Source organism: Puma concolor, chromosome C1 (assembly GCF_028749965.1).
Source record: "Puma concolor isolate L17-30 chromosome C1, mPumCon1.1.hap2, whole genome shotgun sequence".
NCBI lineage: Eukaryota > Metazoa > Chordata > Mammalia > Carnivora > Felidae > Puma > Puma concolor.
In genome coordinates this window covers 216,690,637-216,815,631 of record NC_141674.1, presented here as the reverse complement: position 1 = coordinate 216,815,631, position 124,995 = coordinate 216,690,637, and the positions used below count along the sequence as shown (strand labels likewise).

Here is a 124,995-nt window from a genome sequence, read left to right as displayed (position 1 = left end):
AGCCTGGAGCCTGTTTCGGATTCTGTGTCTCCCTCTCTCTGCCCCTCCCCTGTTCACACTGTCTCTGTCTCTCTCAAAAATAAATAAACATTAAAAATTGTTTTTTAATAAAAAAAAAAGTAAAGGTGATAGCAGGCCTCAGGTAGGGTGGAACATGGGGGTGTGAGAGAGCAGAAGCAGGCAGTATGGCAGGAACATGAAGAAAGAAAGGGCTACAGGGAGAAGCAGGCAGAGGCTAGATGACACAGAGTCTGGTCAACTGCGCCAACCATGCCTGGGATCCCCAAGTCCGCACCAAAAGATCATTGGCTAATGCTCGTCCAATCTAACCCGTGCTTGGTCACTGGGTCTTGAGTCCCTCAGGACTGCTGGGAAGCCAAAGCAGACACATGACAATGTGACTCTCCACCTGAAGAGTCAGATATATGGTGCCTTCCAATGTGATACAATACAAAGTGCACAGCGCTGGGGATGAAGCTTGCCTGTCAAACAGTGGAACACGGACCCATCAAAGCCACGCCACACCAACTTCCAGTTTCCAGGAACGGCTTCCCCACCACTGCCGGGGAGCAATCAGACAAACTAGAAGAGGGGTCGTCCTCCAGGACACTGACCCAGTTACCACAAAAAGTCACAGGAGTTTTGAAAAGGGAGGGAATGGTTACAGATTAACAGAGTGTTAGAAGAAATGATGCAAGGTGGGAAGCTGTTTGTATTTGTTTGTTCAAACAAATCAACCTTTGAAAGATACGGTTTCTCTTTTTAAAAACATTTTGGTCAGGGACACCTTGGTGGCTCAGTCCGTTGAGCCTCTGACTTCAGCTCAGGTCATGATCTCACAGTTCATGAGTTCAAGCCCCACGTGGGGCTCTGTGCTTACAGCTCGGAGCCTGGAGCCTGCTTCGGATTCTGTGTCTCCCTCTCTCTCTGCCCATCTGCTAGAACTCTGTCTCTCTCTCTCTCTCTCTCTCTAAAAAAAATAAACCTTAAAAAAATTTTTTTTACTTAAAAAAAAAAAAAAGAACATTTTGGTCAAATTCACATGACCTAAAATTCTTCATAATCATCCTGAAGCTTACAATTTGGTAGCATTTGGTACAGTTGCAGTGCTCTGAAACCACCACCAAGATCTAGTTCCAGGACATTTTCATCGCCCCAAAAGGAAACCTCTTCTCATTCAATGGCCATTCCCCATCCCTCCTCCCTTGAGCCTTTGGCAACCCCACATTTGTTTTCTATCTCTACAGACTTGCCTATTCTGGATCTTTCACACAAATGGAATCAGTACATATGGCCTTTTGTGTCTGGGTTCCTTCATTTAGCATTACGTTTTCAGCGTCTAACTGCATGATAGCACGTCTCAGGTCCTCGTCTGTTGTTACAGCTGAATAACATTCCACTGGATAAATAGACCACATTTTGTTTATCCATTCACCAGTCAAAGGGCATTTGGGTTGTTTCCGCCTTTTGGCTGTGATGAACAGTGCTGCTATGAACAGAAACCTTTTCTGTTTCTGTACCTGTTTTCAATTCTTTAGGTACATCCCCAGGAGCAGAATTAGCGGGTCACGTGGTAATCCCGTTTCACTTATAGGAGAGCCGCCAAACTGCTTTCCACAGCAGCTACACCATTTTACATTCCCACCAATAACCTATGAGGGTTCCAGTTTCTCCACATTCTTGCCAATACTTGTTTCCCCCTTTTTTTTTTTAAGTATAGTCATATCAGATATGAACTGGTATCTCTTTGTGACACTGATTTGCATTTCTCTAGCATGTAAAGATGAGCATCTTCTCATGTGTTTGTTGGCCATTTAAATATCTTCTTTGGAGAAATGTCTATTCAAGCTGTTTGTCCATTTTTCAATTGGGTTGTTTGTGAGTTCTTTGTCTATTTTGGATACCAGAATCTTATCAGATACATGATTTGCAAATATTTTCTCCCATTCTGTGGGTTGCCTTTTTGCTCTCTTGATAGTGTCCTTCAGTGTATCAAAGTTTTTTCAGGTTGATGAAGTCCACTTTATCACTTTGTTTGTTTCTTGTACTGGTGGTGTTTCACTTAAGAAACCATTGCCAAATCTAAGGTCGTGAAGATTTAGTCCAATAGTTTCTTCTAAGAGTTTTATAGTTTTACTTTTATATTTAGGTATTTGATCCATCTTACTTTTTATATATAGTGTGAGGTAAGGGTCCACTTAATTTTTTGTCTGTGGATACCCAGCTGTCCCAGCAACATTTTGAAGAGACTATTCTTCCACCATTGTACAATTTTGAGACCCTTTATCCAAAGTCAATTGGCCACAGATATGTAGGTTTATTTCAAAATCTGTAATTCTATTCCATTTATCTATATCTAGAAAACATTTTTTTGAGACAACTGGGGAAATTTAATCATAGCCTGGAAATTAGATAATATTAAAGAACTGTTGATTTTGTTAGGTGTAATAATGATATTGCAGTTACAGAATAAAAAATTTTTCCTTATTTTTTATATTGAGCGAGTCTTTAGGAATGGAATGATTTGTCAAGAACTTCCTTTAAAAAATAACAGCCAAGGCGCACCTGGGTGGCTCAGTCGGTTGAGCATCTGACTTCAGCTCAAGTCATGATCTCACAGTTCGTGAGTTCAAGCCCCACATCAGGCTTCCTGTCATCAGTGCGGAGCCTGCTTCGGATCCCCTGGCCCCCTCTTTCTGCCCCTCCCCTGCTTGTGCTCTCTCAAAACTAAATAAACACTAAAAAAAAAAAAAAAAAAAAAAAACCAGTGAAAAATTGTTAAGAAAGAAAAAAAAGGATAAGATGAATCAATACAGCAAAATCTTGAAAATTATTAACCTAGGAATGGACATATGGGTGTTTGTTACTCTACAGTCCCTCCTGTGCCTGTTTGAAAACTTTGATGATAAAAAGTTGAAATAAATAATGTTGGTGAGAGATGCTGTGTTTCCCACTAACAGATAAACTTAAATTTGAATTTTGGAATGAAGCCAGAAGCTAAGAGAAATGGGGAGGGCATGGATCTTTTATTGCCGTGTAAACTCATCCTGCTTCTGGTTCTGCAGAGCTGGAACAACTACCCTGATTTGTATAGGCTGAGCCTGAATTCTTTCCAGCTGGACCCTGCAATCAATTCTGATGGAACGCACCAAAAATTGGAAAATACTGGAAGTGATTTTTCCCCCATTAGAACTATTTTAATGTTCTTCTGAAGGATGATCTGTCATCCTTGTTATTTAGTTACATCCTTGAATATATAACTCCCCTGAACAGACTAAAGGAAATTTTGCTCTAGGAGACCCTCAGGAAAATCCCCCTCATGGGGCCTGAGCCATGGCACACGGACACAGACACACACATGCATAACACACACTGTCGTCAGGCTTTGTTTCCTTCTATGGGACAGATGAGGTTGAGACTATGACTCTTGTTCTCAAGCAAGATACAGTAAACGATGTCCCTTTTCTAAAAGACAGCCTGGACCTCTGAAACAAGGCAGGAGAAATTTACAGTGTCCACAGGTCTTTCGATGAAACTTACTTTTGCAGTTATGCTGTATCCAATGCTCTCTTTTTTTTTTTTATGTTTGTTTATATTGGAAAGACAGAGAAAGAGACAGACGCTGTACAAGCGGGGGCAGGGGCTGAGAGAGAGAGGGAGACACAGAATCCGAAGTGGGCTCCAGGCTCTGAGCTGTCAGCCCAGGGCCCCAAGCAGAGCGGTGAGATCATGACCTGAGCCGAAGTCAGACACTCAACCGACTGAGCCATGCAAGCACCCCCGAGGCTCTTTGTTAAAGGGCCCTCTTTGAGATCAGAATTCCTCTTTTAAGAATTCTGTGCGGTGTTTGGGTGGCTCAGTTGGTTAAGCATCCAACTCGGTTTTGGCTCAGGTCATGATCTCACCATTTCGTGAGTTTGAGCCCCACATTGGGCTCTGTGCTGACAGTGTGGAGCTGCTTAGGATTCTCTCCCTCTCTCTGCCCCTCCCCTACTCACGCTGTCTCTGTCTCTCTCAAAATAAATAAATACACTTAAAAAAATTTTTTAAAAAGAATTCTGCTTACTTTGGGGTGCCTGGCTGGCTCAGTCAGTAGAGCATGTGACTCTTGATCTCAGTGTTGTGAGTTCAAACCCCATGTTGGACATAAAGCAAGAATTATACCTACTTTAAATTTATATTTATAAATATGTGCTTTAAAATAGAAGCACGTATTTATACATATATAACCTTTTACATCTATAAAACCTCTCATATATATATCCTCTAGTAGATATATAAAGCCATATGTATTTTAGATACATTTATAAATATGTATAACCAAGCATAGACAGAGCTATATATGGTTCAATACATTTTATAGATCTCTGTATGATAGGGAGCTATAAAAACATATATGGCTTTATATACCTCTAAACCCCTCTGAGTGACCCAGTTCAGCACTGGTTTGGGAAGCTGCAGGACCCCACCCTTGGGTACCTGGGTGGTGCTCGGTATTTTCACTGATACAGAGCAAACCGGGGAGGCCCAGCCCCTCAGAATGCTGCGACTCGATCTCCTTGCCATCGAGACAACCACAGACTGTTCCTGCCAAGAGCAGAAAGTCGTGCCTGATTGTGACAGGTCTAACCACCTGGATTTTAGAAAGAGCATGATTTCACTTTGCCATCACTTGGCTGGAAAGTTACTTATTCATCAAACATCTGCTGAGAATGTGCTGGGTCCTGAGCATGAGACTAGACACCTAGTCTAGGGGCTAAGAAGGGTCCAGGGGGTACATGGGATATCTTTGGTCCTTCCGCTCAATTTTACTGTGAACCTAAAACTTCTCTCAAAACATGAAGTCTATTAAAGAAAAGATGGAGACTCACCCCCGGCCTCCAGGAGAGCACCTCGGGCAGGGGAGACAGGCAAATGATGCCGTACCCAGCGAAGGTGACACTCCTCTGCCAGCTGTCTTATTAACCGCCCAATGAGCGACGGCGGAGGATTTAGACCCACCTGCCGCGCCATCACCACACAACAGCCACAAACAGGCGCCTTTGGGCCACCCTTGGCTTGCTTCTACCAGCCTGGCTTCGTGGGCAGCAATTCCAAATTCATATCAGCTCAACTGAGGCCACCACTGCCACCCTTGGGCCGCACGTGGGTTCCCTCTGCTCCCAGCCCCGGGTACTGGATGGCCACGCTGGAGAAGGATTGGCTCTTGCTCCTTCACACCTTCCCAAGGCTGGTGTGGGCCCCAGCTCTGTCCTTAGCCTGAGCGGGGGCCGGGCTAAGGGACTTGGTTTTCATTCCGGCCTATGGCCAAGAGACCATAAACGGGCAAAGCAGGGCTGGCCCTGGACTATCTGTGAGGTTTGACTCCCACTTTTCCAATCAGCCTTTCTGACCCAGGTCTGATTCACCTCCTCTCCGGAGCCTCCCTGATTTCCCTGGCCACGGTTCCAGGCTCCCCTTTCTGTGCACTTCTGCACAATGTGTGGGCATTTCCACTTCCCGAGTCTATCCCCCGGACCAGAGCGTCCCCAGCCCTCTAGCTATAGCACAGACCTAGCCCCATTGCATTCTGAATGCAAGATGGAAAATATCAGTGTAGAACCATCACATCTCAGCATCTCTTAGTAACTTGGTTGATAGCTTCCCAACAAAGCCTGTGAGTTGAGTGTCTCTTCCAGGAGGAAAGAAAAGGCTTTTGTTTTCTTCCTTTGGGAAGCACTAGTTGAAGCACTCCTGGGCTGTGCAGGGGAGAGAAAGTTCAATGACATGGCCCAGGAAATGTTCCATCCCTTTGCAGGTGAAGGACAAGGTTCCCCCCGCCCTCATCCCGCTCCACCCTCCCCTTCCTGCACAGGGAAAAGTCGGAAGTGAGACAACCAAGGAGAGGGGGAGTCAGATGGGCCAGGACAGAGCCCTCAATTGGCCACACGGGTAGCCATGTGCAAATCCTAAATGAGGAGCATCAGGGGGTCGAGAACATTACAAAATTACCTTGCTTCCAATGCATTTGTTACGGATGGAAAGATGCTTGTGGGGGAATGTTGGAACCCCAACTGTAGTAGCATGAACATAATCTTTGCATCCAACCACAATATTTTTCTTTAAAAAATGAATGCAAACACAAACCATGGGTCCACAGCTGATCAGAAGGACTTTGGTTATCCCCCAGATGTTTCAAATTTAAATGTATGACTCCTGTAAGTAACCCTGCTTTGTAACAGTAGCATTCATTTACAGTAACATATTTCTTACTACCTGGTGGTGTAATGGTTTTTTTTCAGAAACTTAAAGTTTTCTTACCAGATTCCCCTTCTTCCTCAATTATCTCACTTCTGACTTTTCCCTAGGGGGCCCAGAAATCTTGTTCCCCACCTCTGAGGGGATGGGAAAATTTGAGCAACCTGTTTTTTGTATGGCCCGTGAGCTAAGAATGGACTTTGCACTTTTAAAGGGCTCTAAACAAAGAAGCAAAAAAAAAAAAGATTGCAAGACAGAGATTGCACATGACCTGCAAAGTACGAAGTATTTGGCTCTCTTGGGACACCTGGGTGGCTCAGGTCATTGAGCATCCGACTTCAGCTCAGTTCGTGGTTTCCCAGTTCCTGAGTTCAAGCCCCACATCGGGCTCACTGCCATCAGCGCAGAACCTGCTTAGGTTTCTCTGTCCCCTTCTCTCTCTGCCCCTCCCCTGCTCACACTCTCTCTATCAAAAATAAATAAAACATATAAAGTAAAATATTTGCTTTCTTGCACTTTACAAAAGAGTTTGCCAATCTCCGACGTAGCATCGTAAATTTAACAGACAAGAAACATTGTCTGCTACAACACTTAAATTCACTTGTAACACATGTATGATGGAAAGCGCTTAATTACTCTTATGCCCCCAACTTTTCCTCATATAAATGGGATGCATTATATGAAATTATATACCCTACAGGCCAACAGATCCCTTGATTCTCATTTGCTTGCGGTCCTGCTAAATAAACCCTCATTATCATTTTAGATTTCTTACGTGGGGGGGGGGGGGGGGGGCGGTGTAATCTGAGTGCAACTTCTTCAGCTTTGTGAAGATCCTGATGCCCACAGTGGGCAGGCAAGGTGAGCAGAGCCCCTTACAAAATGCTATCTTTGCCAGACGTGGTTCAGGCTGTGAGTAATCCGAGGTATACAAGTCCACAACACAGATTTACTGAGGGTACGATCCATTCCTAACCACTCCTGAGTGCAGAGGCGGAAAAATCAGGCTCCCAGTATATGACAGAATATGACTTTTACAAAATGTACTGAACCTTGCAAGCATCCAGATCAATAGATAAAATGTAGGGTATGTCCCTAGTAAAATAAGTAACTGAGGGGCGCCTGGGTGGCTCAGTGGGTTGAGCGTCCGACTCTGGCTCAGGTCATGATCTCATGGTTTGTGAGTTTGAGCCCCGTGTTGGGCTCTGTGCTGACAGCTCAGAGCCTGGAGCTGCTTTGGATTCTGTGTCTTCCTCTGTCTTTGCCCCTCCCCCGCTCTTGCTCTGTCTATCTGTCTCTCTCTCTCTCTCTCAAAAATAAACATTAAAAAAATTTTTCTTTTAAAAAGCAGAATGAAGCCAAGAGGCTAGAGTGGTATGGGCCTGCAATTTTAGGAAAAAAATCATAATAATAAAAATAATTAACTGAGGGTCACCTGGTAGCTCAGTCAGTTCAGCATCCAACTTCAGCTCAGGTGATGATCTCATAGTTCATGAATTTGAGCCCCCCCCCCCCCCATTGGGTCCTGTGCTGACAGCTCAGAGCCTAGAAACTGCTTAGGATTCTGTGTCTCCCTCTCTCTCTCTGCCCCTCCCACCCTCGCACACTGTCTCTCTTTCAAAAATAAACAAACATTTAAAAATAATAATAATAAAATAAAACAGAAACATGCCACCACGTGTTTCATCCGGATTTACATGTGATTCATTTATGAGGAATCTTTTGTATTTGCCAAGACCTTTTCAACTACAATGACTGAACCCCAAATCAAACTGACTGGACCAATTACTTAACATTATTAAATGTTTGTTTATTTATTTATCTTGGAGGGAAGGGGCAGAGAGAGGGGGAGACAGGAAATCCAAGGCAGTCTCTGCCCTGCCAGTACAAAGGCCTATGTGGGGCTTGAACTCATGAACCATGAGATCATGACTTGAGCCAAAGTTGGACACTCAACCGACTGAGCCACCCAAGCACCCCATGGACCAACTATTTAACATTATTCATGAACTATTGGATAATTGTTCTGAACTAATTGTTCAACAATGTTTTGGAGGTACATGCTCCAATAAAGCAAAATGAGAGGTGTGAATATGGGGAGGGATTATTACTTGCAGATAATATTGTATACCTAAGAGTCTTACAAACTAATAAGAGAAATTAGTAACATGAATAGATACAGGATAAATCTGCAAAAACCAACTATTCTTTAATTACTAATAATCAGTTCAAATAGTAATGAAAAACGTCCTGTTCACAATCGTTTCAAAAATAATAATATGCCTAGGAATAAATTTTAATAAGAAAGGTGAAAGACATGTAAAGTAAAATGCAAAATTTTCTCAATAGACTTAAAGATCTGAATAATTAAAGAGAAATAGTTCAATCCTAAATAGGAAAATTTCATAGCCTAAAGATGTCAATCTTTCTCAAATTAATAAAAGCATTTTATGTAATATAAACAGAGCCCTAATGTTTTCATTTTTATTTTTGGAACTAGATAAGACCTTTTTTTTTTTTAATTTTAGAGAGAGAGTGAGATCAGGGGAGAGGGGTAGAGGCAGAGAGAGAGAATCTTAAGCAGGTTCCATGCTCAGCCCGACTCAGGTTTAGATCCCACAACCCTGGGATCAGGACCTAAGCTAAAATCAAAAGTCAGAAGTGGGGGAGGGGCCAAGATGGTGGAACAGCATGGAAGTTTTTTTTTGCATCCCTCGTCCCTAAAATGCAGCCAGATCAACACTAAACCATCTTGCACACCTAGAAAACTGATTTGAGGGTTAACACAACAATCTGCACAAATTGAACCACAGAACTCGGCAGGTATGCGATGCACAGAGGTAAACTGGGGAAGAGAGAAGCCATGGAGGGCAGGGAGCTGTTTTTGCTTATGGAGAGAGGACAGAGATGGGGGGCAAGGGGAGAATATGGGAAAAGCACCCCCCCCCCCAAAAAAAAATCAGCTGGAGAGAAAGTAGAAGAGTGGAAACATCTGCAAGGGACTGAACAAAAAAGGGAAAAGGAGAGAGGAGAAAGGAGAGGGTTTAAATTCCATTAAGACTATAAATGGGGGGAGTGCAGAATCTGAAACTCTGCAGTTAGATACCTGGTGGTGCTCTGGTGGCAGAGGCGAATCCGCAGGAGCAGAGAGCAAGGTCCAGGGGTCCTTGGGCCACACAGGGAGTGGTGGTTCCCCTCCTTGAAGGACATTTGGTAGAGGCTGTGAGCCCTCCCCACAAACAAAGGTCCCAGTGGACCCTGGAGAACAACCACATTCACTGGTGCTGGAACAAGGACGTTAAGGGTGAAGCCTGGCACCAGATGTGTGTTGTGATTTACCATGATCCCTGAAACCATCACCCAAACTCTTTCTGGAGCAAACTCGCACCCAGCCACAGTCTCTGAGCACTGGCAGCAGCATGGCCCCGTGAACGTTCCTGGGGGCAGGCCAGAACCTGGCCACTGCTCAGCGAGAACTCCCCCAGATGGCCTGAGCTGATCAAAGCCACAATCCCTCAGAAGTGAGGGGCTGGGAAACACAACCCCATCTGAGATCAAACTCAGCAGGGAGGTGCTGCATGCAGCCTGACAGCTTCCCGGATGGAAGCTGAAGACAACGGAGGGGTGCTTGATTGCCAGTTAGGGAGAGCACAGAGTTCTGATACTAGATACTGGGCAGCTGGGTGATGCACTTTCACCCCTTCCGTGCATGCTCATATATGCCTACACGTGCCACAGCAATCCATCCCAGTCCGCTAAGCAGTGGCATCTGTTGGAGAATGGAGCCATTACACTAAGTCCCTCCCAACTGGGCCAACACAAGTCTCTCCCCCTGCTTAGTTTATGAATATAAAGTGCTTCATAGTTTGACTTCTAGGGGAAACTGGATGTAATTTCAATCGTATTTTATTCTGTTCACTGGTCCATCTATTCAGTTTTTTTCAATGTGAAATTACAATGTACTTTCAATGTACTTTTGTTGCATCCACACGACTCCTGAAACAGAATGCTATGGGCACCAGTGACAGTCACAACAAAGTTTATTACCATGAGAGGCAAGGCCGATCGATCGGGACCAACACTCTTGATAAGAGTGTGGCCCCGAACAGCTGGGGTACAGAGTGTTTAAAGCTGATCACATCGTTTTATTATTACCTGGGAACAGAACAGAGAAACAGTTCCCAGATGAGTTAGAAACAGTTGCCGAATAAGTTAGAAACAGTTGCCGAATGAGGTGTTTATTTTAGACTTTCTGCCGCTAAGTTGCAACCAGTGGATCTCCTTGACCTTGTCTCTGATGCTCTTTTCTTTGAGCTTCTGTTTCCTACATTGGTGAAGCCTGATTTACAAGAGTATGAAGCGTGATTTACAAGAGTAAAAACAAGGCTGTTATCTTTTGACCTTCAGTGTCAGAACAAAGCTGTTATTTTTCAAGCTAAGCGTTAGCCCTACACTACAATTTAACCCTTACACTTTCACATTAAAAGTAAGGGGATGGAGAATCATCTATCATGTTAATGCCCACCAGAAGAGAGCTGGAGTAGCCATACTTATATCAGACAATCTAGGTTTTAAAATAAAGACTGTAACGAGAGATGAAGAAGGGCATTATATCATAGTTAAGGGGTCTATCCACCAAGAAGATCTAACAATTGTAAACATTTATGCTCCAAACATGGAACACCCAAATATATAAATCAATTAATCACAAACATAAAGAAACTCATTGATAATAATACCATAATAGTAGGGGACTTTGACACCCCACTTCCAGCAAAGGACAGATCATCTTAACAGAAAATCAACACGGAAACAATGGCTTTGAATGACACACTGGACCAGATGGACTTAACAGATATATTCAGAACACTTCATCCTAAAGCAGCAAAATACACATTCTTCTCGAGTGCACATGGAACATTCTCCAGAATAGATCACATACTGGGACACAAATCAGCCTTCAACAAGTATAAAACGATTGAGATCATACCGTGCATATTTTCAGACCACAATGCTATGAAACTGGAAATCAACAAGAAAGAATTTGGAAAGATAACAAATACTTAGAGACTAAAGAACATCCTACTGAAGAATGAATGGACTAACAAAGAAGTTAAAGAGGAAATTAGAAAGTACATGGAAGCCAATGAAAATGATAACACCACAGCCCAAAACCTCTGGGACACAGCAAAGGTGGTCCATAAGAGGAAAGTATATAGCAATCCAGGCCTTCCTAAAGAAAGAAGAAAGATCTCAGATACACAACCTAACCTTACACCTTAAAGAGCTGGAAAAAGAACAGCAAATAAACCCCAAAACAGCAGAATACAGGAAATAATAAAGATCAGAGCAGAAACAAATGCTATCAAAACAAACACACAAAAAAAGAAAAAACAAAAGCAAAAACAAAATGCAGTAGAACAGATCCATGAATCCAAGAGCTGGTTCTTTGAATGTACTAGCAAAATTGATAAACCACTAGCTAGTTTGATCAAAAAGAAAAAGGAAAGGACCTAAATAAATAAAATCAAGAATGAAAGAGGAGAGATCACAACCAACATGGCAGAAATACAAACAATAATAAGAGAATATTATGAGCAATTATATGCCAATAAAATGGGCAATCTGGAAGAAATGGACAAGTTCCTAGAAACCTATAAACTACCAAAACTGAAACAGGAAGAAATAGAAAATTTGAATAAATCCATAACCAGCAAAGAAATTGAATTAGTAATAAAAAAAAAAATCTCCCAAAAAAACAAGAGTCCAGGGCCAGATGGCTTTCCAGGGGAATTCTACCAAATATTTAAGGAAGAGTTAACACCTATTCTTTTGAAGCTGTTCCAAAAAATAGAAATGGAAGGAAAACTTCCAAACTTATTCTATGAAGCCAGCATTACCTTGATTCCAAAATCACAAAGACCCCACTAACAAGGATAACTGAAGACCAATTTCCCTGATGAACATGGATGCAAAAATCCTCAACAAGATACTAGCCAACTGGATCCAACAATACATTAAAAGAATTATTCACCACAACCAGGTGGGATTTATACCTGGGATGCAGGGCTGGTTCAATATCTGCAAAACAATCAATGTCATACATCACATTAATAAAAGGACAAGAACCATATGATCCTCTCAATTAGATGCAGAGAAATCATTTGACAAAATACAGAATCTTTCTTGATAAAAACCCTCAAGAAAGTAGGGATAGAAGGAGCATACCTCAAGATCATAAAAGCCATATATGAAAGACCCAATGCTAATATCATCCTTAATGGGAAAAACTGAGAGTTTTCCCCCTAAGGTCAGGTACAAGACTGGGATGTCCACTCTCACCACTGTTATTCAACATAGTATTGAAAGTCTTAGCAAAGGCATCCAAATCGGCCAGGAGGAAGTCAAACTTTCACTCTTCACAGATACTCTATATGGAAAACCCAAAAGATTCCACCAAAAACTGCTACAATTGATCCATGAATTCAGCAAAGTCACAGGATATAATCAGTGCACAAAAATCAGTTGCATCCCTATACACCAATAATGAAGCAACAGAAAGATAAATCAAGGAATTGATCCCACTTACAATTGCACCAAAAACCCTAAAATACCTAGGAACAAACCTAACCAAAGAGGTGAAAAATCCATACACTGAAAACGATAGAAAGCTTATGAAAGAAATTGAAGAAGACACCAAAAAATTGAAAAATAGTGCATGCTTTTGCATTGGAAGAACAAACATTGATAAAATGTTGGTACTACCCAAAGCTATCGACATATTCAAAGCAATCCCTATCAAAATAACACCAGGAGGAGGAGCCAAGATGGCGGAACAGCATGGAAGTTTTTTGTGTGTCTCGTGTCCATGAAATACAGCCAGACCAACACTAAACCATCCTGCCCACCTAGAAAAATGATTGGAGGATGAAAACACAAAAATCTGCACAACCTGAACCACAGAATTCAGCAGGTACGCAGCGTGGAGAGGTGAACTTGGGGAGAGAGAAGCCGCGGGAAGGGAGGTGCTTTTGTGGGTGGAGAGAGGATGGAGATGGGGTGGAGGGGGAGAATACGGGAAAAGCACCCCTCCCCAAAAGCAGCTGGAGAGAAAGTGGAAAATGGGAAACAGCCACAGGGACTAAACTAAAAAGGGAGAGAGGAGAAAGGAGAGGGTTTAAATTCCATTAAGACTGTAAACAAGGGGAGCGCAAACGTTGCAACTCCGCAGCTCCATACCTGGCGGTGCTCTGGTGGGAAGGGTGAATCCTCAGGAGCAGAGTGGAGTCCGGGAGGTTCTCAGGCCACACGGGGAGAAGCGGTTCCACTGCTGGAAGGACGTTTGGTGGAGACGGTTGAAGCCACCTGGTCCCGGCAGACCCCAGAAAACGGCCACATTCGCTGGTGCTGGGGCAAGGTCGTTAAGGGTGAAGCCTGGTGCCAGAAGTGTGTGGTGCTTTTCCATAATCCCTGAAAAGCTGCTGCTACGCTATCTCGCGAATTTTTTCTGGGGCGGGCTGGCACCTGGCCGCAGTCTCGGGGCACCGGCAGCAGCAGGGTCCCACAAGCGTTCCTGGGCGCAGCTGACATTCGGCCATTGCTCATTCGGCCAGTGCTCGGTGAGACCCTCCCGCAGAGGGGCGGAACGGGTCAAAGCCACGGTCCTTCGGAAGTAAGGGGTCGGGGAAAACAGCCGCGTCTGAAACAGGACTCGGGAGAGAGGTGTTGCCTGGGACTAGGTCACGGACAGCGAAGAAGCCGGGAGTGGACGAAAGCTGAAGACAGAGGACAGTTGAGCGATTGCTGATTGCAGAGAAAATTCCCATACTAGAGACTGAGGAGCTGGGAGACGCCATTTTCAGCCCCCCGCGCATGCGCATACGCACCTAAGAGCGCCGCAACCCTCCACCCCAGTAGGGTAGCAGCGCCATCTAGTGGAGAACAGAGCCAATACACTGAGCCCCGCCCAGCTGACCAACCTTGCTCTTCAAGAACACAAGTCTCACTGCCGGGTTGGTTTATGGACTATAAAGCGCTACATAGTCTGACTTCTAGGGGAAAACGAAGTAATTTCAGTCCTATTTCAATCTGTTAGCAGGTCCATCTATTCAATTTTCTTTCTTTCTTTCTTTTTTCTCTTTTACACTACTTTGTCTTGAATACAGAAAGAGAAAAAATTCATTTTTATTTTCAATTTTTATTAAAAATATTTTTCTTTAATTTTTCTACTATATTTTGTACTTTTGTGTAAATTTTTTTCAAATTCTATTTTACTTCCATCACTTTATTTTAGTCTACTTCAGTGTATTCACCTTTTCAAATTTTCAAATGATTTCTTTTTTTTTCTTTTTCCTCTTTTTCATTTCTTTTCTTTTTCTTGAATGCAGAAAGAGAAAAACTTTATTTTTACTTTCAATTTCTATTAAAAATATTTTTCTTTAATTTTTTTTACTATATTTTTTGCTTTTATGTAAATTTTTTCAAATTCTGTTTTACTTCCATCATTTTCTTTTAATCTACTACAGTGTATTCACTTTTTCAAATTTTCAAACGATTTCCCTTTTTTCTCTTTTTTATCTTTTTCATTTATTTTCTTTTTCTTGAATACAGAAAGAGAAAAACTTCATTTTTATTTTTTATTTTTATTGAAAATATTTTTCTTTAATTTTTTCTACTAATTCTTTACTTTTGTGTAAATTTTTTCAAATTCTATTTTACTCCCATCATTTCATTTTAGTCTACTTCAGTGTATTCATTTTTTCAAATTCTCAATTTCCTTTTTTTTTTCTTCCCCCCCCCTTTTTTTTCTCTAATCTGTCAAACCACTTTCAACACCCAGACCAAAACACGCTTAGGATCTAGAATCATTTATTCTATTTCAGTGTGTGTGTGTCTAATTTTTTTATTTTAATATTTTTTTAATTTTAATATTTTTTAATTTTTATTTTTTTACCTCATTAATTCCCTCTCCCTTCAAAATGACAAAATGAAAGAATTCACCCCAAAAGAAAGAGCACGAAGAAATGACAGCCAGGGATTTAACCAACACAGATACAAGCAAGATGTCTGAACCAGAATTTGGAATCACGATAATAAGAATACTAGCTGGAGTCAACAATAGATTAGAATCCCTTTCTTCAGAGATAAAAGAAGTAAAAACTAGTCAGAATGAAGTTAAAAATGCTATAACTGAACTGCAATCACGGATGGATGCCATGGCAGCAAGGATGGATGAGACAGAACAGAGAATCAGCGATATAGAGGACAAACTTATAGAGAATAATGAAGCAGAAAAAAAAGAGGGAGATGAAGGCAAAAGAGCACGACTTAAGAATTAGAGAAAGCAGTGACTCATTAAAAAGGAAAAACATCAGAATCATAGGGGTCCCAGAAGAGGAAGAGAGAGAAATCGGGGTAGAAGGGTTATGTGAGCAAATCATAGCAGAAAACTTTCCTAACCTGGAGAAAGACACAGACATCAAAATCCAGGAGGCACAGAGGACCCCCATTAGATTCAACAAAACCTACCATCAACAAGGCATATCATATAGTCAAATTCACAAAATACTCAGGCAAGGAGAGAATCATGAAAGCGGCAAGGGAAAAAAAGCCCCTAACCTACAAGGGAAGACAGCTCAGGTTTGCAGCAGACCTATCCGCAGAAACATGGCAGGCCAGAAAGGAGTGGCAGTGTGCTGAATCAGAAAAATATGCAGCCAAGAATTCTTTATGCAGCAAGGCTGTCATTCAAAATAGAAGGAGAGATAAAAAGTTGCCTAGAGAAAACAAAAATCAAAGGAGTTTGTGACCACTAAACCAGCCCTGCAAGAAATTTTAAGGCAGACTCTGAGGGGAGAAAAGATGGAATAAATAAATATATAATATATATATAAACATATATTATACATATATATATTTATACATATTATATATATTATATATGTATAATAAGAAAAGGTGGAATAAATAAATATATAATATATATATAAACATATATAACATATATATATATATGTATATATATAGCAACAAAGATTAGAAAGGACCAGAGAACACCACCAGAAACTCCAACTCTACAAGCATCATAATGGCAATAAATATATATCTTTTAGTACTCACTCTAAACGTCAATGGACTCAATGCTCCAGTCAAAAGACACAGAGTAACAGAATGTATAAGAAAACAAGATCCATCTATATACTGTTTACAAAAGACCCACTTTAGACCTAAAGGCACCTTCAGATTGAAAATAAGGGGATGGAGGGGCGCCTGGGTGGCGCAGTCGGTTAAGCGTCCGACTTCAGCCAGGTCACGATCTCGCGGTCCGTGAGTTCGAGCCCCGCGTCAGGCTCTGGGCTGATGGCTCGGAGCCTGGAGCCTATTTCCGATTCTGTGTCTCCCTCTCTCTCTGCCCCTCCCCCGTTCATGCTCTGTCTCTCTCTGTCCCAAAAATAAATAAATTAAAAAAAAAAAAAAAGAAAGAAAATAAGGGGATGGAGAACCAAAGCCGGAGTAGCCATACTTGTATCAGACAATCTAGACTTTAAAATAAAAACTGTATCAAAGAGATGCAGAAGGGCATTATATCATAGTTAAGGGGTCTATCCACCTAACAATTGTAAACGTCTATGCACCAAATGTGGAACACCCAAATATATAAATCAATTAATCACAAACATAAAGAAACTCATTGATAGTGATACCATAATAGTAGGAGACTTCAACACCTCACTCACAGCAATGGACAGATCATCTAATCAAAAAATCAACAAGAAAACAATGGCTTTTAATGACACACTGGACCAGATGGACTTAACAGATATATTCAGAAAGTTTCATCCTAAAGCAGCAGAATGTACATTCTTCTCCAGTGCCCATGGAACATTGTCCAGAATAGACCATATACTGGGACACAAATCAGCCCTAAGTAAATACAAAAAGATCAAGACCATACCGTGCATATTTTCAGACCACAATGCTATGAAACTCGAAATCAACCACAAGAAAATATTTGGAAAGGTAACAAATACTTGGAGACTGAAGAACATCCTACTAAAGAATGAATGGGCTAACCAAGCAGTTAAAGAGGAAATTAGAAAGTATATGGAAGTGAATGAAAATGATAGCACCACAACCCAAAACCTGCTGGGATGCAGCAAAGGCAGTCATAAGAGGAAAGTATATAGCAATCCAGGCCTTCCTAAAGAAGGAAGAAAAATCTCAGATACACAACCTAACCTTATGCCTTAAGGAGCTGGAAAAAGAACAGCAAATAAAACCCCAAACCAGAAGACAGGAAATAATAAAGATTAGAGCAGAAATTAATGCTATCGAAACAAACAAACAAAAAAGCAGTAGAACACATCAATGAAACCAGAAGCTGGTTTGTTTGTTTTTTTAATTTTTTTTTTAATGTTTATATTTGAGAGAGACAGAGACAGAATGCAAGTGGGTTAGGGGCAGAGAGAGGGAGACACAGAATCCGAAGCAGGCTCCAGGCTCTGAGCTGTCAGCACAGAGCCTGATGTGGGGCTCGAACCCACAGAGTTGTGAGATCATGACCTGAGCCAAAGTCAGGCACTCAACCGACTGAGCCACCCAGGTGCCCCCAGAAGCTGGTTTTTTGAAAGAATTAACAAAATTGATAAACCACTAGCCACTTTGGTTAAAAAAAAAAAAAAAGGAAAGGACCCAAATAAATAAAATAAAGAATGAAAGGGGAGAGATTGCAACCAACACAGTAGAAATAAAAACAATAATAAGAGAATATTATGAGCAATTATATGCCAATAAAATGGGCAATCTGGAAGAAATGGACAAATTCCTAGAAACATATACACTACCAAAACTGAAACAAGAAATAGAAAATTTGAACAGACCCATAGCCAGTAAGGAAATCAAATTAGTAATCAAAAATCTGCCAAAAACAAGAGTCCAGGGCCAGATGGCTTTCCAGGGGAATTCTACCAAACATTTAAGGAAGAGTTAACACTTATTCTCTTGAAGCTGTTCCAAAAAAATAGAAATGGAAGGAAAACTTCCAAACTCATTCTATGAAGCCAGCATGACCTCAATTCCAAAACCAGACAGAGATCCCACTAAAAAGAACTATAGACCAATTTCCCTGATGAACATGGATGTAAAAATCCTCAACAAGATATTAGCCAACTGGATCCAACAATACATTAAAAAATTATTCATCATGACCAAGTGGGATTTATACCTGGGATGCAGGGCTGGTTCCACATCCACAGAACAATTAATGTGATTCATCACAGCAATAAAAGAAAGGACAAGGACCATATGATCCTCTCAATAGATGCAGAGAAAGCATTTGACAAAATACAGCATCCTTTCTTGATAAAAACCCTCAAGAAAGTAGGGATAGAAGGAGCATACCTCAAGATCATAAAAGCCATATATGAACGACCCAATGCTAATATCATCCTCAATGGGGAGAAACTGAGAGCTTTCCCCCTAAGGTCAGATATGAGACAGGGATGTCCACTCTCACCACTGTTATTCAACACGGTATTGAAAGTCTTAGCCTCTGCAATCAGACAACACAAAGAAATAAAAGGCATCCAAATTGGCCAGGAGGAGGCCAAACTTTCACTCTTCGCAGATGACATGATACTCTATATGGAATACCCAAAAGATTCCACTAAAAAACTGCTAGAATTGACTCATGAATTCAGCAAAATTTCAGGATATAAAATCAATGCACAGAAATCGGTTGCATTCCTATACGCCAACAATGAAGCGATGGAAAGAGAAATCAAGGAATCGATCCCATTTATAGCTGCACCAAAACCCATAAAATACCTAGGAATAAACCTAACCAAAGAGGTGAAAAATCTATACACTGAAAATGATAGAAAGCTTATGAAAGAAATTGAAGAAGACACACACACAAAAAAAAAAAAAAAAAAAAGGAAAAAGATTCCATGCTCCTGGATAGGAAGAACACATATTGTTAAAATGTAGATACTACCCAAAGCAATCTACATATTCAATGCAATCCCTATCAAAATAACACTAGCATTCTTCACAGAGCTAGACCAAATAATCCTAAAATTTTTATGGAACCAGAAAAGACCCTGAATAGACAAAGCAATCTTGAAAAACAAAACCAAAGCATGAGGCATCACAATCCCAGACTTTAAGCTATACTACAAAGCTGTAATCATCAAGACAGTATGGTACTGGCACAAGAACAGACACTCAGATCAATGGAACAGAATGAAGAACCCAGAAATGGACCCACAAATATATGGCCAACTAATCTTTGACAAAGCAGGAAAGAATATCCAATGGAATAAAGACAGCCTCTTCAGCAAGTGGTGCTGGGAAAACTAGACAGCGACATGCAGAAGAATGAACCTGGACCACTTTCTTACAGCATACACAAAAATAAACTCAAAATGGATGAAAGACCTAAATGTAAGACAGGAAGCCATCAAAACCCTCAAGGAGAAAGCAGGCAAAAACCTCTTTGATCTTGGCGACAGCAACTTCTTACTCAACACGTCTCAGGAGGCAAGGGAAACAAAAGCAAAAATGAACTACTGGGACCTCATCAAAATAAAAAGCTTCTGCACAGCGAAGGAAACAATCAGCAAAACTAAAAGGCAACCGACAGAATGGGAGAAGATATTTGCAAATGACATATCAGATAAAGGGTTAGTATCCAAAATCTATAAAGAACTTATCAAACTCAACACCCAAAAAACGAATAACACAGTGAAAAAATGGGCAAAAGACATAAATAGACATTTCTCCAAAGAAGATATCCAGATGGCTAACAGATGCATGAAAAGATGTTCAATGTCACTCATCATCAGGGAAATACAAATCAAAATCATGATGAGATACCACCTCACACCTGTCAGAACGTCTAAAATTAACATCTCAGGCAACAACAGATGTTGGTGAGGATGCAGAGAAAGATGAACCCTGTTGCACTGTTGGTGGAAATGCAAATTGGTACAGCCACTCTGGAAAACAGCATGGAGGTTCCTCAAAAAATTAAAAATAGAACTACCCTACGACCCAGGAACTGCCCTACTAGGTATTTATCCAAAGGACACAGATGTGTTGTTTCAAAGGGGCATATGCACTCCAATGTTTATAGCAGCACTATCGACAATAGTCAAAGTATGGACAGAGCCCAAATGCCCATCAACTGATGAATGGATAAAGAAGATGTGGTATATATATACAGTGGAGTATTACTCAGCAATCAAAAAAATAAAATCTTGACATTTGCAACTACAGGGATGGAACTAGAGGGTATCATGCTAAGCGAAATTAGTCAGTCAGAGAAAGACAAATATCATATGACTTCACTCATCTGAGGAATTTAAGATACAAAACAGATGAACATAAGGGAAGGGAAGCAAAAATTATATAAAAACAGGGAGGGGGACAAAACCTAAGAGACTCCTAAATGTGGAGAACAAACAGAGGGTTACTGGAGGGGTTGTGGGAGGGGGGATGGGCTAAATGTGTAAGTAACATTAAGGAATTTACTCCTGAAGTCATTGTTACACTAACTAACTAACTAACTTGGATGTAAATTTTAAAAATTAATTAACTAATTAATTTTTTAAAAAACGCTCAGCTGACTGAGCCACCCAGCCGCCCCTACACAAGACAGTTTTTAATTTTGTGAAAGAGAGTAAATTATGAGACTCACCAAGAAAATTTAGAAAAGTAGTGAGTATGGGGCTTGCCCTACCACATATTAAAACCTACTACAAAGCTACTATAAGCAAAATATGATACTGGCACATGAGTAAACAAATAAATTGAGAGAATAAAACTGAGAGTTCAAAAGTAGCTGCAAGGGCACCTGGGTGGCTCAGTCGGTTGAGAGACCAACTCTTGATTTCAGCTCAGGTCATGATCTCACAGTTCATGGGTTCAAGCCCCACACTGGGCTCTGCACTGTCAGTGCAGAGCCTCTCTCTCCCTCGCTCTCTGCCCCTCCCCCATTCTCTCTCACTCTCTCTCTCTCTCTCTCTCTCAAAAAAAAAAAACTTTAAAAAGTAGATGCTAATAAATATGGAAATTTAAAATATGGTAAAGGTGCACTTCAGCTCAACAGATGAAGAATGGATTTCTTATTAAATGATGTTGGGACAATGGACTATCCATTTAGAAAAATAATGAAGTTAGATCCTTACACCACGTAAATTCCTCACTGTAAAAAATATAACTATTAACACTGGAGGAATTAAAAACACTAAGACATAGTATGGAAAAAACTTTTCCAAGGTTGTAAAAACAATGAAAGTCTGAGAAACCTGTCACTATTTAGAGGAGCCACTAACTATAATATTATATTCTGGATGGTATCTTGGAAAAGAAAGGAAATTAGGTAAAAAAATTAATGAAATCTGCATATAATACAGACTTTAATCATAACCTGTCAATATTGGTTCATTCGTTGTGACAAATGCATCATAAACAGAAGTTATTAACAATAGGAACCTGGACGCAAAATATATGGGAGTTTTTTCAACTACTTTTTGCAACTTTGTTGTAAATCTAAGTCTATTCTAAAATTAAAATTTTATTTTTAAAAAAGGAGACTCCACAGACTGGGAGAAAATATTTGTGGCGCATATATCTGATAAAGAACTTACATACAGAATATATAAAGAACTCTTGAACCTCAGTAATAGGGAAAAAAATTTTTTTTAATAGGCAAAGACTTGAACAGATATTTCACCAGAAAATATAAAGATATGGAACAGGCACATGAAAAGGTGTTCCACATCATTAGTCATTACAGAAGTCAAATTAAAACTATAATTTATTTGCAAACCTATTAGCATGGTTAAAATTTTTTTTAATTAATTTATTGTTTCTAATTTTTATTTAAACCTAGTTAGTTAACATACAGTGTAATATTGGTTTCAAGAGTAGAATTTAGTGGTTCATCACTAACATATAACACCCAGTGTTCATCATAACAAGCTCCTTCCTTAATGCCCATCACCCATTTAGCCCATCCCCCCACCCACCTCCCTCCACCAACCTTCAGTTTGTTCTCTATAGTTAAGAGTCTCTTATGCTTTGCTTCCCTCTCTCTCTCTCTGTTTTTTTTCCTTCCCATATGTTCATCTGTTTTGTTAACTAAATTCCATGTATGAGTGAAACATATGAGTTATTTGTCTTTCTCTGACTTATTTCACTTAGCATAATACCCTCCAGTTCCATCCACATTGTTGCAAATGGCAAGATTTCATTCTTTCTGATGCCTGAGGAATTATGTGTGTGTGTGTGTGTGTGTGTGTGTGTGTGTGTGTGTGTGTGTGTGTGTGTGTATATTCTTTCTCCCTTCATCGGTCAATGGACATTTGGGTTCTTTCCAGAGTTTGGCTATTGTTGATAGTGCTGCTATAAACATCAGGGTGCATGTGTCCCTTCAATTCTGTATTTTTGTATCCTTTGGCTAAGTACCTAGTAGTGCAATTGCTGGATCATAAAGTAGTTCTATTTTTAACTTTTTGAGGAACCTCCATACTGTTCTCCAGAGTGGCTGCACCAGGTTGCATTCCCACCATCAATGGAAGGTGCATCCCATCAGGTGCATTCCCACCTTTCTCCATACCCTCACCAACGTCTGTTGTTTCCTGTGTTGTTAATTTTAGAGCACGGCTGAAATTTGAAAGATGGACCACACCAATTGTTGGTGAGGGTGCAAAAGAGCTGGACCTCTTGGATGCTGCCAGTGAGACCTTGCCATAATTTGGCAGTTTCTTGGGAATGTAAACAAACATACACCTGCCATATAACCCCAAGTTTGCCATTCCTAGGTATTTATCCATGAGAAAAGAACGCATACTTCCTGAATTGCTTATATTTTCCATTTTCCATATATGGTGAAGTTTTGACATCTTAAAAAACCTTCTGGCTGGGGAGACTACCCCTTCCCACACTTTCACTAGCACTAATTCTTAGAGATAGAAACGTGCCCAGCCCAGTGCATGACTTTAATATCCAAAGTAACCAATCTAGAACCATAGGAGGCAATATTCCCCTGCCATAATCATCCCAGGGCTAGAGACCAGGTAACCAAGGAATACCCCTATAGCTTATAGCCTACCAAAAGTATTCACACTAGGCAGTCCTAAGCTGTTTGCCCTGCCCTGCCCTGCCTTGCCATTCCATGGCCTGGGTCCTCCCCTGTCTCTTCTGCCTCCTGAACAAACCTGGTACTTCCCCCACGTAGCCCTGCATGGCATGCCTGTTGTCTATAGGACTTGTGAGTATAATACACTTTGTTTTCCTGAGCATCTCCTGTGTCCCCTCTTGTGGCCACACCTAAGGGAACACCATATAAGAGGACGCAGAACTCTGCCATACACAAAATGGCATATTGTGGAGTTATTTCTAGAGCCCTGTATCATGAGCCGTGGAGGGTGAATGGGGTCATAGCTGAAACGTCACCAATATTCTGGTCTCAAGGCTGTTGAACACAATATGCGATAGTGTTATGAGATACGGAGCCCGATGATCCCCCAGAGGACAGTTAGATCCAAAACCCTCTGTAACTTCCTGACACTCCTGGGAGTTGCACATGCCCCCTGCATGCTTTCACTCAGATCCTTTGTGTTCTCTTCCAAGACTTTGACACCCTCTAATACTTGTATCTGATAAAATATAAAATAAAAGCTACATACAATCTAATGCTGCTGCTGCTGCTGCTGCTGCTGTCTCACAGGGGCAGCCCTGCATGCTCGCTCAGTCTAGTGTCGGAGAACTTTGTCTTCAGTGTGCGGCCACAAGTGGCCCTCTAACAGGGACCAGAAGAGTCTGACTGGTTCCTGGCCACATACCTCGTCTCTCAAGTCCGAGGAAGGGAAAGGACGTCCACTCATCCAGGTGGGAACTATGGCACTCAATGCCTGTGATGAGATGCTGAGAGCATCCCTAATCTCTTCTGTTCCAATCAGGCGTGCAGAATCCCTTTTCTTGTTTCTTTTCCTTTCTCTTTCACGTCTGAAATTCTGCTTCTGCTCATCTGTCCAAGCTGACAGGCTTGAGCTCTTTCTCTGTCCTCTGACCTTTTATCTGCCTCCAGGCTTCTTGGCAACACCTCACCTCTTCTGCCTTCCCCTCCCCCTCCACCTGTTTCTACATCATCTCAGGTACCACCTGCATAACTCACTCCTCTACCATCTGGGTGTCTCTGGCACCGTGGGTTCCTCCTCTCTCTTCCCCTCACTGTCCAGGAACAAAGAACACCCCCTTGGACCTACACCGCCCACTTCAGATCTCCCCACCAATGTCCCAGGTAAAAATTGACAATGGTGAACAAATTTCTTGATTTTTAAATGGACACAAATGCAACATATTTGGTATTGTATTTAAAGTAATTTAAGTTTGTTGGTTTAACTAAGACAGACCTGTCTTTAGAATTATCAACATTAAATGTAAACCTTTTCTACCTATATTTACTGAAGGTCAAATAAGCTCATGTTATCTCTGTTGCAATTTGTTAACAAAAAGATGACTTAAAATGATGGTTAATTCTGTCTCAAAAGTTTTCATGGGTAATTGTTGACATAGCTTTCAAGGTTTTTGTAACCTGAAACTTTACGGTTTTGTTTGGATGATACACTAGATTAAATTCATTGGACATTTAGGCCTTTTCCAAATTGGATGGAATGCTGAAACACTGATTATTAAACATAGGTTTGTATTTTTAACTTATTGCAGAAAGACTAAGGATATTTGCATCTGTTAAAAAACATGCTTTGTGCTTAATTGATTCAGAAATTTGGCATCTAAAAAACTCTAATGCAGCAGACAGTTCACTATTGGTTACTACCTACTTTTCACTGGAGACTAAGGTTTCTAAGAGTTAAAATTCTGCCAAATGTAATTAAGACTAACGGAAATAAGGAAAGCAACTCTGCATGTAGAAAAGAAGGAGATATGTAAAAAAGATATAAGAAATGGGAACACATTTTTGTTGAAGATAAAAGAAAGTAATTTTGTCCTAAATGAGACTGGCTATTTGGAAAGAAATGGCTTGGGACAAAATCTAAATGCAAAGGAAAGTTGTAGACGTTTCATGAAGGGAAATCTTTGGGAAAAAATTTTTATATGTGGTTCAGATGGATTAGGGTTGACTTTATGAAGCATGGAGCCATAAAGCCCCTTGGAAATGTTGGCCTGATACCTTGCTTACTGAGTTCCCAGCAGCCTTACAAGGTGATAAAGAATGGCACTTCGTGGCAGGTGCAGAAACCTCAGGGTATCTTGGTAACCTCATGAAGAGAAATTCACCCAAATCTACAGGTACTGCAGGCATGTCTGATGGCAAGTATTTGGCTTGGCTCCTGGCCTGGAGAGACTACTAAAAGTTCAATCTAGAGATTCCTTATAAAAAGTTCCAGCAAAGCAAACATTAAAAGATCTATATGACCAATCACCGTTCTTGCTAAGCTTATGTAAACAATGAGGCTGAGTTTGTTAAAAACTGGACTTGTCCTACAAACAAACTGGTCTTGATTTGGCTGTCTCTGGAAATGAGGGTTTTTAGAGAGAAAAACTATATTTCAATAATGCACATTTATGGATGTTACATTCTAGTTCTGATTGTCTTTAAATGTTTGTTGTTTGCCTAAACTAGACAGCTTGAGGTAAACTTCAGAAAAATATCCCAAAACTCACAGATAGACAATCTTTGTGCCCGTTGCTCTATGGGCCATTCAAACAGATCGCCACAGACATTTGAGTTACAAGACCCCCCCAAAAAAAAAACCCCAAGAACCAAAAACCAAAAAACAAAACCATCTAATTACCTCTGCCTATTCACACTCCATCTGAGGATGCTTCAATACTGACATCTAAAACTCTTCTCGCTGGCAGACACTGGGTTTATAATTTTGCTCTAACCATTAACCCCTATTGTTCTTGTTTCTATTAAAGTGCCTCTTATTAATTACTTGATTGTTTACTAAACAAGACAGAGTCTATATGATGGTTAACACCACCTATTACACAACGAAGGCCTTAAATGATTCTCAAAATAACATTCTATTATTGAACACTAAAATAACTCAAATGCATTAAACAGCCCTACAAAATAAAATGGCATTAGATGTTTTAAGTGCTACACAAGATGGAACTTGTACTCTCATAAAAACAGAACACTGTGTACACATTCCAGATCACCACAAGAATACGTCTAAGGTTTTAACTGACAAATATATAAACCGGTCCTTTAAATGATCCCTCTCTTTCCTTTAATAATTGTTTAAACTCCTAGACTAAAGAAAAATTTTTGCAACTGTCAAAGGACTCTTGTTTGAGCTTTTTCTTTTTGTTATTTTAATCGGGTTTTGCTGTTTTTTCCCATGTCTCTCCACCTGATGCCAAGACTCCTTCACTGGCACAACTTCAAGCCAACAGATGATCCTTTTGGCTCAAGAGAACACTCATATTATCAAGTCTAGATACAGCTGCCTGAGCCTTTCCTAACTCCTGTTAAATTCTCAACTGGCCAACCTTGGCCCATAGGTAGGGACATTTCTACATCCGCTATTCAGCAGGAAGAAGTTAAAGAGGATGAGACCTTCCGCCTTTGACAGCCTTAAAGATTTAAGGGTCAAGGTTGTTCAGGGGGCAGAAATGATGAGGGAAACAAAGGCAAATGAAATGTAACACAAATCAAATCTCCTTATAGCTCGCAGCCCACTGATACATGCAGAGTGTGACCTTGCTCAAAGAACTCATGGCTGCCTTACTTCCTTAATGTTTTTGTTTTTTTAGAGACTAAAAGTAACCTTATCTTAACATTAGCTAGCCCCTCAAGATCCTGAAAACCTTGCTTTCAAATTCCTTAGAGACTTATGCTATCCCCAGCCCCCACTTTATACAACAAGTCGTGGGATCAAATACATGGATATCTTAATCGGGTACTCGATTCACCCCTAAATGTCTCCACTGATAACCTAAAAACTAGGTTACAAAAACAATTACGAGAGCTTCAACGGGAAAACCAACAAGCAGTGATTGATGCTGTCAATGACTTTTCTCATTGGATCAACCCCAAAAACTGGTTCTCTGCGTTCAATCTTCATTCTTGGTTTACTACTATTATAGTATTAGTCATGATTTTGTTTCCCATTGCAGTCTTCAAAATGATGACGTCTCTCTGCTTCACATCACCTAAGGTGTTCTTTGTCGATACCCAGATGCTCACCCCTTCCTCTGCAACCCCTGTTCCTACAACCAAAAGACAAAAGCGGGGAGACGTGGAGTTATTGCTAGAGACAGTATTGTGAGCCCTGGAGGGTGAATGGGGCAGTAGCTGAAACGTCAGCGATGTTCTGGGCTCAAGGCTGTCGAACGCAATAGCGTTATGAGATACAGAGCCCTATGATCCCACAGAGGGCATTAGATCCAAAACCCGCTGTAACTTCCTGACACTCCTCGGAGCTGCATGTGCTCCCTGCACGCTTTCACTAAGATCATTTGTCTTCTCTTTCCATACTTTGATACTCTCTAATACTTATATCTGATAAAATAGAAAATAAAAGCTACATGCAGCCTACTGTTGCTGCTGCTGCTGTCTCCGGAGGCAGCCCTGCATGTCTGCTCAGTCTAGTGTCCGAGAACTTTTTCTTCAGTGCACGGCCACAGCATGTGAATATTCACAGCCACTTTATTTGCAGTGTGAAGAGCTGGAAACAGCACAAAGGCCTATCAACAGGTGACTGGATAAACAAATTGTGGTATGTCCATAAATAAACTGCTTCTCGACAGTAAAAAGGAATGATTTCCTGATACATGAAAGAACAACTACTCTTTTATCCTAGTATTTCAACCCACTGTCTTGTCCTCTCCACTTTGGTGACCACTGGCCCACTCTGTATAAAGTGGGCATAAATGGGGGCGCCTAAGGGGCTCAGTCATTTAAGTGCCCAGCTCTTGACTTCAGCTCACGGTTCGTGAGTTCAAGACCCATGTCACGGTCTGTGCTGACAGCATGGAGCTTGCTTGGGATTCTCTCTCTCCCTCTGTCTCTGCCCCTCCCCTGCTGGCTCTCTCTCTCTCGAAATAAATAAACTTTTAAAAAATTAAAAAAAAAGTTTGCACAAATGTTTTCCACGAGGTCAACAGGTGGTTGAAGACAGTGGCTTTCAAAGAATTTGGGTGAGGATTCACAGAGATAATTTATATATAACATTCAAACAGTACACAGATATGGATCTCCTCATGACTCTGTTTTTTTCCATCTAATCCCATCCTATGCTATTTCTTTTCTTTTCTTTTACCTCTGTCTCCTTTTAAATGCTGATTACAATCCCCTCTGGATAGATTTTATAACCCACTAATAAGACATGACTTTCAGTTGGAAAGAACCTTTTTAAAAAATTTTTTTAATGTTTTATTTTATTTTTTGAGAGACAGGGAGAGACAGAGCATGAGCACAGGAGGGGCAGAGAGAGAGGGAGACACAGAATACAAAGGAGAGCCCAGGCTCTGAGCTGTCATCACAGAGCCTGATGTGGAGCTCAAACCCACGACCCGTGAGATTGTGACCCGAGCTGAAGTTGGACACTTAATCAACTAAACCACCCAGGTGCCCCATTGTTTGAAAAGATTCTTATTTATGGCACTGCATAACAAATACATTGTATAGTAAATGACACGGTGTAGATAAGGAAACTCATAATATGTTAAATAAAACTGTAAGTTTTTCAGGTCAGGGTCTTTTACCTGATGCCAACCATTTGGGGCAAAAATTCCAGAGTATTTGTAAAAGTAACTATGAACCTTGACAGAGCTGGCCTTAAGTGATTACTGCTTATATCTATTACTATATCTGTGGGATCTCTGTGCAGTTTCTGGCCGGGGTGGACCTCTAGGTGTGGTGTCATTCCACTGTATGCAGGATGCCCTGTTGGAGAATGTCTGTGGGCAGCACCCAAGAGGAAGAAAAACTTCCACCCAAGCGCAGAATCAGGAATCTTGGGGGTTGGGCCATAAATCGACTAACCTGGTGTCCCCCAATCCATGAACCAAAACTTCTCCATCCTCTCACACCCAGGTCCCTGCCTGTCCCCTCCCTAATAACAGCACTTAAGGCTCAGATCTAGTTCCTGATCAGTAGGATCTATGGAAAAGGCCTAGGTACAAACGTCTATCCCAGCGCTGTCCCCTAGAAATACAACATGAGTTACATACGTAGTTTTACATTTTTTAGTAGTCACATTAAGAAAACAAAAGGAACAGGTAAAATTAATTTTAATCATATATTTTACTTAACCCAGTATATGCAATATATGATCATTTCAACACGAAATCAAATAGGAATGAGATGTTTTATATTCCTTTTTTCATACCAAGTCTTTTAAACCCATGCTGAATGGGGAGCTTCCTTGGGATTCTCTCTCTCCCTCTCTCTCTAATCCCCCTACTCTCTCTCTCCCTCTCTCTGTCTCTGTCTCGAAATAGATAAATAAACTTAAAAAAATTAAAGTATTAACTTTTAAAACATCCTTTGCCACTATTTAAAGTTTTAGTGAAGAAAAGATTTTAGATGATTACTTGAAAACAAGTATGTAGCTTTGTAGCTCTGCCCATTGCCGGACCTCTGGCCAACATGTCAGCTGTTCAACCCACCCTGGAGACAACCTGTTCCATCTGTAGACATCCCAGACTTTGGGGAAGCTCTTTCTTATGCAAACAACTCAAAAACGGCTCCCTGGTCCTGATCTATATATTCTGGCAGTACAGATTAGACTCTAATGGCATTCAGATCCTACTTCACTAGCTTCTAAAATTTAGTCTATCCAACTCTCAATTTCCCTACATGACCTCTTCCTTCTCTTCCCAAGTTTCCAGGCTCAGTAATGATATTTCCATCTACCAAGTACTTCAGGTCACAAAGTGTACAAGCCCCACCATTCGCCCCATATCAGACAGGGCTCAATCAGAGAAGTGAAGCCACCAAAGATACATATGGTCAAGGATTTGTTACAGGGAATTGATTTTATACTAAGTGGGAGCTGGTTGGACGATTTCTATAAACAGTCCTCATGTCTGATGCTGGAGCTTAAGGACAGCAGGGTGGGTCTTCAGAAAGGGTGGATGGGCGTGAAGTGGGGGAAAGCAAAGACAAGCTGGGACACACAAAAATGGGCTGAAACCCAGAAGAAGGGACTAGAAACCTGCAGTGTGCTCAGTGCCTCCAACCTTGATGACCGGCAGTCCTGCAGGAGAAGCTCGCGCTCTTCCTCACAGAGCTAAACACACCTGTTCAGGTGTAGGAGGAGCCAGGGAAGGAGCTCACAGGCGACAACTTGTGGGAGCCACAAAATCACCTGTCCTGAACATCCGCGCATAAGAAGACAATAATGGCTTCTGTCTCCCTTCCACCCTGTAATTTCAGGCAAAAACATCGGGGACACATCCTAATCAGGAACATCCAAGGAAGGGAATTCCAAGAAATGAAATCCAGCCTGACCCGCCTGACTCATTACAAAGCCACCACACAACCCATCGCCGCGTCCTGTTCTACCTCCAAAATAGATCTCCGATCTGCCTTCTCTCGACCTCCACCTCCACCTTTCTGCCACCATCACTTGCTTGGATGCCGGGAGTAGCCTCCTGACTGAAGGTCCTGCTTTCAGTCTCGCCCTGCAGAGGGGTCTTTTCCAACATCGATCACTAAGCTATCTCTTGCATAACACCATTGAATGCCTTCCCTTGGCCAAAAGGTGCTGCATGAGCCTGGCTCCCATCCACTTTTTTTTTTTTTTCCATCCACCTTTTTTAACCAACTCCACTTATTCCCTTCACTCAGCTTCCTTTCTGCATCTGGAACACGACAATTTCTTTCCCACCTCAGGACCTTAACATTTGCTTTTCTCTCTGCCTGGAGTCATCTTCCCTGGGCTCTTCATTTGTTAGCTCTCTTCCAAGAACTCTACTCTGAGGACGACATCAGAAACAGCCCCCACCCTCATGCCAGCCACTCACTTTGTCACATCCCTCTATTGTCTCCCTGGAGCCACTTATCACCGTGCACAGCTCTCAAATAGCCTTTTCTCAGTTTCCTCCACTCAAAATTGAGCTCCATGAATGTAGGCACCTCAATATGTCAACATTATTAATATTACATCTTAGATATCGAGCTAGCCCTGTGCTTGCTAGTGAATGCTTATTCAATATAGTTGATGCTTAGGAAATATTCACCGAAGAATGAGTGAAGGAATGAAGGAATGAATGGAAAAATAAAGGGCAACTCATCTCTCCTTGCCACCCTACCCCACCCCCACCGTGCTCTTTCATATCATTCCGTCTCATAACACCTGTTGCTGTCTGATGTGATCATGTTTGCTAGCTTTCCCAGTATTCTCGGTGGCCCAGATAATGTCAGCTGCAGCGAGAGCTGGCCTGTCAGGTGTGTCCATTGCTGGAGGCCAGCACACCTGCAGCTATGCCCAACACCCACAACCGCCCAGAGCGCACTTGCTGAGTGAAGGCTGAACTGTAGCGTGTGGGCCTGATCTGTGCAGGGGCATGGAAACAGGAGATCGAATCTAGTTGGGGAAGGGCGGGGGGAAGAGCTGGCAGGACTGTGGTTTGAATGGGGTAGAGTTATAAGGACGGGTGTAGGTTCAAGAATGGCTTCTGGGTTTCTTGCACAGGCAGAGGGAGAGGTGATGGGATCACTCACTAACACAGAAGGGAAGTCGATGGGGGCAGGGGGAATGGGGAGATGGATTTAGACCCAAAGGTGTCCGCTGGGTTTGTAATTGGAGGGTAACTGCTGCAGGGGCGACAGGGCAGATACGGCGCAATCCTTGAGTTGGAGACACTGACAAAATGATCATACGTGACGTTGCGAGATTCACGGGTTACAGGAGCGTTACATATAATCCCAAAGGCTTAGTGAAAGAAAATGTCATGTCGTGTTTAGAGAGATGTGGAAAACTCAATGGATGAGTCAGGGTTTGAGATGGGTTTTCACTGGAAGGGAGCGAAGGGAGGATCGGAGAGGACAGATATCCCTCACAGAGAGGACAACGTGAAGCAGGCCACAGAGGCAAGAAGGCAGACAGCACATCCGGAACACTTTAAGTAGAAAACAGGTGAGTAGTGAGAAGTACAGCATGAAGGGTGCTGGGGCCACAGTGGACTGCGAACATCACAATGAGGAGTTTCTAGAGTAGACACTGGGGAAACGCTGAAGCTTCTCGATAGGAAGTGTGACCTCAGGGTGGATCTCCTAGTGACGTGTAGGATGGGATGGATAAAATGAGATTCCACTGAAAAGGCGGTCATCCTAATGCAGGTGAGGCTCAGGGAAGGTCTGATGGGCAGAGGGGGAGCATAGGAAATGAAAGAAGTATTGTCCAGGCAACACAAATGGTCGGATTCATGGACAAAAGATGAAGTTTCAAATACAGCTGCAAGACTCTGATGCTGTATGAGAAGGATGATGGTGTTAAGAAATCATTCATTTATTCAACAAATATTTATTAAAAGCCTGTGATGAGCCAGGCACTGTGGAGGTGGCTGGGATACACCTCTGCGGAACTGAGAGCCTGTGTCTTCACGGAGCTGACCTTCAGGCGTTCATTCTGGGTCAGGGAATGGAAGTTTGAGGACTATCTACTTTTAGGAAAAGGAGGACGAAGCACAGCAGACAAGGGAGAAGGAGTCAAAGGGCAGAATATCGCAGGATAGAATATCATGGAACCAGGGAGCAGAGTCATGAAGAGGAGGCTATCAAGGGGGCAAGGTTACCCAGTGATGACTGATGATAACAGGGAACGGCCATTCCCACTGTGGTTTCCTAATCTTAACCTTTAGCTTCCTCCCGCTGGTCCTCTGCCTCTGGTTCTTCCTCTAGGAACACTCCCTGAATAGTGCAGCCACACTCATCTCCCTAAAATGTTCCAAGTACAGGGGCACCTGGCTGGCTCCGTTGTACAGCACGTGACTCTTGATCTCGGGCTTGTGAGCTCAAGCCCCACGTTGTGTTTCGAGATTACTTTAAAACACTAAAATCTCAAGAAAAAAGAAAAAGTTCCAAGTACAAATCCCTTAGGATTTACTTTGACACCCGCTTTGCCATTTTATCTATCACTATTGCTGTTCTCAATCTCTCAGACCTTCCTGCTGATGTAAAAACGGTGTTCTCCCTGTCTTCTTCGTTGATTCCTGGATGGAAGCTGGATAAGAGAAAGAAGACGCCAGAAGTAGAGCCTGAACAGGCTGTTGAAATAGTCCACACTGAAGATCTCCAAGGGGACGAGAGGGAAATTTTGAGGTTTTTACGTACTCCTGGGTATGCTACTTAGACTTGGTACAGACAAAATAAACACTGAGGATGTCATAAAGGTTTACGGTTATGTGAAACATTTTTCCATGAAAGAGCGTGGCAAACTTGAAGCCCTACAGTTTCCAATGTGCAGGTAACTTGGAAATTAGCCATGCCAAAAGATTAGTTTGGATTGTGAAAAGCAGTCAATATAAGCTCTTAAAACGTGAACGCACGCGTGGCCGGCGGACCAAACTGACCCACGCACCCCTGAACAGATGGCATCTCCAACGTAGCCCTCCCACCACGACTCCAGAACTCTGCGGGCAAAAGACTACATTGCCCATAAGGCGCCGCGCGGCGGGCCGGCGCTCTCGCGGGGCGTCCTGGGAAGCGTAGTCCGCGCGTTGCATAAATCCCTCACGCTCCGGGCCGCGAGACAGCGGCCCACGCAAGCATGGCTGTGCCCGGTTGGGGCGCGTACGTTTGTTTCGACCGTGGGTCTGGGCCGGCTCGTGGGGCTGGGCTTTAGGCAGTAAGTGAGGCTGGCGGCCGGGGTTCCCGGCGTGGGGACGTGGGAGGCGCACGGACCCTGTGGGTGGCACACCTGAGGACGGCGAGGCGAGGGGCTGCCCGGGCGGCCTCGGGACGCGGCGCCCTCCTGGCGTGGCGTCAGCGGTGCGCGGCCGCGGGGACCCCTGTCTCTTTGCGCCCCTGGGCTCCGTGGTGGCGTGCAGGGCCTGAGGGCCTGGCCTCGGGCCCCGGCGTCGGGGAGACCGGAATCCAGACCACGAATTCGAGGCCGGACGTTCAAGTTCCATTTTTTTGTGCTTTTTTTTTTTTTTTTTCTTCTTCTGAGGAACGGGTTGAAAAGGAATATATTGCATTTCAGCGCTTCCTGTCCCTTAGCAACTGTGCTAGGCGCTTTGTATTTCTCATCTCCAAGTGACCCTCCTCCACTCTCGAGGTGAGACCTTGAGCGGGTCCTGTAGGTTCCCAGACCTAATGTTGGCATCACTGGATACGTGTTGGGGGGGCCTTTAGGCTCGTTGGTTTTAATGGCAGTTTTTTCTCCCAGTGAACCTCCTTCCCGCCCTCTGGCTTTGGGACCATGTCCTAAACTGCCGTAGAGATGAATTTGTTCCATTTAATTCCTTCGAGTGGCATAACTTGGTACAAGGAGTGTGAGAAGCTGAGATTTCAGGAGGTGGTTGAACGTCCCCAGGCCCTTATTAACTCGCAAGAGTCTAGGATTGGCTTTGCCACCCCAGCAGTAGATAAGGGTTAATGAAGGGTTTTCTTTCTTTTTTTCACTAGGGATTCCAGTATGCCTTTTTACTTTTTTTATATACATGTTTTTGTTTATTTAGAGAGAGAGACAACAAAACGTGAGTGGGGGAGGGGTGGAATCTCCAGCGGGCTCCAGGCTGATCGCTCAGGGAAGAACCGACCTGGGGCTGGATCTCACGACTGTGAGATCATGACCTGAGGCGCAATCAAGAGTCGGACACTGAACTGACTGAGCCACCCAGGTGTCCCTCAATATGCCTCTTTTAAAACAGCTATTATTTATTGCGAGCCAAACCCTGTGCACCAAGTGCCTTTCTTAAATTCTCTCAATTGGTTTAAAGGACCTTGAGTGATAGGTGGTATCCCATTGTATATCTAAAGAACACAGGTTAGGTAAGTTGCCTGCCGAAACACAGGCAGGGTGTCGTAGCAAGGATGAGAAAATCCAGGTCTTGCAGTCTCCAAAACCCCAAACTACTGGATAAATTTTGTAAGGAACGATTTAAAAGAGACATTCCCAAGCATAAGATAGGGAGATGTATGGAAAATGTGTTTTAAAAATAAAAGCATTCGTGTAACCTGTCTTTTTTTTTTTTTTTTTTTTAAGGGTAGTATTTAGTGTCACGATGTTTGGGGATCTGTTTGAAGAAGATTATTCCAGTGTGTCAAATTATCAGTATGGAAACGAGAAGAAATTAAAGACCAAGGTTTTGGAGCCACCGGCTCCTAGAGAATTCACCAATTTAAGCGGAATTAGAAATCAGGGTGGAACCTGTTACCTCAATTCCCTTCTTCAGACTCTTCATTTCACACCCGAATTCAGAGGTATGCTGTGTTACATGCATTTGATTAGTCAGTAATATGCACCCTTGTCTCTACTTGTAGTCAATTGTGCAAAATTACAAAAGTATCTTAAAGTTGTATTCCACAGCATGGGTGTATTACTGCTGCTGAAAGACGTAAATTGGTAATTCTCTCTGTAGAGAAATGTGAAGCTTACGTTATCTTAAATATATTCTCTGTGATCACGGTAGTTTTTAGTAACAAAAATAAGGCGATGAATTGCTTTTCTGATTCCTATAATTTAAAATACCACATAAAGACAATTTTCTCGTGAGTGCCAGCCTTCATTATTGTTATGCTATTTGTATTTTTAAAATTAAAAAAAATTTTAATTTCACTAAAGTAATAAACACTCAAGTTATGTAAAACAATTAAATCCTGCCTTTTGGAGCAAGGACGGGATGTCCCATTATTTATACAGTCCACAAACGTTTATCTGCAATTCTGAAATCCAGAACATTCCAATAACCTGGTCTGAACTTGTTTAGCCTCAGAACCCAACCACATGTGAGGCTGTTTATAGTCTTAGCTGTCTCACTTGGGTGGATATTCATACATTTATTCCAGGAATGTGAACTCCTTAATTAATGGATACTGTTTATCCCAGATCCTGCCGGGGATGTAATGTTAACATATATAATGCTTTTTTCTTACTACCTTTCTCAAAGCTGGAAATTCCAAAGACCCAAGATGTTAGACAAGGGACTATGTGCAAGGAACAGAAACACACTCAATTAGGTCAATTAAAAGGGGAGTTTAGGGGCGCCTGGGTGGCGCAGTCGGTTAAGCGTCCGACTTCAGCCAGGTCACGATCTCGCGGTCCGTGAGTTCGAGCCCCGCGTCAGGCTCTGGGCTGATGGCTCAGAGCCTGGAGCCTGTTTCCGATTCTGTGTCTCCCTCTCTCTCTGCCCCTCCCCTGTTCATGCTCTGTCTCTCTCTGTCCCAAAAATAAATAAACGTTGAAAAAAAAATTAAAAAAAAGGGGGGGGTTTACTACAAGAATATAAGGGAATCTCCTTGAAACCACTTACAGGGAGCCAGCCTGACCTCACTGGACCCTTGATTTCTTGCCACTGTATTTCTCTTTATGTTTGTACCATTCCCATCTCTGCAAACTAGCTTCCTCCACAAGGGTCTTAGTCTCTTGGTTTCAATATGAACATTACCTTCACGTGGCCCCTACTGGGGCCTTGAACCACACAGCTGAGCATGACTGTGCCTCAGCTCTCCACAGTGTCTCCTCATGCTGAGGACAGACAACCTGGCTCATCCTGTATCCAGTATCTCATCCCCCCACTTCCCATCAGTACCGAATTTAGCAAAATTTTTTGACATTTTCTGTTGCTTCTTAGCTTGGAAAGACTTCCTGCCTCCAGAGATTTAGTAAATATTTACCATCATCCCCTTCCCAGGGCCATTCTAATGGATGAAACTGCATGTGGGATTTCAGAGTGGAGCCATTTGTCCTCGACTCCATCTTCTTCGTAAACATATCTCCCTAATGTATGCAGTTATTCCACCATTAGAGATTTTCAGCATAAATTTCAGCAGATTCCTAGGAGATTAAAAGTCTCTCAAACTTTAATACAGTTGCAGTAGAAAAGTAGCCTTGAAAAGAGACTGAGGAAGGTGATTGGTGGGCAGGCAATCCAGGTCATAGAGAGGGCACCTGAGCAAAGATAGGGCTGAATGGAGATGGCCACTGAGCAAGAGCCCAGGCCATCTTATTCTCAGCAAAGGAGGTCACTGGCCAAGCACATATCTTGGTGTGGACTGTGCATTCCTTATACGGCTTAGCATGGATCCTGATGCCTACTGAAGAGGAGATACAGTTTTAGAAGGGGTAGGAATTGGCAGAGTACTGAGGGGAGAATAATTTTGGAACCTTCTGGCACAGTATCTTGAGTAGGGCTGGATTGGTTTCCGCTGTACTGGTTCAGGGTGACGGAGAGTAGTGGGAAATGATCGTAAAAGTCCTTGTATGGTTTTATGCTTTAACCTTTAGGTTTGTAGCTCATTTCTTCCCATTTCCTGCCTGGAGCTCAGAAGGAATGTAGCATTCGTAATAGTGATCACCTGGGCAGCAGTGGTCTGCAGAGGGAAACCATACCCATCCCATCCATTCTCTACCTGGAGTAGATCAAAGTGTCCTAGTAGGGGTTCCCATGTGGTTTGAATGTAGACTTCCCATAAGATTCAGATATGCCCCATTGAGCGACATGCCTAGACTTGGGAGTATAAAACAGTTGTGGAGACTAGCACTCCAGGTAAGGTCACTACCATCTGTTACTACCCTTAACACAGAAAAGACATCGTTATACTAAAAATGAAGGGTGTGATCTCAGAGATCAAGGTGGTCTTTCTCTTCAAAGATGGTTGAAAGCCTCACATGTGGCTTGTAAATGAACATGTGATACTTTTATATATTGTATGTTTCCTCATGTGGCTTTTGGGACCCACTGCCACAGGCAATAGAAAACCCTCAAAGATTTCTGATATTACTGTTTGTACTTTCATAAGCATCGTTTTCCTTGTGTAGATCTTCCCTAATGAAACCTTAGCATGTCACTTTATAGAGTCAGTGGTTAAAAGTAATGTTATCAGGAAATAAAATGTATGGAGTCACAGTATAAACATTGCCACAATCATACTTCAGAATCTCTAACTGATTTTATTTACTGGAGGCTTTGGCTTTCTAAAACAGTTTTCTAAAATGAAATAATGACGTTTCTCTATCACTGATTCTACCTTTTTGTTTAGAAGCCTTATTTTCCCTTGGCCCAGAAGAGCTTGGTTCATTCGAGAATAAGGATAAACCTGACGCAAAGGTATTAAATCTGTGATTTACAGGTGTTTTTGTGGGTTTTTTTTTTTTTTGGAGTATTGAGGAAATTTTTTTTTTAATGTTTATATTTATTTTTGGGACAGAGACAGAGCATGAGCAGGGGGAGGGGCAGAGAGAGAGGGAGACATAGAATCCAAAGCAGGCTCCAGGCTCTGAGCTGTCAGTACAGAGCCTGACGCAGGGCTCGAACTCGTCAACCATGAGATCACGACCTGAGCCAAAGTCGGAGGCTCAACCGACTGAGCCACCCAGGCACCCCTGAGGAAATGTTTTTCTGAGTAAGGAATTAAGTTCTTTGCTCATAGAAATCCATAATTTTATTAATTACTGAATATTAATCTTTATTTTCAGAAAAGTGATTTGGCTCATACACCGTACTGGTAAGGGAATCTTCCTCCCTAAAAAGAATTATTTCTCCAAATATAGTGCTGGAGCGGCTTTACAGACACAACCTGATCAAGAAGATATTCGCAAATGACCCATACTAGCCTACCAAAAAATCTACCTAATACATATGTAACAACAACAAAACTTAGACACTGGTGCTGTTTTAATTTAGTAGTCTGGAAATAAACCACGTGAGGAATTGGTTTATTAAAAGTGCATTTCTAATCGTGTCCCTCCTTGCCTAAACACCATTCAGAAGTTTATTGCTTTCAGGCTAACATCTGCACTTCGTAATAGTAGTCTTCTGTGATCCAGCCCAGTTCTTCTGAGACCACTTGTGTTGCGAAGAGGCAGTTTTTACCTATTTCCTTTTCTTCCCCATCTCCTGCACGTCATACTTTGTAACATGTAATAAAAATGTGGCGGCAATGATGTCAGATTGCCATAAAGGTGTCTAAAGTAAGTGAAGTCTTACTCTCACTTTAGATACTTAAGTCCAGTCTGCCCACGAGGCTCTGAGCAACATTCTCTGCCTGCCCTAACCCGCCCCACACCAGATAAAGCAGGAAGCAGGTGAGGTGGGTGCAGCCAGCCCTGTGAGGTGTCCGGACTCCAGAGTGAGTGAAAATCGTGACTGGAAAATTCCTCCTGGGGAGTGTGTCTCTGAGAGATTTTAGAGAGGGAGTGAACTAGTAGAGACTGAAACTGCTGTCAGTAATCGGGTGGTTTCTTAGAACTATTTGGGTGTTAGTAATGATCGTGTACCGTGTCGAGGTAGAAAACTCCAGATAGCTAAAGCTTTTTGGATTGAATTAGAATCTTAATAAAAAAGTGAATCTTAGTTCACCCCGTGTAATAGTTATAAACTTCCTCCTGGTTGAAGTGAATGGACTAGGAGAAAGGAGAAAACTGGTTTGCAGTTCCTTTAAAGCTCCCTGCCCCCAACGACACTGAAAGGACCTCATTTAGGGGCGCCTGGGTGGCGCAGTCGGTTAAGCGTCCGACTTCAGCCAGGTCACGATCTCACGGTCCGTGAGTTCGAGCCCCGCATCGGGCTCTGGGCTGATGGCTCGGAGCCTGGAGCCTGTTTCCGATTCTGTGTCTCCCTCTCTCTCTGCCCCTCCCCCATTCATGCTCTGTCTCTCTCTGTCCCAAAAATAAATAAAAAACGTTGAAAAAAAAATTAAAAAAAAAAAAAGGACCTCATTTAGAGATGCAGACCTCATTTGCTTCTCTTTCAGGTTCGAATCATCCCTTTACAGTTACAGCGGATGTTTGCTCAGCTTCTGCTCTTAGACCAGGATGCAGCGTCCACCACGGACCTCACTGACAGCTTCGGGTGGACCAGCGATGAGGTACGAAGGTCAGCTTCTCCAAGGAACAGAGTTATCAGCAATAAAGAGTAAATGTTGGTTTAATAACAGTATCTGACTTCCTTTCATTTTGTCTTAGGGTCTCAAGAAATAGATGAAATATTTGCTTTTCACGTTCAATAATTACAAGCCAGAAATCTATTTCTAGACACTTGCTCTATGCGAGATTTTATGAATGGGTGTGATTTGGCTTCGGAGAGAGGGTTGTGGACACAGGCAGAGGACACAGGGAGACTTGTACAGTCCCTGTCCTTTATATAGTCTAGTTGAGATCATGGTGTCTATTACATGGAAATTCTCATTTATGTAACATAACAAATTGCTAACCAGCTTAAAAAGTGGCCGACAACAATTCTGTCTGCCTTGATGGCATGCCTTTGTGTTTGAATCTGGGTATTCTCATTGGAACATTTGCTTCAAGGAAAATGGTGAAAACATTCTTAGCTGGTCTTTTCATTTTTCTGTCCTGCTTCCCTCCTGACTCCTCATTTTCTTCCCATATCCTACTGTGTGTGCATGTTCTCTCGTTTTCTGTTGGAGTCTAAAGGGTACTTCACTACATGCAAACACTAAACATGTCAGCAGCGAGTAAAGGTGCTTGTTGTCGATATTGATGAGCTGTGATTTTTTTAACGGAGTAGATGTATTCTTACAAGAGACAGCTGTGGGAGACTATTGCAGAATTTAAAGAGGCAATGACCAGAAAAATGTAACATTGCCTTCAAAAATAAACTTCGAACTGTGGTCTTCTAATGACGAGCAACTCCTAAACCAGATGATGCTGTGAGGTTGAAGAGGTACGGCTTGGGTTTTGAAGTGAAGTGGGGTATTACACAGTTAAGTCTCTGGGTTAGAGCAGGCGCTTAGGGTCAAGTCCTTCTTCTTTCCTTGTTTTAAAAATGACAGCTTTGCGGGACGCCCGGGTGGCTCAGTCAGTTAAGTGTCCTACTCTTGGTTTTGGCTCAGGTCATGATCTCTCAGTTCGCGAGTTCGAGCCTCACATCGGGCTCTGTGCTGACAGTTGCAGACCCTGCTTGGGACTTCTCTCCCTCTCTCTCTGCCCTCTCCCGCTTATGCTTGCTCTCTCTCAAAATAAATGAATAAACTTAAAAAAATAAAAATTATAAAAACATTTAAAAATGACCACTTCGTTGAGCTATAATTCACATGCCATAAAATTCACTCATAAGGGTACAAGTCAGCAGCTGTTCAGTATGTTCACAGACTTGTACAACCATCACTGCAGTCAGCTTTAGAACGTTTTCACCACCCCAAAAAGAAACCCCATACCCATTAGCAGACACTCTCCCCCCAGACCCTGGCAACCACTCATCTACTTTCTACCCTTATGGATTTGCCTGTTCTAGACATTTCACAGAAAGGGAGTCATACAATATGTGATCCTTTGTAACTAGCTTCTTTCACTTAGATCATGTCTTCAGTTTCGTTTGTGTTGTTCACATCAGCACTTCATCCATTTTTATTGCCAAGTAATATTGTACAAGAGGGATATGCCACGCTATGTTTCAGTCTAGTCATCTGCTGATGGATTTTCCTTTTAGATCATGAGCTGCCACTGAGTTGCTGATTTCATACTCTTAAAGCAGTGAAAACCTTATTATTTATTACTTTCTAAATAAAACCTCTCAGGAAACCCTCTAGGACTGGTAGAGAGGGACTCTGAGGCACCTTTTGCAGCCTCAGAATTATTCAGAAACAGAGCCTGCAAACTTCCACACGGTCCCTTCAGAGCCAGTGATACTGGAGAAATTTACATGCTCTAGTATCTCAAAAACTCAAGAAAAAAGATCCTGAAGCCCACGTCTTACTCCAGCTTTCATCCACTTTATCAGCTTCTTTTCACTCCCTCATGGTCTCTACTTCTGCACCTTTCATTTGTCCCTCTACCTCCTTTCTACCTTCTTGTCCAAGTCACTCATGACATCCACGGGCCAAGTTCCAGGAGACACTTCTCTGTTCTGAGCAGGCTCTCGAGAGCACTCCCTGCCCCCTCTCCCCCCTTAAAGCACCAGCTTCTGCTGCTTCCTGTGACTCTCCCCCGGCCCCGGCTCTTCCTCCTCTGCTCCACTTCTGAGTGTTGGCGTCCCCTTGGCTCTGGATTATCACTTGTGCTTAAGGCGCTCGGTGTGTTCACACGCAGCTGCATGACCCCTGGTGGAGTGAAGCAAGTTGCTTCAGAATTTTTCTCAGCGCTGTGTTAGTTGGTCTGCATGTGCAAACAGTAAATTCTGGTTCTTTTCAAATGCTGGTAATTCGGATCCCCTGATGTAAGGGAGATTTCGCTGTGCATATGCTGCCGGCTCTTAGACACTGCTCTGTGCCTGCTGTGTTCTCCCTCCTCTCCTGTGGTGTGGCCGTGTGTGTGGTTTCCCACAAGAATGAAAGCACTTTCCTGTTTTCAAGTGAGTTGAGTTATATGTACACACTGAACACACCTGTTCATGTTTTCATTTTGTAGTGAAAGTAAAAACTGATGATCTCTTCACCTGCTCTCCGTTTGCTTAGCCCAGTCATCCTTGTATTTGATCAAGGCTTAACTTCGGATTTCTAGATAAATCTTATGTTTTGTAACTAATACCACTTTAAAAATCTGTTTTTAAAAACCTGAAGCACAAAATCACATTTAAAAGTTACCTGTTTTATAGGAAATGAGGCAGCATGATGTGCAAGAACTGAATCGAATTCTCTTTAGTGCTTTGGAAACTTCTTTAGTCGGGACCTCCGGCCATGACCTCATCAATCGTCTGTATCACGGGACCATTGTTAACCAGGTTGTTTGTAAAGAATGTAAGAATGTCAGTGAAAAGCAGGTGAATATATATACAAGAGTGTTTTAGTAATAAGTTATATCATAAATTATAATTCACATAGTTAAATCTGTGATCTGTAATACCACATGAGGATTAAAGCGTTTGTTACTAGAAATAACTTTATCAGTTATTTTCTTTTACTCCAACTACACCTAAATCCTGAGTTTATGATTCAGATTTCTTCATATAAACTAAAAGAAGCAAATATCTTAAAACGTAGCTTTAATCTTTTCTTCAGTACTCTAATCTTTAGAAAATAGATTTGGGGAATGTTTATAGGTAGAGATCTGTGGCCTCATGAGCAGACCCAATTTCATGGTTGGTTGGAGTATTGTAACAAAAGTTAATTAAGGAAGTGATAGAAATAGAGAATACTAAAGAATGTTTACATTGACAAACACCTATAATTAAATATTGGATTTAGTTTATTAATGTCCTTTAGAAAATTCATTTGTATGTGTGAGCTTATGTTGTCCATTTAATCTACTTGAAAATTAGATATTGGAAATTTGCTCCTGTAAATATAATGTCTCTGCTTGCTTTATAAATCTTATGCAGCACATAATTGCCTCACTGAACAGTTGTCCCTTAATAGCCTCTTTTTATTATGGCAAGAGTTCTAGAAAATTGCTGTATTTGACTGTATGAGTAAAATATTAAATGCCATTTTTTTTTTATTTTTTTTTTCAACGTTTATTCATTTTTGGGACAGAGAGAGACAGAGCATGAACGGGGGAGGGGCAGAGAGAGAGGGAGACACAGAATCGGAAACAGGCTCCAGGCTCTGAGCCATCAGCCCAGAGCCTGACGCGGGGCTCAAACTCCCGGACCGCGAGATCGTGACCCGGCTGAAGTCGGACGCTTAACCGACTGCGCCACCCAGGCGCACCTTAAATGCCATTTTCTAAATGTTGCATTAATTGCTTCTTTGGATATATGTATATATTCTTTTCCTTTTTTTTTAATGAAAGAGTTGGGGTAAAAAAAAACTTTTTGGTCCTTTTTGCCTGTGCTGATAGAGGATTTGGTCAGCTTAATTTGGAAATATTAAGACGTTGTGTGTCTTTGGATTACCATATGATTGACTTAACTACACTGTAATAATTCACAAAATAATCTTAAGAATAATGTACATGAAGGCACCTAATAAGTTATAGACATCAACTTTTCATAGGTACATATTATAAACTACATATAAATGTTGCTTCTATTCCTTTAGATTTCCACCATGAGCTAGTTAGTACTGTCATTTTACAGTCCTATAATCCCTTAGGGCAATGCTGTTACACCCACAGAACTATGTATGATTGAAACTGATCAGATTTCACGTGTTTAGAAGTTATAAGTAAGTTGCAATTGAAATGCAGTTACAGCAGACTTGACAGACTGCTGTTTGCAAAATACTGTCCTCGTTTCAGAAAAAATACCTTTTTATGCTGGCTCAAAATAATTAATTTTCTTACAACTCCCGTAAACCAGCCCTAGCAGAAGATGAAGAAGCGGGGTTTACATTAGAGGGTCCAGCCCTGCCTGTGCCATTCTAGCCTAGAGACGAGACAGAACTCGTAAGCACTGAACACATACGCTTCTCAGTCCAGATGTGTGTTCAGTGGCTTATTTCCAACTAAAGTAAGTTTCACTGTAGCTGCCGGGAACTTACAGACTAGTTCGTGACATATTTTAGGCCAAATTACAATTTGATTTAGGGTAATATTGTGTGATGAATTTCACAGTATCCAATCAGGCCATCTGTCCCCTCATACTACGTACAGTGTTTTAGGGAAAAGTTATCTCATATTCCCAACATATGTAGGAGTTGGTGATATGTTTGTGAACCACTGTGAAATTGTTTTCTTTCAATATGACATTCATGTGTGTTTCAGGAAGACTTCTTAGATCTCACAGTAGCAGTCAAAAACGTATCAGGTTTGGAAGATGCACTCTGGAACATGTATGTAGAAGAGGAAGTTTTTGACTATGACAACCTGTACCACTGTGGGACTTGTGACAGGCTGGTTAAAGCAGCCAAGGTAAAGACAGACACCTGCCTTCTCTTGGGCGCCCCCTCCGCACTCGGCAGCACCAAGGTTTGTCAAGTGAAGCCAACTTGTGTGAGACAGTCTGGAGGATACACAGGAAGCCCCTAATTGCAACCGAGGAGTGAAAACACCTTTCCATTCCACAGATCTGTATTTAATTTTTTACAGTAAAGCATTTTTTTTAAGTTTTCAACCCAACAGTTCTCACAACTTCTTTCCCTCCCAAGAAAAATATATCTGTACCTCAGCATTTCTTAAAAACACCTTTTTTTTTTTTTTTTTTTTTTTTTTTTTTAAATAGACTGCCCATATCCTTGCTTTTGGCAAAGTCCCACTAGGAAGAAGGTGGTGTGTTTTTGTTTCTGCCAAAAAGCTCATTGCGCTTTTCTTTCTTTGCCTCCTGCTGTGACAACAGACGGCCTCATTTCCTGCACATGCGGTTATTTTACGATATTGACAGATAACACCTCCCTGACTCTAGCAAATCGAATAAGCCCTTTCCTCCTCCCACAGAGGAGGGAAATACTCAGCCAGAGTGCTTCCTTTCTCACTGTGGGGATGACAGGAGGGCTAAGCCGTAGTGACTAAGCCACTGCTGCCAGATGATGCCATAGGCTGCCCGGTCAGTGGTTACTGAGCACTGGCTTCAGGAGCCACCACCGCAGATGGGTCTTTGCAGGTATTCTGTCCATCCCTAGAGCTGACAGTTACTAAATTTTCCAACAAAATGAGGACTGATTTCGATAACATAATACTGATTTAGCTCCTGGAGGTTGTAGGTGAGAATGTAAAAAACAAATAAAAAACGAAAAACAAACCATGCCTGTAGCTTTTCACAATAGGATTTGAAACCAGTGTGAATGTAACATTCTTTAGTATGCATTTCCATCCAGCCTTTGCCTTTTTGTGACACACGGAGAGGTTCATTGTTTTGCTTATTTATTTGGTATTTCACCTTTGGTATCACAACTACAGTCTAGTAAAATAAATATAAAATTCAGAGGATGAAAGGTCTCGGAAAGATACGTAAACACGTTCTTTGTTTTGGTTGAACTTAATTAGCACATTAGTAAAACAAGAACCCTGAGCTCAACAAAAGCGGTTCTTGTATGTCAGTGGTATGTCATTGGTTTAATTTTTTTTCAATGGAAATTTTTTGATCTTGATATTTTTTAAATTGCATCTTAAATTTCAGTTTGGTCGTGCTACCTAAATTAATGTAGATTTCCTTATTCTGAGCACACTTTTCTCAGCCTTGTTGTAATGAGATACTCGGGTTTTTTAGGTGTATTTTTTTTTTTTAACTTCTTGGAAAATCTGCCATGTCATGTTGCCATTTTCTCACTTAACTTTTTTTTAACCCCCAATTTGTGGAATTGTCTTAAATATATTTTTAAGAACGTTAGATATTTGTATGTAAGGATGATAATACCATTAACGATGATTTAACAGATGAGAAGGTTTTTTTGCCACCCCCTAGCCAGCATACCATTAGAGCTAAGACACTGGGGGGAAGCTGATGACTTTTAAATAAAAAGCAGCTTCATTTAGTGCTTTGTCTTAAAACAAGGAAACAAAAATATTTTTTTATCTGCTTTAAAGGGCATTCGTTATAAAACCCCAATCATTGGGTCCTTTGTCCTGGGCAAAGGAGGAAGGTGAAATGCCAGGGCTCATGCAGGGAGGGAGCACTGTTAGAGTGGGGAGCACCAGTTACAACATGTTTGTTGGACAGCTTTGATTTTGGGATATCCGCGCTAAAAACATGAACTCGGGTTGTAACTTTTTAGTTGTAAACATAAGTAAGTGATAAATCACCTTTGGTCCCATGAAATTGATGAGTTCATGTCAGCTGAATTGAATCCAAGGTGATGAATTTATGTGATTTAAGGACATTATTTCTCTTAAAACTGCATCATGGGTTGCCTTTTCAGATCTTAAGATATCTTACATATTCTTTTCTATAACTCTGCTTTCTAAAAAACTGTAAAACTTTTTCTTTTAACAGTCGGCCAAATTACGTAAGCTGCCTCCCTTTCTTACTGTTTCATTGTTAAGATTTAATTTTGATTTTGTGAAGCATGAACGATACAAGGAAACTAGCTGTTACACGTTCCCTCTCCGGATCAATCTCAAGCCTTTTTGTGAACAGGTTTGAACTCTTTTATTTTGAAATTTTTTCTTTTACCCTGTCAGGATTTAATCTTTATCGGCCTGGTTTTCAGTTGACTTACTGCAGAATCTTTCCACCTGGCTCTGTTAACATTTTGAGTTGGGTCATTCTTTGTTGTGAGGTCTATGTCCCATGCATTGTAGGATTTTAAGCCGCATCCCTGGCCTCTACCCACTAGATGACAGTAGCATCCCACCCTCCCACCCCACCCCTAGTAGTGACAAAAATGTCTTCAGACCTTGCCAAATGTCCTTGTCTCCTGGGGGGAGGGGGGTTGGTAAAATCAGCCCCAGCTGAGAACCACTGGTTTATTACAGTCCTTTTGAATTTCTGAAGTATGGTTTGTTCTCAGTTCTTTTTATTAAACTCTCCTTGGAAGATCTTTGAAAGGAAAATTTAAGAACAAAATTAGAAATGACCCTACAGGGGCGCCTGGGTGGCGCAGTCGGTTAAGCGTCCGACTTCAGCCAGGTCACGATCTCGCGCTCCGTGAGTTCGAGCCCCGCGTCAGGCTCTGGGCTGATGGCTCAGAGCCTGGAGCCTGTTTCCGATTCTGTGTCTCCCTCTCTCTCTGACCCTCCCCCGTTCATGCTCTGTCTCTCTCTGTCCCAAAAATAAATAAACGTTGAAAAAAAAAAAAAAAGAAATGACCCTACATTAGGAGAGATTACCATTAATTTGTACTTTGCTATTTGGATTTAGTTTACATGAGATGCAGTAATGAATTACACATGTAGAAAGTGAACAGGTAATGGGAACTTCGCTAGAGTTGATAATCCTTGAGACACGTAATTTGAAAACAAATTATTACAAGCAACCTACTTTATAAGCCATTTTAAACTATTGTCTATATAATCACTATACATGCCAACATCAGAGCCACGAGACTGCTGTGTTTCTTATTTACAAACCATTATTTATATGTTCATTAAGACCAGGACATTTATTAATTAACTACTGAATTTCTGCGTATAAAAGTAATATTTCATTTATTCTTAAATTCAGATGGGCCTTCCTCTACTTCAAGCCTAATTTCTGAGCTTTTTGGGTTTTATTTTATTGGGACATACGGAATGAACAGTTTTTCCAGCATAAGTTAATATACTTGTCCCCCTCCATTTACTGCCTGAATAAAACAGGATAATTGAGTTAATTCTTTTTTTATTTTCCAGTTTTACTGAGAAATAATTGATAGACATCACTCTGTAAGTTGAAGGTGTATAGCATGATAAGTTTTGATTTACGTATATTGCGAAATGATGGCCACCACAGGTTTAGTTAACAGCCACTGTCTCCTATAGAAAAACTTTAGGCCCTTTTTAAAAAAGTAGTTTGTCACTGGGGCGCCTGGGTGGCGCAGTCGGTTAAGCGTCCGACTTCAGCCAGGTCACGATCTCGCGGTCCGGGAGTTCGAGCCCCGCGTCGGGCTCTGGGCTGATGGCTCGGAGCCTGGAGCCTGTTTCCGATTCTGTGTCTCCCTCTCTCTCTGCCCCTCCCCCGTTCATGCTCTGTCTCTCTCTGTCCCAAAAATAAATAAACGTTGGAAAAAAAAAAAAATAAAAAAAAATAAAAAAGTAGTTTGTCACATTATTTTAACATACTTTGAAATAACAGAAGTGAAATAGGTAAAACATTGAGCACTTAGCTAGGAAATTGACCATAATTTTACTTTTCGATTTCTATATTAATGAAAAAAATTATCACTTTGCATCTGTTTGTATCTCTCATCTTTTGCCTGAACCAGAAATACTAGTTACTTTCCAAGTAAATAAGTTTCTCAGATAATTGGCACCTTTCAAGTAAACTATCAATGTTTATGCTTTTTTCTCTTATAGAGTGAATTGGATGACTTGGAGTATGTTTATGACCTCTTTTCGGTTATTATCCACCAAGGTGGTTGCTATGGAGGACATTATCACGTGTATGTTAAAGATGTTGATCATTTGGGAAACTGGCAATTTCAAGTAAGCATAGAAATTAGAAGTATCTTTGCACTTTTTCCCTTTTTTGGTCTTACTGTTTTGGTGAAAATGACCTTTTGCCATTTATTATATGTATTTACCCTAGAAAATTTTTATAGGGAAGCAAAGTTAATAGTAAGAACTTTTAAATTTTTATTTCTAAAACGTTTCATACAGAAGAAAAACTAGCATAGTACAAACACTTTCTATATACTCTTCACCTGGATTCTTTAATTGTTAACAATTCACCAAATTTGGGGCACCCGACTGGCTCAGTCGGAAGCGCACGTGGCTCTTGATCTCAAGATCCCCACATTGAGGGTAGAAATTACTTAAAGAGGGACGCCTGGGTGGCTCAGTCGGTTGAGCGTCTGACTGAAGCTTAGGTCATGATCTCACAGTTTCTGAGTTCGAGCCCCGCATCGGGCTCTGTGCTGACAGCTTGGAGCCTGGATCCTGCTTCAAATTCTGTGTCTCCCTCTCTCTCTCTGCCCCTCCCTCACTCGTGCTCTGTCTCTCTCTGCCTCTCAGAAATAAAACTAATTAAAAGAAAGAAAGAAATTACTTAAACTTTAAAAAACAACAATGGAGCACTTGGGTGGCTCAGTCGGTTAACCTGACTCCTGATTTCAGCTCAGGACACGATCTCGCAGTTCGTGAGATCAAGCCATGCGTCGGGGTCTGCGCTGACTGTGGAACTTGCTTGAGATTCTCTGTCTCCCTCTCTCTCTCTGCCCTTCCTCCCTCCCCGCCGCTCCCCATCTGGCCTTTCTCTCTCCCTCTTTTTCAAAAATAAACAAACATTTTAAAAACAACAGCAATTTGCCAAATTTGTGCAAACATGCAGCTAACATCTTAGGAGTGCTGAACCATTTGAAATTAAGCTGAAGACATTCGGCCCCTTTACTCCTAAATACTTGAGTATTTATCTCCTGAGAACAAGGATGTTCCCTTACACAAGCATAGATCACAATCAGAAACTTTAACATTGAAACATTTCTACTCTCTAATAAAGAGTTTATATTCAGATTCTACGAGTTGTCTCTTCCAGATCCTTTACAGCATTTCTTCCCCACTCTAGTGTCGAGTGCAGGTCCCACGTTATACTTAGTAAGCACATCTCTTAAGTCTCCTTTAATTGGTAACTGTTCCTCGGCTTCTCTGTCTTCCGTGGCACCAACCAAAGATGATAAGGATTTTCTTCTTGTATTGTCTTCTGAAAGTTTTATAGTTTTGCCTTATATATTTAAAACTTCTCAGTCTTGTGGCGCTTGGGTGGCTCAGTCAGTTAAGCATCGACTTCGGCTCAGCTCATGATCTCACAGTTCGTGAGTTTGAGCCCCGCATCAGGCTCTGTGCTGACAGCTCAGAGCCTGGACCCTGCTTTGGATTCTGTGTCTCCCTCTCTTTCTGCCCCTCCCTGCTCACGCTCTGTCTCTCTCTCTCTCTCAAAAATAAACATTAAAAAACTTAAATAAAACTTCTCAGTCTTCCCAGAATGGTTTCCTGTGAATGGTGTGTGACTTTTCTCCCCATTTAGGTATCTGGTTGCCCATTCCCATTTATTGAATAATCCATTCTTTCCCCACCAATCCCTAGTGCCAGTTTTGTTCTGTCAGTTATTTGCATATGAGTCCATTTGGGCATCTATTGTGTTCATAGCTCTTTCTTCTATTGGTAGGCAGATACCACGTTGTTAATTTCTGTAGCATTATCATTAAGTCGTGATCCAGGCAAGTCTCCCTGTATGTTGTTATTCTTCAGGAGTATTGTTACTGTTTTGGCCTTTTACTCTTCTGCAGACATTCCTAGAACCAGCTTGTCAGTATTCTCACACACGTACACACCTTCTCAGAAGTGGTAGAGTTTTGAATCTAGATATGTAAACCAGATAGATGTTTTCATATTTTAGAGCTTCTTATAAAAAAGCTTTGTAATTTTCTTAAGATGTTCTGAAGGAAAGCACTAACTGAAGTCTTAGTTCCAATTAATTGCAGTGGGAAAAGTCGTAAGATGTAACACACCAACCCCAGTCTCTTGGCCAGCTTTCTAACGTGTAACTAGAACACAGTGAAATGTCAATATGTAAGTTACAAGCCATCACGGTAGGAATAGGATGCTTACGACAGCTTCCTGACGATCAGACAATTGGGGTTGTTCGTGAATAGTTGGCCACACGCAGTAGTATCGCTTCTCTTGGTGCCGGCAGTGTTGCAGATGCACGTTCTACCTGTTGGTGTTTGCTTCCCAGAGCACCTGTCTGCATTTCTGATGCTCTGTCAGTTGTACTTGGATATTAAAAAGCATTTGGATGTTTAAAAAGTCAAGCTGTTCCACCAAGAAGATGTTCTGTGGGGCTGTGGCCGTGCTTTGTATTTCTTGGACTATTGTGGCTAGCGTACGAAACGCAATTACCATTAGTTTATTGATTTTTACAACCAACCATCTCGCTAAACGCCTCTTATATTGCAGACATGTTTGGAGAAGGACTGGTTTGTGTCCCCCTTTCCAGTCTGTTACCTTCCATTTTGTTCTGGGCCGAGAGCGCCACGGAAGCATCACTCTCGGGTGCTTGTGCCACGTCTGCCAAGACGTTAGGTGTTGGGCACATTCCCAGTCAGGTGAAGGGAAGTTCTTCCGCCCTCATCTGCTCTGATTCAGCCCTCAGTGTGTCTGTACTTAGTTTGCGCTGGTTCTTATCGTACTGCCTTCTTCATGCTGCTGTCTTTAGTGTCCGGGGTCCCGTAGCAGAGACCTCTGGTTCTCTAAGCAGCCGTTCTCCCTCCACCCTGTTCAGACAATTAAATTAGCTCAGTTCCCTTCTCTCTAAAAGATGATGGTGAAGGTTTTTCTTAGTTTCTGATACAAGCTTGAGGACAGATCCAATAAATACCGGTTGTTCATTTATTTTTTTTCTCTTTGCCTTGCCCGCCGTGGTCTTGACTTCTTTTTTCCAGCTCTGCCCTCGTCTGTGTAACCTTGTTTTCCAGTGTTGCCCTGTCTCTTCAGTCCGAGAGAGCACTCCCACTTTCTGCACCGGTCAGATGCCAGGGCAGGGAGCGTGTCTCCGCTCCCCTCAATACCCACAGCAGATTTTCTTCAGCCGCTGTCTGATTTCCGGCACTTTTATAGTTGATGAGATTTATCATCAGTCTTTGTTCTTTTGCAGTTTCATTTTCAGGTTTATCGTGGAGGTCACACACAGAGGTGGACTCCTGCAGTGCTGAGGTAGTGTGTCTCAAGCATTGATTCTGTCTTCCGTGTCTTCGTTTTGGGTTGTGCTTCCCTGGATATCCCTGCCCTTTTGTGTTCATTTCCTCAGAGTTAATTAGCTCTTTTCTAGCATCATTGGGCTCTTCTCCTGGTTCTGTTATGTGACTGGGGAAGAGAGACAGGCATTCTTTCGTTTGGTTTTGCTCTCTGCACTGCCTCTCTATGCTTGACGCTTTGTGACTTTAGCAAGGTCTTTCTTGGGGCTTAAAGAACAATCAGAATGCTTCCCTTTGTGCTTGGTATATTTTACTATTCATGCCTTCTATGAAGCATCCCGTTTGTTAAATTTTTTCCTTTGTTCTTTCAGAATCACTAGTTTTTTCATCCAGAGCTTTGTGATGTTCAAATAATGATTAATGCTTTAAAAATTTCAACCTCAATACGTACATCTGCACACTGCTTATCTTTGTATTGCTATTATGCTGAGAGATTGCTTGTGCCTAGAGACATAGGATTCCAAATATTCTAATCATAGCTACATGTCCTTTCTGCTTATAGTTTGGCAATTTCTTCTTCCTTTCAAGGAGCCGTTCTCTGCGTTCATGGAGTTCTTTAGTAGCTGCTGTCTGCAAAGGAATAACTTTCATGACCAATCTGACATAATTTTCATGAGTTTAAAGTCAGCTTTCCAGGGGTGCCTGCCTGGCTCAGTTGGTAGAGCATGGGACTCTTGATCTTAGGGTTGTAAGTTCAAGCCCCACGTTGGGGGTAGAGTTTACTTTAAAAAACAATAATTATGTATTATATGATATAGTATAATAAAGGCAACATTTTAGTCTCCTAGTGTATCTAGAAGATGATCCCTTTTCTTCTAGTATGGAGGCCATTAACTGCAAAGTGTGACTCTAGATCTGGTTGTAAAAAGGAGCCTGATCTTTGCTTTCTGCTTCCTTTTTTTTTCCCCCCTGTTTATTTTGAGAGAGAGGAGGGGAAGGTTAGAGACAGAGAATCCTAAGCAGGCTCTGTGCTGGTAGCGCTGAGCCCAACATAGGACTCAAACCCACAACCCGTGAGATAATGACCTGAGCCAAAATCAAAAGTCAAATGCTTAACTGACTGAGCCACCCAGGTGCCCCTGCTTTTTGCTTCCGGAGAGACCTTTTGCTTCATTGATGGTTGTTGACATCACTTTGAATATTACCTTGCACATTTGAAGAAAGGGGTCAGAGAAGCCTTCACAACAACTCCCAGTAGGCAGCCCAGGGCTAGTTCCTACTGTCCGGACAAGGCCAAGGTTGGACACTGGCAGAGTGGAGGAGGACTGGGCCTAGCCTGTCGGTTACCCACACCAGCGAGACACGTAGGGGCAGTGCTGGCCTGCCTTTCCTCTTCTACCATTTTTAAACCTCTTATTCTTTAGTCATGTCTTTAAACATATTATTTTATTCTAATAATTGCAGTATCTGAAGACTTTGTAGGTCTGCTTGGATATCTACTGCTTCTATTTCCTTGGGATTTTGTTATTTTAGACTGTAGTCTTGCTTGATTGGTGGTTTTTTTAAGAACATGATTTACTGGAGTAATTCATGAGCTAGGTTGAAAGTGCCTTCCTCTGAGAAAGATAAGTTTTTGTCTCTACCACATGCCTAGGGTCCCTTCCAACCCTTAACTTTGACCTAGTGGTTTTGGAGCCATACCATGTGGGCCACAAACCCAAGTGGGGACTTGTGATTATAAATTTAGAGGAGGTGTTTTTCTGCCTTCATCTAGTATCAAAGTAAAAGCAAGTTTCTCATTGTTTTTTATTGTGGGGTGGATTTTTCTAGGCCATGTTTATACCGAGAGGGTGGCTCTTTTCAGGTTTCTAGCATTTTGCTGAAGTCTGTCTATGTGGTATAATTAAAATATACATATTTATATTCTGTCTTTGCCCCAGGTTCCTGGAATAGAGCTTGAAATTTCCTGAGTGTAGGCTTGTCTTTTGTTATTCATAATGAACCCCTTTCAACCACATCCGAGTTCATGCTAATGGGGTGACTCTTGGTGGGAACCTAGATACCTTCGAAATGAGGGCTGATCAGCAGCAGAACCAACCACATGCTTAGAGGGTTGGTGTTTTTAGCCCCAGTCCCTGACCTGGGGAGGGGCTGGTGATTGAACTCAGTCCCATCGGTAATGCCTGCATACTGAAACTTTGATTAAAATTCTGAAGCAAGGAGACTAAGGGAGCTTGTGGGCTGGTGAACACATCCATGTGCAGGGAGGGTGCCCACCCCAACTCTACAGGGACAGAGGTTCCTGCTGTACTCAGGACCCTTCCTGACCTCACCCTGTCCACAGGGTGTACAAGTTCCTGAGTTCTGTGAGCTATTCCAGGAAATTCTCAAACCTGAAGTGGGGGTTGTAGGAACCCTAGAATTTGTAATCAGCCAGGCAAAAGCACAGGTGGCCTGGACCCTGCTCAGGACCCCATTTGTGGCTGTTGTCTGAAGTGGGGACAGTCCTGTGGGACTGAGTAAAGTTAGTATCAGAACTGGATTGAATTGTAGGACACCCAGATGGTGTCAGAGAACTGCAAAACTGGTTGTTTGGAAAACCAGTCATTCAACTCCATACTTTTGGAGGTCTTGAGGCTTTGCCTCCCAAACCATGTCCTGTATGAGCATCAAAGTGGCAGCTGCATCAGCCAGGTTGGATGGCTGGAGGCCTCAGCTCTGGATTTCCTCCCTGGATTCCCATTTCACTTTTTCCCTCAGGATTTCCCTGATACTCTCTTGCCAATTCAGTGTGTGTTTTAAAAAGATGCCTTTGCTTTTTATTGTTGAGTTTACTTTATCCAGCATTTTTAGTAATTGGTAAAGATGATTATACTTAATGTACCATATTGTTTTACTCTTTCTGTATTTTGGTCTTGTGTTAATTGTTTAGGTCTATTTGTATTTATGGTTTTAAGTCAAATTAAAATGCTTTTGCAAGATGGCATGTACCAAAAATCCAATAAAAAAAAAATACCTTATTTTGATATGTTCCCAAATAACTTCATAGAATGGGGTGAAAACTTAACACGACTGGGAAATAGAAGGGAGCCTGAAGCTGAGCTTGCTAGTGATTCACACACAACCTGTCAAGATTTGTAGGGTGCAGCTGGGGTAGTGCTTACTGGGAGAATGTCAGAACCTGCCGAGTGTGTGTTGTGCTGGAGGCTTATCTCATAATTCCATTTGCAGATAATGATCGAGAGATTAAGTAGTTTATTCAGGATTATTCAACCAGAACTGGAATTCAGAGCCAGGTCTGCCTGATTCCAAAGTATATATAAGTTATTGCGATGCTGTTACTATCCCTTCTCCCTCTTGAAACTTCCGTGGCACAAACATTTCTCTTTTGTTAATTACCTTTTAAGGGAGTAATGATAGAAACCTTTTTATTGTTTTCCTTTCTAGGAGGAAAAAAGTAAACCAGATCTCCAGAATAAAGAGGAGATTGACGATGATCCATTGATAATTCTAAAAGCAATCTTACTACAGGTAGAGTTTATATTTTCGTGTGTGTGTATTACAGACATGCACATAGGTACATGAAATTTCATTGATAGAACTGATTCTGGTACTGTTGACAGTCTTTTTCCTTTGGGACATTCTCTGTGTCTATTTTTATAATTTTTTTATTGGAGACTTTCTGGTTATAAAAAATTCATATTTGTGGTAGAAAATTTGAGAGAAAAAATACTAGGAAATATATCAAGATAATAAAAATATAAATCAAATATCCAGTTATTGTTAATACTTTGATGTATATTTTTTACATTCTGCTTTTTGTCTGTGTTTATGCATATATATATTGGGATTGGGTTATGGGGTTTTTTGGTACTACTGTCCTTTTGAATGGAATTGGGATTCACTTTACATATTGTTTTGGAATTTGCTATTTTCCCACGTTATCCTTCCTAATGCCTGTAATACCTGAAGTTATGTCCTCTTTCATTCCTAATATTGATACACTGATAATACCTCAAGTATGTGACTTTTAACGTTTGCGTAGTGCTGTGTTGTAAAGGTGGTAGGTCTCCTTTTACGTATTTATTCATTCCTGTGAACAATTTTTCTTAATTCTTTACCACGGACCTAGTCTGAGTCCTTTAACTGCATTGGTCTGTGGCCACTGTATTAGTTTGCTAGAGCTGCCGTAACAGAATACCACAGATTGGGTGGCTTAAACAACAGAAATTTATTTTCTCACAGCTCTGGAGGCTGGAAGTCCAAGATCAAGGTGCCGGCAGGTTTGTTTCCTCCCGAGGCCTCTCTTCTTGGCTTGCAGATGGCTGCCTTCTTGCTGTGTCTTCACATGGCCTTTCCTCTGTGCATGTGCATCCCCAGTGTCTCTGTGTGTCCATTATTTCTCCTTCTTATAAGGACACCAGTCAGATTGGACTAGGACGCACCCTAATGACCTCATTTTTAACTTAATCACTTCTTTAAAGGTCCTGTCCAAATATAGTCATAGTTGAAATCTTGAAGGTTCAGGAGTCAATGTATGAATGTGGGGGGGTGGGGAGGGGGTACATTTCAGCCCCAAACAGTCACTTCCTATTCCCTTTTAGAACTGGTTTATATCTGGAAACATTCAGAAAACATATTGATAATCCTTTTTTGCGCTTAAATATCTCTTGTAAACATCCCATAAAATATCAGGAATTTACCAAACCTCAGAATACTCTTTGGATATTGGCTCCTTAAATGTTTGAACTTTGGCACAGGAAAGCACAATTCAGGTTTTCTAAACTGAGGCTTAATCTACTTGTAAAAAACTTTTTTTATTTTGAAGTAGTTACGGTTAATCCACTTCCATGTTCAGCTGTCATAGGCACATTTAATTAGATATAATCCTATTGGCCCCTTTGAACTTGTAAATGTTACATTTACATCTCAGATTTTCCTAAATGATCTTGTGTTTCTTTCACAAGGAGGAGAGTAATCTGATTCCTGTTGATCACCTGGGCCAGAAACTCTTGAAAAAGATAGGAATATCTTGGAACAAGAAGTACAGAAAACAGTACGGACCACTGCGAAAGGTAATACATGACATCTGTATAGGAGGTCCCATCCCGGGAAATTTTACTATGATCGCTTTGCAAAGGAAATTTGAATTAGGTGAAAATAAAATCACTTTTTTTATTTAATGGTTAAAATTCAGTTAAGTTGCTTATTAAGTTATCAAATCAAATAATTTATAGAATCAAGAAGTAAGCAGAAAAAGAAGGGCTTTTAATACAACAGCATCATCACAAGTGCCCTCCTTAATGCCCATCACCCATTTAGCCCATCCCCCACACAACACAACACCCCCTCCAGCAACCCTCAGTTTGTTCTCTGTAGGTAAGATTCTCATGGTTTGCCTCTTTCTCTGTTTTCATCTTATTTTATTTTTCCTTTCCTTTCCCTATGTTCATCTGTTTTGTTTTCTTAAATTCCACGTATGAGTGAAATCATACAATATTTGTCTTTCTCTGAGTGACTTATTTCACTTAGCCTAATATACTTCAGTTCCATCCACGTCGTTGCACATGACAAGATTTCATTCTTTTTGATGGCTCAGTAGTATTGCTCTGTGTGCGTGTGTGCGTGTGTGTGTGTGTGTGTGTGTGTGTGTGTGTGTGTGTGTGTTTACACCACATCTTTTTTATCCATTGATCAGTCAGTTGACATTTGGGCTCTTTCTGCAGTTTGGCTTTTGTTGATAGTAGTGCTATAAACATTGGGGTGCACGTGCCCCTTTGATTCAGTATTTTTCTTATCCTTTGGATAAATACCTAGTAATGCAATTGCTGGGTCATAGGTTAGTTCTATTTATAATTTTTTGAGGAACCTCCATACTGTTTTCCAGAGTGGCTGCACCAGTTTGCATTCCCACTGACAGTGTAGGAGGGTTCCCCTTTCTCTGCATCTTTGCTGATGTCTGTTGTCTCCTGAGTTGTTAATTTTAGTCATTCTGACAGGTGTGAGGCGGTATCTCATTGTGATTTTGATTTGTGTTTCCCTGATGATGAGTGATGTTGAGCATTTTTCATGTGTCTGTTAGCCATTTGTAGGTCTTCTTTGGAGAAATGTCTATTCATGACTTCTGCCCATTTCTTAACTGAATTATTTGTTTTGGGGGTGTTGAGTTTGGTAATTTGTTTATAGGTTTTGGATACTAACCCTTTATCAGATTTGCAAATATCTTCTCCCATTCTGTGGATTGCCTTTTAGTTTTGTTGATTATTTCCTTTGCTGTGCAGAGGCTTTTTATCTTGAGGAAGTCCCAAGAGCTCATTTTTGCATTTGTTTCCCTTGCCCCCGGAGATGTGTCTAGTTAAAAGTTGCTATAGCCAAGGTCAAAGAGGTTGCTGCATGTGTTCTCTAGGATTTTGATGGTTTCCTCCTCTCACATTTAGGTCTTTCATCCATTTTGAGTTTATTTTTTGTGTATTGTGTAAGAAGTGGTGCAGTTTCATTCTTCTGCATGTCGCTGTCCAGTTTTCCCAACACTGTTTGTTGAAGAGACTTTTTTCCATTAGATATTCTGTCCCACTTTATCAAAGATTAGCTGACAACATAGTTGTGGGTCCATTTCTGGGTTCCCTTTTCTGTTCCATTGGTCTATGTGTCTGTTTTTGTGCCAGTACCATTGTGTCTTGATGATTACATCTTTGTAATACAGTTTGAAGTCCAGAATTGTGATGCCTCCAGCTTTCGTTTTCTTTTTCAACGTTACTTTGGCTATTCGGGATCTTTTGTGGTACCATACAAATTTTAGGATTGTGTGTTCTAGCTCTGAGAAGAATGCTGGTTCTATTTTGATCGGGATTGCGTTGAAGGTGTAGATTGCCTTGGGTGCTATCAACATTTTAACAATATTTGTTTTTCCAGTCCCTGAGCACGGGATGTTTTTCCATTTCTTTGTGTCTTCAATTTCTTTCATAAGTGTTGTAAACTTTGCAGAGTACATATCTTCTACCTCTTTGGTTAGGTTTATTCCTAGGTATCTTATGGTTTTTGGTGCAGTTGTAAATGGGATTGATTCCTTGATTTCTCCTGCTGCTGCTTCATTATTGGTGTATAGAAATGCAACAGATTTCTGTACATTGATTTTATATCCTTGCAACCTTGCTGAATTAGTTCTAGCAGTGAAGTTCTTGGTGAAGTCTTTCAGGTTTTCCACATAGAGTATCCTGTCATCTGTGAAGAGTGAAAGTTTGACTTCTTCCTTGACAATTTGGATGCCTTTTATTTCTTTTTGTTGTCTGATTGCTGAGGCTAGGACTTCCAGTGCTATGTTGAACAACAGTGGTGAGAGTGGACGTCCTGTTGTGTTCCTGAACTTAGGGGAAAAGCTCTCAGTTTTTCCCCATTGAGGATGATACGGGTCTGTTGTATATGGCCTTTTATGATGTTGAGGTATGTTCCTTCTGTCCCAGTTTTCTTGAGGGTTTTTATCAAGAATGGATGCTCTATTTTGTCAGATGATTTTTCCGCATTTATCGAGAGGATCATGTGGTTCTTATCCTCTCTTTTATTAAGGTGTGTATCACGTTAATTGATTCGCAGACACTGAACCACCCCTGCAGCCCGGGAATAAATCTCACTTGATTGTGGTGGATAATCCTTTTAATGTACTGTTGGATTTGTTAGGATCTCGTTGAGAATTTTTGCATCCATGTTCATCAGGGAATTGGTCTGTAATTCTCCTTTTTAGTGGGGTCTTTGTCTGGTTTTGGAATGAAGGTAATGCTAGCCTTATAGAAGGAGTTTGAAGTTTTCCTTCCATTTCTATTTTTTGGAACAGTTTCAGAACAGTAAGTATTAATTCTTCTTTAAATATTGGGTAGAATTTCCCTGGGAAGCCATCTGGCCCTGGACTCTTGTTTTTTGGGAGATCTTGTATTTCTGATTCAGTTTCTTTGCTGGTTATGAGTCTATTCAAATTTTCTATTTCTTCCTGTTTCAGTTTTGGTCATTTATATGTTTCTAGGAACTTATCCATTTCTTCTAGATTGCCAAATTTGTTGGCATGTAATTGCTTATAATATTCTTTTATAATTGTATTTCCGTGGTGTTGGTTGTGTTCTCTTTCATTTGTGATTTTATTTGTTTGGGTCCTCTTTTATTTTTGATAAATTTGGCTAGGGGGGTTATCAGTTTTTTTAATTCTTTCCAAGTACCAGCTCCCAGTTTCATTGATCAATTTGTTCTACTGGTTTTTTGGTTTCTGTATCATTTGTCTCTGCTCTCATCTTTACTTGCTGTCCTTTTTCCAGTTCTTTTAGGTGTAAGGTTAGGTTGTGTATTTGACACTTTTGCTTCTTGAGGAAGGGCCTGTATTACAATATATATTACTTCTTATGACCACCTTTGCTGCATCCCAAAGGTTTTGGACTGTCGTGTTTTCATTTTCATTTGCTTCCATTTATTTTTTTAATTTCTTCTTTAATTTCCTGGTTAATCCATTCATTCTTTAGTAAGATGTTCTTTAACCTGCATGTATTTGAGGGCTTCCCCAATTTTTTCTTATGGTTGACCTCAAGTTTCATAGTGCTGTGGTCTAAAAACATGCATGGTAAGGACCTCAGTCTTTCTGTACTGGTTCGGGCATGATTTGTGACCCACCATGTGATCTCTTCTGGAGAATGTTCCATGTGCACTCGAAAAGAGTGTGTATTCTGTTGCTTTAGGATGAAATGCTCTGATTATATCTGTTAAGTCCATCTGGTCCAGTGTATCATTCAAAGCCTGTTTCCCTATTGATCTTCTGCTTAGATGATCTGCCCATTACTGCAAGTGGGGTGTTAAAGTCTCCTACTTTTCTTGTGTTGTTATCAGCAAGCTTCTTTAAGTTTGTTATTAATTGATCTGTACATTTGATTGCTTTCAAGATAGGGGCATAAATATTTAGTAGTTAGATCTTCTTGTTGGACAGCCTCCTTTATTATGATCTGGTGCCTTTCTTCATCTCTTATGATAGTCTTTGACTTGAAATCTAGTTTGCCTAAGTATGGCTACTGCAGCTTCCTCTTGATGTCCGTTAGCATGAGAAATGGTTCTCCACCCCTCACTTTCAATCTGGAGGTGTCTGTGGGTGTAAAATGAGTCTTTTGTGAGTCAGCATATTCATGGGTCTTGTTTTTGTGACCGTTCTGATACCCTGTGTCTTTTGATTGGAACATTTTAGTCCGTTTACGTTCAGAATAATTATCAATAGATAGGAATTTAGTGCCATTGTATTACCTGTGAAGTTTCTGATTCTGTGGATTGCCTCTGTTCTTTTCTAGTCTTGGTTGCTTTTGGTCTCTCTTTCCCTGTCTAAGGGTCCCCTTTAGTAATTCTTGCAGAGCTGGTTTAGTGTTCACAAACTCCTTTAGTTTTTGCTTTTCTTGGAGGCTCTTTATCTCTCCTTCTATTCTGAATGACAGCCTTGCTGGATAAAGGATTCTTGGCTGCATATTTTTCCCATTTAGCACATTGACTATTTCCTGCCACTCCCTTCTGGCCTGTCAGGTTTCTGTGGACAGGTCTGCTAACCTTATGTGTCTGCTCTTGTAGGTTAAGGACGTTGTGTTCCTAACTGCTTTCAGAATTCTCTCTTTATCTTTGTGTTTTGCAAGTGTTACTGTGGTATGTCTTGATGTTGACCTGTTTTTTGCTGATTTTTTTTTTTTTAACGTTTATTCATCTTTGAGAGACAGAGAGAGAGACAGAGCAGGGAAGGGGTAGAGAGAGGGAGACACAGAATCCAAAGCAGACTCCAGGCTCTGAGCTGTCAGCACAGAGCCCAACGCGGAGCTTGAACTCAAAAACTGCGAGATCATGACCTGAGCCCAAGTCGGACGCTCAACCGACTGAGCCACCCAGGTGCTCTGAGTTTTTTTGCTGATTTTTGAGGGGAGCTCTCTGTGCCTCTTGGACTTGAATGCCTGTTTCCTTCCTCAGATTAGGGAAGTTTTCAGCTATAATTTGTTCAAATAAACCTTCTGTCCCTTTTTCCTGCTCTTCTTCTGGAACTCCTATGATATGGATATTATTGCACTTTATGGATTGCTGAATTCCCCAAGTCTGTATTTGTGATGCAGTGGTTTTATTTCCCTCTTCTTTTCAGCTTCATTATTTCCATAGTTTTATCTTCTGTGTCACCTATTCGTTCCCCTGCTGCTTTGATCTTCCTTGTGAATACATCCAGTCAGTTTTGCATCTCAGTTAGCATTTTTTATTTCAGCCTGATTTTTAGGTCTCTTATCTCTGCAGCAGGGGTTTCTCTGGTGTCTTCTATGCTTTTTCAAGCCCAGCTGGTATTATTATGACTGTTGTTCTAAATTCTTGTTCAGATATATCGCTTATATCTTTTGTGAGCAAATTCCTGGCTGTGGTTTCTTCTTGATACTTCTTTTGGGGAGAATTCCTCCACCTTGCCATTTTGTCTAGGTTTCTGTTTTTTGCATGTTACGAAAGCTTACATGTCCTGCTCCTGAGAGTAATGCTATGTTAAGAAAAGGGGTCACGTCCAGGCTGCCCAGGCCTAGCGCTTCAGGAAGTGCTCTGGTGTATGCTGTGTGCACTCTGCTTTGTGATTTGGCTGCTCTTTCCCCCAGGTCAGTCCTACACAGAGTTCATCCTTGCTTGCAGTGGGGAGCATTTGGACCTTTAACTGGGTGTGCTTTGATTTGTTTGTTAAAATAAGACTGATTTTTTTAAAAAGCCTGATTCAAAAAAGGAACAAAAAAAAACAAACAAAAAACTGTAAGCCTAGTTCCAAAAAAAAGAAGGAAAGGGGAAAAAAATAAAAAGCCTGATCCAGACAACAAGAAAAGGAAACGAAAAAACAAATGAACAAATAACTATAAGCCTGATTCAAAAAAAAAAAACCTGGTCCTATTTCCCCCAGAACTGAAGGTGATGCTTCAGAGCACTTTATGTTCCATAGACTTGGTGCATGTGGGGCTGGGGGGCGTGCTGGTCCTCTGGGGGAGAGTCTTGCCGTGCTGGCTCACAGTCAGACCTGCCCTAGTAAAGCTGCACCTGCAGGGGCACCTAGGCACCTAGGTGGCTCAGTCAGTTGAGTCTCCGACTTTGGCTCAGGTCATGATCTCATGGTTTCAGAGTTCAAGACCCACATCAGGCTCACTGCTGTCCGTGCAGAGCCCGCTTCAGATTTTCTGTCCCCCTCTCTCTGCCCCTCCCCCACTTGCGCTGGTTCTGTCTCTCTCTCAAAAATAAAACATTAAAAAAAAAAAAAGATGCACCTGTAGGGGACAGGGTGTGTGGTTTGGTGTAAGCAGTTCCACCTTCCGCTGGTGGGGGCGCTGTGCTGGCCTTGCTGGTGGGAGGAGAAAGATGGTGTCACCTTGCTCTCTTCCCCAGAGAGGAGAGGGGAACTCACATCTGCCACTGTTCAGGGAGTCCTCACAGACCAGCGAACAATCTCCCCTTCTGTGTCCCAGGTTTCTGTCAGATCCCTGCTCTCAACCCTTCTGTGCCCAGGCCGTCAACACACAGCCTTTGGTTTCTCTCTTGTGGTTATCTTTGGCACGCAGCTAAGATTCGGAACTCCAAATTTTAAAGGACCCTGCACACGCCGGATCCACTCCCCTTCAGGGAGCCTCGCATTCTTGCAGCGCTGCGCCTGGTGCCGGCCTGTCCCAGAAAAGCAGTCACATGACCGAGCAGGTGCCTGGAGTTTATGGTGAAGCACAGCAAAAAGCTCCGGCCAGGTTATCCACCCTCTGTTTGCACCTTTGTCCCCTGGTGCTGAACGGCTGCTCAAAGGCGCCAGCCAGGTCTTTTGTCCTTGAAGAGGCAATATATTCTCTTCCTAATGCGCTCCAGGAAATGGAACGTTCTCTCCCAGTATAACCTGGGGCATCCCCACACTCCACTGTCCTCTCCCAGGCCTTTGCCCTCCTCCTCCCCAGGAGCACAGCTGCCCACCGAGATCAACTCCTGTGAATGCTGTAGACTTTGATAACCTCCAACTTTGAGTTCCACTCTGCAGAAACTGGTGATATAGTCCATTCCTCCTGATTCCCCAGTCACTGGGTTTGGAGGAGTGCTTTTCTTGCACGAACCCCATGAGGTCTCTCTAACCCCTCTCCCTTTCCTCTCCGCAAAAAGGGCTTCCTCCCTTCCATGCACCACAGCTCTTCTGTCCCCTAATTCATGTCACTGCACCTGCACCTGCCACATTTTCTCCCTCAAGATGCGCAGAATGTTCTCTTAATCCTCCGATGGATTTTCTAGGTGTGAATTCAGAATCATTTGATGTTGATCTAGCTGTTTTCGAGGAACAAGGCAAGGCCATGTTCCCCCTGCTACTCCACCATCTTAACTCCCGCCCCCCACCCCAGGTTTTCCTTGAAAACAATTGGGTAAGGGCCCCTGGGTGGCTTATTTAAGCTTCCAACCTCTGCTTAGGTCATGATCTCATGGTTCATGGGTTTGAGCCCCACGTCGGGCTCTGTGCTGACAGCTCAGAGGCTGGAGGCTGCTTCAGGTTCTGTGTTTCCTTCTCTCTGACCCCCCCGCCCCCACTTGTGCTCTCTCTCCCTCTCTCAAAGATAAATATTAAAAATTTTTAAGAAAACAAAAAACAAAAAATAATTGGGTCAGTGTCTCGGTATTTTACTCTTGAGTATGATATTAGTTGTGCAGATTTTTAAAAAATATAAATACCCTGGGGCACCTGGGTGGCTCAGTCGGTTGGGCGTCTGCCTTCAGCTCAGGTCATGATCTCATAGTTCGTGAGTTCAAGCCCCACATTGGGTTCTGCTTTGCGCACAGAGCGCCCTTTAGATCTTCTCTCCCCCTCTCCCTCTCCCCTTTCCTCCCTCCCTCCCTCCCTTTTCCTCTCTCTCTCTGTCTGTTGAAAATAAACAGAATACTTAAAAGAAAAATATAAATACCTTTTGTAATTTTGAGGGAGTTAGCTTTTAATTCATAGTTGACTGATGATTTCATCTTGAGTAGAGGTTGGATTTTATCAAATGTTGACTCAGTTTTGTGGGTTTTTTTTGTCTTGTACACCTTTTTTTTCTGTTAATGTGATGAATTCCATTGATTGACCTTTTTAATGTTAAACAAATCTCATATTTCTGAGAATAATCCCACTTGGTCATGATACTCTCTATATTGCTGTCTTCATTTAGCTCATATTCAGGATTTTCGTGTCTGCATTTATGAGAGATACGAGTCTTAATTTTCTTTTTTTGTAAAGTCTTTGTCAGATTTTAGTATCAAGGTTATATAGGACTCAGAAGTTGGAAAATACTCCTTTTTTTATATTTTTGGAGGAATTCTCTCAGATTGATAATTTTTTTCTTAAATGTTTGATGAAGCTATTGAGACCTGAAATTGTATTTTATTTAATTCCAGTGTAAGTAACATACGGTGTTAATATTGGTTTCAGCTGTGCAATATAGTGATTCAACAGTTCCCTGTATTCTCAGTGTTCATCATAAGTACACTCTTAATCCCCTTCACCTGTTTCACCCATCCCCCCAGCCACCTCCCCTCTGGTAACCACCAGTTTGTTCACTCTCATTAAGAGTCTGTTTCTTGGTTTGTCTCTTTTTTTCCTTTGCTCATTTATTCTGTTTTTTGTTTTGTTTCTTCAATTCCACATGAGTGAAATCATACGGTTTTTGTCTTTGACTGACTGACTTCACCTAGCATAATAGCCTCTAGCTCCATCCATGTTGTTGCAAAGGCAAGATTTCATTTGAATAATATTCCGTTGTATATAAGTACCACATCTTTATCCATTCATCTATTAATGGAGACACTTGGCTGCTACCATAGTTTGGCTCTTGTAAATAACACTGCAGTAAATACAGGGGTGCCTATATCCCTTTGAATTAGTGTTTTCTTATTCTTTGGGTAAATACCCAGTAGTGTGATTACTGGATCATAGGGTAGTTCTGTTTTTAACTTTGTGAAGAACCTCCATGCTGTCTTCCACAGTGGCTGTGCCAGTTTGAGCTCCCACCAACAGTTTACGAGGATTCCTTTTTCTCCACATCCTCGCCAACACTTGAGATTTTGATTTTAGCCATTCTGACAGGTATGAGGTGATATCTCATTGTGGTTTTGATTTGCATTTCCCTGATGATGAGTGATGTTAAGCATCTTTTCATGCATCTATTGGCCATTTGTATGCTTTTGGAGAAATGTCTGTTCATGTCTTCTGTCCATTTTTAATTGGATTATTTGGTGGGGTTTTTTGGTGTTTGCATTATATAGTTTTTTAATATATTTTGGATATTAACCCTTTATCAGAGATATGTCAGTTGCAAATATCTTCTCCCATTCGGTAGGTTGTCTTTTAGTTTTGTTGGTTTTCTTTGCTGTGCAGAAGCCTTTTATTTTGATGTAGCCCCAATAGTTGATTTTTGCTTTTGTTTCCCTTGCCTCAGGAGACATACCTAGAAGGATGTTGCTACAACCAGTGTCAGAGAAATTACTGCCTGTGCTCTTTTCTACGATTTTTATGATTTCAGGTCTTATATTTAGGTCCTTAATCCATTTTATTTTTGTGTATGGTGTAAGAAAGTGGTCCAGGTTCATTCATCTGCATGTGGCTGTTCAGTTTTCCCAGTACCATTTGTTAAAGAGACTGTCTTTTTCCCATTGCATATTCTTGCCTCCTTTGTCAAAGATTAATTGGCCATATAATTGTGGTTTTACATCTGGGCTTTCTGTTCTGTTGAGACCTGAAATTTTTTTGGAGTAAGGTTTTTTAATTATAGTTTAAATTTGTTTTATTGTAGAGTTCTTTAGATTTTCTCTTCTTGCATTATTTTGGAAAATTTTGTTGTTTAAGGAGTTTGTTCCTTTATCTGTGATGTCAAATTTATTAGCATAAAATTATTCACAATATTTTGTGTTTTCTGTAGTGTCTATAGAACCTGAAGTTGTTTCTTTTTTTTCATTCCTAATATTAGTAATTTGTATTTTCTCACTTTTTTCCATCAGTCTTGCTTGGGGTTTATCAGGTTTATTAAACTTTTTCAAAAACTTTTGCCTCTTTTGATTTTCTCTATGGATCATCTCTTCTATTTCATTGATTTCTGCTCTTGTTTTTAATTATTTCCTTCCTTTTTCCTTCTGGGATTTAATTTGATCAACTTTTTTCTAGTTTCCTGGGTTGGTATCTGAGTTGCTTTTAACCTTCCTTTTTTAAAATGTTTGTTTACTTATTTATTTTGAGAGAGTGAGTGAGTATGAGCAGGGGAGGGGCAGAGAGAGAGAGAGAGAGAGAGAGAGAATCCCAAGCAGGATCTGCACTGCCAGCATAGAGCATGGAGCACAACTTGGGGCTCAAACCCATGAACCCATGAGAGCATGACCCAAGCCAAAATCAAGAGTTGTACACTCAACCGACTGAGCCACCCAGGCGCCCTTAAACCTTCCTTTTAATAGATGCTTTTAAAGCTGTCAATTTCCTTCTCAGCACTAATTTAGCTGCAGCCAAATCTGGCATGTTTTCATTATCATTCTGTTCAAAATATTTTGTAATCTCCCTTGTGTGTGTGTGTGTGTGTGTGTGTAAATGTGTTGCTTAATTTCCAGATATTTGGGGATTTCTTTTTATCTTTTTGTTATATCCATAAATTGATTTCTAGTTAATTCCATTTTACTCTTGAGAACATGCTCTCCCTGATTTTAATTCTTTTGAATTTATTGAGATTTGTTCCACACTTCAGAATATGGTCTGTGTTGCTGAATATTCAGAATTTACCATAAAAGTTATTTTCTGCAGTTGCTGGATATATTTTGTAAATGTCAACTGTGTCACATTGGTTGATAGTGTTCTGTTTTCTTCTCTGTCCTTACTAATTTTTCTGTCTTTTGGTTGTGTCTTTTGGTTTAAATATCCAGCAACAATGGTGGATTTCTCCCTCCCCCTTTTACTTTGGACAACTTTACTTCATGTACCCTGAAGTGATACCATTAGGTGCATACACATTTTGGATTTTTATGGCCTCCTGACATACAGTGCCCTTCCTTTATGTCTGCTAATATTCCTTGCCTTGAAATTTACCTTGTCTAGTATTGATGTAACCTTGCAAGCTTTTTTATATAAGTGTGTCTCTTGCAGTGTGAAGTTGGCTCTTTTTTATTTGGGATAATTGTGATTTTTAAGTAATCTCTCCTTTTATTTAAAGCATAATTTGTTAGCATAAAGTTGTTTGAAATATTACCGTGTTACCTTCTTACTGTCCATAGGATCGGATGTTCCCTGGTTCATTTCTGATCTTGATAATTTGGGTGTTTCGGCTTTCTCTTTCATCAGTCTTGCTAGGGGTTCATCACATCTATTAAACTCTTTAAGAAAGTAACTTTGTATGTGTTGATTCTTCTATGCTGTTTGTTTTCTATCAGATAATAGTTTGATAAGTTTCTTTTAATTAGAATGTGTAGTCCATTTGGTTTTAATGCATTAATATGGTTGAGTTTGAATTTACCATCGAGGTATTTGGTTTTTATTTGCCACCTGTTTTTTGCTCCTTCTTACTTACCTTTTAGATTAATCAGGTGATTTTTAGTGTTTCATCTTTATCTCCTCTGTTGGCTAATAGCTGTATTTCTGTAGTTTTTTTTATTCTAGGGATCATATTATACGTAAGTCCATATTACCAATTACAGATTCATGGCACACCACTTCATGAACAGTGTCACATGCTCACAGTGGTGTAATTGCATTTCTGCTGTTGTCTTATGTTTTACCATTACAGGTAAACTCCACTCTACGTTATTTATTTTTATTATTATTAAATTTTGCTTTAAACACTCAGGCAGCTTTTTTTTTAATGTTTATTTTTTTGAGAAAGAGACAGAGCACGAATGGGGGAGGGGCAGAGAGCGAGGGAGATGCAGAATCCGAAGCAAGTTCCAGGCTCTGAGCTATCAGCACAGAGCCTGAGGTGGGACTCAAACTCAAGCACTGTGAAATCGAGACCTGAGCTGAAGTCGGAGGCCTAAGTGACTGAGCCACCCAGGCTCCCCAAGCAACTTTTTAAAAAACTGAATGAAAAAATTGTGTTTTATGCTTATCCATTCTGGTGTTCACTGGTTCTTGCACATTCAGCCATGCATCTGGTATCACTGCCCTGGAATGTAATAGAACTTCAAGTCTTTTGAGAATGTCCCTCTTCAAGTCTTGGTGAAAATATTCTTGGCTCGTTTGATTGAAATTTGTTATTTTGTCTTCAGTTTTTTTAAGGGATATTTTTGCAGGATATAAAATTCTGGTTTTATAGGTTTTGGTTTTTGTTTTTTCCTTTCAGTACCTTAAAGATGACACTCCATTATGTTTTGGCTTCCATTATTTTGGTTCCGTGACTTGAACGTAATGTGTCCTTTTCTCTGCCAGCTTTTAAGATTTTTTTTCTCTTTCTTTGATTTTTAGCAGTTTATTTATTTTTTTTGGTTATTTTTAAAATTTATTTTGAGAGAGACAAAGTGTGAGTTGGAGAGGGGCAGAGAGAGAGAAGGGAGAGAAAATCCCAAGCAGGCTTCACACTGTCAGGGCAGTGTTTTATGGCTAAGCTGAGACCAAGAGTTGGCCCTTACCGACTGGGCCCCCCAGGCCCCCCATGGTTTTAGCAGTTTAACAATAATGTGTCTCAGTATGGTATTCTTTGTGTTAATTGCTTTGTATCTGCTAAGTTTTTTGTATCTGTAACTTAAAGTCTTTCTTCAGTTTTGGCCACTGTCTTCTTAATTTATCGTCTGCCCCATTATCTCTCTTCTCCTTCTGGGACTACAGTTACATATGTATTAGAACATTCTGGATTTCCTCACAGATGTTAGATAACTGGGGTTTTTTTTTTTTTCTTTTTCTGAAAATTTTTACCTCTCCTTCAATTTGGATAATTTACATTGCTTCATCTTCAAGGTCATTGGTTCTCCTGCTATATCTAGTCTTCCATTAAGCCCAGCTAGTGAACTTTTTGTTTAGATACTGTATTTTTCAGCTTTAGAATTTCCACTTAGCTGTAATGGAGAGTGTCCGTTTCTCCACTGAAACTCCCTATCTGAACCCACTCTGTTCATCCTTTCTTATAAATTAAATACATTTTTGAAAGTCTAATTGGCTTTATTAAGCTATATAAATTAAGTATTTGTAATAATTTCTCGGTATCATAATGTCTGGATCGTTTCTGGGTCTATTTCTATTAACTTTTTTTTTCTCTTGTGAATTGACCATGTCATCTCTTGATTATGAAAAACACTGTCCTGTTTTGCATGTCATTTAATCTTATATTGCCTATGGGTGCTGTTCTCTAAAGAGTTTCACAGTATGTCATACCAGGCTGTTAAATTACTTTGAATCGTCTTGATCCTCTGGTAGCTTCATTTTACAGTTTGTAGGGTGGGCCTATTGCAGTGTTGCTATTAGTCCTGAGACACGCCTGGTCCTCCCTCTTAAGACAGAGGTTGCCAGAATATGGCCACTGCCTGTTTTTGTACAGCTCTGAGCTAAGAACTCTCTTTGCATTTTTAAATGGTTATTTATTTTAAAAAGCTATATAGGTGCCTACATAATGTCCTGAAGTTTGCCTCTTAAGTTCACAAAGCCTAAGGTGTTTACTGTCCAACCTTTTACAAGTTTGCCAGCCCCCAGCCTAAGGCATGGCCCTTCTAGGATTTCAGTGGAAAGCCTGAGATGTTTGTCATACTCCTCTAACTTGCCAGGACTTTAGTTTCACGTTCTTCTATCCAGCAGCAGGATGCTAAAGTCTCTGCTCAGATAGAATCTGCCAGCTGTTGCTTCCTGTGGGGTTTTGTGCATCTTGGATTGTGCATATACTGTTCAGGAGTCAGCCAAGGATTCTAGGGGGATTTGGAGTAGATTTGAGGTTCCTTTATACGGCTCTTTCACTTTCTAGCCTCTCTGGCATGTTCAAATTCTGTTTCCTTGGCTCAGTAAGACTCCTGCCCTTTGCTTGAACCCCTCTACCGCTACAAACTGGGAAGCAGTGGGTTAATGTAAAACTCATCGAGTTTGCTTCCCTTTGAAGGATTATGTCCCCTGTTTTATGCCTATTTTTGGTTACTCTCCAAACATTTGTTTTCATTATTTTGTCTAGAGTTTATCATTTCTTATCAGGAAAGTTAGTCCAATAAAAGTTCTCTGCTGTTACTGGGACCAGATTGTGCCAAGTTTGAGGCTTAAAAGAATTAATCCTCAATTATTAAACAAAGAAAAAAATGGCTAACCAGAAATTTCATTACTCAAAGTTTTCAAACTGTTATTTGATTGTACGTAAACAAATTAGCTACAAAACTATTTTACTATCTTTTATACACAGTGTTAACAATACTGTCTGGGTCATATACTCATTCCCTTCTGTTGGTGGTACCATCCTACTTTGATGAGAGAGTTAGCATTGCTGCACATTCATTCTTTCCAAGTGGAAAATGAGAGAGTCACCTTTCCATATTGACTGATGGACTAAGCAGATGTTGTGCATACCTCCCAGGTGGTTTCCTGCATAAAGTAACTTTGTGCTGTGAGGCAAGAAGATGCAAGGCCACACAGCAATCAGGGAGTGAGAAGGGACAAGAGTAGGGCTGAAAGAGGGGATAGGCAACGAGGGAAGAATGGTTTTTTCTTTCTAACCCTTTAGCGAGAACTTGATTAATAGTTTTTAGGATTAAGACTTAAGCCTTCTGTGCTTTGATTTCCTGAGCTAACCTGTCAGCTTCCTGGACAGACAACATTCAATTTAGTCCATGTTAAATGACAATTTCAGCTTATGATTATTACTTTATTCCTTTATTACTTTATTCCTTTATTACTCAGACAGAGTTTGTCTGAGTCACTAGTTTTGAAATTCTCTTCCGTAACGTTTCACTGTTGTGATTGCCTTTGTTTTATGCTCTGTTTATACTCTGTTTGAAACATCTCAAAAGTGTTTGTTCTGCCTAATCTATTTTAGTAAAGTACTTTTCAAAACTAGTGTTATTGAGGTATAATTAAAGTATTTTTTGGCTTGTGGCACGGCAGCTTTCTCCCTTGATGTGACTATTAGACTGTTTAAAGGAGAGCACTCTGATTGTTATTAAATGTCTCATCAGGACTCAAACAGATTTTTTTTTTCCCTTCTTAGCTGGGTAGGCCAAAAATAAAGGTGAAGTTCAAATATTTAGTCACAGAAAGGAAGATGTAGTTTTTTATTTAAAAAATATTTTTTTTATTAACCTTAGTATTTGTTTTTTGTCTCTCTTTAGTTCTTACAGCTTCATTCTCAGATATTTCTGCTCAGTTCAGATGAAAGTACAGTTAGTCTCTTGAAGAATGGTTCTCTCCACGCTGAGTCCGATTTTCAAAAGAAGGATCAACACCTTTTCCAGATGCATACTTCAGAATCCCCAGGATTAAATGACAGAAACTCCTGTCCCCACTGGTTTGATATAAATGATTCCAAAGTCCAACCAATCAAGGAAAAAGATATTGAACAGCAGTTTCAGGGTAAAGAAAGTGCCTACATGTTGTTTTATCGGAAATCCCAGTTGCAGAGACCCCCTGAAGGTATGGAAAGAAAAATGTTCTATTTGTTTAAGTTGATAACGTTAGGTGATAAATATTTAATGCTGTTTGAATTTTTACCCTTTTAAAAGAAAGTTTACTCTTGGGCACCTGGGTGGCTCATCGGTTAAGCATCTGACTCTTGGTTTCAGCTCAGGTCATAATCTCACGGTTTCGTGAGTACGAGTCCCACATGGGCTCTGCAATGACAGCGAGGAGGGATTCTCCCTCTCCCTCTCTCTCTGCCCCTCCCCCACTCATGCTGTCTCTGTCTCTCAAAATAAATCAATAAACTTAAAAAGTTTACTCTTGGAACATTTTTAATTTTTTTTTTTTAATGTTTTTATTTATCTTTGAGACAGAGACAGAGCATGAGCAGGGGAGGGGCAGAGAGAGAGGGAGACACAGAATCCAAAGCAGGCTCCAGGCTCTGAGCTGGCAGCACAGAGCCCGACGCGGGGCTCAAACTCACGGACTGAGATCACGACCTGAGCCGAAGTCGGATGATCAACCGACTGAGCCACCCAGGCCCCCCTACTCTTGGAACATTTTTTTTTTTTTTTTAATTTTTTTTTTCAACGTTTATTTATTTTTAGGACAGAGAGAGACAGAGCATGAACGGGGGAGGGGCAGAGAGAGAGGGAGACACAGAATCGGAAACAGGCTCCAGGCTCTGAGCCATCAGCCCAGAGCCCGACGCGGGGCTCGAACCCACAGACCGCGAGATCGTGACCTGGCTGAAGTCGGACGCTTAACTGACTGCGCCACCCAGGCGCCCCTTGGAACATTTTTAAATATTTTCAAGATTAACAGGAGGAAACACATTATGCAAAAGATATCTAACAGTCATTTTATAATTATATATTTCTATTTTTTCTCCTTTAATAATATGAGGCCATAGTTAGTATTTCAAAATTGGGTGCTTGGATCACATAATGGGTTCTTGTTGTGTGGACCGACTTGCTTGTGATTGCCCTATGCTTAGGCTTGGCTGTGTCGTTTGGCCATGTGTTTGTTGCCTTTGAGTTGTAAGGGGCCCTAGTCTTGTTTTCATATGTCCCCTTTTACTTCTTTTTTCCTTTCCCTCAAGATAATTAATGTAGTCTCTGAGCAATTGGAGTATCTTCAAAACATTCTTTGTTAAACCTTCTAAGACAGCTCATAAGACAGGGAGGTTAAACACTGAGACCCATAGTGATACATTATTTTAAAATGTTTATTTGGGGGGGTGGGCAGAGAGAGAGAGAATCTAGTGCTCTGTCAACATAGGGCCTGACGTGGGGCTCAGTCCCACAAACCGGCAGATCGTGACCTGAGCCAAAATCAAGAGCTGGACACTTAACCGACTGAGCCACCCAGGCACCCCCACAGTGATACATTTTTAATTGAAAGCACTAACATGAATCAAAGTGTGTAGACTTCGGTCACTTCCCAAAGTCCACTCAAAAGTAAAAATCCTAACCAGGGAAGTTCCTTGGATTCAGGCAAATCTGGTTGCAAATGAGGACACTGTTCTTAGAGAATGAAAATAGTAATCGTTTTTATAAAGAACAAGAAGAGAGCAGTTACTAATTTGCACATGAGTCAAAGGAAATAAAATTTCTGGATCTAAAACTGTTACACAGTTATTCTGTTTAACCAGAAATTCTAGGCTTTATTTTTTTGAAGGGGGAAAAAATACAGTAATGGTTCTGATAAAAATACTGTGAAGGCAAAATTCACAGTTTTAGAAATATATATTAACAACAAAAAAGAACGTGTTCAGATGGAGTATTTCTTTTTCCCCAAATTGAATTTTAGTATGTGTATGATTTGACTAGGTACTAAATGATAGTTTTCTAGTTAGCTTATGAATTGAATAAAGATCTGGCTGAAATCTTAATGGACTTCTGGGGGGAATAAAGGGATGGAACATGGCAAAAGGATTCTAAATTCACCTGGAGAGGTGAGTTAATGGAAACTGATGCAGGACCTACTGAAGTGAATTTACTCCATCAGTAAAAACCTGTTTGTAAAAGCTCCAGCAGTTCAGACAGCACAGTGCTTAATGTGGAGAGGTGGGCAGATCACTGGAGTAGAGCTAGCCCAGATACCCGTCCAGGGTTTTTAAGGTTTTAACCCGTGGTAAGGTAACTTTTCAGCTAAATGGGAGGAAAGGGAAATCACTCAAGAAATAGAGCTGGAAGTAAGCTACTAATCACTTGAATTAGCAGTCAGTGTAATCAAGTGACTGTATTCGTCGCTTGAATGAAATTCGAGTTCCTTTAATGTTTTTGTTAAAAGGGAACCTTAAAATGTATAAGCATATTTTCTTTTCCTTTCTTTAATTTTTTCAATGCTCGTTTATTTTTGAGAAAGCAATAGACTGCAAGTGGGGGAGGGGCACAGAGAGAGAGAGAGAGAGAGAGAGAGAGAAAGAGACAGAACCCAAAGCAGGCTGCACGCTCTGGGCTGTCTGCACTGAACCTGATGTGGGGCTTGAACTTGTGAAACGTGAGATCCTGACCTGAGCTGAAGTCAGTCGCTTAACTGACTGAGCCACCCAGGCGCCTCATATATTTTCTGATCTTAAGGTAGAGAAGACCTTTCTAAGCTTAAAAGGAAAAAAAGAAAATTTAAGGAAAAATGTTACAAACATTTAATAATCTAAAAGGCAAATGACAAGCCCTGTGGGAAACAGGAAAATATATGACATTTATTTCCAGTCTGCAGAGTGCTCTCGTGTATATTCCATTGTGCTTAATAGAAAATTGGGAAAAGGATATAAATAAGCAAATGTACAAAAGAAGAAAGAAGAGCAACCAATAAAGTGAAGGAAAAAAAATTCAACCTAACTCATAATCAAAAAACAGGCATTGAAACGGCAGTGAGATGCCACTTTTTTCCTGCCAAGTAAAATGTTTCTGCTAATCTTGTTCTCGATAGTTGGCACTTCGTCTGGTTAGGTATATAAAATAGTATAACCGATTAGGTTATGTGTATTTAAAAACCTTAAACCAGTAATTCTACAAGTTGGTCTTGAAATAATCAGAGTTGTGTATAAATATTGATGTTCAAAGATGTCAGAGATGTTCGTTACTCCCGTTATCTTATAATAATGACTAGAAATCACCCCAATGTCTAACAGAAAAGATTGGTAAGATTAATTCTGCTATTTATAGAATGGACTACTGTGCAATCATTTAAAACTTTGGAGAAACACAAATGTGAAATGAAAAAGCATGTAACAGATTTGTTAAATACAGTGCCAGTCACTTTAAATAAGCGTGTGTATGTGTGCACATGCGTGTGTGCACGTACAGACACGTTGCGCAGGTACATAGAAGAGAGACCAGAAGTATATATAATAAATTTTAGGAGTATCTCTTGGGAATGCGATTACAGGTAATATCTATTTCTTTTATATTGGAAAAATACTTTCCAGAATTTTTGCAGTGACCAGTTACTACATTTGTTATCAGGGAGAAAATGGTGTTCTTTTTTAAAAGTGTATTTAAAGAGAATCAAAGAAATGGACTCCTTCTACTAGCTTGGCTTAAAGAGCCATGTATCTTTCATTTGTTGTAACGTTTTCGTTTTTCAGATGGGAGAGCTTAGATCCATGAGAGGTTCGTGTTCACAGAGATAGTTAGTACAAGCTTTCCTAGCTCCCAGCACTTTCTACTTTTCCCTGCTGCCAGGTGTCCAGCAACCAGAGTTCGTGTAGTCAGCCCAAGTTAATGACGTTTTTTTTCACAGCTCGAGCCAATCCAAGGTACGGGGTTCCAGGTCATTTGCTGAATGAAATGGATGCGGCCAACATTGAACTGCAAAGAAAAAGGTGAGTTTGACCTACTTTTAGAGTTCGAATGGTTTTTCTGGAGAATGAGGATCTAATTTAGGTCTTAAGTATTCAATCAGAAAAATTAAAAAGGAAAAAAAAAGTCAATTAATGCCAGTGTCTGTGTAGCTGCTGAATTTTTATAGTGAGAGTATCTTCTGCTTTGAAATGATCCTTCTCTGTGACAGCGAATGCAATCATGTCACACGAATGGCCGTTGCCGAGTAGGGATGAAGCCTGGGAACACTGGAGAACTTGGTAAACACACAGTCCGCTAAATGAATTGTATCCTGGCCTGTCAGGTGGTGCTCTAGGTACAAAGGGCCCGCTGTGAAAATCACCCCTCCTTATTTTAGTTGTGGAGAAGTGACACGTAGTGACAGAAGACCGAAGGTGGGTAAAAGGAAGGAATGTGGATTCTGCGAACTCTGTGTCAGAAACCCGTTAACGGGGTATCCCAAGCGCGGTTTGTGAGAACTTGATGATTTCCTGTTCTCTTTTGAGGTGTCAGCTTGGACCCTGAAAAACTGGATCTTTAGTTGCTCTCTGACAGGGTCAGTGGGGTATTGGGTTAGGGAAGTGGATGTTCTCGTGGTCTCCACGTGGCTGGCTCATTATGTAGCAGGGATGTGTTCAGCATTTTTATCATTGACTTGAAGCTGGGGGGAAAAAGGTGGCAAATGGATTGAATGGCAGACCGCTGTCAAAGGAAATCAAGACACTAAAAATATACAACCTAGAGTAAAACATCTTAAACAGGAAAGATAACCTGCATGAATGGGTGCACATTAGCAGCGGGTGTTCAGAGCAACAGCAGCAACAACGTAATGGGTTTAGCCAGCCAGCACTAAGCTTTTTTATGTGACCATCAGAAAAGTTAGTGCTGTCTTTGACCACATTAATAGAATTGTGTCTGGAGAACCTGAGCCGTGGCCTCACCCAGCTCTCCCTTGGCCAGATTGCCAGGAGTGGAGTAGCCAGCACTGGCCTTGGGGGAGCCGAGCGGATTCAGAGAAAAGCAGCCGGCACCAGGCTGCAGCTGAGGACCTTCGACCTGGGGAGAGTAGACTCTGGAGGATCTTGAGATCCACTCTAAATATTTTACGGAAGAGTCTACGGGGTCTAGTGAAAGTAAGGGTGAGACAGAAGTTTAAAAATCTGGCACTTAACGCATTACAGGAAGAGGTTTCGAGCATATTTGTAACTGTAGTCTCAGGGTTGGAAGATTCTGAGCGTGGATACTTTTTCAGAATAATATTGCACAGTGTGTCTTAAAATTCGTTTTCCTTGGAATTCATGGTGGCAGAGCTGAAAACTTGCTATTCATTGAGAAACTAAAATGAGTTACTTTTGGAGCATGGAGGAAAAGGACGTTAGTGATAATTAGGTGGAATAGAGAACTTATTTATATTGTAAATCAAGTATTTTTGTTTGGGGATGAAACAGTGTCTGTTATAAAAACTTAGCATTTGTGTATTTTTTATGCCTCTTTAAAGGGCAGAATGTGATTCTGCAAACAATAGTTTTGAATTGCATCTGCACCTGGGCCCTCATTATCATTTCTTCAATGGGGCTCTGCACCCGACAGTCTCTCAAGCAGAAAGCATGTGGGATTTCACCTTTGATAAAAGAAAAACTTTAGGAGATCTTCGACAGTCAATACTGCAGGTAATTTAGCCCTGCTTCCTCTTACTAATTTAGACATTAAGGTCCGTCTCAAGCTGGACTCTCCTTTTCAAAAACCCTGTTTGGGAGACAACTATTTCTTTTGCAAAGCCACTTAAAATCCTACGGCTGCCACTTCATGAGGGTTGCCCCAGATGTTCTCTCTGTGTACATCTTTCAGAGAGGCTTTTCTGCATGCTGAGACCCACACTGTCCTGCCAGCAGGTTTTCAGGGGGAGAATCAAGCCTGGTATATTTTATCTGGGGAGAAAGAGTATAAGACTGTCCCTTTTTTGGAAAATTATTTGTTAAAAGAGGAGAAAAAATAAAGATGAGCATGTTGCCCAAAACCAAGAGCTAAACAAACAAAAGCATCTAACACTTCTCCCTTTCCTAAGTAGCGTTTCCTAAGAGCCTTTTGTTGTTTTAAATTTTTTTTAAGAGACAAAAAATTTAAGGCAAAAGAGAAAGCCAGACAGTGTGCAAGCAGGGGAGGGGCAGAGAGAAGTGGGGAGAGAGAATCCCAAGCAGGCTCCACACTTGTCAGCACAGAGCCCGATGGGCTCAAACCCATAAACCGTGAGATCACGAACTGAGCCGAAATCAAGAGTCGGATGCTTGACGAACTGCACCACCCAGGCGCCCTGAGAATAGCATTATTACTGAAGCTTTTCAGTGAAGGAAAATCGCTCCTGGTGTGCAGTACAAACGAGCCTCGTCGTCAGTCATTTCCTCTGAGTAACCGGTCCAGGTGTGCTTTACTGAGAACAGTGCTGCTTACTTTACTTCCAGTGCCTTCATGTAGATCATGTCCTCTGGTTCTTAATCTCACGGCAACCAGGGTAGGCTCACTCCATATTACAGGTGAAAAAATTGTGGTTTGGGGACATCTAATGGCTTGTGTACGGTCGGCCTTCTGGTTGTGGTAGAACTAGGCCCTGGTCTCCTTACTCTTTCCTTCCTTTTAATCACACCTTTTCACCTTGTGCTACTTCCTACTCAAGGAAAAGGGAAATAGAAAATGTAGGCATTAATTTCTTGCAGGAATAAATGAATTTTCTGAAAAAATGTATCAATTCCCAGGGCACCTTGGTGGCTCAGTCTATAAGCATCTGACTCTTCAGCTCAGATCATGATCTCATGGGGCTCTGTGGCAGCGTGGAGCCTGCTTGGGATCTCTCTCCCTCGCTCTCTGCCCCTCCCCCACTCATGCTCCCACTCTCACTCTCTCTCAAAATAAATTAAAAAAACACTTATCAGTTCCCAAAATTATTCACTTTCTCTTGATTTTCCTCTCGTACAAAGAAAAGCAGGCCAATGTCTTTTTTAACTTTAGTGGATTTGAATGATATTTAAATGTTGGATTCGTATCAGGATTTCTGAAATTTCCTAGTGTTTCTGAATTTTTGCATTAAAAGTTCACTCCTGAGCCAGTCCAGGCAGTGTTGTTATAGGTAGGTTTGGGAAGGGGACCCCATCTAGGGGGACCTTTCAGATGGAAAAGACCTCTTCACCTTCGTAAGTTTCAAATTTGCTCCAGTCTGCTTTCTGGTGTCTTAAGTGCACATCTCTGTTATTCTGGAGGTAAGACATTGGCAAGAGGCTGCAGGGTTGACTCAGTTAACTAATCACGTGTAAAGAGGAGATTTCTTTTTAAGGGAGCTACCTTGTGGTATTGTGGAGAGGAATGAAGTAGGACTGACCCTTACAGGCGATGTTATCCTGGTGAGATGACCAGTCCCCAGAGTCTTAGATCTAGAAACTTAAAAAAAAAAAATCCATGGTGATACTATTCTGTAAACTGGCAATGCTACTTTTTGAATTTATAGTGGGAAACATTCCTTTCAAGTTAACAAAAATGTTGGTGTGTGCTTTTCCCTGCACAGTGCTAGTGAAACGAATGATTCTTGCTCTTTGGACAAAGATTTTTGGGCTGGCATGCTATCAGTGTGCCTTCCCGTGGAAGGGGCCTTCCCCGTGAATTAAGTACAGTCATTGGGGTGGTCATCACGTTCACTGTGTATGCGGCATTCTCCGGTCGCTAATGGCTGAGATTAACCATCCTTGGATTTGGCTTATTTAGCAACGAGTGATGCCTCCTTGCCACATTTTTGGTGCTGGGTGGGATGGATGTATTCATTTGCTAGCTCCCCGTTTCATCTAAACACATGTAAAATTGCACAGTGTGATTCTTTCACCTGGAAATGTGAAATTAATGTTACTTCCCATCGTTCTGTTTTCTTCCACTAATACTCTGTAGCTGTTAGAATTTTGGGAAGGAGATCTGGTGCTTAGTGTGGCAAAGCTTGTTCCTGCAGGACTTCACGTTTATCGGATGCTGGATGGTAAGATAAATAACTGAAATACAGCAACTCATCGCATATATTTATATTTTGATCATCTCCTCTGTGATTGTCTTCTCTTAGCCGGTCTCTCCCCCTGCTTGCTACTTCCTTAACTAGGCTATCATCACATTGTCGGTTTTCAAAGAACTAATTTATCTGATTTATGTTCTATGTGAATTCTGCTAGCACAGACGTGGTTTATATTTTTTTTTCAAATTAAGGGCACCTCTCCACCAAAACAAGTTTTTGAGAGGCTTTGGATTTTTTTTTTTATATTACCACAGATTTTGTAGCAAAGCAGACAAAAATACTTTGAGAACTTAAAAGTATTTGCTACCTGTGAATAACAACGAAACAATAGTAATAGCAGTAGCTGCAGTGACATTTATTTTGGACTTCACTGTGCTAAACACTGAGATAAGTTTTCTGTAAATTGTATCCTTTGATTTTCACAAAATTCTTTTATCTCCATTTCCTAAACAAGAAAACTGACGCTTGGGGACGAGGCACACAGGACAGATAGCTAATTAGTGCTGGGTCCCAGGCCATGTGATGCCTAAGCTCACTCCTGTACGGTGTTCATTACGGTCAGTGCTTCCCCTGCTCTCATGCTCGGGAGGCATACATAACAACAGTGCGGAAATGCTTACATAAAATGGAAAAAAAAAAAAACCGTAAGAGTATGATGAGAAGAATAAAGATAAACATAATATCGGGACACCTGGGTGGCTCAGTCAGTTAAGTGTCTGACTTCAGCTTGGGTCATGATCTCGCTGTCTGTGAGTTCAAGCCCCACGTCGGGCTCTGTGCTGACAGCTCAGAGCCTGGAGCCTGCTTTGGATGTGTCTCTGTGTCTCCCTCTCTCTGCCCCTCCCCTGCTCGTGCTATGTGTCTTTGTCTCAAAAATGAATAAATGTTTAAAAAAATTTAAGATAAGAGTAATAGTAAATAATACCAGTATAATATTATGACTGCCTTTTCCTTAATTTTCCTTTATGAGAATGCTTTTTCAAACAAATATTTAAGTGTCTCAGGTTTTTGTTTTTGTTCGGTTGTCTTTGGTGATCATGACAGGTGGTCTCACTGATGGCCTCTTCTTCCTAGGAGATAACCTGACACTGTGTGAAATGGAAATTGAGGATGGGGAAGACATCTTTGTATGGAATGGGGTGGAGGTAAAAATACATTGAAGAAATATTTGTGATGGTTCTGTTTTTTTCAGTTGTTGAATAAAACTTTATTCAGCATACGTGAAGGCAGCTAGATTTTAGAAAAAGTCTGAAATGTCTCATAAATTGTAGGTATAATCAGTGTTAGTTATATGCTAAAGAGACGTTTATTGAGTGCCTCCATCGAGCCAGATGCTCCATTCAAAAGTAAATAGTCCTTCATGCGTTCCGTGTAAATAATTGTACTGATCCGGGTGCTGAAGTAGGGATCTGTGCATATTCCCTGAGGGAGTTCAGAAGGGGGCAAATACTTACACTGAGTTCTAGGAGTTACCTACAAGAGCAGAGTGAGTTTTCTAAGTCAGGAAAGGGGCAAGGAGCGTCTCACCCACTCGGTGGACTGCCCTTGGTTCATCTCCTGTATTTCCAAGGCTCTTTTTCTGTTGTTGTTTTTTCCCCGAGGCTTTATTACCACTACTGGGGACTCGTCCGTCTCTGTCTCCACTCCAGATTTCTCTCCTAGAAAGTAAAAAATGGCTAAGAGAAAGTTTCAATGGAAAAATCTAGAGTTGTTCTTCTGATATATACAAGACATTTGTGAAAACTGTATTTCACTTGAAAAAGAATGAGAATTCTTCAAGAGTAGTCTTTTACTGTGTTGTTCTGTTGACTTGATCGTGGCAGATAGAAACTATACTAACACTTGTCTTGCTGTCATCGTAGGTTGGTGGCATCCACATTCCAACCGGTAGCGACTGTGAGCCTGTGCTCATAAATGTTCTTCATCTCGCAGCAAGCAGCCGGGGGGAAAAGTGTCAGCAGTTGGTAGAGGCCCCACATGTGTTCCCGTCCAATGCAGAAGTGCGGGCTGTGCTCACAGCCTTGGCAATGCCCGTAGCCGTCCTCTTCGTCAGCACCACCGACTCTGTCGGGGAAGAGAACTGGGCCGCCATTCCCGAGGAAGATCTGAAGAAGACGTTCAGAGAACAGGGCCTCGGGAACGGGAGCTCGGTTCTCGTTCAGGAGTCTAACGATGATAAGAGGTAGCTTGCTGAAACATAAGAGAATTCCTTTTTAAGAAATTTTAATTACAGTTTTTCTATCTCTTAGAACTCTAAAGCTTTATTTTAATAATGGTAAGAGTTCAGTATTTTCCTTCTGTTTCTAAACATTGTGTTTTGTGCACCGTATACAGGAGTGTTCTGGGTTAGGCAGCTTGGAGGAAAGATGATACTGAAATGGGTTTTTTTTTTTTTTTAATTTTTCCAGTAAGTATGGCCGGTAATATAGGTGTAGATGAGATATAGTCTGGTTTTTTATAAAGCAGAATCTTCGCAAATCAGTTCTGATTAGCACTCACTACAAAACCGAAGGCACATTCTCACAAAGTTCCTGAATTTTTTCATGAGGAGGATATTAAGATACAGCTAAATTTGTCCATTTTGTCACAAGATTCCCAGAAGGCAACTCCAGTTTTCATCACAATCCTTTTTCTGACTCCTGAGACCCTCCCATCTGCCCAGAAATGGCACTTAATGTCGGGAATTATAACTTCGGTCCCCATGAGTCACACGGATGCTCCGAAGTGCCGCGTCTCTCCGCTTGTCACCCACGTCCGTTGTGGTGCTTTTCTGTGGTCAATGTGTCCTTCACCGTCACCCACCAGCTTTCCGTCTACTGAGGACTTGAGGTTGCCATCAACAAATGAGTTCGCTCCTTGACCAGTGCCACGAATATGCTTACATTACAGGCTCTGTATTGTCAGTAATGGTGGCCGTGACATAGGGTGCTCAGAACCGCTGTTATTTTGTATCACATCTATTACTACCACTCTTTGGGACGAGTGTTTTCCAGGCATTTATTTCCGCACTTTGTTGATTTAACTTAAAAGTTTATTATACGTTCCTTTATAAAAAATAACATATGTGTGTTAGGACTTGGGGAACGGAGAAGCGAAGACCAAGCCTCCGTGCCCTGGGCCGGCTTCCCTGGTGGTTCCAGGTGCAGGTGTAAGCGCTCTGACACTTCTCTTTGAAAACGGTGGCAACACACAAGATGAAAAACGTGGCACCAGGTTATTTGTATGAGCCAAAGAATAGTTGGAGTCCTGAATACAGACCCTGTAGACCTACTGCCTAACGCTGCCCTAAAAGCATAGTCTGCTTTCTTAAAGCCAGCTCCGTACGCCCTGGTTACCTGCAGTCAGTCACGTCAGAGATGCCTGCGGAATTTTGGAAATAGCGCATAAGGGAAAGTGTTAATTTTCCGATCCTTTCTGATCTGTAGAAGTGCTGTGTAAAAACCCATTTTTTTAAATGTCTTTTTCCCTACAGTTTGCTGCTCAGACAAGGGAAATGGTTCACTGGTGCGAGTGAGACCAGCTGGCTCCAAGTTCAAAATTTATGCGAGGTGGAGTCTGAGGAGAAGCAAGTTAAGATATCAGCAACTATGAACACAGTGAGTAGGTTACACCTCAAGTTTGGAGGACGGTTTTCTAGTCGGACAGAATTTGACATGGAAAGCAGTACCCAAAGTCTTCAGGACAGTTGTCTCAGTGGGCTTCTAGATCTAAAGAAATCAACTTTTGGGGTCACCCGGTTGGCTCAGTCAGTAGAGCATGCGACTCACGATCTCAGGGTCATGGGTTCAAACTCCCATGTTGGGCGTTGAGCCTACTTTAATAAAAAAAAAAGGGAGGGGGGGAGGAAATAAAAATTTTATTACTAACATTTGATTACTGCTCGTTTACCTGTATCAGTGGCATATTTATTTCAAGAAAATATGGGCCGTTTTTTCCCTCTAGAGGCTGGAGTTAGAATATAGGATTTGCCTATTTAATTAGTTTAATTGCCTATTAATTATTAATCTGCTGGCTTCGATAAATATAAAATGTTGTTTTCCTACAACCTTTTCTCTATCTTTTAAACCAGGCATATATGTTTTACTTTTGTGTTGTGTTGTTGTTGATCTTCATTTGCTCTACATGCTCTGTAATAAAGCCAGCTGCTCTTAAAAGCGATTCTTCACTTTTCCACTTGAAGACCGTGACCCTCATTTCCTTAAGCATCATTCCAGGAAACCTCTTTTTATATTCACGTGTTCTCAGTTCATTGAGGTTTTTTTATCTATAACATCAAAAGAAACCTGTTAAAATGTTTTCTTTAAATACTCTAATTTCTTACAGTGCATTAATATTTGTTGGTACAGTAGAGGGGACAGTATAAGGCTGGTGCCCTGAAGCTCGAGAGACCTGCCATCCTGACCCTAAGTGAGGACTTTGGGGAGTCCTGGTTACTCAGTCCTTGTCCCTTCTTGGCACCTTCTGGGGCGCTGCTGGGAGGATCCTGTCCGTGATCGCTGACATCACTTTACCGCTGAATTTCCAGTTTCATGCCCTAGAGGCAATTAGCCTAAACCAAAAAGGAAAAAAAAAACAATATAGATAAAATGATTTAAACAGATTTAAATAGTGCCCTTGGATTAGCATTGTACATTTTTATATTTTCTATGCTCATTGGCCCTGAATTCGTCATTCATAACATAAACAAATACCATTAACTTTGTTTTCTTTTGTTTGCTCTCATTAAAAAGGTTAGTGGGTTTTCAGCTTTTTGCCTTTGTAGCTAGAATTGCTTTAAGTTTTTCCATAAGTGTCTTCTTTCTGCTCCAGTTAACATCAGTTTGGTAAAATCTTAACTATTAAGATCTGAGTTTTTATTTTTAACTTGGTAGAAGATAGAAAATGAATTTCAGGGATAGGAAAAAAAAATCTTTTTTCAAGTAGGCCGAAACCCTGTCCAGTAACTGGTAAGGCAGCCAACCTGTTTACGTGCGCACTGATGACCTCATGCTGTCCCCTCCCGTTGTTCTCCCGCAGAGTCACTAGTTCATTTCTCTATTTTAGGTGGTGTATGAGATTCGAATTAAAGCCATAAAGGAATTAAAATTAATGAAGGAACTAGGTAATCATTTACGTTTGCTTTCGGGTTTTGGGGTTTAATTTAGTTTTGTTTTGATTTTTGGTTGAAAAAACTGTGGGAATACAAAAAGTAATTCAGGAGTGCCTGGGTGGCCCCAGTCAGTTGACCGTCCGACTCTTGATTTTGGGTCAGGTCGCGATCCCAGGGTCGTGGGATCAAGCCCTGCATTGGGCTCCGCACTGAGCATAGAGCCTGCCTAAGATTCTCTCTCTTGGCCCCTTCCCCCAGCTCGTGCATGCGTGTTCGTGTTCTCTCTCTCTCTCTCTCTCTTTCTCTCTCTCTCTGTCTCTGTCTCAAATAAGTAACAGGGAAAATTCATGCACTTACCACACAAAATGGACAATTGTTAACATTTTGTCATGTGTTTATTGTTGTTTGAAACATTGCAAATACAGTTAAAATTCTCTGTGTCCTGCTCCTCAGACCTAGTCCCTCTCCCTCCCCAGATGCAACCAGTGTATCTGATTTCGGTGTGTGTCTAGTGTATGTGTTCGTATTGTACTTCTATATTATGCTTCCACATAGAGATGTATGTGTGTATTTTCACATTTAAATTCTGTCATACTGAGTATAACATTCTGAAACCTACTCTTCACTCAGCATTAGGTTTTCTTTAACAGCTTTATCGAGGTATAATTTACATCCTATGAAATATGCATTTTAAGTGTCAGCGATGATTAGTAAATGTATGGAGTTGTACAGCCATCAGCACAGTCCAGTTTCCAAACATTGCTCCAAAAAGATCCCTTATGCCGGGTGCCTGGGTGGCTCAGTTGGTTAACCATCTGACTCTTGATTTCGGCTCAAGTCATAATCTCACAGTTCGTGGGTTCGAGCCCTGCATTGGGCTCTGTGCTGACGGCGTGGAGCCTGCTTGGAATTCTCTCTCCCTGCCTCTCTCTGCCCCTACCCTACTCTTACTCGCTCGCTCACTCTCTCTCTCAATCTCAAAATAAATAAATAAACTTAAAAAAAAAAAAAGATCCCTCATGCACCTTTTGCATTCCAAACCCCGACAGCCGTTTGTCTACTTCCTGTCTCTGTAGACTTACAGAGACATATGGTTTGTAGTCCCTTGTGTCTGACTTCTTTCACTTAGCATACCATTTTTGAGGTTTATCCACGATTTAGCGTGTACCAGAAGTGTGTTCCTTTTCATTGCTGACTAAATACTCAGTGGTACAGATGGATCACGTTTTGCTTATTCATCTACCAGTTGATATACATTTGCATTGTTTCTAGTTTTAGGGTTTTATGAATAATGCCACTGTACACATTTACATCCAAGTCTCTGTGTGGACATGTTTTCAGTTCTCTTGGGTAGCTATATAGGATTGTAACTGCCGGGTCATATGGCAAATGTATGTTTAACTTTATAAGAAACTGCCATACTACTTTCCAAAGTGGCTGAATCATTTACATCCCCACTAGCAATGTATCAGCATTGCTGTTTGTCCATATCCTTGCCAGTGTTTGTAAGTATCTTTTTGATTATAGTCATTCTAGTGGATATGAATTGCTGTCATTGTGTTTAATTGATTTTCCTAATGCAGCAGTTGTGAGCACTTTTGATGTGCCTACTGTCTATCTAAAGGATTCTACTAAAAAGGTACTAAAATTAGCAAGCTTAGCAAGAAGTCAGGATTAATACACAAAAGTCCGTTGTTTGTTTACTAGCAACAAAAAAAAAATGGAAAATGAGATTAAGAAAACATTTACAATAGCATGAGATATCATGATAAACTTGGGGATAAATTTAACGAAATATGTGCAAGACGTATATATATACTTACGACAAAAAAATTTTGTTGTGAAAAGTCAAACAACACCTAAATAAGCGGAGCACTGTATCGTGTTCTTGGATCAGAAAAGACGACATTGTTAAGAGGTGAATTCTCCCAAAATCGATTTGTAGATTGAATGCATCCTCCTCACTCAAAATGCTATCGGGTTTTGCTTGTGTATGTGTATGTGTAGAAATTGACAGGCTGATTCAATTTACATGGAAGTGCAAAGAACCTAGAGTATTCTGACAGTTTGGGGGTGGGGGTGGGGAACAGAGTTGGAAGAGTTACCCTGTCTGATTTCGAGATTCAGTCCTAAGCTGTAGGCATCAAGACAGTGGGTGCTGGCATAGGAGTAAACATAGGGCAGCAAGCTGCCTAAGCCTGTAACCTGTTTCTTTGCAGTCAGTGAGCCGAGAATAATTTTCATACTTTTAAAGGACTCTTTTAAGAAGAATGTGGAATAGAGACTGTGTGTGGTTTTGAACTTAAAATATTTATATTGGGACCACATTGAGAATCCAGAAATAGGTACAAATATGTATAGTCCGTTAACTTTTTTTTTTTAATGTTTATTTATTTTTGAGAGCAAGAGAGAGAGCATGAGGGGGGAGGGCAGAGAGAGAGGGAGACACAGAATCGGAAGCAGGCTCCAGGCCCCGAGCTGTCAGCACAGAGCCTGACGTGGGGCTTGGACTCAGGAACCACGAGATCATGACCTGAGCCAAAGTTGCATGCTTAACTGACTGAGGCACCCAGGCACCCCTAATCCGTTGACTTTTAACAAAAGAGCAAAAGTGTTTCCCTGGGGAAAACGAGTGTATTTTCAAGGTAAGGTGCTAGATACTCTAGCTTTGCCTTATATCATGTAAAATACTAACTCTAAGTGGATCATAGACCTAAATGTTGAAACCATTTATATACAATTTCTAGGAGAGAACGTATGAGAAAATCTTTGTTACTTTGTCATAACGAAAAGATTTTTTTAAATCAGGACTCAACAGGCACAAACCATAAAAGAAAAAAACTAACAAATTGGCAATATTAAAATTTAAAACCTCTGTATTTAAAAGACATTTGAAAAGACAGGCCACAAACTGGGAGGAAAACAATTTGTGTAACACACATTTGACAATAGACTTGCATCCAGGTCACATAAAATGTGCTTGTACCGTAATCAGAAGACAGCCCAACCCCCCACTGGGAGGACGCTTTACAAAAGCACGTCTTTCTGTGGATGACCAGGAAGCACGGGGAAGGATGCTCGGTGTCATCAGCCATCAGACTGCAACCGTGACAACACAGCACCGCACACCCAGCGGGATGCTTACGGTCACTGGCAAACCCGGTGTTGGCGAAGATGTGAGGCTTGTGCAGCCCCCGCTTGGTGCTGGTGGGGGTGTAAAGCGGTAGCCACTTTGGTAGACAGTCCGCTTAGTATGAGTTTGAACGTTCACTTACCCGTCCTAGGTGCTTACCCAAGAGAACTCAAACCTTTCCTTACAAACACTATACGGTGTTCGTAACGAAAATGGGATACAGTCCAGAAGCCCACGCGCCCGTGAATGGGTGAGCTCACTACGGTGTAGCCTTCTAGAGGGATGCTGTTCATCAGGAAGAGCCGCAAACAACCACCACCTGCGAGACATGTAGACTCTCGGAGTGCAGAGCAGAAACTAGGCACGGAAGAATTCGTATTCTTACGCTTCCATTTACATGAAGTTTTCAAAAAAGAAAACCTAAGCTGTAGTTACAGGGGTGGAAAATCGGATTGGGGGTGGAGGTTGACTGCAAGGTAACATGAGGGATTTGAGGGATGTGGCTAATCTAGCTCCGTTTGCAGGTGGTTGCTCACTGTTTAAATCAGACTCTTTGTACACGTAAACTGGATGTGTTTTATTGTAACCTGCACCTCAAATTGAAAGCATTTGGCTTATTAAAATGAATACTTCACCCTCTTCTGTGAAACCGGCCTCCCTTCCTTCACTCTTGCTCCCCTCCAAGCCGTTCTCCATTGAGCAAGTGGTCTTCTTAAATGGATGCGAATCCGATTGTATCACTCTCTGCCCAGCTCTCTGGAGCCTCCTTCCCCGCCCTCTCCTCCAAGACCTGGCCTCCTCTGACCGCGGCCTCCGACTTCTTTCTGGTCCCTTCCTCTGCTTACTCACAACACACTCCCCGTGCTGGCTTTCTGGGTTTCCAGTGTGCCGGCTGTGCCGTACCTCACCCAACTTCTCAGGGCTGTCTCCTCCCTCAGCTCTGTCCCCTTCCCTCCTCTCCACTCACTTCACTCAGTTACCCCAGCAGAAATGTTACTTCCCGTCGTCCCGGAACACGCAGTCTGCACTGCTGTCTGTTTTGTCCTGATACCCCGTACCTCCCTTGTAGCGCTGGGGCCCTACCTGCACCCCTTTCCCCAGCAGCCGAGCCCCTGAGCACAGGCTCCATAGCTGTTCCGCCTCCTGCCGCACCGTCCGCTTCTAGAGCGGGTCTGGCACATAGGCGATGTGGCTCGTGGAATCAAATGAGACTATTTTAAGGAGGTGGTATTTAAAATGCATGTTTTTAAGTTGAAGAACTCTCCATAAGCTGTTTCAGTTGTCAAGAAACTTGTGTTAGAATTGTTTGCTAGCTTCATATTACCACCGTGTAACATGGAGAACTCCAGAATTTCAGAGATTTGCTGTGGTCTGGCAGAGTGTGAGCTGGGAAGGCCCATGCTGTTCTTATCCTCCCAGCCCCCTACTCATATCTGGCCATTTAAGAATTCTGTCTGGACTCAAAACCTGGTGGGCTCCTCCCCACAAAGCAGGAATCCTCACCCCCACAAAAGTAGGGGCCTAATCCGTTTAATAAGCATAAAAGTCACTTAATGTATTTTACACATAGGCAGTGGGCACGAATGTCAGTTACCGTGGCTCATTACGTAACATCAGCCACCCGGCAACATGGTTCAAATGCCAGCTACACTGGACATTAACTGAGTAATTGCATGAAGTACAAACTTTGCTACTCGCCCTTCATTGCACAGATCACTGCTTAAACAGCAGACGTGCCTCATGATCAGGGATTCATCTCACTGCAGCACAGCGTGCGATCTGTCCCCCCTTCTGTGGTGACCTGCACGCTTTCTACTGTAATGGCTAACCGATCGCTCCACAAAATGAGGGTGCAGCCAAGAAGGTACACAGAGGGATAGCAGTAGCTAACCGTGGGCACGATGGCACTGCGCAGCTCTAGAGACCAGATGTGCAGCCAGAGGACGTGAATGAATGTGAGGAAAGTGGTTGTGACAGAAAGGATGGCGACATTCCAGAGGACGTGGCGCTGGCAGAGAACCTCACGTTAAAGGAGCTCCTGGAGGGGCACCTCAGTTGTTTAACCGGCCAACTCTTGATTTTGGCTCACATCATGATCCCACGGTTTGTGAGTTCAAGTCCTGCATCGGGCTCTGCACTGCCAGTGCCATGGGATTCTCACCGTCTCCTCTTTCTCTGCCCCTCCCTCACTCAGGCTCTCTCTCTCAAAATCAATAGATAAAAAACTCAAAAAAAAAAAAAAAAAAAGGAGCTCCTGGAGGACTTCATGAGGTTGAGCACAACGTAGGAAATTTTGGAAGCAGACCCAACTTAGATTATGAACGTTTGCCAGGGGATAGACCAGATGCCCCCTCTGGATTGTAAGCTCTCCGGCAAGAAGCCCTGTGTAAACTCGTCTTGCTATGTTTTTTACAAAAAAAAAAAAAAAAAGTATTCTCAGGGTCTCTAGTGTTTTAAATACTAGTTTTACTATTTGTTTTAATTTCACTATACACTCATAACCAACAGAGATTTAAATGTTTTTTGTTTTTTGTTTTTTCTTTTAAATTTTTTTAACGTTTTATTTATTTTTGAGACAGGGAGATAGAGCATGAACAGGGGAGGGTCAGAGAGAGAGGGAGACACAGAATCTGAAACAGGCTCCAGGTTCTGAGCAGTAAGCACAGAGCCCGACGCGGGGCTCGAACTCACAAACAGTGAGATCGTGACCTGAGCCGAAGTCGGACGCTTAACCGACTGAGCCACCCAGGCACCCCTTTAAATGTTTTTTTAACGACAGTGCTGAAAGGTCACAGGACGTCTGCAGTGGCCCTCATGGCTACTAGGCTGGCTTTGCGCTGTTTCAGCTTGACCGGCACTCCCTTGGTGCTCGCTCCCGCGAAGTGAACGCTGCCTGTACTTGCGGGGTTTTGTCTTGTAGCTCATTGTACCTTTCTGCTAATTAACACAGTAGAGCATCTCTCCTTAGTTTGGTTTGGTGCACTAACCAGCTTCTTTTTATTTTTAGCTGAGAACAGCTGTTTGAGACCTATTGGTAGAAACGGGAAGCTTCTCTGTCCAGGTAAATCGCGGGAGCCTTCAGAACCTACGCACACTCGTGCCATCAGTCCTTCTTAACACTTAACTTCCGGTAATAGCTTCCAGTGCTTAACATCCTTAAATTTACCTTTTGGAAACTAATTTTTAGGACATTTTATGGTCCCAGTGCCATCTTCACGTATTACAGAAAATCTTAACCAGAAATTCAGACACTTGTGTCGTCTAAAGGAAAACGCTTGCCTTTCTGATAAGCTGATCCTCATTTTAGGCTGTTGTTTTGATTGAGTCCTATCTTTCTAGATTTATTGTCAAAGTGTTTTATTTGTGTTGCTCATTGTATCGTGAGAGCAGTTGTGAAACAGTTTTTGCTCTCGCGTCTGTAATGCACCTTGTCATTTGACTTAAATAATCAATGGCGGTCACTACAGCAGCTTTAAATGTGGAAGAGGCTGGTCCATCACTCAGGAATCAGTGGGGAATATCTCGCTTTGAATCCGTGTAAACAGGGGCGCCTGGGTGGCACAGTCGGTTAAGCGTCTGACTTCAGCCAGGTCACGATCTCGCGGTCCGTGAGTTCGAGCCCCGCGTCGGGCTCTGGGCTGATGGCTCAGAGCCTGGAGCCTGTTTCCGATTCTGTGTCTCCCTCTCTCTCTGCCCCTTCCCCGTTCATGCTCTGTCTCTCTCTGTCCCAAAAATAAATAAACGTTGAATCCATGTAAACAGTGGCTCATAGATAGCTGCCTCTTATTTCTTAGCATTGTTGTACAGATAACTCTAGAGTGTGGAAATTGAAAATCAAACTTAACTATCGTATAGGTAATCTTTTTGCATGGAGTGCACCTCATTTTTTTTCTTTCTTGACACTGTTGATTTGCAAAGAAATACTGATTTCAGTATGTTATTTTGCCCAGAGAGGTAGGAATTCCTAACACTCATCATGTTATCCACATTCTTTGTAGTGCCAGACAGCTACACCGTGAAGGAAGCGGAACTGAAGATGGGCAGTTCATTGGGACTGTGTCCTGGGAAAGCACCAACTCCCTCCCAGGTACAGAATCAGCCTTCCCAGAGTCAGAAGTTCTTTTTCTGTTTTTAAAGTTTATTTGTTTTTGAGAGAGAGAGAGAGAGAGAGAGCGAGCGAGCACGGGAGGGGCAGAGAGGCAGATACAGACTCTGAAGCAGGCTCCAGTCTCTAAACCGTCAGCACAGAGCCCAACGCGGGGCTCGAACCCAGGAACCACGAGATCATGACGTGAGCCGAAGTCGGACACTTAACTGACTGAGCCACCCAGGCATTCCCAGAAGTTCTTAATTTCATAATTCTTACCTTAACTACTGCAGCAGTAATTGTTTTTCATAGAAGTTTCTTTCTTAAGTGGTACCTTTTATGTTAGGCATACATCCATATGGTTCTTCGTGTTTAAATCAAGAATATCCTGTCAGAGTATATTCATCAAGTTCTTTTTCTGTGCAAATTGTGTGTTAAGGGGGGGCATCTAAAGTTGAGTGGCCACCTATTTGAACCTAAAGTGCGCCCTTTTCCCCCCACATCTTGACATCCGTGAGATTAGGATCCATCCCACAATCTGTAGCGTCTGTGATTGCTTCTGACACTGTTTCTTTGTTAGAGGTACAGAAAGTAATGAGTAATCGCCACGGCTTCTTAGATTGAATGAAAACAGCGTATTGATCTTGCCCCGAATTACTCTCTGCAGGAGTCTAATAGTCTCATAGCAGGTCTCTTTTTAATCAGTATTCATTTTCTGTGTAAGATATCAGGTCGACCTTTGCGAGAAGCCCTACCTTTTGTAATAAACTGTATTACCATCCAAAAGTCAGTGTCCTTACTGTTAAGACTGTATCCAGGGAAGCTAGACTCCTGTCAGGATCCCTGTGGTTCCTGGAGCCACTTCATTAGTGTCCCAGCTCCCTCCTCTTTAATTCGTTCCTACCGTGAACTTTAGCATGTCGGAGTGCATGACAAGCTTGTGGCGGGGGAATGTGACAAGTAAGATTGAGTCTGAAAGGAAATGAACTGACAGATCAGATTCCCTGGACAGAAAATAAGATCACAACCAAATGACAGAGAAAAAACCCAGCTAATGCTTACAGTGTGTAGCAAATCCTTTTGAGGAGTGACTGAGAAAGAAGTGAAGATCATAGTGAAATAAATAATACCTGTGACAGACAAACATTGACACAATAGTACCTACAGGAGTAAAAACAATGGTGTGAGCGTCTTAGGTTTCTAGGTGGTTGAGATTATTGTTTAAATTGCATCTTTATTTGTATACAATATGAGTTTCTTATTAAAATTCCATGCGTTGGCTTGTCTTTTCTGGAAGAAAATAACACATGTATAAAATTTTAAAATTTAGATTAAATCGCATTCATTGATCTTAGCTGTTCCTGTTTTTCACTGTGGGGAGTGATGTTCAGCCTGGTACAGAGATGGAGATCATCGTAGAAGAAACAATGTCTGCGAGAGATGTAAGTAATTTTACTATTTTGGGGGTGGGGAAAGGTCTGTGGGTGTTTGGTCTAGGGAGCTGTGGGAACCCGTGTTTGGGTTTTGAGGTCCTGAGGTTAGGATTCACATAATATATTTTAAAGAATTCTGTGCATGCATTAAAAGAGTAATTTGGGGAACTCGGAAATTGGTGAGCCAACCCAAAGTTTTAAAATAAGATGATTATTTTTTTTTCTTTTTTGATTACCAATAATACTTGTTTGTTACAGAAATCTGGGAGGACTTTAAGATACAAAACAGGTGAACATAAGGGAAGGGAAGCGAAAATAATATAAAAACAGGGAGGAGGACAAAACATAAGAGACTCTTAAATACGGAGAACCAACAGAGGGTTACTGGAGGGGGTGTGGGAGGGTGCATGGTCTAAATGGGTAAAGGGCATTAAGAAATCCACTCCTGAAATCATTGTTGCACTATATGCTAACTAACTTGGATGTAAATTTAAAAAAATAAAAATAAAAACTCTGGGCTATGTAGAAATGGATTAAAAGAAAAAATTAAAACCTCATTATCCTTTATCTCACTAATGTTAACATTTTGGCATATTTCCTACTGGTGTTTTTAGGTTATATTCATAATGACACGCACAGTCATGAATGTGTGTGTGTTATAGGGTAAAGCAAACGAAGAATTGTATTAGTGTCACTAAGAACTAGGACTTTCGGTGTTGGAAAATGGAAACACACATAACATTGGTGTAGTTGCATAGAGCCCGCACTCCTGAATTTGGATCAGAAGAGACAGAATGATCTTGGTGTTTTAAAAATTTTTTTTTCTAGCTCAGTCCCCTAGAACAGCTTAGATACAGTGACTGGCCAGGCGGGAGTGAGCCCCAGCGCCCAGACTGCGATTACTAAATACCATTTCCTACTGGAAGGAATTAGGGCTTCTTGAAGTAGCCATTGATTCTGTATCTAGGTCAGGAACATGTCTGGTGAGCCTGGAACGTCTTGTGCCTACAGAAGCAGTAAGCTAGCAAAGACTGCTGGGAGCAGCAGAGAAGTTCCAGGCCCACCTTGGAAGAGGCTTCTGCTGGTCACAGATAAGACCGTTGGAGCTTTTGTAGGAATAATCGTAAAGCTGATGAGTACACATACCACATACATAAAATTCATGAGTTGAGAATGATCCTGAAAAGACCGTCTTCATTGGTTACACAGAGTGGACACGAGTGAGCCATAAGGAAAGGGATCGAGCATTCTTCCCCTTTTTCTTTTGGAAACGATACTGCAGGGTAACCAAATAGGTAATGAGAAGGTTTTTTTATAGACCTATCTCAGCTAATAAAATGAAGAAAGAATTTTAGACTGTCACAGTTTTTTTTTTTTTTAACTCCTAGGGAATTAATGGATCTAAACAATGATCCTGAAAGACCGCTAACAACCTAGACCTTATAGAAGTTCCAAATTGATACCCATGCTCTTTTGGAAAAAAACAAACAAAAACAACAACAACAACAACCAGAAAAAAATAGTGGACCTGAGCTTTTAGGTCTGAGGAGCAGTGTATAAGGAATAAGGGGACAGAGGGATGTGTTCCCGCACCGCAGGGCTACCATCTGCACAGTCCCAAGGTGGAAAACTCCTCTTCATGACATCGGTGGCAGGATGAGGTTAAAAGGGACTCGGGAGACTTAGGGGGAGCAAGGGCAAACCACCAAAACTTAGTCCCGGTTTAAGAGAAACTCAGGGAATTAGGGATGCCTCTGCTGGCTGTCGGTGGAGCACGCAACTCCTGATCTCAGGGTCATGAGCTCTTGCCCCACGTTGGGCATAGAGCTTATTACTAAAAAAAGGAAAAAACGGGAGAATGTGAACACCAACTGGGTGTTTGTTATTAAGGAATTCCTAAGTTTTTCAGATGTCATAATTGTTCTCGGTTCACGTTTTTTTTTTAAAGAATGTTCATCTTTTAGAGATGAGTACAGAATGTTAATAAATGATACGATGGCTGACATTCTCGCTTCAAAGAACCTGAGGGGAATATGGACACACCAGCCGGGCCAGGGCAGGCATGGAGATCGGGGGCTGGGTGTGGGCGGTTCGTGTTTACCACCCCTGCAACGTGTTTGAAATTGTCCGTGGCAGAACATTTTTTGTTACCTTTTGTTACCTGCTGTAAATATTTTCCTGGTTTTTCATTTGCCGTGTAGCTTTTTGGTTCTTTTTAACTTCAAAGAAAAGAAACCACAGAACTTTCCAAAGTAGCGATGTGATGTGCGTATCTTTCCGCTCTCTTGAACCCGCTGCAGGCAGACTCCTTCCCTCTGTGTTGCTGTGCCCCGGGAGCGGTTCTCACTTGTCATCTTCCTGCTCTCCATGGCGTTTTGACACGATTGATGCCTCTCTGTTCCTGTTTTTTCTTTAATGTTTCTTTATTCTGAGAGCACGAGCAGGGGAAGGACAGAGAGAGATTCCCAAGCAGGCTCCATGCTCAGCATAGAGCCCGATGTGGGGCTCGATTTCACAAACCTTGAGACCGTGACCTGAGCCGAAATCAAGAGTCGGACGCTTAACTGACTGAGCCCCCCAGGCGCCCCAGTGACTCTGTTCCTTGAAACACTTTTGTCACTGGCCTCAAGAGACCACAAGGCGTCAGGATTTCCTTCGCCTCACAGGCCTACCCCTTCACAGTTTGCTTTATGCTCTTTTTTCCCCTTGTCAGCACCCCAGCGCTCAGTTCCTAGACTGGACCTCGCCCCAGAGCTCCATGCTTGGGTATCCAGCTGCTGCCTGCTTGTCTGATCGTCATCCCAGATCACCACACCCCTGCTCTGTACATCTGTCCTCTCACCTGTCTCCGGGCCTCACTCACCCTTCCAGCTTCTCTCGGTTGATGGTAGCGACTCCATTTTTCTCCTTGCTTACGCCAAAACACCTTGGAGTCGTCCTTGATTCTTTTCTTTATTTCACATCCGGGTCTTCAGGAAGTCTTTTTGGTTCTACCATCAAAATTTATCTAGGATCTGGCTACATCTCTCTCATTCCTTCCACTGCCACACCTTGGTCAGCTCTCATCTGGATTATTCCAACCGCTTCCTGATGGATCTTTGTCTTTCCAGCCTTGCAGTTCCCAGGGTCTGTTCCTACAGGGGAGTTGAGTGATCCCTTTACTGTACTCAAAGCCCTTCTGTGCTTCCCTGTCTCATTCACAGCCACGGCCAGAGGCCCTGAGTGTTCACTCTGCTCAGCCACATTGGCCTCCATGCTGTTCCCCAACACGGCCTTTACATTGGCCATTCCCCTCCTTAGAACACAGCTAAGGTGGATGTCTAGCTGTTTGTGTTTTTGTTTGTTTGGTGGTTTTTTGTTTTGTTTTGGTTTTTTGCTTTTTGTTTCTTTTTTGAGTGTGCACACAGTGTTGCATCCACATGACTCCTGAAACAGAATGCTACGGGCACCAGTGACAGTCACAACAAAGTTTATTACAATGAGAGGCAAGGCCGACCGATCGGGACCAACACTCTTAATAAGAGTGCGGCCCCGAACAGCCGGGGTACAGAGTTTTTATAACGATCACATCGTTTTATCATCACCTGGGAACAGAACAAAGAAAGAGTTTCCAGATGAGTTAGAAACAGTTGCCTAATGAGGTGTTTACTTTAGACTTTCTGCCTCTAAGTTGCAACCAGTGGACCTCCTTGACCCTGCCTCTGACCTCTTTTCTTTGAACTTTTGTTTCCTTAATTGGTGAAGCCTAATTTACAAGAGTATGAGGGGTAGTTTACCAGAGCAAAGCAAGGCTGTTATCTCTTAACCTTCAGTGTCAACACAATGCTGTTGTTTTTCAAGCTAAGCATTAGCCCTACACTACAATTTAACCCTTAAAACAGCACACGTGGGTTGGGGAGAGGCAGAGAGAGAGGGAGAGAGACTAGCAGGCAAGCTGCACGCTCAGGGTGCAGGGTCGTGGGATCATGACCTGAGCTGAAATCAAGACTCTGAGCCCCCAGGCGTCCCTGTTTGTGTTGCTTAAATAATGCTTGTTGTGAAGACCGCAGTGTGTTTTGCAGCTTCGCCCCATTCCCTGTGTGTTAATGTGATGTGTTCTCATTGTCCTCTTTTTCTAAACAGTCTTTGTTATTTTTAGTCCTACAGCTACTCGGGGATTCCCTGGGGGCGGGTTGGGCAGTGCTAAAGATCCTCCTTGGTCACCAGCCTGTGCTGGTCCCTCAGAAGTCACCATTGTCTTGGGAAGGTGTGATCTGACCACACCCGTGAATGTGTGTCCTTCCAGACTTTGGACATGCACGGACCAACATGGGGAGGTGTGTGTGTGTGTGTGTGTATGTATGTACAGACGAGGGGCTGGGCTTCTTCGCATGGTTTCTTTTACATCATAAATGGGATCACGCTGCATGTATTATACTAGAATTTTCACTTCAGATATTTTAAAGATCTTTTAAGACCAGTGCATATAAATCTCCTGTATCCTTTTAGCTGTTTTAAGACCTCTTATAGCTTATTTAAATGTTCCCCTGTTAATGGATATTTTGATCCTTTGGTCTTTTTTTTTATTCCTTATTCTTCCTTCCACTCTGGTGTAGTATAAATCACGTTTTATCTACTCTTTTGTTCTCACTTAATTTGAGAATGTTTTTTCTGTCAGGAAGTTGGGAGTTTCTATTTTTTATTATTATTTAAACTTGTGTTAATCACATCTCGCTTATTGCGTTGTGCTGTGGGGTCGCCACCTGCACAGATCTTTCTCTGTGAGTTTATAGATGACCAGTGGTATTTCTTGAGTGCTACATAAAGACTAATCTCTCTTTGTAAGGTTCAGTTCAATGTGTATCTGTGAAATCAGTCTAATCCTATCCAGTCAAAACCGTGGTGTTGGTCCTCACAAGCAGAAGGTCACACTATAGACCTGGGTGCATCTAAGTCTGAGATGCAAACACCAGGAACTTGTTTTTCCCTCCTGGGTTTGCTTCAGCTCTTAGGAAGCAGAGCTTGCTTAAATCCTCTCTGTGGCTATGTGCATCCTGATGTCTTCGGGAATTATTAAATGTCATAAAATAGGCCCAGGGTCCAAAAGGGGTATCTCTCACAGTACTGTAACTCAAAAACAGAAAACTAATGAACATGGTTTTTCTATGTGTGTCTGTGTGTGTGTGTGTGTGTTTTCTTTTTAAACAGTGTTTAAAGCTCATGCTGGAGAAGTCTGGCCTACCAGGTAAGTTACAGACCACGATGATGCAGTCTTATCTATATCCTTAGAATAAATTACCTGCAAGCCTAATGAAAGCTTTTCAGACATTTTTGGGCCAGGTCTGTTACACTTTACACCTCTGTGTGTGCATAGTGAAGTCTCCTGGTTCATATTTGCAAGCTCGAAGAAGTCTGGCTGTGGGTTAGCAGACACTGGCACAGTTAGGATTTATGCCCTCCAGAATTACCCAGGCTGTTCACTGATGGTTTTTTTTTTTCTTTTTCTTTTTAACGTCATGGATTCAGAATTTCAGCGCATTGTGCTTCATGCCAGGATTTTTGTGCTAGAGACTAGGGAATGTAATACAAATGAAGAAAATAAATCTTTGAAGTAGGTACCTGGGTGGAATCACGCGAGCCAGCTCACAGGGGCATCACGCAGCTCTTAGAGCATTTGTGGTCCTCAGACTTCACCGGAGGGTAACCTGTGGTTCCGGTAGCCGGGAGGGAAGCTGACGGGCCTGCACAAGGGGCCCTGTCCTCGGAGCTTACACTCCTGTGCAGGAACAGTGCCCGTCTCACAGGTGACAGACAGAGGCTGAGACTGGCTGCAGGGTTTACTCAGAGTCACGTGGCAAGTAGCTGGGCCTCTCTGCCCACAGAACCCGAGTTCTTCCTTCCGGGTTATGCTTGGAAGTAATGGTGTTCACTTTCAGCTTCCTGGTGGTGTTTGCTTGTTGTTTTTAAAACACACTTAGATCAAGTTAAATATTGCTGTAATTCTTACTGTATTTAAAACTAGAACTAATGGCAGGAGAGGGTCTGCAAAGAACAGTGTTGTAAGGACTCAAACCTGTGGCCTGTGCAGGTGAAGTAGGAGATCCAGGTTTCCTCCTTTGGCTGCAGCTTCTCTGGGTGGGTGGCGTGGCTCACTCTTCACAAGACATGGCTGGTGCGTTTGTTTGTTTGTTCATAACCAGGATTTCCAGCTCTTGCTCTATTCAGCTTCCCTCTCCTCCTCAAAGAATTTCCCATTTCATCTCAATATAGGAAGCATATCGAGAGCCAGTAATCTAATTAAAGAATATTTTACATTTTTAAGTGTTCATTTACAACAACTTCATTAAAATGCTATTTCAAAAACACTTTTTTTGTTAGATTAACTGATAACTGGATGGGAATAGTTTGTGCATGTTATCAGTTGCTAAGAGACACGAGCATATACTTTCAACCAAGACCATGAAATAAAACAACTTCATAATGATTTTAGAAGAGATTCTGTACTTGGGTATATGTGTACATATATGTGTACTTGTGTGTGATGGGTGTGGACATGTAAGTAATACAGGTATAATGTAAATATTGTGTAGTCACAGCAAGCGTTATTTCTGTTCACAAGTATGTAGATCTTAGTGGGGTGGAGAGCAAATTAACCAGACTGGAGGAACAACTTAATTTTTTTCATGGCTGGAAGAGATCATTTACTTTAAAAGTTAGTTAGTAGTTAGTAGACCAAATCTCATTTGATATTCATTTAGCCAAAAGGGACATCATTGACAAACTCTTAAAATATACTCATCATTTTTTTTCATACTGATTTTGATTCCTTCACAGGAGACACATGGCATTTACGGAAAATGGATTGGTGCTATGAAGCGGGAGAGCCTTTATGTGAAGAAGTAAGACTATTTATACACATTTTGTTCTTTAAAATGATTGTTTATTTTGTGTTTCATGCAGGATACCTACCCCCCTCATGAATACGTTCGAGAGAAAACTGTAATCGTTTTTTTTAGGACACAAAAATCTGTACCTGGGTCTACTTTTACTTCTTTACTGTGGGCTTTTGACACAGAGGGAAAATCTCAGCCTTGTGGGAATGTTTCTAACAGCTGTGTTAGTCCTCTTTTGACTTCAGAGAGTTTGTCCCTAGAAATAATAGTTCCCCATTGAGAGACAGAGAACTTCAGAGAACAGAAAACATGTGAGCCGGTGAAAGAATGCGAAGCTACACTCTGAATTTGGAAACCTGAATATTTTAATCTCCGTTGCTCTGAACGTTAACGATGGCAGAATTCATCTTCCCAGCCGGTCACTTAGGCTTTGATCAAAACTGCATCTCAGGATCCATCCAGACTCTTCCGGTAGCCTTAGAAACAGTGTTATCACAGGCTAGTTGGAATCTGGTCAGCCGTCTTCTTGCTGATTCAGGTAGCATCAAACCATGGCTCTAAGGAGCCCCAAGATGAAACTCTGTGAGAAAGCTTAGGCATTTGTGACCAGCCACTCTTCCCGCAGTCTGCCTCTGCGTGCTCTCGGTTCAGTAACAGGTGGTGGCATTGAACATCATCAGAAGGTTGACTCAAGCAGGTGGACTGGGGCCCTCCCACCGGAATACTCTTCGCTGTGCAGGGCTGAGCGAGTCTGCACAGAGAGGCCCCTCTGAGTCTTGGCCAGGAATCTGACTGCCCAGAGTAAGAAGTGGACCTCAGAGAATCTTGGGGACACACGGTTCGGATGTCAGAGAGCGTATCTGGTCATGTGGTCTCTGCGTTTTCTTCTCTGTTAATTCCCACATCGGTATCGGTTCGTCTAAAAGCCATCTCAGTGTCCTCATGACTGGCTCCTCCTCCCAGACCTGCTGTTTCCCAGCCTGGTGTCTTCAGCCCACAGTGGCGCCTCCCCTGCTTACCTGCCTCCTCCGTATTTGGTCTTGGCCTTCGGAGACCTCTCAACTCCTCCACTCCTTCCTGATTCTTCTCACCACTGGCTGCCTGGGCCAAGTTTTTTTCTTCTTTTTTGGCCTCTTACCTAAATTACACCAACCGGCTTCCCCAAGTCAGGTGTCCCCCACTTCAGTATGTCGTTCTGTGGCAGCCAGACTGGTCTTTAAACACCCTTCTCAGAAAACTTGAGTGCCTTTTTTCAAAGCACCCAAAAACTCCTTTATTTCTAGTTCACAGCCCTTCCACCTGTGACACCCCCCCCCCCCCCCGCCCTCCGATCAGTTCCCTCTCCAACTGACACTCTAGTCGGCCCATCTCTCAGCTCTTCTTGGATTCTTGACATAACCTCTACCGTAACCCTTTTCTTCTCAGGAGAATTCCTTCTCTCGTTTCCTCCAGCTTTTCCCAAATCAAACCCATCCTTTAGGCTTGACTAGAATTTCATCCTGTGTAGCTCAGGCTCTCATCCTTTCTCATTCTGTCCACCTCCCCCCTCCCCTAATCTTTTATGATACCTCCGGTTCATACCCGATAATTTAATACGTAATGATACGCTGTTTTACAGTCTCAGTTTATTTCCTGTCTTCCCCCATAGCTGCCTTACTGTTTCTTTCTTTCTTGAATGGGTAGTAGAGGCATCTGGTGTAAAGAAAAGAACCTAATCTCTGTTGCTGTCAGAACTCATAAAGGAATTTCTTTCCCCAGGACGCATCCCTGAAAGAACTTACGATATGTTCTGGAGATACCTTGCTTTTAATTGAAGGAAAACTTCCTCTTCCGGTAAGATTTCGCTTCTGAATTGACATTTTATAAATCACAGGTACTGCTTTCAGATTACAAAGATGGTATATTCTCATCGTGGGGAAATACGACCCATCATGAAGAGAATGATAAGGTTTGGGGTAAGTTCTCTAATCAGACAGCTGCCAGATTCTACATCTTTATAGATTTCCCTCTTATAAAATCAGTTTGTATACAATGTTATTTCCTACTTCTCATATTTCATTTTTTAACCTGACTACAAAATCCAAAAATAATCATCATAGCCAGTGTATGCCTTACCATGGTTTAATTCATATATATTGCCGTTTTAAATTTTTTAATACTTAAATACAAATCCTCCTTAAAATTGTTCCAGAGTCAAAATCAGCAAGTCAGAAGGTACGAACTTTTACAGACTAGACACTGTCTGTATCTTGCCACGTTTTCCCAGAAAGCTGCACCACATTGACATCCCTAATCAGCCACATCTGAGAGCTCTTAAATAAACACTGCATGTTACCACTTTTTTTTTTTTTTAATGTTAGTGCAAGTGGAGGGGCAGAAAGAGGAGGACAGAGAATCTGAGGCGGGCTCTGCACTGACAGCAGCGAGCCCCAGGTGGGCCTTGAACTCACAAACCGTGAGATCGTGTGACGTGAGCCAAAGTCAGATGCTCAACTGACTGAGCCACCCAGGTGCCCCCGTATTACCGCTTTTTAAGACCATTATTTATTTGTTTTTTTTTTTTTAATTTTTTTTTAACGTTTATTTATTTTTTTGAGACAGAGAGAGACAGAGCATGAACAGGGGAGGAGCAGAGAGAGAGGGAGACACAGAATCCGAAACAGGCTCCAGGCTCTGAGCTGTCAGCACAGAGCCCGACGCAGGGCTTGAACTCACGGACCGTGAGATCATGACCTGAGCTGAAGTCGGACGCTTAACCGACCAAGCCACCCAGGCGCCCCTATTTGGTTATTTTTAATGTGGACACATGTAAAGGCAAAAGTTTAAAAAAAATGATCCCAGATTCCAGCACTGAGATAACCATTTGGTTATGATTAGAAAATTCAAATACCATGGAAGGCCATAAAATGAAAAAGGTTTTCCCATATTTTTCTCCCCAGAGAGAGAATGAATTTACTTTCCCTTGCATATCCTTCCAAGAAAAAACTGATGCCTGTTTGTATGCAGAATGGTACAGAAGGATATGTGTGTTCCCTTCTAACGTTTACGTGAAGGGGGTCGTATTCTTTGCATTGTTTTACACTTGGTTTTTGTTTTTATTCACTTACTGTATCCTGAGGATCTCATATCAGCACACACCTTATTCTTCTGCATCACTTCTTAGAATTCTGTTTTATTCCATGACCTTTAAAGTGAACTTTTTAATGGGTAATATTCATAATACAAAATTTAAAGTGTATAAAAAGCGGGGCCAGGAAAAATAAGCATCCCTCCTGCCCTCCAGCTGGTCAGTGCCCTCCCTCTGTAGGCAACCAGTTTCCACTGTATCCTTCCAGAAGTATATACTTTTTAATGCACACATATGCACACACGTGTGTATGTGTATATACGTAGCACATACATACATGTTTGTGTACATGCATGTTTTTCTTTACACAAAAGATCATATGCAATTCTTTTTCTGTACCTCCCTTTCTTCATGAATATTTTATCTCCATATATATGTTATGTTAGTATACATACAGCTATTTCATTGTTTGATGGCTATGTAATATAGTCCATTGTGTGGAGGTACCGTGGTTTATCCAACCAGTCTCTTTTCAAGGTTTTAGGTGGTTTCCAGTCTCTTGTTGATACAAATAACACTGCAAAAAATATCGCATATGTGCCATTTGCACGCATGTATCTACGGGATAAGTTCCTAGAACTGAAATCACTTTGTCAAAGGTTATGGCCTACCATAATGTAACCGGTTTGTGGTTTTTGCCACCGTAAACAGTTTGCATCTGTGGCTTTGTGTACGTGGGCTAATATATCAGCTTTATTTCCTGTAGTTTGTATATAGGAATCCCAACTTAGAGCAATAGGTTCTTCCTTCTTTATAAAGTTCCTTTAGGAATTTTAATGAGTGAAAACTGCTTCTAACAGGTGCATTGTACTAGTGGAGCTCTTACAATGCCTGAAAATATTTGTACAGTTTATTCTGTTAAATACATTGTTATCTTGTTTATACTTGTCATTTATTGTGGTAAGATACTACAAGTAAGTGTATCTACTAAGATACTTCAAAGCAAAGAACACTGGATCCCAGTCATCCATCCCAAAGACTAATTTTTATGACTTTAAACTTTTTTTTTTTTTAATTTATTTTGGGAGAGAGCAGGAGAGGGGCAAGGAAGAGAGAGAATTGCAAGCAGGCTCTGCGCTGATGGCACAGAGCCTGACGCAGGGCCCGATCTCACAAACCACAAGATCACGACCTGAGCCTAAATCAAGAGTCTGGTGCTTAACCAACTGAGCCACCCAAGAGCCCCGATCTTAAACTTTTGATTGTAAAAACAATAAACAGATGTAGCGTATGGCAGTTAGTAATCTAAAAAGAAAAGTAATACATTCAGGAACGTCTTCTGTTATCAAGATATTTCTCTCTGTGGAAGTAGAAATTCACTCCATTCATGTACGTCACAGAAGTTAGAAATGCTCCATTCTTCAGGGTTTCCTGAAGGTGCCCATCTGGTGGTACCAGCCTGGGGGTCCCTCCGGTCATTGGAAGAGTCATCAGGACCAGGTGGACGGTACCCCTTCTCCAAGTGGGGTCTGGACAGCTACTTCCACCCAAGGTGAGAACACAACAGTGGCAGCCAGTGTGTCCTAAAGAAAAGTAAAGTGACAAAGGAAGTGCGTGTCTTCAGCGTAAGGCTGAAAATCGAAACCCGTTTATTCCATAACTCATGCCACGATAACACTGTCCTATTTTCCTACAGTGCTTTGTAACCCCTGTAAAGTGCCGGCTCTTATTATCCTTATTAATCAGTGTATCAGATGTTTTCACCCCACAAGGTCCTCATGAATTTAGCCCATTTATTGTAACAGATTGGGACACTGAGTCTTTAGTCCCCGCAGGGGCTCCTCTGCAGCCCCCACGGCAGAGACCACACCTGCTGGCTCCCTCCTTCCTGCCTCCCCCGCCAGGTCCCCGCCCCTCACCTCTGACTTCTGAGAAGCCGGAGCGCGAACGCTGTTTTACTCTAAGTTGCTCTCCACGGACAGAATTGAGCGCGCACATCGTGATGAGCAAGAGGTCACTAGCAGAGAGCTGGAATGTGTCGTAAAAAGATTTTCACTTCATTACAGAGAAAACACAAGTTAGTTTTCCTTGTAGCTAAATAAAGAATATATTTATGGTAGGACCGACACTTTACATATTTTTTTCCTTTTGTTGTGTTTTACTTCATTATTTAGTGGTTCTAGTGCCTTGGGGTATTACACACTTAATATTTCTTTTTACCTTTTAAAGCCTCAGTACTGAAATGAACACAGATGAGTCACGTTGTTGTCTCCTTACTCTGAAGTCAGGATTATACGTAAGGAGCAATAAAATACTTCATGTTGAATTACCTCTGAAATTGGCATTAAGTTTTTTTGTTTGTTTGGGTTATATTCCATACGCACTAATTCTAAAAATGCTTTGGTGGTAGAATATTAATTACGTAGAGAATTGGATACAAACTTAAAAAGCAGTGTCTTTCTCCATGAAAGTAAAGAAAAAAGTTGTTTTTTTTTTTTTGAATGTTCATTTTTGAGAGAGATGGAATACGAGTGGGGGAGGGGCAGAGAGAGAGGGGCCCAGAATCTGAAGCAGGCTCCCGACTGCAAGCTGTCAGCACAGCACCCAACTCGGGGCTCGAACTCTGGAACCGTGACATCATGATCTGAGCCGGTCGGATGCTCAACCACCCAGGCGCCCCCAAAAGAGTTCGTTTTTTGATAGTCCTTCTATATCACAATATATGGGAAATATGTTTTCGTTCCTGAGAGTTTCCTAAAAGTATCTTCTGGTGGCATCAGCTCATGGTGTACTTAAGACAGAAGAACCACTCACAAAGAGCTTTTTTACGTAATTTACTTAATCTGATATCTTACTGTGTATTAGCACTGTGCCCAGCAATCAACAAAGCAAAAATGAGTTTTAAATTTAGTTACCAACTTTTGTATCTAGAGTTTTAGATAAGAGAACATTTTGGTTTTGCCTTTTTAAAACAAATGTAGAAAGTCCTTCTTACTGTCAAGGAAATTTTAGTCAGTAAACATTTACTGGCCATTTACTATGTGGCGTCCACCAATCCCAGACACTGGGAAGACCAACAGGGTAGATGGAGAATGCCTGCCCTCTGTGGAAAATGACCATTGTCTTGGGGAGACAGAGTAGGAAAGCCATACACACAAGAAAACAGACAAAACGTGTTGGGGTAAGTGTCACGAGAGAAACAAGAAGGTAAAATAGTAAGGGCTGAGGATCCTACTAGTAAAGTCCTCTCTGAGGAAGGAGAAAATGTGGAGGAGAATATTCTAGGAGGACATCACAAGCGTGAGACTCCTCAAACCCACTGCAGTGAGAGAACCGTGGCATTGTGCCCACCGCATCCTCCCTCCCTGCCAGTGTACCAGGTGTGGCCTCCTCCCTTCCCAAGTCCCCAGGGACCCAATTTGAGGAACTCAGATTCATACTTTCTTGAATGGAGCTATACTAACCCTGTTTGTAATATCAAAACATGGCGTGTATTTCAGAAATAGGAAGCGAACACACGGCAAAGCTCCTCTCTAACCTCCAGCTCTGTCCCTCGTAGGCGCTCCAGGTGACCTGTATGCAGAGGCTTCCCTCCGCCACGTGGGGGACCTCGAGATCTCAGAAGAGGCCACCTTGCTGGAGCTGAAGTCCCAGGTCAGACTTGCTCCCGTGGCGCACGTTAGTGGTGGCGTGGCTTCTTCCAGTGAGATATTAATATCTTCTTCTATTTCCTTTTGCCTCACTTACAGTCTGTTCTGATATGGCATGTGTTATATGCCATGTTCAGTGGTAAGTACCCAACAGGCGACTCACGCATATGGCTCAGACGGCCCCTGGTGTTTGTTTCTGCCACTGGCCTTGTGCCTTTCATTTCCCCCCACTCTGACAGGCATGCTGTGTGCTTTCATTTCAATTTGTCCTCAGTGGCTTGCAGCATATGTTCATTTTGATGTCTGTAAGGAAACATGATTTATTGAAACATCTGTAAAGCATTCACTTTACCCCTTTATTTACATTGTTTTTGTATCATCGTGATCCATGTGTCAAGCGTTGTCCGTTAAAAGACGTGTTATCTGTCTCCCAGGTCCAGACATCAGCTTTACGGTAGGGTGTCAAACTGGATACTGTAACATTTTCTTCTGTATTAACATTAGTAGAGAAAGGGCATTCGGTCCAAATGGAAAGGCTGGATTGAAAACAACACAAAATGCTTAAGAAGCATCTTACTGTTACTGGGCATCCCTTTCTCTTAAAAAAAAAAAAATCGGGGTGTCCAATTGAGTATCAGTGGCTGAGCTTGACTTTCCTGTTGTGTCCTCGGTGTATGAAATAACCTTCCTCAGAAGCAGCAAACGGTCTTATTCCCATGAGGGACAGGAGGGGAGACTTTTTTGTCTTCTATTGGATTGAGAGATACAAAATTGCGGTTTTTAGATAAAAAATGAATACTGGCCATTTTATATACTACAACCTAAATCTATAAATAGTTCTCAGCCCCTGCAAAATTAGTGCAGAAGTTGAGGCCTAGCAGTTGCATCCAAAGATTCCGAAACATTTCAAATTCAAGTTCTTTCACTGACTGAGGAAACTCTGAAGAACTACGTTAACGGTAAAGAAAGCGGATGATGAACCCCTTGCTTTCACTGGAGCTCTTGTGAGTTATACTCATAGAAATTAATTTCTAAGTTTCATTTTCTAAAACATGATTTAAAAGGAGCTTATGGCTCAATAGAAAATTCACTTATCCCACAAGCTGGTTTCCCTAGAGAGGAATACAACAGTAACTGGACTGATTTCATTCAAGCGATATCCCTGAGATTTTTTTTTTGATAGATTTTATCATTATGCGAGATACTCTTTCCCTCAGATGACATTGTGTAGGGCTTCAGTTTCGTCCAAAACAATACATGTTGCGGGAGTGCTTTTTCACACCATTGGAGAAACGTCTTGTTTCTTTTCTAGGCCATGACCTTGTCCTCCTCTGATTTCGTCATCCCGTCCCCAGCCTTCCTTAGAGCCTGGACCTTGGAAAGTAAGCGCCCCAGCAGGCTTTTACGGACCAACCTGCAGCAACTCAAGTAGGTTCCCCCTCGATACTCTGTCTTCCATTTCCTCCACCGCTGTGGTACCAGGTAGTGAGAGGCCGGGGGAGAAGGCAGGTAGCCTGTTGTCAGGTAGACGCTTTGAAGCAGAAACTCTGGGCCTTTAGTTTGCCACATTAAGCATAAATGTAGCTTTGTGTGGTTTTACTGTGCTTCAGCTACCGTGAACAGAATTTTGAGGTTTTTTTCAAGCTTTATTGAGATATAATTGACATGTTAGCACTGTGTAAATTTCGAATGATTGCCACCATAGCGTTAGCGAACACCTGCATCGCATCACATAATTACCATTTCTTTTTCGTGGTAAGAACATTCAAGATCTGCTCTCCTAGCAACTTTCAAATATGGGATACAGCACTGTGAACGGGAAGAGCTGGGCTGTACGTTAGAGCCTCAGACCTCACTTGCCTTCCTCCCGGACGTTTGGACTCTGTGATCAGCATCTCCTCTTTTCCTGCAGCCCAAGAAACCGTCACGTACTCTGTTCCTAGGAGTCCGGCCTTTTCAGATTCCACATATTTGTGAGATCGTACAGGATTTATCTTTCTCTGTCTCACTCACTCCACGTTACTCGCATAATGTCCTCAAGGTCCATCCATGTTGTCACAGACGATAGGCTGTCCTTCTTTCCCATGGCCGAATGATAGTCTGTCGCTTACACGTATAGACACCACATCATTGTCTGTGATGGACACTTAGGTGTTTCCAAATCCTGGCTGTTGTGAATAATGCTGCTGTGAATAGTACCTATTGGAGATTTTGTTTTCCTTTCCGTGCATACCCAGAAGTGCTAGGTCATATTGGCAATTCTATTTTTAATTTTTTGAGGAACCTCCAGAAAACTGGCTTCACCAATTTACATTCCCACCAACAGTGCACAGGGCTCCCTTTTCTCCACACCCTCGCCAGCACTTATCTCGTCTTCCTGATGCTAGTGGGAGGTGGCATCTCAGGGTGGTTGCGATTTGTATTTCCTTGATGAGGAGTGATGTTCACCTTTTCACGTGCCTTTTGGCCACCTGTAGATCTTCTTCAGGAAAGTGTCTATTCGGTTCCTCTGCCCATTTTTTTACTGGACTGTTTCGGAGGTTTCTTGCTTTTGAGCTTTCTGGGTTCTTTCTTAACCCTTTATCACATAGATGATTTGCAGGTATTTTCACCCATTTCATAGCTTGCTTTTTCATTGACTGATGGTTTCCTTTGCTGTGCAAAAGCTTTTTAATTTGATGCAGTCAGTCCCACTTATTTTTGCTTTTCTTGGCTTTTCCTTTTGGTATCGGTACCAAATCCAAAAAAGTCATCGCCAAGGCCAATGTCAGGGAGCCTACCTCCTGTGTTTTCTTCTAGGAGTTCTGTGGTTTGTGGCCTTTCATTCAAGTCTTTAATCCATTTTGAGTTGCTTTTTTTTTTAAGTTTGTATTATATAAATACACCATATTAGAGCACATGTCTCTGAAAAATATCACAAATAAAAGATTTTTTTTCTTGTTTCAGCAAATTAGAAGTAGGGGGAAATTTCTACACAGTAGCTGCTATAAGCCTGATTTTTTTCCAATTTTTTTCTTTTTTTTTCCATTCTTTTTTTTTTTTTTCTTCTTTGCCATGGAAGTAGCAACATTAGGACGAGAACACTTACACTTACATGCATACGTACGCTGTGTTTTACAGAGACACAACAAAAGCGTTTGCGATAGATAGAGTGTTGCAAACGCCACATCTCTTTCCTTTATCTCATGTTCGGTTTTGATTGAAACACATTTCCTTACAACGCTTAAATATACCAAGAGTAAGTAGAATGTTGTTAAGGTAAAACACAGGGTACAGACTCTGGCCAGTGCCCTGCTAATTGTTAATGAGAGTAGAAAGCAGATTTGAATTCTCCTCTTAATTCTCTTAATTAGCTTCATTAGTCATTTCCCTCCTCCCATGCTCCCCCCACCCCCCACCCAAGATGTGCCCCCGTGGATCTTTTTTTCATTTTCTCTACAGTCTCTCCATCAGCCCAGGTTCGTGGGGTGCTTAATGTTCGTATTCAGTCATTTTAATACACCGGTAATGCGGGAAGGGTGGTCAGGTCTGACGGAGGTGCGGTGGCGTGGAGCTCTCACTGGGGCTACCAAAGCGACTGTCTACTGAAGACAACGCGGGATCCACCGTGACGAATGCGGTCTGAGTTGAAGGCACGCATCTGGCATTACTCTGACCTTCCAGCAGCCCGGGTCTGGCAGTAGGGATGGCACTGAAGTGAATGTAAATGGCCACCGATGAGAGTTGTGGGTCTATCACGTCCACAAAATAAACTGCCACTGATGTAGTGAAACCGATCTTCTGGGACCACGTAAGACACTGAGATGATGTGCATCGCCTCGGGCCCAGTTCACGCGCAGGAATCGACTGTCCTTAAGTGCTGCAGGCTCCGCTGTTCCCAGATCACCGACCATAGTCACTTGTGCACGGGACCACAGCGCCCTCGGTGTAACAGGACAGGGCTGATGTCGCCCCGCTGCGCCCGGCCGCAGGGGCATGCGAGGCTCCAGCTGTGCCAGTAGCTGTCCGTGGCACAGAGCAGACAGCGGCCCGCATCTTGCCCCCCCGCGGCCGGCGCACCGCTTCCGGGGCAGCTGCCGCTCGGCTTCACCACGGCCTGCTTTTCCCCTCAAGGTGGCGGCAGAAAGCGAGCGAGGCCGCTTGGCTTCCAAGGAAGAGTTTTTGAGCAGATTTTTGTGTGCAGCGTAAGAGAGCGATCAGTTCCGTTCTTTTGCACGTGGCTGTCCGGTTTTCCCAGCACCGTCTGTTGAAGAGACTCTCCTCTCCCCAGTGCGGAGTCTTGGCTCCTTTGTTGTAAACTCATGGGCCGTACGTGCACGGGTTCACTGCTGAGGTCTCTGTTCTTCTCCATTGGTCTTTGTGTCTGTTTTTATGGCAAAACCATATTGTTTTGGTTACTGTAGTTTGAAATCAGGAAGGGTGATGTCTCCAGCTTTGTTCTTTCTCAAGATTGCTTTGGCTCTTTGGGATCTTTTGCAGTTCCATACAAATTTTAGAATTGGTTTTCTGTTTCGGTGAAAAATGCCATTGAAATTTCGATAGAGATTGCATCGAGTCTATAGCTATCTCTGGGTAATTGTGGACATTTTAACAATATTCTTCCAATTCACAAACGTGGAATTTCTTTTCCACTTACTTGTTTCTTCAGAGAGTTTCTGTCATCAGTGTCTTCAGCATATCGATCTTTTGCCTCCTGGGTTAAAATCTCTTCCTGCGTATTTTATTCTTTTCAATGCTCGTAAATGGGACTGTTTTCTTAATTAGTCTTCCTGATAGTTCACTGTTAGTGTGTAAAACATTAAATGATTTGTGTATACTGACTTTGTATCCTGAGACTTTACTGAATTCATTTATTTTAATAGTTCTTTGGTGTTTAGGGTTTCCTATATATAATATGTCATCTGTAACTGGAGACAGTTTTACTTATTTCTTTTTGATTTGAATGCCTTTTCTACTCCGTGTTTCATTGCTCTCGGAAGGACTTCCAGGACTGTGCTGAACGAGGGCAGCGAGAGCAGGCGTCTTCTTACTCCTGATGGTAGAGGAAGGGCTTGCAGGCTTTACCACTCAGCATGTTAGCTGTGAGCTTGTCATATATGGCCTTTATTATGTCAAGTTGCGTTTTGTCTCTACTCATTGTATTGAGAATATTTATCAGGAAAGGATGTAGAATTTTGGTCAAATGCTCTTTCTTCCTCTATTGAGATGATGAGATATGTACCCTTAGTTTTGTTACTGTATCACATTGATTGATTTGCCGATATTGAATCACTCTTACATCCCTGCAATAAATTCTCCTTGATCATGGTGTAGGATTCTTTTAATGTACTATTGAATTTGGTTTGCTAAGTCAGGTTTTGTATCAGGGTAAGGCTGGCCTCATAATAGAAATTTACAAGTGTTCCCTATTCTGTTTTTTGAAAGAGCTTGAAGAGGATTGGTATTAATTCTTGAAATGTTTATTAGAATTAACCAGTGTGGGGCGCTTGTGTGGCTCAGTCGGTTAAGCATCCTACTTTGGCTCAGGTCATGATCCTGCAGTTCGTGGGTTTGAGCCCTGCGGTGGGCTCTGTGCTGACAGTGTGGAGCCTACTGTGTCTCCCTCCCTCTCTCTGCTCCTCCCCAACTCATGCTTGCGCTCTCGCTCTCTCTCTCTCAAAAATAAACATTAAAAAATAAAAACACACACACACCAGTAAAACCATCTGGTCCTGGACTTTTCTGATTCAGTTCCCTTGCTAGTAGTTGGTCTGTTCAGATTTTCTATTTAGTGCATACTAAGTCTAGTATGTTCCAAGACTTACCCATTGTTTTCCAGCCTGTCCAGTTTATTGGCATCCATTTGTTCATAGTTGCCTCTCAAATATCGAGTGTTCTTATTTAGTATATTCTTTTGCTCAAGAGAAAACTTAGAATTTTCCCCCCAAAAATCTAAAAACTTAAATGTCACTCAATAGTATTTTGTTTCATTTCTTTTATCAGGGAGTATAAACTGGGAAGGAAAACGGAGATCTGTCTAGAGCCCCTTCAGAAGGAAGAAAACTTGGGGTAAGCCATCCTATTCCATGTACATGTCTCATCAGGTGGGTAGTTTCCTGAAAAACTTAATGTGATCAGTAGTGAAGGGTTTTTTCCCACTGCTTGAGTAGCATGGCAGCTTAAACCAGATTGTGTTCTGCAGATGTGTCTGTATGTCTGGTGTCTGGAATTTAGAACTCAGTTTTCCATGAAAACAGTGAGTCACAAATGCATACTGACTCCGTAATGATCTCAAAGTGTAGGAAGCTGCTCACTCCCAGCTCTCACCAGTGCACTGAGGTAGTCTGTTGTCAGACTGACTTAGCACAGCACCTGTCACTGCCCCCCCCCCACCCTACTTTTTCGTGTTCACAGTGCCTGACATATACGTACCGAATTATGTGTTACTGGTCTCCCACTGCTGGGATGTAAGCCTTGTGAGAACACATCCTTTGTGTTTTGGTCACTGCTCTTGCCGCAGTACCTAGAACAGTGCCTGCGTCATGGTCACTAATTATTGAATAAAGAAACACCCCTAAGGGGTCTGTAATCAACCTTCCTATTTCTTTTCTCATTACAAGAAAGTCTTTTAGGGGCACCTGGGTGGCTAGTCGGTTAAGTGTCCAACTCTTGGTTTCGGCTCAGGTCACGATCTCACAGTTTGTGAGTTCGAGCCCCACGTGGGGCTCTGTCCTGACAGTGTGGAGCCTGCTCGGGATTCTCTCTCTGCCCCTCCCCCGCTCACTCTCTCTCAAATTAAAAAATATAAAATATTTTATAAGACCTTCTATCAGTATCATAAAATAGGTTGCTTCTACCTGATGTGATGGGAACGCCATTCCTGCTGTTCGTCCTGCTGTGTAGTAACCAGGAGCCCTCCATCGACAGGACTTTCATTTAACCCCTCTGCGTTTATAAAAGTGCATCCTTTTTTTTTAATTTACCATTTTTTTTAACGGTTATTTTTGAGAGAGTGGGAGGGGCAGAGAGAGAGGGAGACACAGAATCCGAAGCAGGCTCCAAGCTGTCAGCACAGAGCCCAACGCGGGGCTCAAACTCACAAACTGTGAGATCACGACCTGAGCAAAGTCAGAAGCTTAACCGACTGAGCCACCCAGGCGCCCGTAACAGTGCATTCTTAATACCAACCATATGACCAGGAGTAGTTCCCTGGAGGGGGATTTCTGGATCAGATGGTATGGATATTTTACACTTCTTAAAAGTTAGGGTCCTTTCTGGGTGAGTTACACCAACTGCTGTTCCCACAGGCAGTGTCTATGAGTAGTATTACTTACTTTGCCCTCAGTTGCAAGTATTCAGTGTTGGTTTGAATGTTTGCTAAACTGATAAATGAGAAATGGTTGTCTTCTCTCATTTGCTTCAGTTCTTTGATTGCTGGTAAGACTGGGTATTTCTCAAAGGCTTGTAATTATAAGCCATTTGCATTTTGTGAGTGTGAATTAATTCATATATTTTGTGTGATTTTATAACGGGGTCATATGAAAAAGTGGTTTGTGAGTGCTTTCTCAGTGACACTGACCCTTGGTCACATCTGTTGTAAGTGGTACGTGTCCCTTTGCAGACCAGGCTGTGCACTTGCGTGGACCCCCTCCCTGGCGGCTCCCTGTCCTTGACCAGCCCCCAGAGTCCCCCACCCCCCACCCCCAGCCTCACCACGCCTGCACCCTCCCCGTGCCGCTGCCCCCACTTGTTCCCCCATCACGTCACCCCTTCTTTTGGTGAAAGCACCCACACAACAGAAACGCGTCACTTAAAATCCCACACGGTCTCGGCACCCTAAACGCCCAGCAGTTGTGCCCGCTTCTCCCCTCCCCACCTTCCAGCTGGAACCCCATGTCCCGTACCACCCCACACGCCCAGCGCCTCCCATCCTTCTGCGTTTGTCTCCCTGGGCCCCTCTTCCCCGCGCCAAGCCTTTGCCCGCTTCTCCCTGGCCGCCCCGCAGCAGCTCAGCCTTCGTGCACCTGTTCCATAGCTCTGTCTGGCGACCTCGGCACACTGGCCCGGCTCGGCGTGGGAGCTTCGCCCCGCTCGGGGCCAGATCAGCACCGAAGGAAGTCAGAGTAGGGAAGAGTATCAGAGGGTCTTGGGAAAAGCCAGGAGAGTGGGCGGGGAGGCTTCGCCCGTCACGCTCCGCCATGGTTACCGCATTCTCACTTTGTTCAGTCTGACACTCGACTGTTTTCTGGCGCAGGCCTCACGACGTGGTGCTGAGAACACAGATGCGCATCCCCGGCAAGAGGGCATACGCCCCGCACGTGGACTTGGTGTGGGACACCGCCTGCGGCTGGACCGCCGGCTCCTTGAGGCAGCGCATCGCCCACTTCTGCTCTCTTCCCGTGGAGAAAACTGAAATCGCCAAGTACTTCCCCGAAAAGTTCGAGTGGCTTCCAGTCTCCAGCTGGGTAAAGTTGTGGGCCTTTCTCAGAGAGCCTGGGCCTCGCCGGTGTAGTCACTAGGCCACGTGCGCTTTCCCACAGATAGGGAACTTAGTGAGAACCTGAGATTGACTTTTCTTTATTCAAGATGCTTGATTTCTCTATAGAACCAGCAAATTACCAAGAGGAAGAAGAAGAAAAAGCAAGATAATTTGCAGGGAGCACCTTATTACTTGAAAGATGGAGACACTGTTGGTATCAAGGTAAGTTACTTAACAGCAAATGTACCACTTCAGTAAAACACCAAGATCAAGTGATCTTATAGAGAAGTTGTATCAGTTCTTCAAGGCTCAGATAATCCCGTCTTCTAGAAATTGTTTCAGAGAATGGGAAGCAGAAGAGAGAAAGCTGGGCAGCTCGTTATGAGGTCAGTAGGACCTCAGTATCAAAACCTTAATCTGGGTTTAACTCACATGAAAAAAATGCTTTTGAAGTTGTGTCGTTCAGTGCGTTGCCGTAGGTTTTCGTAGGTTCCTGTATTAGGGGAAGACCTTTCCTTCCGTTCCTACTTTGTTCCTTTTCTTTTCATCCCGAACGAGCACCGTGATACCAAATCCCTACTGTGTCTGCACCTGGTGAATTAGCTTCACAGCTTCCCACCTCTCATCTGGTGTCCTGTTCCTACATAAGTGACAGAGACACCTGGCTTGCCTCGGACAAACCTACTTTTCACACTGTAGTATTTCTAGGTTAAGAATTAGTCATTTCGATCCTTGATTTAAGAATTAACTTCCAGATATTAAGTTGACTAAGGATTAAATTGCTGACTGATATTTTCACATCAAGGAACCAGTATTCCCTTACCCACCACTTGCATTCAGCATTGTAATAAACAGTGGGACCCTTCCCAAAGAACAGTAAATAAAGAAAAAATTGCGAGAGAAATAAAGGAAATTCTAAAAGGAAAGCATGAAACCGTTACGTGCAGTTCTACAGAGGAGATTCAAGAGACTGTACAGATAAACCCTCAGATCAAGAGCATTCAAAAGACTGCAAGGTCGGTATACGTAAAACTACAAGGTACCCGGGAATGCATCCAGGCAAAAGATTTCGAAGACCTCTCCAGAGATCCCAAAAACATTGAGCAGTATTGAAGCTTCAGTTAGACACACAGCAATATTCCACCTCACAGTACAAAGACAGCAGAATGCTTCCCACGTCTGTGAAGTTAGTGCTGGTCAGTAAGAGACATAAACTCACGAGCAGGAGCACAGGGCAGAGAGCCGAGCTGTTTAAAGACCACGGTCCAGGGGCACCTGTGTGGCTCGGTTGGTTGAGTGTCCAACTTAGATCACAATCTCACGGTTCGTGAGTTCGAGCCCCGCGTCGGGCTTTGCGCTGACAGCGAGGAGCCTGGAGCCCGCTTCAGAGGCTCTGTCTTCCTCTCTCTCTCAAAAATAAACCAACAGTAGATAAGTAAATAAAAGACCACAGTCCGGGTGCTCACCTCACCAGGTACGAAGTGACAAGGGCAGGCAGGAGGGGGGCACTTGAAACGACATTAAAAACGGATTATTCAGTAACTGGTACTGGGAAAATGGGTTATTCATACAGGAGAAATTCTCATAAAGAGGGTCCCCAAATTTATTTGAGCTTCAGGCCCCGGAAAATCTGTATCCAGCTCTGCTCACACCAGATACATCAATATGGAAACTCAAATGTGAAAGGCAGTGATTTCCAACCTTTAGAAGATTTAAGAAATCCTTCTTAACCTAAGCCATAAGGATTTTCTCAACATAAGAAACAAAAAGCACAGACCAAAAGAAAAGGATGGATAAATCTGCACTAAAAGTAAAAATTACAGGGGCACCTGAGGGGCTCAGTCAGTTGAGCGTCTGACTCTTGAGCTGAAATCAAGTCCCGATCCCAGGGTCGTGGGGTCGAGCCCCACGTTGAGCTCCGCACTGAGTGTGGAGCTTGCTTGAGATTCTCTCTCTCTCTAAACAAAGAGTAAAAATTTTAGTTCATCAAAGGAAATGACAGTGAAAAGGCAAGCCACAAAGAGGAACAAGATCGGTCACAAGGATGATGGTCCAGAATGTGAAGGACATCTGTAAGTCAGTTACAGAAAGACAGCCCGACAGGGGAGACCGGGGCGAGGATGAACACACACCCCCCCCCCCACCCCGCCCCATTCTTGGGAGGAGACTGGCCAGGAAGCAGGGCCTTTGAGGTGAAGCAGCAGCCGCCTCTGGCAGGGGCGCACGCGGGCTGGCACCGGAGACAAGTCCACGCCGGGCAGGACGATGCTTGTGCATAGCAAACCCCGGCCATTCCTAGACACAACCTGAATCAGCTCACACACGAGTGAGGAGACGTGCGGAGGGCTCACCTCAGCATAGGTCGGAAGAACTTCAGTGATCCTCAGAAAGGGGACAGATAAAACGAAGAAAGGTATTAACGTGGTGATCTAGAACACGGCAGTTAAAATCCGTAAATCAGGGCGACGTAGGTCAACGCGGACAGACCTCCACTTAGGGTTGAAAACAAAGTCACAAAGTGGTCATTTACAGGAAATGTAAAATCCTGTAAAGTGCGGAGGGTCCCAGAGGGCCGCAGTCCTGGGTAGTAATCGGGGCGGAGGGAGGACAGCAACAACCAGGCTCACCTCCACGGAGCACTGGCCTCTGACAGGCGGGGGGCCAGCGGCGGAATATGAGTTTTCCTTGGAAAACAAATGTGCAAATGTGGTCAGAGGTCAGTGGTGTTAATAGCGGTCACTGAGCAGCTTTTTCATCTACCCGGCACCGTCCACATGTATACGTTCACCTCCGTTTTTCCCCGTGACCTCCCGTAGGAGTAGGGGTCTCGGGCCACACGCCTGCAGTCTTGCAGGTACCGCTCTGAGGACGTGGACATCGGCCCGTTACCTCTGTATTTCCTCTTACTTTGCAGTCAGCTTTTCTCAGTTTTTAAAAAGCACATCATACACCACTTACCCGAATAAAGGTTCCTCGTGCAGCACTTACTGGAACAGAAATCGTATCGTATTTGTTACTTTTTCTCACCTGAGAGCTACTTGTAAAAGCAGCAAAACCCTCCTGCGTGTCCTCAGTATCTTAGCACGTAGCTGCCCCTCCCAAAGCCACACGACGGAGGTGGTCAGCCACACAAGACGGTGGCAGGTGGCGAGCGTCAGAATGGCCATTTTGGGATGCACATGTTCCTGTGAGCACTGCTCAGCGTCAGAGCCATGTGCTGTCGCACAAGCGACGTGTCCCCATGTGCTGAGCCGGGACAGGGGGGAGGGGGGGGTGGCCAGGGCTCATGGTGAATGATGTCCACGTACGAAGCCGATGGCACGTGCCAGGAGTGGAGAGGTCTGGTCCCTCGGGAGAACGTGGGGACAGCATCTGGGGACACCGGAGAGTTAACAGACGCCCACGGTGTCACTGTGGAGGTGTGCAGGTGGCCGCTGTGACAGGATTTCTGAAACAGCTGTGCTCCTGGCCGGGGAGGACCCTGTGCCTATGTCGTCCTCTGTCCGAGCCCCTGTGCCGGCTGTCGGTGGGGCTGTGTGCTCAGAGGCCGGCGTGGCATTTCCACTGCTGGCAGAGCATATTTCCAGCACCAGCATGTCTTATGTTCGTTGTTTAATTTATGTCAGTTCAGGTATCCTTCTGTTGGTGTATTTTTTTGCATATGCCTTAAAAGTAGGCTAAGAAGAGATCCGAAAACATTGTTCCTTCATTATTTTGAAATGTAGAATCTCCTGGTTGAGGATGATGAAGATTTCAGTACCGTCAGAGATGACCTGGGAAAAGAGACACAGAAGCAGCTCGCTCTGGGAAAACAGAAAAGGTACGGCCAGTTTCTCTCACGCGGGCAGCGTCCCCTCGAAGGCCCGGATGGCAGCTCTTCCCACCTGTGCTCTTGATCGAGGCTCGGACAGGGATCCTTCTCCGCTGTCCATGCTTGTACATGCTCCTTTGGTCACCTCCTGACAGGCTTTCCGGGAACAGGGACACAGCCCGGGCGACATGGGCAACAAGTCACTAGGAGGAAACCCTCCCCCCGCACCCTGGTCTGGTCTCCCGCCTCCCCTCTGCCACTTGCTGGGCCTTTTCCTCCAGACGCCGGCACCCCTGGGTCTCCTGGACAGACGAGCACCGCCGTCACAGAGCGGCTCCAGCCTCTGCCTGCCCGCTCACTGCCCTTCAGCACCGCCCTGTTCACGCCAACCCCGCGCCCTCCCCGCTCTCTCCCCACTCTGCCAATGTGGACTCTCTCCTTCCTCTTCGTGGAGCTCACCTCTCCCCCCGATCCCCTTCCCCCCACCCATAAACCAGGTACACTTACCAGAATCTGCTGGAATGTTCCATCAGTATTGATACTTGAGACTCCATGTGCCTGAACGGGGCTCTCACCCCCGTGTCCGTGTCACCCCCATGCAGGCCCTATCAGGGGCGCCACGGTCCTCCCGATCTGCTCCCTGCTTCCAGGCTCCTGAAGTCTGAGTCCTCAGCTGGCTTTTCCCTGTTCTGATTGCTTCTTACCCAAGTTACTGCCGCAGCCTTCGACGTAACCCACCTGCCCGAGCCCCTGCTCACCTCCTACTCTTCACCTCCTCCTACCCGTCCCCACCTTGGGTACCGATGTGTCAGGCATGCTGCCAGGGGCACCCGGCGGGGCCGGAACAAACCACAAGGAAGAGAGGGTCAAGCGGGAGGCAGTGTCACTCTGGCACCACACCCACAGCAGTCCACGGGGCTGGACGTTTCAGATCCTTGCGTCTGTCGAGCTTAACACGTTGATTCAAAAGGTAAAGATCACTCTGCCATGAGACGTTTTCATCTGGCAGATTGGAAAAGGCCCCAAGTCTGACCCACTGTGTGGACAACGTGCAAAAGCCCATTGTCCTGACATAGGGTTGGCGAGGCGGGGGCAGGGGAGGCGTAAATTGAGGTCCTCCGACTGAACAGTTTGTAAATACCTGTCAAAATTGCAAACACGCGTCCTTGTGGCCCGTCGTAACTTAACCCTAAGAAGTTGGAACCGGGGTGCCTGGGTGGCCCAGTTGGTTAAGCTTCGGCTCAGGTCATGATCTCACGATTCGTGGGTTCAAGCCCTGCATCAGGCTCTTTGCTGACAGCTCCGGGCCGGGAGCCTGCTTTGGATTCTGTGTCTTCTTTTCTCTCCGCCCCTCCCCCGCTTGCACTCTGTCTCTGTTTCTCTCTCTCAAAAATAAACATCTAAAGTTTTTTTTTTTTTTAAAAAGCTGGAATGAATTTCAGAGTCATTCCAAATCCCCCAACCCGGTGAGGCCTGTGGTGTCCACGACCATGAGTCTATGACAGCCTCTCCTGTCTCCCGCAGCCAAGAAACCCTCCGTGTGCAGAGCAGTGACGTCTTCTCTGGTGTCAAGACGCCTGCCCGGCCCCGTGCACCAGAAGCGTCTCTTTCCATCCACGTCGGGAGTTTCAGATAGTGCGGGCAGCCAGCGACGTCCCCGTGGCCTCCGCACCCCAGCGGTGCCGGTACCGGCGGGTGGTGGGCATGGGCGCGCTGCTCCCCCCACGGCTCACCGGGTGCGGCCGTGCGCGCACGCGTGTGGTTTTCCGCCTCCTGCGGATGGGATTCCAGACCCTCCGTTTATCACGGGCAGAGGGACGTTCCATCCCCGGCCAGACAAGCGTGCTTTATCACGTGGCCGAGCTGCACCCCCACCTGGGGGCCTTGCACAGACCTGGCGGTGTCCCACAGTGGCTGGTCACACGCTGCCCTTGCACCACACCTGACCCCGGCTGCCATCCGTATGAGAAAGTTCACCCGTTCCCCGTTAACTGCAGGCACGGATAAAGCGGCACGTCGCTACCCTCCGACGGGTCCACCGTCTGAAGCACTCACGTTCTTCTGTCTTCACGGTTCAGACGAGGTTGCCCCCGCGTCCACGAGAATTCTGACAGCTCAGCTCACGCCGACGGGCCGGCCAGGCTCACGCTGGGACACAAAGGGTGTTTCTGGCCCCCACGCGGCACGTGATCCCCCCCTTTGACCGGAGTTAAAACCGATTCTAAAGCGTTAGCTCTCTTTCCAGGATGAGGAGACAGGGTGGCCTCTCGGGCTCGGTGTACGCTGCTGAAGAGAAGGAAGCCTCGGGTGTGGCCACACCGGTGGCAGCTCGGCAGCCCTGAGGTGCCCTCTGCCCCGTGTCGTCCGTGATCAGAGCCTTCTCGCTGCTGCTGCTGTGAACGCCGGAGCCTCTGTGTGTCCGGAAGCCCGGCCGCGGCAGACGGGCCTGGCGTGGGCTGATGGTCCCGAGTGTCCTCAAAACAGAAAACCTAAACCAGGATTCTGTTCCTCCTAATTAAGCTTGGCTAATAAAGACCTCAGCGGTATCTGTGACAGACCTACATCTGTCCCCAAGCCCGTTGACCAGGACACTGGGATGGTGCACGCAGATTCCAGCTGGGCCGGAGCAGGGTTCCCGAGAAGGTAACGTGCTCTCTTACCTCAGATGAGGCTTTGCGGCAGCTCTCGTCGCGAGGCCATCGCCTCCCCTCCCCGCCGCCGCTGACACCGCACTCGGTGGCGGGAGGACAGGTGCGGGCCAGCGTCCCAGCCGCGGCATGAGCCGTGTGTCCACAGAGCTGGCTGCTTCCGAGCGGCCTGGCCCCGCCCCGCTCCTAGCACGGTCCCAGCCGCCATGGGAGACCTGGGCCTCCGTGCGCGTGTCTGGCGTCGGGCCCCGGGTCGCATCCCCGTTTGGACTAAAGCGGTGGCGCCGTGAGAAGCCAGACCTGGACCGCAGGCTGCTCTCGGGCCCCAGGGGCTGGATCTGCCCGAGGGTGTAGACGGGCTCCACGGATGCACCTTGCGCGGCCACCAACGCTAGACGCGAGGGGGGCCGTGGCTGGAAGCCCACCCCTCGGCGTAGAAGCTGTTCCGTTCACACGAGCTCCGTGGTCGGTCCCTTCGTGGTAAGGTCATAAAATGGTGACGTAATAACTAAAGAGCTTGGCTGTGGAGAAGCCCGAGCCCTCGCCAGACGGTGCCTTCGTGGGCCCGCGGTGAGCCTGCCGGCCTTCTGTCCATCCTTCCACATGGGGGTGGAGTGGGGCCCCGGGGGGGGCTGTGAGACCTTGTTCAATAAACCATTCTTCACTGTCGTCTCCACATCTGATGTGCACCTGTTGTTTCCTGCCCCAGCCGCTTTTGTTCCCAAACCCACTTCAGAGGCTAAATAAACGTTTATATTTAGAAATGCTGTCTCAGTCCTGCCTCAGAAATTTAAATTCTGGGGACTCCTGAGGAAGACTACCAGAAGAAACTGCAAGCTTCTGGAGAAGGGGCAGTGGTGGTTACATTACAGAGAACGTTTATTCCACTAGGACATTTTTCTGGCAAAAGGGGAGGGGAGTGGGGCACCCGAATTTCTCGATGATCAAAAATCATGCCTTCGAAGATGGCAGTTTCTCTCTGGAACAGACTTCATCGCGAAGGACCACAGAGGCCACCGACAGCCCCTCACATTCTGTGCTCTGTGACATGCCCATCCAGGGCACGGGTCAGCAAAATAAATTCACCGCGGGTGTGTTTACATCCTGGAAATTCGCTCACCTCCCAAGGCAAAGTGTACCCGGAAGGAAGAGCTATTTCTGACTCCATTTCCTCCTGTGCCCCCCCCACTCACCACAGCGGCCCGTGTCACTGGCTGCGTGGCGTAGTGGCCGGGACCCTTCACTTCCGGGTGACTGAACCCAGGCCAGGCTGGTTCGGGCAACGCCAGGAGCCCTCAAACAGAGCCGAGATCAGGCCCACAGAGGGGAACCGCTGGATGGTTCAGGGCTGACGGCGCCCCACCTAAAAACCGTGATTCCTCCACCTACGCCCAAACCACACTCGCGTCCCCCGACCCCATCCCGAAGGGAGGCGGCTCGGTTACATGCGGTCCCTGCTCCCGTCCCACGTCCGAGGCCTCCAGACTTCTCACGGTTCGGCAGCTGGTGCCTAAGAGAGCCCTGGAAATTGGGGTGGAAAGTAGTCTACACGGGGGGGTGAGGAGGACCACAACTGAGGCTCTCTTCAGAGGCCACGAATGCATCGGGCAGGACCCGCGCAGCTAGACAGCGACCCGTGAGCTCCCCGTCCTGCCGAGGAGGCAAAGCCTCGCTCGCCCTGCCGCGCTCCGACCTCGGGGTCAGCTGTCCCCATGGGCACACCTGACCTGGACGTTGGAAGGGCTCTCCTTTGGGGTGACGCCACTTGGGCACTCCTTCCTGAGTGTGCACGTCCTGGAGGCCTGGCACTGATGACCTTGGGGCCGAGCGACCGC

At 42.8% G+C, this 124,995-nt stretch overlaps 1 protein-coding gene and 2 long non-coding RNA genes across 18 annotated transcripts; 1 reads left to right on the top strand and 2 right to left on the bottom strand.

The window, feature by feature from the left end:
* Positions 1 to 27,246: 27,246 nt before the first annotated feature.
* Positions 27,247 to 31,205, bottom strand: LOC147578752 (uncharacterized). 2 transcript variants are annotated; one of them, XR_015255645.1, is made up of 3 exons: positions 31,113 to 31,205; positions 30,788 to 30,906; positions 27,247 to 27,486 (listed from the first exon to the last, which is right to left on the bottom strand). It is a non-coding gene; the product is annotated as an uncharacterized LOC147578752 (long non-coding RNA). The 2 variants fall into 2 exon arrangements; XR_015255644.1 differs by lacking the exon at positions 31,113 to 31,205 and having other exon boundaries at positions 30,788 to 31,015.
* Positions 31,206 to 33,929: 2,724 nt separating this feature from the next.
* USP40 (ubiquitin specific peptidase 40) lies at positions 33,930 to 123,924 on the top strand. Of its 15 annotated transcripts, XM_086719978.1 has the most exons (33): positions 33,945 to 34,073; positions 34,398 to 34,505; positions 35,436 to 35,653; positions 38,432 to 38,499; positions 40,145 to 40,258; positions 42,943 to 43,107; positions 44,991 to 45,137; positions 47,155 to 47,298; positions 49,155 to 49,283; positions 55,937 to 56,020; positions 57,457 to 57,564; positions 72,755 to 73,055; positions 76,791 to 76,872; positions 78,369 to 78,540; positions 80,798 to 80,882; positions 81,987 to 82,057; positions 82,775 to 83,094; positions 84,385 to 84,508; positions 85,956 to 86,013; positions 92,142 to 92,195; positions 93,133 to 93,221; positions 94,577 to 94,663; positions 99,842 to 99,878; positions 101,468 to 101,532; positions 103,285 to 103,359; positions 106,019 to 106,145; positions 108,153 to 108,247; positions 109,556 to 109,671; positions 114,226 to 114,291; positions 116,477 to 116,687; positions 116,828 to 116,923; positions 120,427 to 120,521; positions 122,037 to 123,924. In XM_086719978.1, the coding sequence occupies exons 3-33, from the start codon at positions 35,455 to 35,457 to the stop codon at positions 122,146 to 122,148; spliced, it is 3,696 nt and encodes a 1,231-aa protein (XP_086576104.1). In that variant the 5' UTR covers positions 33,945 to 34,073; positions 34,398 to 34,505; positions 35,436 to 35,454; the 3' UTR covers positions 122,149 to 123,924. The 15 variants fall into 15 exon arrangements, 13 of the variants coding, with proteins under 13 accessions (XP_086576107.1, XP_086576104.1, XP_086576108.1 ...); XM_086719981.1 differs by lacking the exon at positions 34,398 to 34,505 and having other exon boundaries at positions 33,930 to 34,073; XM_086719982.1 differs by lacking the exon at positions 34,398 to 34,505 and having other exon boundaries at positions 33,951 to 34,073; positions 35,441 to 35,653.
* LOC147578751 (uncharacterized) lies at positions 105,924 to 115,885 on the bottom strand. The gene is made up of 2 exons (XR_015255643.1): positions 106,513 to 115,885; positions 105,924 to 106,176 (listed from the first exon to the last, which is right to left on the bottom strand). It is a non-coding gene; the product is annotated as an uncharacterized LOC147578751 (long non-coding RNA).
* Positions 123,925 to 124,995: the final 1,071 nt, after the last annotated feature.

Excerpts from the sequence above, each read along its gene's own strand:
- USP40 (XM_086719981.1), top strand. The coding sequence starts at position 35,455 with ATGTTTGGGGATCTGTTTGAAGAAGATTATTCCAGTGTGTCAAATTAT. Across the intron at positions 56,021-57,456 it reads TAAAAGCAATCTTACTACAG|GAGGAGAGTAATCTGATTCC; the intron begins GTAGAGTTTATA and ends TTCTTTCACAAG. Across the intron at positions 99,879-101,467 it reads GGAGAAGTCTGGCCTACCAG|GAGACACATGGCATTTACGG; the intron begins GTAAGTTACAGA and ends ATTCCTTCACAG.